Source organism: Anguilla anguilla, chromosome 1 (assembly GCF_013347855.1).
Source record: "Anguilla anguilla isolate fAngAng1 chromosome 1, fAngAng1.pri, whole genome shotgun sequence".
Lineage (NCBI taxonomy): Eukaryota > Metazoa > Chordata > Actinopteri > Anguilliformes > Anguillidae > Anguilla > Anguilla anguilla.
The window spans coordinates 73,759,556-73,881,451 of record NC_049201.1 but is presented as its reverse complement, the minus strand read 5'-3'; the positions used below and the strand labels follow the sequence as shown (position 1 = coordinate 73,881,451).

At 43.6% G+C, this 121,896-nt stretch overlaps 8 protein-coding genes, 1 long non-coding RNA gene and 1 pseudogene across 12 annotated transcripts in view; 5 read left to right on the top strand and 5 right to left on the bottom strand.

The window, feature by feature from the left end:
* Nucleotides 1–7,320: 7,320 nt before the first annotated feature.
* On the top strand, nt 7,321–24,625 carry LOC118230814 (annotated as a pseudogene).
* A 1-nt stretch (nt 24,626) lies between these two features.
* LOC118230178 lies at nt 24,627–27,148 on the top strand. The gene is made up of 3 exons (XR_004765806.1): nt 24,627–24,744; nt 25,770–25,805; nt 26,290–27,148. It is a non-coding gene; the product is annotated as an uncharacterized LOC118230178 (long non-coding RNA).
* Nucleotides 27,149–27,248: 100 nt separating this feature from the next.
* Nucleotides 27,249–35,548, bottom strand: tomm40 (translocase of outer mitochondrial membrane 40 homolog (yeast)). The gene is made up of 10 exons (XM_035422581.1): nt 35,336–35,548; nt 33,864–34,084; nt 33,396–33,463; nt 32,970–33,062; nt 32,155–32,256; nt 31,815–31,920; nt 31,372–31,494; nt 30,943–31,019; nt 29,915–30,017; nt 27,249–29,510 (listed from the first exon to the last, which is right to left on the bottom strand). Exons 2-10 carry the CDS (start codon nt 34,081–34,083, stop codon nt 29,371–29,373), a joined length of 1,032 nt encoding a protein of 343 aa, XP_035278472.1. The 5' UTR covers nt 34,084; nt 35,336–35,548; the 3' UTR covers nt 27,249–29,370.
* A 3,316-nt stretch (nt 35,549–38,864) lies between these two features.
* Nucleotides 38,865–54,941, bottom strand: ddx61 (DEAD (Asp-Glu-Ala-Asp) box helicase 61). Of its 2 annotated transcripts, none has more exons than XM_035422387.1 (14): nt 54,762–54,941; nt 51,856–52,932; nt 51,681–51,744; nt 51,071–51,175; nt 50,028–50,157; nt 48,363–48,509; nt 47,282–47,376; nt 45,513–45,635; nt 44,730–44,858; nt 43,779–43,895; nt 43,457–43,520; nt 42,208–42,309; nt 41,790–42,016; nt 38,865–41,188 (listed from the first exon to the last, which is right to left on the bottom strand). In XM_035422387.1, the coding sequence occupies exons 2-13, from the start codon at nt 52,044–52,046 to the stop codon at nt 41,793–41,795; spliced, it is 1,491 nt and encodes a 496-aa protein (XP_035278278.1). In that variant the 5' UTR covers nt 52,047–52,932; nt 54,762–54,941; the 3' UTR covers nt 38,865–41,188; nt 41,790–41,792. The 2 variants fall into 2 exon arrangements, with proteins under 2 accessions (XP_035278278.1, XP_035278286.1); XM_035422395.1 differs by having other exon boundaries at nt 54,778–54,924.
* Nucleotides 54,942–55,709: 768 nt separating this feature from the next.
* On the bottom strand, nt 55,710–76,855 carry bcl3 (BCL3 transcription coactivator). 2 transcript variants are annotated; one of them, XM_035422324.1, is made up of 10 exons: nt 76,759–76,826; nt 75,590–76,315; nt 73,635–73,782; nt 66,301–66,409; nt 60,398–60,599; nt 59,259–59,347; nt 58,824–58,901; nt 57,984–58,151; nt 57,257–57,377; nt 55,710–57,025 (listed from the first exon to the last, which is right to left on the bottom strand). In XM_035422324.1, exons 1-10 carry the CDS (start codon nt 76,808–76,810, stop codon nt 56,547–56,549), a joined length of 2,172 nt encoding a protein of 723 aa, XP_035278215.1. In that variant the 5' UTR covers nt 76,811–76,826; the 3' UTR covers nt 55,710–56,546. The 2 variants fall into 2 exon arrangements, with proteins under 2 accessions (XP_035278215.1, XP_035278223.1); XM_035422332.1 differs by having other exon boundaries at nt 75,590–76,855.
* Nucleotides 76,856–86,675: 9,820 nt separating this feature from the next.
* Nucleotides 86,676–104,751, top strand: cblc (Cbl proto-oncogene C, E3 ubiquitin protein ligase). Of its 2 annotated transcripts, XM_035422345.1 has the most exons (12): nt 86,679–88,188; nt 94,139–94,285; nt 95,739–95,895; nt 96,129–96,250; nt 96,601–96,738; nt 97,089–97,176; nt 97,942–98,073; nt 100,743–100,934; nt 101,244–101,396; nt 101,933–101,997; nt 102,699–102,754; nt 103,066–104,751. In XM_035422345.1, exons 1-12 carry the CDS (start codon nt 87,755–87,757, stop codon nt 103,182–103,184), a joined length of 1,803 nt encoding a protein of 600 aa, XP_035278236.1. In that variant the 5' UTR covers nt 86,679–87,754; the 3' UTR covers nt 103,185–104,751. The 2 variants fall into 2 exon arrangements, 1 of the variants encoding a protein (XP_035278236.1); XR_004765762.1 differs by lacking the exon at nt 101,933–101,997 and having other exon boundaries at nt 86,676–88,188; nt 103,066–103,098.
* Nucleotides 104,752–105,185: 434 nt separating this feature from the next.
* On the bottom strand, nt 105,186–108,953 carry LOC118230101 (trypsin-like). Its single transcript, XM_035422858.1, has 6 exons — nt 108,869–108,953; nt 108,141–108,297; nt 107,528–107,626; nt 107,075–107,235; nt 105,959–106,095; nt 105,186–105,454 (listed from the first exon to the last, which is right to left on the bottom strand). Exons 1-6 carry the CDS (start codon nt 108,906–108,908, stop codon nt 105,305–105,307), a joined length of 744 nt encoding a protein of 247 aa, XP_035278749.1. The 5' UTR covers nt 108,909–108,953; the 3' UTR covers nt 105,186–105,304.
* Nucleotides 108,954–110,940: 1,987 nt separating this feature from the next.
* On the top strand, nt 110,941–113,701 carry LOC118230103 (anionic trypsin-1-like). Its single transcript, XM_035422873.1, has 5 exons — nt 110,941–111,035; nt 111,620–111,773; nt 111,897–112,156; nt 112,453–112,589; nt 113,433–113,701. Exons 1-5 carry the CDS (start codon nt 110,996–110,998, stop codon nt 113,580–113,582), a joined length of 741 nt encoding a protein of 246 aa, XP_035278764.1. The 5' UTR covers nt 110,941–110,995; the 3' UTR covers nt 113,583–113,701.
* A 2,754-nt stretch (nt 113,702–116,455) lies between these two features.
* LOC118230107 (trypsin-1-like) lies at nt 116,456–118,633 on the bottom strand. Its single transcript, XM_035422887.1, has 6 exons — nt 118,569–118,633; nt 118,218–118,368; nt 117,683–117,939; nt 117,207–117,343; nt 116,884–116,985; nt 116,456–116,628 (listed from the first exon to the last, which is right to left on the bottom strand). The coding sequence occupies exons 1-6, from the start codon at nt 118,606–118,608 to the stop codon at nt 116,581–116,583; spliced, it is 735 nt and encodes a 244-aa protein (XP_035278778.1). The 5' UTR covers nt 118,609–118,633; the 3' UTR covers nt 116,456–116,580.
* A 2,591-nt stretch (nt 118,634–121,224) lies between these two features.
* The window catches only part of LOC118230037 (trypsin-2-like), a 2,362-nt gene continuing 1,690 nt past the window's right edge, over nt 121,225–121,896 (top strand). The window contains exons 1-2 of the mRNA XM_035422739.1: nt 121,225–121,335; nt 121,507–121,657. Of these exons, the coding sequence (XP_035278630.1) occupies nt 121,248–121,335; nt 121,507–121,657 (239 nt within the window). The 5' untranslated portion in view covers nt 121,225–121,247. The remainder of the gene's footprint in view (nt 121,336–121,506; nt 121,658–121,896) is intronic.

The window sequence follows — 121,896 nt, the reverse complement described above, 5'->3', positions numbered from 1 at the left end:
ATCCAGTAGCCAACATGGACCTCTGCCTGTTTATCCAACTTGCAGTAAGTCATCTAAGATAGGAGTCTGCCAGACAAGACAACTGATTGAGAAATGATAACTTTTCAAAGCAGCCAGTCACGTCTGCCACTGTAACGTGTCGAATCAGAGAGTGACAGACTGGCAGACTCCACTCAAACCCACTGGGATCTCACACAACAATACAAAGCCATTATGGAACAGCTATCAGATTAAGCACCCTGCAGTATAACCTGTGGATGGGAGGGTGATTAATGGTAAATGGACTGCATTTATATAGCGCCTTTATCCAAAGCGCTTTACAATTGATGCCTCTCATTCACCCATACAATCTCACACACAAGCGGTGAAAGGCTGCCTATGCAAGGCACCAATCAGCTCGTTGGGAGCAATTAGGGGTTAGGTGTCTTGCTCAGGGACACTTCGACACGCCCAGGGTGGGGGATCGAACCAGCAACCCTCCGACTGCCAGACAAACGCTCTTACCTTCCGAGCTACATTGCCCCATTAAGCATTCTAATCTGCAGTGGCGGACCGTCAGTGAGGAATGCGTAGGTGGGACTGAGCGAGCACTCCTGGATTTTGAAGACAAGAGGTTTGCTTTCAACAAGATCACACTTGTAGTCACCCCAAGGCCCACATTGTTTTTACGCAGATAAAATGCCCAGCGAAAGGGTGGCCTTTGTCACTTTGCACATCTGATTTTGCTGAGGAGTGGGGTAGATTTCTGAGCTGCCCAGGCAGAGACAGACGGATAATGAACAGGCACCACGATCTGTTTGTTTTGCAAATAAACCTGTGGCATTCATCCCAGAATCCCTTGGGGCACTGTGTGCTCTTCGAATTGAAGTGTCTTTCAAGGAATTCGACAGGCTTGTGATTGGGAGACTGAGATTTTATCAGGAGGGTCAGAATTTCTTCCTTTGGGACATTTAGTTCCTTCTTTGTTTGATCGAAGTTCACACACAGCGTGTTGCCTCTTCGTCTTCTTCACCAGAATTTGTAAAATTGTCTTCATCCAAGCTTTGTGCTATTAAATGTTATACATATTTTAAATCAAAGGAGAGAGAGAGAGAGAGAGAGAGAGAGAGGAGAGAGATCTTTACACATACTTGAAATCAGCATTTCCCAACCTTTGTCCTTCCGCGGCACACTTTCCAAATTTACAGAATTGCATGGCTCACCACTCTCAAAAGCATAAAAAATAAACACCCTGAAAAAAACAGCGGATGGCGTACTGACGTTGATGTGAACAGTAGGCCTAAATGTTCTTTTGGGGTTTTAATTGAGCGATATGCATTTTAATGACATCTATTTTGGCTTTTGTGAATGGGATTTGTTAATTAAAGTTTTTTTTTTATTCATTTGAACATTAACATTTTTTTAAAGGATTTTTTACATGGCACACCTGACTTTGCCTGACGGCACACCAGAGTGCCGCGGCACACCGGTCGGGAAACGTTGCTCTAAATGGCGAGATGATGTGTGCATGGAGACATGGACAATTATGACCCAGATTACAGCATGATTATCACCTCTGAGTTATCTCAAGATGAGAACACTAATGATGACAATATCAATATCTTAATATATCTGATATATACCCAAGCTTTTCCAGAAATGCAGGACGAGTATATGCACTCAACGGCCACTTTATTAGGTACACCAGTCTAGTTCTGGTTATGACCCCCTTTTTTTCTCCAGCCAGCAGTGTTGACAAAAGGCAGGTCGCCCCCCACTTCAAGGCTCGACGTGTTTTGCATTCAGAGATGCCCTTCTGCCCCATGTTCTAAATAAGCAGTTATTTGTGCATTTGTGGCCTTCCTGTTAGCCTGAACAAGCCTGCCCAGTCTCCTCTGATCTCTTTCATTATCAAAGGTTTTTCTGGCACAGAACTTCCGCTCATTGGCTTTTTATTTTATTTTATCATGCCATTTTTTGTTAACTCTAGAGACATTCTGTGTGTGTATGTGTATACATATGTAAGTACATAAAATTGTGTGATCTGGACCGCCATTTATTTTCAGTCTCCTCACAAGAGTGTCTGAAAATGACCATGAAGGCTTTTCTGCCCCCTAGTGGACACTTGCTACTGCATGTGTTGACTGATGATCTTTCAGTGAACACCTGTACAAAAAATCTAGCTTAGGTATGTATAGCTGCTCTGTTAGATGGATTTCTGTCTACTTATTTCTTTTTACAGATCATGAAAAGTGGAAGAATTCTGCAGGAACAGGAGACTATTTTATGTATAAATCAGCTTTTCAATTTCAAACATGCAAAAAATCTGAAAATTTGACTGTATAAAATGTATTTATTTTTTACATTTATTTATGAACACACACTTACCAATACTGGTTTTAATGTCAAACTAATCATCAACTTGCTTGAACTGTGATGCATCATTTTGCAAACGCTTGGCTTTGGTTTTGTATTAAATGGCATTTGGCCAGGACACTGGGAGAGTGTGATGTTTATGATTAAGCCAGCAAGCGGATTGCTCTCTAATGCTTCTATTCTTTGCATTCGTAAATACGACTTTTTGTAAAAACATTTCAGATTTTTTTATTATATGAGAGCGTAATCATTCAATACTCGCTGTATGCTTGGCACTGAGAATTGTTAGAGAAAGAGGGAGTGAGAGATAGAGACAGACAGACAGACAGAGAGCTTAGCACATACTCTACACTGCAAGATAATGTGTGGATTTAGAAGTGGAAAACTATGACCCAGATCACATCATAACTCTCACCTTTGAGTTATCTTAAGATAACAACTGTGATGATGGCCATCACAGCCAAAACTAAAAAGGACATAGAGACATGTCTTAATCTTATCTTATACATACCCAAGCTGTTTCACCTTTCCATAAATGAAGTCTTGTAATAAAAACACAATCGTTTTTATTGTTGGTTGTTTATGTTAGGATGGCAACATATTGGATTTAAAAAAAGAGGTGAGGGGTGGTCGGGGATTATGGACATAATGCCAGTCTATCTGTTTATGTACAGTCTGTGAAATGAGCAAAACATAACCGGATAATTTAGGAATTTTGGAATCCTGCCCAGACACAGATTTTCAGTCCCAAAATTGTGAAATATCTGTGAAAAAGAGGATGTGTGGTCAGCCTGTCTGTGCTTCATTGTTAGGTACAATATCCGAGCAATGGGAGGATCATATTGTACTTTATGATCAATATATGTTTATGATGCCTTTTGTTAGCACTTTATCACTAATATGCTACAGGACATTCAGTGCCTAGGCCATGGTTCATGCAGCATAGTAACATACATACAGTAAAATGGGTCTTACCTCATTTTTTTCTCTGCACATGGAAATAAATAAGGGAATAAATATATGATATAAAGTAGATTTTATTCGGTTAGTTCGCCTTCGGTGATAGCATATCTGCAGGGTAAAAAGAACCCATAACCGGAACAATACTGCAGGGAAATATGCTTACACAACATTTCTGAATCATGAATGCCACGAATTATAACAAACAATTTCCCATGACATCTGCACTTCCCGCTCCACGAATTATAACAAACAATTTCCCATGACATCTATTGCAAACTATGGCAATGCCAAACATACAACATCCTGTTTCACAGTATGAAACAGAAGTTTAAAAAGAATGAGGGAAGATGTTATTATTTGATTAATCAGAGTAGTGCACACCTTACCACATAGCACCTCAACCACCCGAGCCAGGTGGCAGTGTTTGACCCGGAAGTAGAATCACTGTTATGACCCCTTCAACGAAATTGTGTTTAAGGGTAAGTTGGATTTGGAAGGTGTCTTCTTCACCGGGTACGTCCTCGGCCCCCGGCAGGCAGTGTGCCCTGGGACAGGCTCCCCCATCCTCCTCACTCCAACCCCAGATTTTATTTTTCAGGGCCTTTACCTCTGGAAATCAACACATAAATAAGTAATTTCAAAAGCAAACATAAACACTGTAAAGACTGAATGAATAATTGGCAAAATAAATGATTAATATAAAATGTAGAGAGTGTTGCAATGAAACAGAAATAGCTTCATTCTTACATTTAAATCCACATGTATTAATTTTGGCAGGTTTTGGCTTCTTAGTTTTGTATCATGGTGTTGGTGTATTTTGATTTGGGCTTGTCTTCAATAACATGTTAACAAACCTGCATGCAGTAAAAGCAAGCTGTATTTAGTCTTGGGGTGACCTCTACTGGCTGTCTGGCGACATATCCAAAAATGACAGAGTGACTAAATCTGTTTAGCCTTCGGGACTGTGTCAGCGATTTGACTGCCACATACCGTCATGCGTTCTTGGTCGTTCAAGCATTGGAATAAAATCCAGATAGTGAAAATGTGTATAACTGATCAGATGAATCAGACAATTTGAAATTATGGTATGCAGACATCAATTCTGAGGAAGCTGATCTCATTGCTGATCTCATTGGTATAGCTTCACTGCAAGCATGACCTTTTAGTCAAAGACCTTTTTTCATCAATTCAGAAGCTGGCTACCTTTCCGACCTCCCCTTTCTATGCAATATAAGATGAAAAATAGCTAATTATAGGACCATGTATTGCTTAATACTTGATGTAGCTCCAGTATGTACAGTACAGGCCAAAAGTATTTGGCACCTGTGTTAAAAAGAACTCCTTAGGTGTAGAAGAAGTCAGTTTATAAATGTGCATATAATGAATTACAGACTAAACTACAAACATTTTTTTCAATTTCGACCTCCAAAACATTAAAAAAAATAGTTTTCCATACCCTTTTACCCTGCATATTCCAGTTGCCGTTTCATTGTAGTCAGGGGAATTGGTTTCAGCCTAGTTGTTTCCTGTAGGTGCAGTTTCTCTTGCTCAACAAGATATTTGCCTTCCTATGTAATTGTAGTTAAAGCCAAAGAAGGCTATTTTGAGGAAAGTCATGTCTAAGGTTACTTTTAGGTACTCATCTTAGTGTTATTGTAGGTAATAATTAAAAAAATCGTTGTACTTTGGTTAGTTATTCAATGAATGTGCATATATTAACAGAATTCTTCTCTACCTTAATTCTTTTTGTTTTTTTAAACTACAGGCGGACTAATACTTTTGGCCTGTACTGTAGCCGATTGCCAGCCTAGCTATGTAGTTATAATAGTAACAGAATAAGGCAAAAAGGCACAATTTTTGTTGTATTGTTGTTTTGGCTCTGTACTCCAGCACATTTGATTGAAATAAATCAAATGACACACTTTTTCATAACTTTCTTGCACACAAACTATGCAAAGACATACAGCTGGCCAAGAAGCAGCTGAGACATTCCCAATCCTTTCCATCATTCAGTCTATGGTCTGCCATCTTCAATTCATGGCAGAAGATTTTATCATCATTATTTAAAAATAAATTTGGCGGCCAACGTGGGGTTGATTTTGAATTTCGAATCACCTGCAACTGACCGCCGTGTACATGCGCAAAACCCCACCGCCGATTCGGGAGAGAACAGATATGTGGCGTCTCCAGTTGCTGAAAACTCACTGCACACTACAGCTAATCTTGCTAATCAGAGTGGAGTCAGAGGAAGACCTTTCACATGCAACATGCAGCCCACGGGCACCCGATCAACCAGCAGGGGCCGCTAGAGAGCGATGATCGTAGACCCCTATCCAAATGAACCCTCCCATACCCTCTGTGGAGCCACCGGCCACACTTGGCATTGGCGTTCCATCCCAGGCCTCGAGGCTGTACCGAATGAGCCCTCCAGTTATACCCCACCCTTCCATCGGTTCAAGTCTTCACACTGAGATGGCCATTGCAAAACAATTATTTTGGTGTGCTTCAGATTGTCGCCTTGCTGCAAAGATCTATTTGCAGGATCTCTGAGGAGAAACATTAGTATTAAAGAAGTAAAATCTGCTAGTGTTGTTAACTGTCAGGCTTCAGCGAGATTTCTCAGAGGACTGACATACAGTGACAAAAAAGGCACAAATGTTGTAAAATTGAGAAGTTATAGATTCATTCAGATTAGACTTACAGACAACATTTCAAAATAGGCTTTATTTCAGTACTGCTGTCATTTAATTGATTTAGTTGAGGGTGAACAACAACAACAACAACAACAACAACAACAACAACAAAATATTCTTGGAAAATTGCAGAAGAGTTATGGGCGAAGTCACACAATGTAATTAAATGGATGTTTCTGAAACGCTTACAGGCAATCACTTCTACTGGGAGGTTAAGGAAGTGGCGTGACTTGTCAGGTTGGCGGATTGTTTATTGAGCGGAACAATCAACTCTACTGGGAAGTTAAGGACTGGCAGGACTTGAAGGATTTTCCAAACCATGCCCCTGAGCTGAAATGATTTTATCAATTTTGGCCTGTGCACAAATGCTAACAACAACAAAAAATACTGCTAAAACTTACACCACAATTCTACTCTAAGCAGGTGCTATACAAGCAATACAGTATACGCCTATTGGAAGAGAACTCAGAAAATATACATGATATAGCTTAGGAAACGCCGGCACAGTGGGGAACGTGGGCCCAATTTCGACTTCACACTGCGAACCCTGTTCACTTTGTTCCCTAAGCAGGCCCGGGATCACACCTGACATTAAGTGCATCACTAAGAGAAGAACCAAGGCTTTAGCCTCACATGCTGCCCAACAGACAAATTAATGATTGATTCCATAGTTTACAACACCTGCGTACTCATTTTAAGAGTGACAGTAGGACAGATTAGTAAAATAATTTATCGGTAACAGCATGATGGTATGAGTAAGAAAAATGAACAGAGGGCAGAGGGAGAACATTCAAATGCATTTGTTTTCATTTGAAGGACGGTAACTTTCAACAGCCCTTTATAAAAGCTATATGACTTCTTCATAAGCAGTACATACCTTCGTATGGACCACATTATCATTTCCAAATTCTTATATTTCAAAAACCGCAAATAGCCATATGGTGTTATGACATCACTGACGAGACGTTACCATGACAAACCAAGTGGAACACATCATGTGCCTATTTCTGGTTATTCATGAAAGCATTTAGGAATGTCTGCATAGGGCTTATGGAGGTGTTATGTACAAGGTTATATTGAACTATCATTACATTTATTATAAGGAGCCATTACCTTAAGAACTTTATGGATTGTGATTGATATACTGTGATATACTGTGCTGAGTCAGGACCTGTGTTTACCACCATCTACCCTCCTCTGAACTCCTGTATCCGGACATCTTTGTAAATGTTTTGCGTACCTGGTCTTGTTTATTACGATACACTGTTAAATGTTTTACTAAGCTGGGCAGTTGTTTGAGGGACCTAATGGAGCATCACACGTCCACAGTAACAAAATCTGGAACCTTAAATCGGGGTCGTAACCCATGTGAAGAAGCCAGAGAGGACAGCCCTGTCAGAAGAATGAGGTAAGGTAAATGTAGGTGCGTAACCTGCGTATAATGGTTACTGTGTTAATTTGGCTGAGATTTTGGCATCCAAAGATTTTGTTTGCCTACTACATGTTCTTGTTCAGAAGCCATTACATATCATAAGTGCAAACAGTTTTATGACATCCCTGATGTAGCAAATTACCACAAAATGCCGAGTGGCACATATCATGTGTTTATTTGTGATTGTTCACCGAAGCATTTAGGAACGTCTGCATTGTGGTTATGAACATGTTAGCCAATGGCTCTATGGGTAAATCTGATGTGTGGAGCTGTGCAACAGGTTTTTTTTTTTTGCCCGGAAACTATTCTCTTATGCAAATAACACTTTTCTGACCACTAAATGCCCTGTTTTCCTTCTCACCCTGTTCCTTTGAATTCCCTGTGTTTCATGTCTGGTGTCTGTTGATCATTTGTCATTGTTGGATAATCGACTTGATTATCTTGACATTCCGCACATACAGTCTTTTCTGTGATTGTCTGCATGTGTCTCACTGTGCATGTTAGTTCCTGGTTTTCTTTTCTTTTGTTTAGGGCTTGGTCTTTGTGATCTCTTGCATGGTTGGCTCAGCTGAAGGTCCCCCTGTTTTACTGATATTCTACCTCCTGTTGCCTTTTTTTGTTTATTTGTTTTTACTGAGTAAAGACTTATGTTACTCTCCGGATTCTCTTAGTCCTCTCTGTGCCTGGGTCTTAATCCTTTTTGTGAGCCCTGACAAATACCTACAACAGCTTCAGTCCTTTTTTTTTTTGTGAATAGAAAAGTCCACTGTTGCGTTTGGATTCATAGCATTTTGAACCAACTGAAGATAGGCCATATTGTACCTGAGATGTACAATTGCATTTACGTTTATGGATTTAGTAGATGCTCTCATCCAGGTTGCTTCCTCAATGTTATAAAATCTTTTTACAGGCAATCAATTTTTATAGCGCTGTCACATGGTAAGCGAGGGCATGGATAAGTTTAGGCTTTGGGGTGAAGCCGCACATTCTCCGTCAAAAAGGGAATTTGTAATCGCCTCCATTCATTTCAATGGGACCTGAGTTTTTGCATCTATAAGGCATGCTGGGATAGCTGGTGGTGCAAGGCAAGTGGGCGGAGCTACCCAAAAGACGGGGAATGTGGTGCGATAATCAGATAAAAGATCTGACATGGAAACTGTCTTCGATTTCAACTTTCAGTTCCCCATTCCATATAGTTCTGTTAGGATGACTCATTAATTATAGCTTTGTTGGGTTTTTTTTTTCCAAAGTATCGATATACCGTACATGTCACGAACACTGTTTTAAAAACACACTCACAAGCAACTGACGGTGGAAGAGGAGAGCGATGCCAGGCAAACTCATTGGAGGATGCGTGGCTTTACCCTGGAAGACAATTAACATTGATTTTTCCATCCAAATGTAAACTTTTAACTATAATTGGTGAATGTATCCACTGGTGTAGCAGACATCCCCGCAGCCCCTGCCGGTGTATGTGTGTATGTGTGTGTGTGTATTTGACTGAACAAGCAGGATTCTGCTGGAGTCTTGATAGGGGGCCACTATTGGCTACAGTGTGAATAGATGCCCCTGAGTAGCCAATGGCCTGCATCATTCTGGGGCCCTCTGCCCGTCTCTCACGGCTCCATCGAATCACGCCTGGTCTAACCCAAGTAGAACCCGCCCCTCTGGGGCTGACCAGACTGAATGGGTAGCTATCACATTCAAAACATACATGCAACATGTTGCCCGGTTTTGCTAACTAGCTAGGCCTACTTCCAAAATATTAAGAAAGTATTTGAGCGGTGCACAAAAAAGAGAGCTAAAACAAAAAATATGTAGCTGGTTACTGCTAAATCAGGTTGGAATAGTGAATAGGCCGAAGTGGTTTGTTTCTCAAGGTGACGAGTATAAGGACTCTCAGTGGTGCCCCAAAACCACCACAGGCAATAAAAAATAAAAATAAAAAATTGAACAAGCTGAAGCAAAAATTCAAATATAATGTCATTATTCTGACCAGTAAGAGGCAGCATGTCTTTCACATCTGCTGATGAAATGCAAGGTACCTGTACCTCTGCTGCAGCTGTTTGCAGCCCCCCAATGGAGTCACACTGTTTCTCTCTGTTACACATTGAGGAAATTAAGCAGAATACATAAATAAATAAATATCTTGCTGAACTATTGTCTTCAAATAACCACTCCCTTCTGCTCAATTTCTTGATGTTGCCACAGTGATTATGTAATTAAGTTTTTCTTAAATTGCAACCTTGTAATAGGTCTATGTAGGCTACACTGCGTGAATGAATGAGGCTGATGTGATTGAATTTATTTACCTTGATTGTGTTACTTTGCAGGCTAATTGTGTGGGCTAATAGCCAGACAACACACTGTTTTTTACAATAAAGAACAAGAGCGACTGAAATTATCCTATTGCTGGCTGCTTTTCATGTGGTGGTGGTGGTGGGGTTAACCTTTCTTTGGGTTTGGGGATTTAGGGACAGAGAAACTGAGGTATGCCAGTTAATGTAACCCTGCAATGGTATTTTAAGAATGATAACTTTTACACTGTGAATACAGACATACAGACTTTTTCAGTGCCAGATTTCATTTTATCAGTCATCCGATTACGGCGTTCCAACTGTCAAGTAAAGCAAAATAAGTTTTTTTCTGTGTTTGTTACCCAAAATTTAGCCTAAATAGGACGTTTGCCAAGATTTTGTCTAAATATGAGTCTTTTTTCTTGGATTTAAATGTCATGATAAATAAACCTAGGCTAAGTATGTCCTAAATATATAGCTTAAATGTTAAATATGAAAAATTATAAATTTGATAAGTTTAAAATAATAAATAAAAATAAATAAATAAAATATTTACCCTGGATCGTATATCTATTGCTTCAGAAACAAATATTTAATAAATAATAAATATTTAATTTAAATCTTAAATATTTATTGCACAAATAAATATTTAGTGAAAAATATTTGTATTAAAACCAATATTTAACAGTGGACTTCATATTTAATTAATCACAAAAATAATTTTTAAATGTCAAATATTTCGCCAAAAATAAATTTTCATTTATATCTTAAACATAACATCCTAATTGACCGTCTTGCAAACTGGGTTGGTCTCTCTGAAAATGCTCTAAACTGGTTTCGAACCTAAATAACTGGTAGAACATTTTTTGTTAGCCTGGGCGACTACATATCTATAAAACATGAGTTACCCTTTGGCGTAGCTCAGGGAACTTGTCTTGGTCCCCTGCTATTCTCATTGTATATGCTTCCATTAGGTCACATCATCAACCAGTACAATGTAAACTTTCATAGTTATGACGATGGCACCCAACTATACATCTCTGTTGAACCAATGGAGCCCGACCCAGATGGCCTATGCTCGCTAACTGCCTGTTTGGCGGCTTTAAACAAATGGATGGTTTACAACTTCCTAAAACTAAATGAGGATAAAACAGAGATACTGTTGCTGGGACCAAAATCTAAGAGAGAACCCCTTTTTAGTAAGCTCGGGGACCTCACTCCCTAAACCAAACCAGAAATTAAAAGCCTAGGTGTCATCTTAGATTCCGACTTAAATTTTAAAGCCCATATTAGCAAGGTGACAAAAAAGGATGCAGAGAAATTAGTTCACGCTTTTATTACTAGCAGACTAAACTATTGCAATGCCCTCTTCACCGGACTGCCCAAAAAATCAATAGAGAAACTTCAGCTCATTCAGAATTTGGCTGCCAGACTTCTAACAAAGACCAAAAAGAGTGAGCATATCACTCCTGTCCTAGCCACCTTGCACTGGCTCCCAGTTTCACTTAGAATTGACTTCAAGGTACTTTTACTCACCATCAAAGCTCTAAATGTCACAGCACCCACATACATCTCTGACTTTCTAACTTCGTATCAGCCAACAAGAGCCCTCCGGTCCTCAGGTGCTGATCTTTTAACCATTCCCAAAGTGCTACACAAAACGAGTGGGGAAGCCGCTTTTAGCTGTCACTCCCCAAAACTGTGGAACACCCTACCCAGACACATCAGAGATGCAAGCTCTGTGAACATTTTTAAAAAACTGCTCAAAAACTGACCTGTTCGAGCAGGCTTTTAATGAAATATTTGTTCCACGGTTTTCTGGGCCATCTCTGCCTTTGCTCTTAATTATTGAACTTTTATTACTTTTTAATGTGTTCTATGTATTTTCTTTCCATGTACCTTAAAGGCATTTATTTATGCACTTTTTAAAAATTGTATTTATTTATTCTTTATCTATGCACTTTTACCATCTTAATTGATCATTTATTTCAAATCTTTTATGTATTCTCTTTTCATGAACCTTAAATGCCTCTATCTATGCCTTTATTACTATCTTAATTTATCTGTGTTTTTAATTTCGATCTGCTACAATGTGAAACACTTTGGGCTGTATTTCATGTATGAAAAGTGCTATACAAATAAAGTTTATTATTATTATTATTATTATTATTATTATGAGTTTGAAAATGTGATGATACTGTAGGGGAATCAGGATGTTACCAAAAACAGGCAAAATGACCGTTAGCCCAGGAAGAAGCAGATCAAAAGTTTGTAGTAAAAACAGGAAGATTTATTACGCAGCCGGCTACGGGAACAACTCAGCAAGGAAGTTCAAAATAGTATTGGTGGGTGATCAGATTTATACAGTTTCCAGTAGACTGGTATTTGCATATTGTGGAATTATATTGTTGAAAGGGAGCACTGCCTCTGATTGGTGATAGAGGCTGTGCTTCCTTCCGATTGGACCATTCAAATTCAAATCCATCCTACCTATTCAAACAGGTACCATTCACATTGAAATTGAATGCAACAGGGGGGCTCACCCCCTTCCCCCCTGGGGCCCAGCGGAAACTTCCCAAACGCAGAATACACAAAACTGTCTGTTTCCCAACAGTACACAAATACTTTTTTGAGTGATGAATTACATAAATCAGAGAAAGAAACACAGAAAAATGCATTGTGTTTCTCTTAACATTTGGCACCCCATGTTTGATATCCCTATGTCTTTCTTTTTTGAAAGAACTTTCCACTGTAATTTGATACCATTGTTGGTTATCAAATAGTTTGCGGTATTTCTTGCTTAAAGGTGTATATAAGGAAATAATTTTCTTGCTCATGGATGTGTTGCGTCAAGTATCAAACTTGCTGTTCTGCTTTTAGCTGAGATAGATGAGTTCCTGTAAAAACACAGCTATCAGTAAATATGATCACATACAATTATTGATGCAACTCACAGGCTCATATTTCAGTGATTGGTCGGCAGGCTAATACCAGGAAAAATTTGCACTTGAAAATGAGGTTGAACAACATATTTCTTGAGAAAGTACAAGACAGGAAAAACTAGGACCAGCTTATCTTCCAGGTGTTTTGGCACCTCTTGCACATAGAGCAAGCCAAGAACTGTTCCATAACTATTTCATGTTTTCAACTATTATATTATATTAAACTATTATATGTTTTCACAATTCGTTTAACATACACTTACTGTGTGAACTGGACTTAAGGTGTTAATGGCTATGAATAACTGTTACATAATGAGTGTTGTACATTGGCAGACCTGTGTTTCGTAACTGTTCCAACGACCTTTGGTATGCACATATTTATATCGCTGTGGATAAAAGCGTATGCCAAATAAATAAAAATGTGACGTAAAATGATTTTACAAACTTCTGTTAGACTAAACACCATCAACTAGTCCTAGTAACATTAAATATACTGACGGGTGAAAAACTTGAATAAATGAGTGGAGAAACATAACAAATGCAGATGATTCCATACAGGTGTACTACATGATACAATTAAGCAATTAACATCCTAATATACAATTCTGAGCAGGCCCACTTGACCTTGATTTTGGATCAAGATGGCAAGCGGAAAAGATCCAAGTGACTTTGAAAGAGGGTTCATTATTGGTGCATAGATGGAAGGAGCTTTAGTCACAAAGACTGCTCAACAGGCTAGGGTTTCAATAGGAACAGTGACTAAAGTGACATCTGTATTTAGATACATGGGAGAGACATCAGTAAATAGGGTCAGAAATTGTGGTCAAAAACACAATATAAATTAGTGCAATATGTAAGGAAAAACAGAAAAGAAACTCTGGTGACTGAGAATGTCGATACAGGACGTACTCAGACTGCATCAGCAGGTACAGTCTGTCGACAACTACATAGAAAGGAATATTATACTAGGGTTGCAGTGCATAAACCCCTCATTATAAAGACAAATGCACATTTGAGAGTCCAGTGGTGAAAAAACCATAGGCACTGGTCTACAGAGAAAAAAGTCTAAAAAATGGTCTGATGAGTCGTCCTTCCCCATGTTCTTGACAAGTGGGCAAATTATTTTACAAACGTCTTTTAGACTAAATACCATCAACAGGTCCAAGTAACATTAAATAGGCATTATGCATACTATTGTAAGGTACATGCTCTCTCAAATCTGACACAAACCATTGACTACAATAGAGGAAAAACATTGGACACAAGTAAATATATACTTTTGATCGTTGCCTTGAAAAATACATGTCAGGTTGATTAAGATACTGAATATGAGTACAGAATGTTGAATATATGAACTTATAACCGCATTACTGAAATCTGAAAGATAATTTATATCTGTGAATTTATTAGCATCCCGAAAATAATAATGGAGGCTGAAAACCTTTTTCTGGAATTGTATTTTTTCGTTAATAAACGTTCTTTGGGTTTTGAAATGGGAATATTATTTTGAAATTATTTTTAGGGTGCATGCGAGCGGAAGTGCATAATCGTACTTGGTGAACAACATTCCCAGACCAGCCAGGAAATACACAACACTAATCAGAAATGCATATTACTATTTTGAATCAGTTCCAAAAAAACGAAAACCTGAACACATACAGATTACATCCATAACAAGCTGTTAGATTTTTAAAAAACGTAAAACATGTTGCCATTTACCATCCTGTTGCCAAAATTTTACCATAAAGGGTAATAACTGCAACCTTGTAATAGGTGTATGTGCATAAATGAATGAGAATTTAAGCACCTAGACACAAATGGCTATATTGGTGTTGGCCTCCTCGCATCTGCATTGTACATACTGCTCTGTGCTTTATGGCAGTCTAACCACATCTGTTATTGCTTTAAATTAACTTAAAAAAAACTTAAAACTTGTATCCAAAGCAACTATCACTCATACAGTACATGTGGTGAATAAACTTACATTATGTAAGTAATAGTGCCAGACCTGGCGTACAACACCCCCAGATTTGTGAGTATATGTAATACCACTAAAGCAGAACTAAAGCAAATGAACCATGACAAGTCCTCCAAAAATGATTAGGTCCAGCTAGTGCTAGGAACTTCGATCACGCACCTCAGCTGGATGGCGCACAGTAAGGCGTTGATGTTACAATGATGTTAGCTTCCATCAGTTAACCATGGAACAAAATGAAAATAACATTTCAAGGATGCTCAATTCATTATTGCAGTGAAACAGTATAATTAGCATAGCAGTGTTCAGTATATTCCACCAGTGCTGGAATAGCCAACCATTTTTTATTTTATTTATTAATTTTTTTGTTGAAGACCTTTTAATTGTGAGTTTCAAATACCTCCTAACAGCTGTTACATACCTCAGGAAACTGGTTTTACAGGGCAGGATTAACAAAGTGTGAAGGAGCCTGAGGAAGGAATGCGCAGTTTAGCTCACAAGCGTTTCATACAATTTGTTTTACCGTGACTATTTATAACATATCAAGTTTCTCAGATCACCCTTCTACACGTATGTACTGACATAGACTTGGGATGTGAATTAACATCACTAATAAATTAATAAAACGGTAATGACAATGATGAAGTCCGTAGAACACCAACATCCTAGTATAAAAGTAACAGGGATGGTGTTACACTTAATTGACATCTTCTTGCCTCTTTGGCTATGTGAAAGCATACCTGTCCAATTTGTGACTGCACTATCGGGTTTCAGCAATCAAAGGTTTTTGTTTATTTGGTTTCATAAGATCCCTCCCCTTTCTCTATTGTTCTCACAAGGATGTAAAATCTGTTATATATACTCTTTCACTTCCTTCTGCTTGTGAACAGATGTGGTCAGTCGAAGAGCGACCAGCACTAGTCTGAAGTTTACCTCCCCACAACGAGGGAACATTCCAACCAGCATACAGGTGCAGTATCTTTTGTGACACTGAGCTTAATAGTTTGGAATTGTTTTAATATTTCAGCAGCTGTGGGACATGGGCAGTTTAGTTCTGGCTCAATATCCACATATTAGTTTTTGGGTAAATGTTTTAATTTTGGCACTCAGATATCAGAAAGCTGCCACTGGGTTCTTGTCTATACTTTCTGATGATGAACATTTAATCATGAAATAATCCTATACTATAATTATAACATAACAAAAGTATCAGAGAAATGTCTAGAATTTCCTAGACTCCTAGAAAGACAGATGTCTAGAGAGTCAGGCTTTCACCACAAATTCATTTTAGCTTAATAATGTGTTAGAGCAAATTAGGTACAATGTCAACATGTTGACATGGTCAACAAATTGTATTTATTCATTTGTTTATTTCTTTGTTAAAAGCTGCACTACATCAAGGAGCACTACACAAAAAGAAGAATGCATTTCTTTATTTTTCTCTTCGTGGGCTTGATAGTGAAACAATCCCAGTCCAGGGTAGGTATAAGTGCACTGAAATATGCTCTCATTAGGCAAATATTTTTCTCTCAAGTAAAAGCATAAAACTCATGTGAGCTTTATCATTTACCTAATTCACACGACTTTTTGCAAGCTAAGGAGTCTCACAGTTGCCATAAGAATTTGTATTATTGCATTGTAACAAAAAAAAAAAAAACTAAAACATTTTGGTTGGAAATGATCCCAGCCCTAAATGTATTGTATAGAAACACACACAAATAGCAATTCTATTGTAATTTTAACTATATTTGTATTGCTTTTCTTATCTTTCTGTTTGTGTTCCCAGCCCGGACCAAACCTTACAGGTGAGCACTACTGCTTATTGGTAAATAGCTGTTCAGTGCAAGAGATGAAAGATTTTTTTTTTTGTTCATCACTTTAGGATTGTTACACACTTACTGTTATTAACTATATCTGAAATATATTCACGTCAACAGCTTTTTTTCCAATTCAGTTTTCTTTTTTTTTTTTTGCTTTTTGATCGATTTTTGGAAGGAAGGCCCTGTGTGAATAAAATCTTCTTCATTGCTGTATTAATAGCAAATGATTGGTGTGCTGCCGTTCTTCTCTTTTCAACAGACACTGTAGAAGTTAAGGATAAAGACGTCCATCAGATAAACCAAGGTACAGTCAAGCCAATGATTTGTTAAATTAATGGAACTGAACTGGCATTACATATTAATATTGCCTGTACTGTAAATGAAAATTACTGGATTACATTTTCATCCTGAATAACAAAGGGTAGCGAACAAAAAAAAAGTAGCATGAATGTAAAGTAACCTAACAGGTTCGGCCACCACGTGTGTGTACAGTAAATGCTTTATGTGCTGTCTACTGTAAGTACTATGGAGTTTTGGAGAGAGAACAGGTGGAATAGCTTTATACATGACTTTCAATGGTTTCTCAAGGGCATACAGAGCACACATGCACTACACAATGAGCATTAGTATGAATAGGCTCAGTATGAAAATTGAAGTGAACTGAATTAGCCTATTGCAAGCTATATGTCTCAAAATTACTTTTTGCATTCTTACCTTGTAAATTGAGAGACAACACCGGGAGTTTTGTTTCAGCTAACATTACAAAATCTTAAGATAAAAAACAGTAAGCCAAGCAAACATTCTGCAGGAAATATGTCAAATTTAAATTGTGTGAACATTTCTATTTTTCAGGACAAGGCCTGAACCTTTTTGAGGGTGACATATTGCGGGTATGTTTTCACATTTTTCCAGTGGAGATTTTTCTAATAGATGACCTGACACATACATTATCACCAAAGTACATCATGCTAATTACACTGTATTTTTCTCCCTGAAGCACAACCCATAAAAATATAGATTCAACAGCCTACCTGTTATATCTACAGAAAGACGTTTGCTGTACTCATTATCATAATCATAATTATAATCATAGAATGCATCGATTATGGGTAATTTTTCAAACACGGCTATCCATTTCATGTGGTTCTTCCTACATTAACATGCAGATACAGTTTCTCATATGTGAGATCAATATCACATTTTATCATGAGGCACATACGCACATGCACTGTCCTGTGATGGGGTGACAATCTGTGGCAAAAAAATAGGAGTTTCACAGAAAAGTCTTCAGACAAAGGCACTTTTATTATGCAACGGGTACATGGTCACCTGAACACACGCGCACACACACACACAGAAACAGGTTCTTTGAGCTTACCTGAGCTTTATGGTCCCCTATCTAGAAAATCAGATAGAGGTTTTTTCCAAAACCATTGACAAGGCAAAACAAAGATTGGTCAGAAAAAGTTCATACAAAGAATCGCTTCCTCAACCAAAACATAATTATTCACAGGCAGTTTTTTCGTTATTTTGACATGCAGACTGATTTTAATAAAGCACCACAGTTCCCAAATTAAGTTCGGGGCTGAAGTAGCTGTTGTCTGATTTCAGAGTAGTGCAAGGAGCGCAATTTCAGACAATCAGTACCGATGGAAGACTCCAGTGCCCTACACCCTTGATGCTGGCCTTGGTGAGTGAACTGATAAAAAAAATGCATTCACAGAGTCTCCATAAAAAGCCTCAGAGAACTACCATCTAGTGACTATAGTGCGAAATCTCCGCTTTCAATAAAGAACTTTTGGGCAAAACATATGAAAAGATGAAGTAGCAGAAAAAACTGTTAGAACTAAACCGGCTGCAATGTCAGGAGCCCAATATGGATGGATTTACAACACCAGAAATACCCCAAGGGTGGCAGAGTTTTTGTTTTTTGCTGTGTTGGAAAATATGTCCATTATAATTATATTACCCAGAATCCAACAGTACACATACCTCAGTAACATTCTTCCTGCACATGCTATCTAAGATCAATTCCAGTTCTACTGTTTTAATTTCTGTCTCATTTTGCACTGCAGATATAAATGCTAAAGGGGTAATCCTGAGGGCATTTGACCAGTTTGCTCTGAAGTCATGCATCGATTTCAAGCTACAGGACACAGAGAAAAACTACATATCGTTCCAAAAAGATGCAGGGTAACATTTATTATCGTTATATTTTGAAAGAGTAGGTTTAAAAAAAATGTTTTTTCAACATTCTAAGTCAGTGTCCTAAAACTCTACTGTTTAGTGATTGTTACATAAGCATGAGAATGTTCAGTTAAGAACATTCTAATCACATATTTATTATCTTTTGCCTTATATGGTTAAAATGGGTTTTGATGTAAACAAGTACCTGTTTTTCATTCAGATTCTCTTGCGTCTTCCTTTCAGGTGCTTTTCTTATGTTGGGAATACTCCTGGCAGAACAGGACAGATTCTTTCAATTGGAGAATACTGCGATCACATTGCTATTGTTGAGCATGAACTGCTACATGCTCTAGGCTTCTGGCATGAGCAATCTAGATACGACAGAGATGACCATGTCACAGTTGTGTGGGAAAACATCATGAAAGGTTCGTGTCTCTCGGGGTTATTTGGAGTGTTCTATGCTTTCAAATTTTAGTTAGACCAGCTTGCTTACATACTTGCCGTAAATTACCCCATGAGGATAAATAGCAGCCATGCACAGCTCAAATGTTTCCACAAACTAATATTTTCGGCCAACTTAGACCTTTCAATACCGTCATTGCCTCGATTAGCCCGTGAGTGTGCAATGTAGGAGAAATGCATTGTTCCTAGCAAACAAATTATGCATGAGACTAGAAGCTATACCATCTTCCTGATTGATTGTTCTGTCCATGATCACATTCATATGCGTATGTGACCATATTTATGCTCCTTATTTAAGCCCTTAATGAGTCTTAATTAGGCCCTTTGAAGCCTGATAAGCAGAGCAGAGAAACCGGATCATTTTTTTGAAAAAAGTGCATGAAAATATTGATGTCATGTAAAATCAAATTCAGCGCGCATTCCTGAACCTGGATTAGTTCACAGCACAAATACATTTTACGTCTTTAAAGCACTTAATTGCATATTAGCAATAGGCGAGGTTGTTAGCATTTTCCAAGGCGCAGTCTGACCAACCAGAGGCAGCAGCTATACTGTAAAGCAGCTTTTCATGGAATCACTGAGAGGGTAAGTTAAAGAAGCCAGTTACGGAATAATGAAGGACAGAGTCAGTATGACTGAAGAATTAATTTCATTTTTTGATACTGTCACAATGGAAACTATAGGGTATGGACCAAAGTGCAGAAAGAAACTTAGAAGCCAGGGAGAAAAATCCAAATCTTTACTTGCATATTCAAGTCAAAATACACAATAAATTGGAATCACAAAGGGCTTGTACCGAACTAGACAAGTTCATTCAAAGACTCAGCGGAGACACTAGGGAAACAGGGAACATATACACAGGGCCACACCTGCAGACAATAACCTACACAAACCGACAAGTGAAAAATAAACGAGATCCAATAATGTAATAATCACAAACAATTAACTCAAATGAGAGACAGAATGCAAGGAAAAGGGAAACAGGTGGCCTCTGGTGGTTATCTGCGAGAACTCATGACAGAAAGATATGTTCTGTTCCTTTTATTTCAGCTAGAGACTTTTTTGTTTGGTCACTGCAGTTTAATGAGCAATTGGATAGTTTTGTTTTTGCTTTTATAACTCAGTTTAATGATCAAGAGGGTCGTTAACAACCTTGCTCTTCGTCCACTTGCCTCTTTTCCCCCGGAATTATTGTACCTTAGTCTCAGATCTTGTGTTGTGTTGTAAATGGTTGTGGATAAGCGTGTCTGGTAAATGTCAGCAATGTAATATATTGTAATGTCATGTAAGTTACCATTCTCTATCAATTATTTATTTGTCACACAGGATCAAGGCTTGTGTGACACATCCATGATATGAATAATAGTTATAGAAGCAGCAAGAAAAAAAACAACGTGAACAAAATGTGGCCAGAATGATTGTAAGAAGGCATCAAGAAAATTACAGTAAAACCATAACAACTAGCAGTAGCATATATGCTAACATAACATTAGCATATATATGAACTCAAATAGCTATAGCTCAAACACAGCCCCTGCCCATCAAGTGCCCTCTCACTTCTGTGCATTTAAATCAAAACAAAAGTCAAAACATTAAATTGTTGCATTAACCTAAAATCTAATTTAACGCGAACACCACATGCATCTTATATCCTCTTGCTGCATTGCGTTTGTGTTCTGCAGGTAATGAGCACAACTTCGAAAAGGAGTTTCAAAATGAGACCACCACACAAGGTACTCCGTACGACTACGACTCCGTAATGCACTACGGACACTACGGCTTTTAGCAACGGAAACGGATCAACCATCATCACAAAGCTGCCTCAGTTTCAGAATAGGATTGGACAGAGGTTGGACATGAGTCACTATGATATGGTGGAGCTCAACGGACTCTACAACTGCAGTAAGTGAGAAGACCGGAAAGGGGGCTAATTGTGTTGTACTAGTGACTTATTGACCGAAGATAGTGGATATCTACATGAAAATACTGGTGTATCTTTGTATTTGGTAAATGGACTGCATTTATATAGCGCTTTTATCCAAAGCGCTTTTACAATTGATGCTTCGAATTCACCAGAGCAATTAGGGGTTAGGTGTCTTGCTCAAGGACACTTTGACATGCCCCGGGCGGGGGATCGAACTGGCAACCCTCCGACTGCCAGACAAAGCGCTCTTACCTCCTGAGCTATGTCGCCCCATTTTAGGCTAGTTTTAAAATGTAATAATAAAATGTTCACGTTTCCATGATTTTGAATGAGTTACACATATTACTACACTTTCCAAGATACTTACATTTTAACACAGTCTATACTGAATGTGTCTATGACAGTCAGAGCCAGTTCTAGCCTCGGTCTGCAGGGGGCGCCCAGTGGTTCAGAACCGTCCCTGGTCTCAATCACCATGGAAAATGTCATTCTTGCCATAGCCTCATGCAGTTCTTTTTTTTTTTTGAGAGCTTTTTACACCCCAGTAAAATGTATGATCCCAAACTGCACTCTGTGTGCAAACACGCATTCCAGACAGTGACAGACCAGGTATTGGTACCACACAGCTAGCGAGAGGCATAGATTCACAGATTGAACTGACCCAATGTAAAATGGTGTGAACCTAGTCATGTGCGTCGACACGTCGCTGACCTTTTGTGTCCCTGCAAACGATACTTCCAGCGTCCTCCGTGGCACTTTTGGAACGGTGCAGCTTTGAGAACGGCACGTGTGAGATGAGCCGGTGCTCCAGGAGCAACCTGACCTGGAGCAGCGAGACGTTCACCTCCGCTGGCCCCCACTCCGGTCACACCAGTCTGGGGGTTTCTGCAGGTACAAAAGGACTTCTACACCCTAGAGACCCTTCCTTACTATAGCCTACCACTTTTTTTTTATTGCTACCGTTCATCTAAACTTGCAATTATTTACTGTATTTTTTTATTCATTTAAATATGGCGACTGCATTTTGTTCAGCTGTACGGGTATTACATTATTTATTTCTTGTCAGGGCCGTCAGCTGCTCCCTCCAATGAAACTAGCACTCCAGCTCCCAGTAGAGGCAGAACAACCTTTCCATTAATCACTTATCCAGCATTAAGTTTGATTGTCTGTTATAAAACAAAATGGCCTTCACAGAATCCAGTGAATCCCTCACCGACAGACCACATCACCTTAATGCACTTTATATTTGCTTACGTATTGTCCTTAGGAGAAAAGGGCTGTAAATATTATCTCTTATTACCTTTTATTTTACATATTCTTTTTTTTCCTGCCAGGACCAACAAGCACTACCTCCAATGAATTCAGCACCTCAGCTCCAGATAATAGCACAGGTATGAGCACATATATACAGGTATACAAAAGAGATGAAAACAAAATGGCCTTCGTAGAATCTAGCAAATCACACACTGGCAGAACACATCACCTTTCACCACAGCACTTTACCACTTTTACAGTCTAGGGTGCCGTCTCGATTATCAACCTTTAGGTGGTTATCATTACACTACATTTATTTATCCCTGAAAATAGCGATGATTTGAATATGCTTATATATAGTCCTTAAGGGAACAGAGCTACTATTTATAATTTTATTTTATTACCTTTTATTTTACAAATTCCTTTTTTTCCTGGCAGGACCAACAAGTTCTCCCTCCAATGAAACCAGTACCTCAGCTCCAAATAATAGCACAGGTATGTAACATTTACATTAATCAACTGGAATTGACCACTTAAGTGACAAATTAGATGGTGCAGGATCATGTCTGAGTGTCAGGTTTTCATAAATATGTTCAACACTGATTACCCAGCATTGTTACCCCCTTCAGACATCTTCATGCACTTCAGCACAGCCAATGGTGTGGAAGGAGACAGAGCCAAAATGGAGACCAGGAAGTTGACTCTCAGGAGAAATTGCACTGTACAGTGCCTGCAGTTTTACTACTACCACAGTGGAAATGAGTCTGATCAACTCAACATCTGGATAAGAGAATTTGACAATGAGTTTGACACAGGAAATCTGAGACTTATGTGGCAGATCACAGGTAATTGTTGTGTTTTAGATTACATGGTAAAGATTGCCTTATTGGTTTTGGTTTAGGTTAATTTTCTCCGTAGGCTGACAGGGTAGTTCATGAACCACCTCAGTGACAATCAAACCAAATCTTCTAAAGAAATTTCCCCATTGTTTACATTTTTCTTTATTTTTTAAGTTTAAGCATTTAAGCATAATGGCCAATAAGATTGTCTGTTGTTCCCCCGTAGTGTTACTATGTGCCTGAAAATAGGATTCCTGGTCCATACCTAATCAAAATTAATTTAATGCGAGAATAGTTTATTGTACAATCAAAAACCTGGACGTTCTAGCAATGCTACAGATGAAATTATCATTATAAATATGCAAAAACCGATTTTCTTTTGTCTCTTATCAGGCCCACCAGCTGAGTACTGGCAGCTCCAGCACGTGCCTCTGAACGCCAGAAAGACGTTTCTGGTGGAATTTGAGGGGCGAAAAGGAGAAGGAAGTTCCATTGGCGGCTTCTCCATTGATGACATCAACTTGTCCGAGACGGAGTGTCCCCATCAGACTTGGCAGATAAGGAACGTGGAGCAGCTCAGTGCTGCCAACACATTCCTCCACAGCCCAAGATATTTTTCCACGGATGGCTACGGGTATCAGATTGTGGCCTATCTGAGACCAGACTCCACCGGGGTTTTTGTTCGCTTGGTGTCAGGGGAAAATGATGATCGACTGCAGTGGCCATGTTCCTGGCGCCAGATCACAATTCTAATGCTGGACCAGAACCCTGACATCCAGCAGCGCATGTCCAGGCAAATGAGTTTCACTACTGATCCCACATCACCATACAGTGAGTCATTGAACATCTTCAGCTATCCAGCAAAACAAAATCTCCTGCATACCAATACCATTTAATCAATGAAAATATTTCGGACTGTTTTCTGTCATGTAAGTAACATAGAAAAATATTTATTTCCTTGAATGCCTGGCATTTCAGCTGCAAGACACTTGAAGGTCCAAAGTAATAATCTTGAAAAAACGATCAGCTCAGAATACTATCTGCAATCTTTGTCATCACTAGGTTACCTATGGGATGACCCTCGGAACGGTGGAACCTTATTCAATGACTCGTATGGTGAGTCATATTATGTGAATTATGGCTTTGGCAACGGAAACTTCAGGACCGTGGAAGAAATGAGGGACGGAGGCTTCATCAAAGGAGGGGACATCTTCATCCTTGTAAGCATGCAAGGTAAGGGTCACCCGAGCAGTAATGGCCAAACTCAGGAGTCTTCATTTTCAAATGCAGGGGGGCGGGGGGGGGGGGGGGGGGGGGGGGAAGAGAATGGAAACATAAACAATAACATTTTCCACAGATATTTCAGAACTACGCTTTAACAATTCCCTTGCGTGCGACACCATGCTACCGCCACGGAACTTCTCGAGCGACCGTGTCGGGGGGGGGGGGGGGGGGGGGGGGGGGAAGAGAATGGAAACATAAACAATAACATTTTCCACAGATATTTCAGAACTACGCTTTAACAATTCCCTTGCGTGCGACACCATGCTACCGCCACGGAACTTCTCGAGCGACCGTGTGGACGACGGCCCCTGTGTGGCGTAAGCATCCTTTTCGATAACTTTTGCTGGAATTTCTTTTAAAGTGGGCGAGGAAACGGATGTTGAGTTTATTTGGAAATAGAACCAGTATGGACCTGTTTTAATGTTGGAGAGGAAATGGATTTTGAGTTTATTTGGAAATAGAACCAGAATGGACCTGTTTTAATGTTGGAGAGGAAATGGATTTTGAGTTTATTTGGAAATATGGAACTGTTTTAATGTTGTGAGAAAATGGATTTTGAGTTTATTTGGAAATAGAACTAGTATGGACTTGTTTTAATGTTGGAGAGGAAATGGATTTTGAGTTTATTTGGAAATAGAACCAGTATGGACCTGTTTTAATGTTGGAGAGGAAATGGATTTTGAGTTTATTTGGAAATATGGACCTGTTTTAATGTTGGAGAGGAAATGGATTTTGAGTTTATTTGGAAATAGAACCAGTATGGACCTGTTTTAATGTTGGAGAGGAAATGGATTTTGAGTTTATTTGGAAATAGAACCAGTATGGACCTGTTTTAATGTTGGAGAGGAAATGGATTTTGAGATTATTTGGAAATATGGAACTGTTTTAATGTTGTGAGAAAATGGATTTTGAGTTTATTTGGAAATAGAACTAGTATGGAACTGTTTTATTGTCGGAGGGGAAATGGATTTTGAGTTTATTCAGAAATATGGAACCAGTATGGAACTGTCTTATTAATTGAATGTGTTGCTAGGGTGCGCATACGTATTGCTTTGCATCCTCATGATTCCTACACTGGTGACAAGACTTCTTGATTGCGGCACTCACTGAACATCAGTCTTCCGTTTTTACCAGGGGCAATTCTAAATGGAATGGCTTTTCCCATTCAGACTGAGGGTGTGAGCTAGGGATGGAGCAAAGCTCATTTGTTAGATGAAATTCCTGTTCACATTGAACACCGTTTTCACATCAAATAATTTTTCCGTCCTGCATTTTCATGTGTGAAATGCCGTATATAAGTTCAGCTTCAAAAATGAAAAAATGTCTCCTTTTGCTTCTGCAGGCCCCCCACACAAGCCCCCACACAAGCCCCAACAAGGTGAGTAGCCGACTCCCCAGCTATTGTATCTCAGTACTACTGGGCACAAATAGTTTCCCACTGTCGCAATTCTGCGTCAGTGTTCGATTGCACCTGTTACTGTGCACCAATGGCCACTGCTTTTGTCAAACATTAAGACTGTATGAGGTACAGGACCAGCCTATTGAATAATCAATAGGCTTGTGCCAGAATCAGTTCCGCCAACTTGTCCAGGTACAGGTAAAGGTGCGGTAGACAGTACAAGAACACGCATTGCATGCTCCCTCCAGCTAACACAAAATCTTCTCACAATGTTTCTGGGATGTTCTGTCAATGTTATAACATTGCCACTGTACATTGCAGCAACGTCGTGAAAACGTTTTTTTTTTTTTTGTGTGTTAGCTGGTTAGGTGCTGGGTTCAGTTCATGGGGTTTAGAAGACATTCTCAGAAGGTGATGGTAACACCAAAAATGAATTTTCTCCCCTTGTCCTCTCCCTCCTCAGCTCCTCCATGAAGGTGTCCTCTTCTGTGATGGTCATCCTCATGGGCTGGGCATTGCTGTGGAGTCATTGAAAACGTGCCTCCTGATCGTTGTCCTTCCAGAACAGCACGGCCTCAACCCTGGTCTCCAGGAACCCCAGGGTGTACTGCTTTCGATTCCAACCTTAACTGCCGTTCCTGAAATAAAGAACTTAGCATTGTTTATAGACATTTTAAGGTCTCACGATCACTGACACATTATGTCAGAGACAGACATTCATGTTACAAAAAAAATTCCATATTACAGTTTTACAGTTCGTAAAAATGATGATTTGTTATATTTTCTCCAATCACTGTATTGTAGCAAATGTCTCCTTTTGGAAAGAGGCTGTTTTGGACTGATTCACTGATGGTCTTTCAGCAAAAAAAAAAAAAAAAATGAATTCAAAAATGCTTAACTGCTGGTCACTGAAGCCAAACCATTTCTGGAAAACGAAGAGTTCAGAGACCTAGCAAATGGTAACTAGGGTAGATAATCCGTTATGGAGGCATAGATGTGTTTCACTTAGTTAATCCTTTTAGTCTGTGTGGAACTTTGGGGTGTTACTGATTAATGACGGCATGAAGTTGGACTTGGTCACCTTTGAACCAGTTTGTTCAGCAGTTGTCCACGACCATGAAATGCACTTTTTTGTACGTCGCTTTGGATAAAAGCGTCTGCCAAATGAATGTAATGTTTGTCCAATGTTTCTGCATTCCCATTATTTACATTATGCAATCATCTCAAAGATTTAGAATTTATATGACAGGTCTTTTCCTTGCTATAAACGTGTTTTATTAGAAATCGTATGGTCTATTAAAGGGGGTTATTCAAAAATAAAAGACATGTCCCTTTTACTTTTGTTGTGTTTGATCAACTGTAAACCTGTCAAAAGCACTGCAATGTTCAAATTTGTAAACCATCATGTACAGATTTTGTGGAATTTGGGCCTGTATTGATTACATGATCATGATTTGCAATCTGTACATTTTTATAACATCCTATACATTTTAATACATTTAATTAAAACAAGTAACCTTTCTCTGTAAGCCACAACTCTCCATGACAAAGTATTTCAGTTTTTGAACAGGAAACAAATCCATACCATGGAGTGGATAAAAGTAGTAAACTACTTAAAACTAGTAAAACAAAAGAATCTTCACAACCTTGTTTTGATTTTCATTTTCTTTTAGGGGTCTAAAATCTCTAAGGTGAGGGTTGAGCAGACCAGTTATAAATATCGTTTTTAAAAACAAAATGTTAAAAACAACAAAACAAGTCTACACAGGATGAAACGTTCCTCACTGCTACTCCCATGATTCACATGAATCCTCAACTGTCATGCAGGCCAGGGGTATTCAAATCTGGCCCTCGAGGCCAGCAGTACTCCTGGTCTTCATTCGGCCCATTGAACCAGGACTGATTAAACCTGGGACGCCAGATGAGTGAAATCTCTGGCCAATCAGGAGCCGCAATCGATCAATTATCTATCATGCAGAAATTAAAACCAGCAGTACTGCGGGCCTGGTGGGACAGATTTGCATATGCCTGGTGTAGGCCCCCCAAGAGAGAACGCAGGCTTCAGTGGCACGGTTCCAGTCATTTGGGTAAAACAGCAGTAATGGGGAAAAAAAAAAAAAAACTGAAATGGTTTGCACTCAAAAATAAATTTAAATTTTAAATTTTAAACTGTATATAACAGTTAAAAAAACAAAAAAAAAATACATGGAGAACAGACATCTTACACAGACTTTTGGCTATGCCTTATTCACTGTGCTCAAGCTTGTGTAAGATCGTCTGTTCTGCATTTGTAAACAATAAAAAAATGTATAAAATATGCAGTTCAGAATTATCATGGAAAATTCATTTTTGAGTGCATACCATATCAATTTTGTTTGACCACTGAAGTTGTTTCACTGGTTTATATGCACCAAACGAAGCACGCGAGAGTGCGGTGATTACTGATACAAGGCACAACAGCAGTGACTGAAGGACTGTAATTCTAATATTGGAGATTCTACAAATGTGCATGTTAAATAAATCCTTACGATTCGACACAACACAAAGGCATGTGGGCACTTTCATTTCACGCCAATGAGGATTGTGTGACCGTCTAATGGTGAAGCAACTACATCTGGGAAAAGATAATTGCACTGTGTTGTCAGTGACATCAGAAATAAACATTTGTAATGCTGATTTTTTCTGCCAGGAACACAGAGTCCTTGGCTCTGGCAGTCAAATTCAAAAATGAAAATGCTAAACTAATGGGTCACATAATGGTTAAAAGGTCTAAATATATTAACTTTTGTATACAGTCTGTGTTTTTTGGATATGCCTAAAACATATGAACACATATTTGGTGCAACAACCTTGCTTGCAAAACCAAAAATTGTTTTTGTGGGTGATCCCTTTAACACCCACAGAACAGTTTTCATTTGATAAGTTTTACTGAGACAAAACAGCCCAAAATAAAGTACTGCGACTACAGCTATTTATGAAAGAATTCACTTGTACAATTAATCGTTCAATTTTTCTAACTGGGCAATTTACCACATATATATTGTATCTCTCTCTCTCAGAAATGCATACAGCCTCATATAAGAAAGCAATCTGGACACTAAAAAGATTATTCCACCATTTCATGCATACGCTGGTCTACTGTTTCCAACCGTAATATCAAAGACCTCACCATCTGACCAGGAAAAGCCTCTGTGCACCCCACACACTGAGATGGAAACAGAACAAACAGGCAGGAATAAGACCAACAGCCATCGTTTTACAGTCTATTGGCTCCGTCCGTGTTTTTCACCCGGCCCGCGAGGGCCTTTATTTTTTTCTCTGTGAAGTTGGGTCTGTGAAACCGTCGTTGAGGAGTCCTTCGGTGCGGTGCGGTGCGGTGCGGTCCTCCTCTTCCTCTGCGACCTCCGTGCGTCTGCGGGTCAGGAACCCTGGCAGGGTCTGTCTCAGGGTCCGGCCACCGCCCCCTCGCCCCTCCCGGTCCGAGTCTTTGGTGTCCCGCTTTCTCTCAGTGCAGACGTGCGGGTACGGTGGGCCCGCGAGGCCTCTACCCGATGGTGACGCCGAAGCCGCACTGGAACTTGTTCTTGCGGTGGTTGAGGAAGGCACCCAGGGTCAGGGACAGGGGAAGAGGGATCAGCTTCTTCTCCAGAGTCGCTCCCACCACCCAGTTGCTGTCTAACGAACCTTTCAGGGGAAGGAAATAGGGGGGGTGGGGGGCCAATGAACAAAGCACAGTATCACCGCCCCATGATGGCACATTATCAGTGCATCAGGGCTAGGGTCACATCCAGGAACAGTGTTATTACACGTCTATACACACTCCACACTACAGACAGTTGCATGGGCTGAATGGTGTTTCCCTTACTTTCTTATGTTCCTAAATAATTATGGTGTCCCGAAGGCGTTACGCTGCAGTTGTGGACAGGTTGTAGGGTGTTGAGGGTGTTACACTGTAGCTGCGGACAGGCTGTAGGGTGTTGAGGGTGTTACACTGTAGCTGCGGACAGGCTGTAGGGTGTTGAGGGTGTTACACTGTAGCTGTGGACAGGTTGTTGTGTGTAACGGAGTGCTTCTGCAGCTGGGTGTACCTTTGAAGAGCAGGTTGGCTTTGGGCAGGTCCAGCTGGTAGCCAAAGGACACACTGGTGTCCTGCATCCGGGTACTGGCCTCAAACTCCACCCCCACCTGCAGCTGTGAGGACGCGTGGGAGACAGTCTGCCAATGTCACTTCAGTTCATTCAGGAAACGACTTTCAATTCAATTCCTTCATTGAACAAACCTCATAGATATCCTCGGATATTTCTCAGTACACAAGGAATTTCAAATAGTTTTCTGAATTTACTGAACTGACATGGAGGTGACCAAACCAGGCATCAGAAAGGACACATATAGGGGAAGAGGACACACACACACAGAAAGACATGCACGCACGCACTCACACACTCACGCACACACACAGCTATATCGTGAGGGTGCAGAAAAAAACAGTCATGGTGATTGTACTCCATAGTCACTGAACTGAAATGAAGTGGGTTGAAGGTCATAAACAGACAAAATAATGCAGAAACCTGTACCCAGAGGACACAGGTGTAGGTGTAGGTGTAGTTTCAACCCCAACTCTACAATGTCTGGAAAGGGAAGTGTGTGAGATTGGTATCCTGAAATCACCATTGGTCCTAGTGAGCTTTAGTCAGTGTTACATGATTGGTCAATGGTTGAGTTGGCTTGAATCACCACCTCCAACTGGAGCCCCACTCACACAAGATTGTGATTCATCAGAAGTAGCTGGCCATTGGTTCATAAACAAAACAATATCTCAGAACATACGCAGGCTTATTTCCCTAGAGTGTCATCTTTGTCAGGCACATATCATGCTACGGTAATAAGTGCGACAACGAGGCTAGGGAAGGTGCAGAGCAAGGCTGTCCAGCTGTGTTCCTGGAGATCTACTGTCCCGCAGGCTTTCATTTCAACCCTAATTGGGCACACCTAATTCCAATAACTAGCACCTCAATGAGATCTCCAGCTGATGAGGTGTGGTTAGGGTTGGAGTGAAAACCTACAGGACGGTAGGTTTTCCAGGAACAGGGTTGGGCAGCCCTGGGGCAGAACATACCTGATCATTGGCTTTGTGGTAGTAGGAGGCATGAGCACCGGCGCCACCCACAGTCAATGTGGCAACGTAATTAATGCCTGAGGGGAAAAAAGAGATAATTACTCCAGCTTAATTACTGTTTCACATAGCTTAGCAGGGCTGCTACAAAAGAGAATCTCAATGGGAGTGAACTGGGAAGGTGAAGGACAAATTTAAAACAATGACAACAATGAATGTGACAAAATTAGCAGCAAGTACTGCCTCTACCTACCTTCTTAGCATTGTATTATCATTACTACATTAAATCTGCCCTTTTGCTATACTGGTACGGGTTGTACAAATACAAATCACAAGGATTAATAACAACTAAATGAAGCAGAAGCACTTTTGGCTCTGATGGACAGGCGTCAGCGGTTAGCGGGTTAAATTAAAGTTTGCGTTTGGTCTCACCCGTGTACCTGCCCACCAGGGACATGACCGTGCCCTCCTCGCCAGGCCTGCGGTGATAGACCAGCTCCCCTCCGAGGGCCAGCGACGGGGTGATGGACTGGAGGTAGTGCGCCACAACGATGCCTGAGGGACACAGGGGCGGGAGCGTGAACACTGCAGACCCAGGCCAGGGTCCCTCCAGACACTTCTTAACAGTAGAGTTAAATTAATAAGAGACGAAGAACTATGTTGAACTATGCGGTTGTTCCCTGCACTTGGACCGGTACTTCTCTCTAGGGGTTTCGTCATACTTGTTCCTGGTTATGGTTATACACTTTGTTGTACGTCGCTCTGGATAAGAGCGTCTGCCAAATGCCTGTAATGTAATGTAATGTAATGTAACGAAGAGCCGCTTGAGAGCCCTGATGGGTGGATGCGGTCGACGTGAAATTTAAACTTCGTACCAGAGCCAACGAGGATGTCTGGGTTGCCGAGGGTGACGGTAGCTGTGCAGTCGTCTCCCCGGAACTCCGCGTCACACTGCCAGTTCACAAACTTCTGCTGCTGCGTCTGACAGAACAAGGCGCCTGGTTAACGCTAGCCCGACTAAAAAGAGCTGCTGCTGCTGCTCCAATGGCTCAAGATAATTTGTTTAATGAATGAAAATGCTTAAATATCAAGAACAATCCATTGAAATGCTGAAAATGCAACCTTTCTTTGTAATCCTGCATTCATTATTGCCAACTCTAAGGTGGCATTAACATATTACGTATGTGCACATATAACCATCGATCACATATCTACCTGTAAAACCAGTTTGGAGCGGATTTTGCTGGTGAGCTGATGGATGATCTGGGCGTTGAGGCTGCCACTGTTGTCCATGTCTCCGACCAAGATGGGGAAGGACTGATGATCAACACAAACACAGTATCATATTACGTATGTGTATACACACACACACACACACAGTTAGGACCCAGGCCAAAAACACCATCCCCAACTCTAGCTTTTGAGGGCAGAGGTGAGCGTTACCTAATCCTAATATACCAGGGTGCTTGGGAGCAAATGACAAAAAAAACCACTGGCTCCTGCGGTGGGGCAGAGCCAAACCCAAAACATGAGGGTTAGGCGACCCTCCTAATGTAACGTGCTCTGCCACAGGCCCTCTGTCACAGCAGGCCTGGTCTTCAGGTCCCACAGCCAGCTCACTTCTTTGCTTTTTTTTTTCTTCTTGTTTTAGAAGATTGGTTAAGGTGCACCAAAACCGGTGCGTGATCAGCGCAAATCCAAAATGTACAACATATTTGCAAAAGGTGATGGGGCCTCCACTATATTCTGACAGATCTGCACCCACCACGTCAATAAGGTTAATCAAATATTGCCACTAAATATCTGTCCAGGGATTTAAATGTCAGGTGCTCTAGACATAAACCGAAACATCTCATTGAAAAAACACTGACAAACCTGACGCACCCCAATATTCATGCAGACAGAATAGCGATTTTGCCCAAAAAGAAGCATCACAGCTCAGACGACAGTCACAGCATCAGCAGTGAAACGCTGGGAAACGAGCCGGAGCGGAGAGAGACGCGTGGTACAGCGCTTGGCCTGAGGCCTACCTCTGCAGGTCCCATCTGCTTGGATCCCACGTAGGTGGCGCCAAAGCGATAGCTGGAATCCCCCGCGGTGCTGAGGGCAACGGTGTGACTGATCTGCCGGGGCAGGAGAGAGGAGGTGAGCTGGTTTGCTGGCGGACGTTGAGATCAGAGGCATCGTGAGGCCTTACGAGAGAGCGGTCATCCACAGCCGTGGAGCTCTGCAAACCAGCTGCTTCAGATAGGGTAAGTCAAACTCCAAACTCCAAAGACCACTGCACTGCACCGCATGCCCCCCAAGCGTTAGGCTTTTCAGGAGGGCCGCAGTGGTTAAAGAGTGCAAACTGTACTGAACCATTTGAACATATACCATTTGAATAACACAGTCCACTCATAAGCATTTGAAAATATGACAAAACTGTTAAAGGTAACCATGCCGACTTAACTGACCTGGAAATGGTTGCTCAGGCCCTTGTTGACCACCAGCTTCACTCCTTCCATTTGCAGGGGAAAGACCTCTGCAATAGAGGCAGGCGTGAGAGAGGTACGCTGTTGCGCCACCACATTTCACCTTGCCGATTACATTACATTCAGGCATTGAGCAGATCCTCATATCCAGAGAATACATTCTTTACGTACGATCCATTTACATAGCTGGACATTTACTGAAGAAATTGAGGTTAAGTAGCTTGCTCAAGGATACAACGACAGTGCCCCACCTGAGAATCAAACCTACAACCCACGTCTTCAAAATACAACAACACAATACAGAATGGACTCTGAATGTATATTTACAATTTCATCGCTGCTGTACAATGGCTGGCTCAAGCTAGGCCACAAACAACACATGCATGTGCGCGCACACACACATGCACACAGTCACACTCACACCCACACACACACTTTCTGTGTGTCTACCTTTGCATTTGCGGTGGCATTCTTCAAAGCTGCCAGGGTTGGGGAGGGGACTTTCTGCATCGCCGGTGGCGCTAGCTCCAGTGGTCGAAGAGGGTGAGAGGGGGGACATTGGGGGCATGGTGAACCCCGGGGGCACCGACACCAATCCAGGCCCCCCTGGACCACTACCCCCCGCAGATGGGGGAGGATTTGGGGTAGTGGCAGCCAACACACTGCCCATACTGACATAAAGAGAGAGAATGGTAAATTGTAGTATGTTGTCATGGAGCTTACTACCACTGGTGTGCAGGGGGACGATGGTTGAAGGAAAAACCAAACCAAAAAGAAAATGGTATCCAAGTGGAACCAAAGTTTTGGGGGTGCAATTTTTTGTTTTGTATTGATAATGGTTACAGTGAATACAAAGCAAATAAGTGAATAGTCTGGATTAATGGGTACATAATTTTTCAACGATGAATTTGCACTAATGCTAATCAAAAACATGGGACTAGCTCCAGGGAAGTGACGGCTTCGGCAATGATGCGAGGTGTGACGTTTCATGAAAATGATGACTATTTGGAGTTTCATGAAGCCTCATTACTACCACCACTGTTTTTCGGGCAGATTAACCGTCATTTTGAACACAGCATACACAAGACTGTATTAGTGTATTAGTAGCTAGCCAGCAACTATCGGACGCTCTTACGCAGCGCAATTTGTAATCTTTATGCATACAACGACCTATTTTTCAGAGCAGTGCAGGTCAAGCTGCTAGCCACCTTGTACAAGGTTACTAATGTAGCCTGGCACCGTTGGTGTTGCAGTGCCTGCCCACAACTCTAACCTGCAACATGTGGTTATAAACGGTAGGTCTTCAGCTACTAACCATGACGTTATACAACCTACCCACTACCACACAACAATCGTTACGGCTAGCCAACTCGTGATACGTTAATCATACAAGAGCTCAACTGAGAACGAGCAGCCGTATAACTTATCTCGCAAACAATTCGTTTCTACTATACTGCTATTAATCAGCAGCACGATCCGCAATACAACGGGTTTGCTATATGAGCGAAATGGACGCAACCATGCAGTTGCCAGACACAGAGCCAAGTTACTTAACGAACTTAACATTAGATAGCAGCGGCTAGTATTACCGAATCAAGGTCGCGAGTAGACTACAGCCTATTTACAAGCAAGCAGATAGAACGTATGGGCATTAAAACATAAAACAAGCGTCCAGTAAATATCAATGTCCCTAGTTGTCAAAATTAGCTACAACTATAGCTAGCCAAGTAAGTTAGCTAACACTAGCTAACTAGCCGTTTACTGAATATGAATGAACTGGCGTCTCATGTGTAACCTTATTTAAACTGGCAAGCTAATTGTGGAGAGGGTGTTTACCAAAACATATAGAAACACACGATTCTACAGTCCACTTTTACTTTACAACAGGTTATATATTCTTTAACACCACATGCAATACTCACGCTGTGACTTCCACACTGGACGGATATGCAAAACCGGTAGGTAGCACAAACTAGGAAAATATGTCGGGGGATACACTGACTCTGAGTCAGTAGTTACCTTTTAAAATAAATATTTGGCTAAACGTTTTGACTGAAGCTGATCCTAGATCTGTAATGCAGAATGCCCCGCGAGTCAAAAAGGACAACCAACCATGTCTACTGTTTTCGCTTGCTCACGTGTTCCAGGTTGCAGCCGGGTATTTTTGGGTAGTGTATTTTTAATGCGGGATTTGTAGTGCACAAAGCTAACGGTGTTTGACCCAAGTTCAGTGGTTTGACCTCTGCTCTAGTTTTATCCACCCAAGCAAAATAGTCCTCTGCGAAGACTTAAGACACTCGATACTACCAAACTATAACACGCTTTCATTATGAAAATTTTATCATAACATAATTAGTGTGTAAGTAAAATTTAATATAATCCGAAGTGCGCTTATTATAAGGCTATTCAGTCATTTGGCAGAAACAGCCAAAGCGACTTACAAAATGCACATATTTGCTATTCATGTTCAAATCAAATCAAATTTTATTTGTATAGCGTATTTTACAACAGTTGTCACAATACGCTTTACAGACAACCCTAGCCTAAACCCCCACAGGAGCAAGCCTAAGGCAACAGTGGCAAGGAAAAACTCCCTGTGGCAGATGGGGAGAAACCTTGGAAGGAACCAGGCTCAAGGGGGAAACCCATCCTCCTCTGGTCGGCTCAGGGTGCCGACTGGTGACCAGCACGTCAGCCAGTTTATGCACAAGATATGATATGTGATGTGGCTCAGATGATGGGTGGGGCCGGGTGGCGGTGATGGGGAACAGCAGGTGGCAGCAGATGTGGGCAGGGTGGAGGCAATGACAAAGGAGGGGCTGGACCGCAGAGGTGGGGGAGACCAGACGACTCTCGAAGCACTCTCGAGGGTTGGGGCAAGAGTGGGGAAGAGGGTGGAAACGGCAATTAGGGAATTTGCAATATAGCAGACAGTGAGTAAAGTGGCAGTGGTATGTATTGGGGGGACCCCGCCAGGAGTAGAATATGGCTGCATATCTACTAGGACAGGGATGGAGAGCCCATGCAGTCATGAGGGGTAGACAATCATACCCGCCTATCAAGAGCCAGCCCATGTAAAGTCGGGTCACAGTTGATTGACAGGTGACAGTAAGGAAAGGATTGCCACCTACAAAGCTCTATGACTACAGGCTTCTCGCACCCTGTCTCCAGACTACAACTGATCGTAAGCCTGAGCATAGAGGTGCGTTTTTAATCTAGATTTAAATATTGAGACTGTGTCTGGCTCCTTTATAAATTTTGGAAGCAAATTCATTTTCATTTTCAATATGAAAATGCAAGAAATGGTGATTATATCGAGCCTATTTAGGCCAGTGGAATCCTTATTTTAGGCGTGCTGAGCCAGCACACAGGACTTCATTTGTGCATCAGTTTGCCGAAGCTGGAAGTAAACAGGAGAAGTGAACACAGGTAGGCATACTGGAGTATAGAGTGTGCCGTCATCACATAGCCTACACATAATGTCCAACAAACAGTGTAACACGCATTTTCAAACCACTGCTACAGATAACACGATATATTAATATCAAATTACTAGTAGGCCTACATTTAATTACATAACTGAGCCGTACAGAAAAACAACAATTAATGTGTTTTAATGACTGAAAATATCTGGACACTTCTTGGTTTGAGGCAGTCCCCTTAGTTCCAGTAAAGGCAAATCTTCCTGTTTCAGAATAACAATGCCCCTGGACACACAGCGAGGTCCATGGAAATGGTTTTGTCACAAACAGTGTGGAAGAACTTGACTGGCCTGCACAGATCCCTGACCTCAACCGCAACAAACACCTTTGGGATCAGTTGGAAAGCCAACTGCAAGCCAGGCCTAATCGCCCAATCAGTGTCCAACCTCAGTAATGGTCTTCTAGCTGAATGTAAGCAAATCCCTGCAGCAATGGTCCAACAGTAGAGTTTGTTATAGCAGCGAAGGGAGGGCCAACTCCATATTAATGCCCATAGTTTTGGATAAGATGTTTGCTTTCAGGCGTCCACATGCTTTTGGCCATGTAGTGTACCTCTGGGCTCTTGCTGACAGTTCTGCCTCTGACTATGTCCACCCTGTCTGACAGACCAATTTTCACTCATCCATTTTCCCTCAGAGCTGTGAATTGTAATGCCACAATTAGCCACTAGAGGTAGGCCTAAGACTTTTTTCCCCTCACATGCTGCGCTTCACATACAGCACGAGGATGGAAGTTTCAGCAGTAGCCACTGAGCTGTTCAGTGGCATTCGCCCTTTCGCACTGCAATTTGAACGTGGGACCAACATCACATTGAGCAAATGTTGGCGAAATTGTTCAGGAACTGTAGTAGTTCCAGACCATTCTGAGATTAGTTCTGATTAGGGACTCAAGGACAGAATAGTATAGTTAATGGTACCAAGGCATCTGCCAGATTCTTTAGTAAAACAAGGTTACAGTTATTTAACCAGGAAAACTCCCACAGCAGAACACTGTTGCAAGAACACAAAACCATTCAACATGGGGCATTCACCCAAAGGAAAATTCATGACTTCTCCACAGTACAAAGACAGGCATATTTTGTTCTCCAATTCATCAAGAGGAATAGTCTTACTCTTTTGTTTTGTTTCTGCAGTTTGGGGTTCTGAAGAGAAGAATACAATGAGAGAGGTAGAGATGTACGAGCAGTGGAGCCTGTGTGGAGACAGGAGCTAACATAAATTCATAAACTCATAAGCAGTATTACTGCAGTGTTCAGCAGAGTTTTTCAGCCCGCATCTTTACAACATTTCTGTTCTTTCCAAGCTGAATGTGTGGGATGGGTTACCCCCAGTGTAGAAAACTGGAAACATCCATGGCGATATATACACAGGAAAAAATGTACTCACCAGCCACTTTATTTGGTACATCTGTAAACAGCTGTTACATGAGCATTTCTGGCCTTTCTGTCAGCTTGAACAAGTCCACACATTTAAGGTGTTTTTGGCCACAGAACTGCCATTCAATGGATGCGTTTTATCTTACCATTCTCTGTAAACTCCAGAGACTACAGTGCGTGAAAATCCCAGGAGGGCAGCCGTTTCTGAGATTATGGAACCGTCAAGTTTGGCACCAACAAGCATACCACAAAATCGGTTAGGTTATGCATCTCGCCCGTTCTAATGTTCAGCTGAACAAAATTAAGCCTCTTCATGTCTGCATGGTTTATAGAGTTGCAGCCACATGATTCACTGTTTGGAGGAGCAGGCCACTTGTGCTAACGAGCAAGTATATCTAATACAGTGGCGCGTGTGTGTGTAGACAAGGCTGTCAAAAAGGAGTCATTTGGTGGTGGTGGTGGTGGTGGTGAGGGTGATGAACTTTGTAAATGTGTGAAAATGATTTGGGTTTTTGTTTTTTGTATTTTACTAAATTTACAGAAACAAACATTGAACATTAAAGGGGTAAGACAATTAAGAAAAGAAGCACCAGGTTTGGAGAATGAGCTGGACTTTTTATTTTCTCTGGTAACGGAGGCACTGGCTCAGACACTTGGAGGAAAAAAAAAGCTGTTGCCATTCACCCGTTAAACTCCCCAGGTGAACAAGCAGCATCTACTTGCACAAGGAAAAAAAAAAAAAAGGTGGGAGGAACTAAAAGGAACAAGGAAATGAGTCTTCAGTCCAACTCTGCTCCTACATTGAGCTTGTGGCAGGAAAAGGGTTAAAAATAATCAACCTACGTTACTGGTCCAAAATGAGAAACTGCCATTGTGGTGACACCAAACCCCAGTTTCAATCAGAAATTTCACATTATAACAGCCGTCCAAAGTTTTCATTGACTACACAGCTGGTGCGCGCCATCTCCGTGAATGCATATTACTCTTACTTGTGGTACTGTACAGAGAGTGTGTGTTCGGGTGTTGCCATTAGAAATGTAACCTTTTCCTATGTTTCACAGTGTTTATTGAGCAGGTATCCCCTTTCTATGCCCAGTCAGCCTGGCTTCAGTATCCATTTAATTGGCAGCGTAAAGCTTCAGTTATTCCAGCAGAGGGCACTCAGGGAAGCGTGTTTACCCAACATCATTTATCACTGTCAATCGCATCCTATTAATATAAATCACAGCGTCTGTACCATATCGAGGCGTCTCGTGGATGAGTAAGCCCGCTTCCCTGAATATGATCCAGTGTAATTAAGCCCTGTCAACCAAAGATAATTAAGTATAGCTGCTCTCACTTCAGTCTAAGATACATCAAGTCTCAAGCTTCCTCATCTCAAAACTGAACATGGCCTTGGCCTGCAGGGGGCACAACCTCATATTGAACAGTAAAAGCCATGTTGTCCAGTTTTCCTCCAGGTCTGGGAATGTACACTGAATATCAAATGGGTTTTATGCAGCCTGACAGCTCCAAGACAAACTGGCTGAGCTCAGTGCTCACAGTCAACAACAGCGAACCAGCACTGCCCTTATACCAATGGCATGCACAGGCAAAACCCGGATCTTGTGCCCTTTTTATTATCTTTCTTTAACCCATGTCTTAATTCAGGGGTCCCTTACCCAATAAGGGTTGTTTATGGTCCATTCATTTGTACTGACCCCGTGCTAAAGCACCCGACTGGACTAACCACGGTCCTCAATCAAGACCTCCACGATGAGTTTATAAAAGCTGGGCAGGAACACGAGCCTGCACCCCAAACCGGCCCCTCTCGGGTAAAGACTGGTGACCCCGAATTACAATCACTGACTGGCGAGAACTTAAAAGTGCCCACTGCACCCAGGTGTGACAGAGCCAGCTGACCGGGAGCGAGCTGTGCGAAGCCTCAGGGCGCAGAGTGACGGTGCTGGCTGCAGGAGACCGGGCCCCTCCTGCCGTGGGAGTGTGCTGCGGGATTAAGGCACTTGAGTGTGGTCGTGTGCGCGCGTGGCGAGTTGTAGCACTGGCGAGCGGCGGGAAGCGGAGCGGCTGGTCTGACTAGCTGCCGGGCGGGGTTTGGGTATCAGCCTGCGGGACATTCCCACGGCGGCTTACCCCTGTGTGCGTGCGCTCTTTCTTTAAACGGTTTTCTTTCTTTTTTTTTTAATAAACTGAGTGCAATCAATTTAAAATGAAACCCTGAAACTGTAGCTTTTCAGCAAGAGCGCAGACTGTTCAGCAAGTATAAACAGCAATGCAGTTCATAACAGATATTCTGCATTTCTTTCCCTTAACACACACGGCCTCTGGTCCAGTCACCTGCATTACCATTACAACCAAGTGACCCCTTGTCTAATTTCGTTTTTTTTTTTTTTTTACTTCACGCACATTTATTTTTCTCTGTTTCACTTCAGATACAGAACGACTGGGTCACCACTACTTTCTGCAGAGACTCAATACAGAACACAGAGGGCCGTATGCCAAACACACTGTTGGGAATGCACTGCAATAATCAGCCAGCTCTAACCCTGACCCACTGACACGCAAACAGGAAGTACCAGCCAAGAAGAATTGATGCGTTTCCGCTTTTTGTCCCCCCTCCCCCCCTCTCCCTTTCACAGATGGACTGACCTCAACGTGTTTTATGCTCATTGTTTGGGGGTTTGAGTAGCCCCTGAATGGAGATTCATTCACTGGGGGTTGGCAGTAAAACAGCTGGGCTGGTCTCATGCACCGAAAGTCTTCTGGCAGCTTTACCCGACTAAAGAGAGAGTGACCAGCGGCAGACTGGACGGGGAAGTAGCTTGAGTGGGACTGAAGTATGAAAAAGAAAACCAAAAAGGAGGGATGATGTCTGTGCCGAAGCAGATGTGTGTGCAAGTGCCAGGTGTCCTCGTCTCCTGGAAGAGAGACAAGATGGCTGCCGTTAGAAACCGTAATTACAGTGATACAGCCCCACTACAGCAGATGGTCAACGCACTCCATTGGTGTCATGATTCTCTGAACAGATGTGCTGAAACCTTGCTCTTTCCTCAGCTAGTCAAAGCCTGTCGGTGCACATCCTCCCTTTGGCAGGCTTTCAGCTAAATACACCCTAAACTGACCAGAGCACCATTACAATGCCTGAACATAATAGACTCAACTCCACTTCACCATCTGTCTAGACTTAGTTGTCGCAATGCATACAAGCTGAGCATTTCTCCGTTTGGACGCACCTGAATTACAGGCATCCAATCAGATTACAGAGCACCAAACTGAGAAAAAGCATATTTTGTTCCATGGACAGAGAGCTAGAGAGGCTCAAGTCTGAGATCAGTCCACCCATAATGTTAATGACTCCAGTCAGATTCCACATCCCCTTCTTCATCCACAGGCCTATCCTGTGTGTGTGTGAGTGTGTGTACGAGAGAGTGTGTGTGTCAGTCAAGTCAGTCTGCGCCTCAGTCAGCACCGGACCCAAGTCATGGTGCCCATCGCTGAGAGCCAACGTGCGAGTCTCACCGCTCAGGCTTGGTGCAGCTCCCCCAGGGGGTGGGTGGTCTCCCGGTCGCCCTCCTGCCCCTCACACTCGGGGCTGCCGGAGTGGAACTCGGCCACGTACAGGCTCTTGTCGATGCTGCCCGGGATGGGCTTGATGTCCGTCACCAGCTGGTCCTCGATGGCCTTCAGGTTGAAGCGGTCCTCCGACGTGATCAGGTTGATGGCCAGACCCAGGTGGCCGAATCTCCCTGAGCAACAGAGCGAAGGGAATCAACAACTCGCACTGCAGTAAACTCAGCTTTCACGCAGCTGTATGAACGACCCGTGCGCAACATAAGGATGTAATCAGTCCGTGTCTGGATAAGCGTTCGCTAAATGAAATGTAAAACACAGCGGTCCCGCGGCAGAGCCGGGGCGGGGTCACCGGCTGGCCCCTCACCTGACCTCCCGATGCGGTGGAGGTACGTCTCTGCGTTTTTGGGGAAGTCGAAGTTGATGACGACATTCACAGCCTGGATGTCAATTCCTCTGGTGAAAAGATCTGCAAAGGGAGACAAACAGACGAAAAAAAAAGAAAAGAAACTAAATACACAAAGCTTCCGACACACAAAATGTACATCTATCAGGCAGCAGGTGCCACAAGTACCAAAGGTAATGTTTGCTGGAGAATCCAATTTCGGCCCTTATCTGTGAGAACAATCAAGTGTGCATTGTGTGTGTAACTCCAGACACCTTACAGTACGGCAGTAAATATCTGAGCCCTTTATGGCGAAGTACACGGTGTTCCTGTGCTCAGTTCCGCTCATCTTTCAGACAGCAGTGTGGCACGGGGGTTAGCAAACGCGCCAGCCTTCTAACCACAAGCCAGCCGGCTTTATCCAACAGGTGGGCTGCTCCACTTTTCAGCAAGGCACTAACGCAGAAGTTCTTCAGTACAGCGTTACAACAGCTGTGCAATGTATAAAATGGAAAGACCTCAGGTCCTGCCGAGCGAACGGACCAGGGTAAGCAGCGCGGCTGCAGTGCCAGGTACAGCGTTTACCGGAGCTCTCGCGAACGCCGAACGTCTAGCGTTGACTTTGCGGCGCTGCCGGGACGCGGCAGAAAGGTTTGCAAACGAACGCCGCCGCCGCCGCAGATTAGGGCTGGGTTAACGGAGCGGTGCTGCATCACAGCGCAAGTGACTCAGGGTGAAGCCATCGGCCAAACACACAGCAGCACCGGCTCCGCTCAGCCCTCCCCTCGGGCCGCCGCTGCGATTATTACAAATATCACCTTCGGCCAATCGCAGTCCTCGCTGAACTACTCTTCAGTGCCACTACTGCTCAGGTACATGGCCAAAATACACACAGTCACAATTATCACAAAGATTTACTCCTTTTCCAGAGTTATCGTGGATTACCATTAGCCAGCTATGGTGACTCATATTTATCCACGTCAAACTTTCAAAGTAGGGACACAACTCTGAGTTTACTTCGTAAGTATATTGGGGGGGAAAAAATGTGACCATGGTACAGGTAAAAATCTGTTAGGACATCTGCAAAGCAAAACTGTACTACAGGCAGTACTGCATGAAATCATCTCTGATTTGATGGGCGATCTTATCTCTGATTTCCATTCTTCTTGAGGCTGGCTACCAGCGAAACGTGTGCAGGAGCGATGGACACTGTGAAAGACGGGAGGCCCACCTGTGCAGACCAGGTTCCTGCACAGTCCGTTTCTGAAGTCGTGGAAAACACGGTTCCTGTACTCCTGCAAAATACAGAAACAAACTGGGTTTAAGACCAGGTAAGCAGGTAAGACTGCCGCAATCAAACTAAGACTAGAGCCAGTTAGACATAGTCCTCCTCCTTAATGTGCTCAATATTTCCCAGACTTCCCTCACCAAGCCACCCTCTACCCAGCCCCGACTCCCTGACACCCATAGGCTGGTGTTGAGGCGAAGGTGGACGGCTCAACCCCACCCCCCGACAACAAAACCCTGGTGTTGAGGCGAGGGTGGAAGCTCACCTGCATCATTTTGGCATGGATGTAAAAGCAGGAGTAGCCCAGCTGTGTGATTTTCTTGGCCAGGAGCTCCACTCTTTGAGTGGAGTTACAGAAGATGATGGACTGGTTTATTTGCAACTGAAAAATGAGGAAAGATGAGTAGACGAGGGTTAGATGTGCGTTCGTATGCCCACAAAGGCTCTTGAACAAAGTAACAAGAAATGTCTTCTACTCAACAATCTGCACTAATCCAACAACTAACTGCTCCTTGGTTCAACCACCCAACTCTTTCATCCCTGGGTTGAAAAGTCCCTGCTTTTAGCGCTGAATTTAATACCGTAATCTCAATTCTACTTACTAGTTTCAGCACTATATCCTTAGCCTCTCCCATGCACCTGCTATGCCCCTTTACGTTATGTTGGAGGTTTGTGTACCGACATCCTGTCTCACACTGAAATCCAGGCGTAAGCTCTGATCTGTGGCTAACCGCTGTGTGTACAATTGTTAATCGCTTTGGATAAGTGTGTGCATACTGCCTGAATGTAAATATAATCCACAGAGCGCTGTGGAAAGCAGTGTGAAGACAGAGGGCCTCAGAGAGAAACGTGCTGGTGAGGAAATGCAGGTTCTGTCCCGTTTGCCAGGAGCACACAGGCTTCGGGCTTTGGGTCGGCGTGTCGCTGCATGCCAGAGTGGTGTAGGGAGTGCGTGCGTCTGTACGTTGGTGTGTTCGCGCCTTTTCATTAGCGTGCTCGTTTTCGTGTGTTTGTGCGTGCGCATCTGTGTGCGTGTGTGTCAGCATGTGTGTGTGTGTGTGTGTGAGCGTGTGTGCGTATGTGTGTGTCTGTGCGTAGGCGTATGTGTGTTTGCATATGTGTGTGTCTTACTGTGTGTGTGCGTATGTGTACGTGAGCGAGTGTGTGCGCGTATGTGAGTGTGTGTGTGTAACCTAAAGCCGGCGAGCATGCTCACCCTGGAGAAAAGCGTGTTGAGGCAGTGCACTTTCTGTCTCTCAGTGACGTAGGCGTAGTACTGGGTGATGCCCTTCAGCGTGAGCTCATCCATCAGGTTAATCTCATAGGGCTTCTGAAGGTGCTTGGCCTGGGGCGAGCAGGGAGAGAGAGAGAACACAGGTGGGCCAACGGAAAACACACACACACAGACACAGACATGCATAGTCAGATCAGATAAAGAGCACGGCTGTCACAGGTTTCCTGTGAGTAGCACACAGAGTAGATACACACACGTCAGAAACAGAGGGAAGACGGTCAGAGAACAGCACAGAGAGCAGATACACACACATCATTTCTGAAACACAGAGGGAAGAGAGCCAGGGAATAACTCAGTAGCAGGACATGGGCGGTTCATTCCAATCTGCTAAATGCTCCTTGGAGGAGCTAAGAGGCTCCCAGAGGATGCTTCAGCGAGGGTACACGAGTGCATCCTTCGCAAAAGCCTATTAGGGAACACGCAATGCGTATGAATGATCCGCCTGTGGATCCACTCCTCTACATCTGCCATGTCTTTAACTGACGCGGCTTCAAACTGACGCTCGCCTGAGCAAGGATGTTCCATTTGCCTGATGCACTCTGCCTCGGTTCCTCTGTCCTCGTATCTCGACCTCGCTCCTCTGCCTCGCATCCTACGTTGGGCGGAGCTAAGGAGCGATGAGGAAAGGACGCGAGGAAGAGACGCGAGGAGCGGAACCAAGCGACTGGACTGTGCGCAGGGGCAGCCCGTCCTGAGCGCGCTCACCATGAACTTCTGCACGCTGATGGGGAAGGTGGCCGAGTACAGCAGGATCTGCCGGTTCTTGGGCAGGAAGCTGATGATGTCCTCGATCAGGACCACAAAGTCCTGGGACAGGAGCTTGTCCGCCTGCGGGAGAGGGGAGGGGGAGGGGGAGGGAGAGGAGGCAAATGAACTGCTGAGCGTGCGTTACGGCTGCATCATACATCAAACCATAGCATTTTATTTATTTTAAGTTAGTTAGCAAAATAACTTGCCTTGGGGCACGTAGGCAATCTTTTGTCTAGCCTTACACACGGCCTCTGACGTTTGGTTGTTACTACAGTATCAGGTAAAATCAAAGTAAAAAAAAAAAAATAGATGAAAGATGGTCTAAAGCCCCATGGAGGCGTTATTCTTATTACACCTCAGATTACCGGCGTGTGCGTCCCTGTGAAGGGTCTGAAAGGCCAGCACGCTCGGCATGGCCTGGGACAGTGTGCATGTAAACAGGCCTGCCGCAGTCACCTTCATCACACAGTCAGCCTCAGCCTTTCTGCTAGCGCACACTGTGCATGTAAACAGGCCTGCCGCAGCCACCTTCATCACAGTCAGCCTCAGCCTTTCTGCTAGCGCACACTGCGCATGTAAACAGCCCTGCCGCAGTCACCTTCATCACACAGTCAGCCTCAGCCTTTCTGCTAGTGCACACTGTGCATGTAAACAGCCCTGCCGCAGCCACCTTCATCACAGTCAGCCTCAGCCTTTCTGCTAGCGCACACTGTGCATGTAAACAGGCCTGCCGCAGCCACCTTCATCACAGTCAGCCTCAGCCTTTCTGCTAGCGCACACTGTGCATGTAAACAGGCCTTCCGCAGTCACCTTTATCACAGTCAGCCTCAGCCTTTCTGCTAGCGCACACTGTGCATGTAAACAGCCCTGCCGCAGTCACCTTCATCACACAGTCAGCCTCAGCCTTTCTGCTAGCGCACACTGTGCATGTAAACAGGCCTGCCGCAGCCACCTTCATCACAGTCAGCCTCAGCCTTTCTGCTAGCGCACACTGTGCATGTAAACAGGCCTGCCGCAGTCACCTTCATCACAGTCAGCCTCAGCCTTTCTGCTAGCGCACACTGTGCATGTAAACAGGCCTGCCGCAGTCACCTTCATCACAGTCAGCCTCAGCCTTTCTGCTAGTGCACACTGTGCATGTAAACAGCCCTGCCGCAGTCACCTTCATCACACAGTCAGCCTCAGCCTTTCTGCTAGCGCACACTGTGCATGTAAACAGCCCTGCCGCAGTCACCTTCATCACAGTCAGCCTCAGCCTTTCTGCTAGCGCACACTGTGCATGTAAACAGGCCTGCCGCAGTCACCTTCATCACACAGTCAGCTTCAGCCTTTCTGCTAGCGCACACTGTTCATGAACACAAGCCTGCTCCAGTCACCTTCATCACACAGTCAGCCTCAGCATTTCTGCTAGCGCACACTGTTCATGAACACAAGCCTGCAGTGCTGCAGTCACCTTCATCACAGTCAGCCTCAGTCCGTGCATTTCTGCTAGCGCACACTGTTCATGAAAACAAGCCTGCTGCACAGCGGAAGCGCTTCCTGTGACACTGCCACACTCGCTCTTTTTTTGCACCTTTGTCTTGTGTACACGTTTTGTATACGTGTTTACACAAACTGCCTGCAATACGTGTAATTTTTCTTCACTGGCATTTTCACTATAGGGCGCGCGCCCACACACTCTCACACACAGAAATAAACACACACACAGACACACCCCACCTCACCTCATCCATCACCATCATCTGCAGCCGGTCCACTTTGGCCACGCCCTTCTTGATTAGGTCCAGGATCCTGCCTGGCGTGGCGATCACCACATGCACTGTAAATGAGGAAAGGGGGAGGGGGGGGGGGGGCAGTCAGGACCGGATACCACACACAGCACTGCATAACCCACCGGCTCATCCAGTCCAACAGAGCGCTGCGCTGCGATGCACCAGCCTAAGCTCACTACTGCCAAACAGCATCCTCCTCCACAAACACCTGCACGTGTTCTACGTCAGGCAACTGATGCAGCTCAATTTCTGTTGATTCTACCGCTTCTGCTCCAGCCTTCAACAGCCTTCGGCTAAATCTGGCGTACGCCAATCCGCTCAAGCAAATACGTTCAAGACAACACACGTCACCAGACAGCCACCGTTGCTAAGGTGCACTCATCTTCTACCTTCCCGGTACTGACAGCCCACTTCGGCGATTCGTCATTGTGTAATTGAAGTCTAATTGAATTGCACGGCTGGCGAAGACACGAACGCATCACCCGGCAAACATGAGAGGCGGCAGCCGACCCGGCGCGCGACACGGATAACCTGCGCACGTTAGCACCGTCCCGCGCAGAACACCACAGCAAACCAGCGTGCGAGAGGCGAGGGAGCGCACCCCGCTGCGGTGGGACAGGCCCTGGGATAACAGCCTGCGCACTAACCAACACAGAAGCCTGTGCATCTGCCCCATAGCAGGAAAACGCACCTAATTAACGTCTCTGCTCAACAATAACTCCTCAACAGCAGCTCGTTTCTGCAACTTACACAAGACGAGCCAAAGCTGCAGCAAATGCCGTTCTTTATCAAGTATATATATAGAGGTACCTGACATCGTGGTGACTGTTTCATTTAGACTTTGTATTACAGCTGTGTCAGCGTGGTTACCACACGCTCCCTGTATGATGGAATAAAGGGTGTAAATCCAGGGGTGAGTCCGCAGACGTAAAAGCGGCGTTAGACGGACTGCGAGCTCTGACCCGGCCGCGCAGCGCGCGCGGACGCAGCGAGGACGAGGACGAGGACGCGCCGACGACGCGCCGCAGCTCACCCGTTTCGTCCAGCCTCATGATGTCGTCCCTCAGGTTGGTGCCCCCCGTGGTCGCCATGACTTTAACCCCGCCCAGGTGCTTGGCCACCTGGATACTGATCTGGCTGACCTGCAGGGCCAGCTCTCGGGTGGGGACCATCACCATGGCTACAGAGGGGGGGAGGGAGGAGAGCAAAGGGGGGGGGGGGGGGGGGGATACAGGTAGAGAGGGAGAGAAAGAGGGAGGAAGAGAGAAAGGATGGGGGTAAAAGAGAGAAAGGGAGGGGGAGAGAGAGAGAGGGGGAGGAAGAGGGGGGGCAGATTAGTCACCTTCGTGTGAAAGAATAAAGTGAACCAATCAGGGAGTCCGTGCTCTTCTCTCGGTGGAGCCAGTCCATTTCCGTGGTGGAAGGGACGTGGGTGAAGGCGCTTCTGCCTGTGGATCTGACCATATGCGCGTGTCTCTGCCTCAGTGTGTGCTCAAGCCTGCCTGGAGCTGCCTCCTGTTCAGCAGATAAACATGTGCAGCGCGTGCACTGGAGCGTAGAGAGAAACGTGGCTTTGCCTGCGTGTGGCCATTACCAGAGTCTCTGCCACTCCGCAGGACCACACAGCCACGGAGCAGGACTGCAGGTCCACAGTGACTGCCTGCATCCCAATATAATCTGTACAGTGCCTGAGTGTAGAGCCCATAGGTCTGCATAACCAGAGACAGTGTGGCTGTACAGGGATGTAGCAGATTCACACAGTGACTATAGGTTTAGCAGGGTACAGTCAGTCATTTTTAAGGTCCATACCGTGACTCTGTGGTTCTGCCTGTCCAGACTGATTACAGGCTACAGTGTCAGCAGGGCAGAGTCTGTGGTTCTGCCTGTCCACAGTGACTATAGGCTACAGGGTTAGCAGGGTAGACTCAGTGGTTTTGCAGGTCCAAACAGTGACTATAGGCTATAGGTTTAGCAGGCTAGAGTCTGGTGCTGCAGGTCCTCACAGTGACTAAAGGCTATAGGGTTAGCAGGCTAGAGTCTGGTGCTGCAGGTCCTCACAGTGACTAAAGGCTATAGGGTTAGCAGGCTAGAGTCTGGTGCTGCAGGTCCACACAGTGACTATAGGCTAAGCAGGCTAGAGTCTGGTGCTGCAGGTCCTCACAGTGACTATAGGCTATAGGTTTAGCAGGCTAGAGTCTGGTGCTGCAGGTCCACACAGTGACTATAGGCTATAGGTTTAGCAGGCTAGAGTCTGGTGCTGCAGGTCCACACAGTGACTACAGGCTATAGGTTTAGCAGGCTAGAGTCTGGTGCTGCAGGTCCACACAGTGACTATAGGCTATAGGTTTAGCAGGCTAGAGTCTGGTGCTGCAGGTCCACACAGTGACTATAGGCTATAGGTTTAGCAGGCTAGAGTCTGGTGCTGCAGGTCCACACAGTGACTACAGGCTATAGGTTTAGCAGGCTAGAGTCTGGTGCTGCAGGTCCTCACAGTGACTATAGGCTATAGGTTTAGCAGGCTAGAGTCTGGTGCTGCAGGTCCACACAGTGACTATAGGCTATAGGTTTAGCAGGCTAGAGTCTGGTGCTGCAGGTCCACACAGTGACTACAGGCTATAGGTTTAGCAGGCTAGAGTCTGGTGCTGCAGGTCCACACAGTGACTGGGTTCAGCAGGATGGAGGCTGCTCATGCACTCACCCTGTATAAAGTCCTTCTTCAGATCTATCCGCTCCAGCAGGGGGATGAGGTAGGCGCCACTCTTGCCCGTGCCGTTCTTGGCACGGGCTAAAATGTCCCTGCCGGACAGAGCGATGGGAATGCTCTCCTCCTGTGAGCAAAGAGGAGCGAGGTTAACGAGCGCACGCACGCACACACACACACACACACGTACTCTCACACACACACACACACACGCACACACACACACACACACACGCGCACACACACACTCTACACTGTGAGGCAGACGCATGTTATTTAGGCACTGCAATCAGAGGAATCTACTCTCAGCACCGCAGCTCACACACAGTAACTCAGCGAGCCCACCGTGCTCTCAGATACGAGCCATTCCATTATTATCCTGGGGGCAAATTCAGACGTGTTCAAATCTGCAAATGGAGCACACACATCCACCCGACACCTTCCTGCAGACGCGTTTACACATCCTGTGTCAAAGCCGACAGGTTCCTCCACCCACCAATGTTTATATATGTCCCTGTAAAATCACAACAAATAACTCAAATGAAGACTGGCCCATTGTATAAATGTGAAGTTTGTGAGCCAGCTGCAGCCAATACCGCAAAACCTGCCTTCCTTGGTAACACTGAATCACACCGAAGGGAATCCCATTTTAGGAGCCCTTGCTCCTGAAACCTAATGTGTGACCAACTGGAAAAATTATTTTGGGGCACATCTTCTAACTGGGATGCATTAGCGTGCTTCTCAATCTTTCACCTTAGGAGCGCATGCACCCATGGAGCCCTGAATGGTACGAGGGGTGCACACTGGGAGGGGCCAGCTGTCCTGCTCACCGGACAACGAGCAGCAGGCAGAGGGCGCGACGCAGACAACAAGGGGCTAAGACAGGACGGGGGGGGAGGCCGAGTTGCAGTACCTGAATGGGGGAGGGTTAGGGTAGGGTAGGGGGGGGGGGGGGGGGGGGTGGGGTGGGTGGTGGGCAAGCCGCAGTACCTGAATGGGGGAGGGTTAGGGTAAGGGAGGGGGGGGGCAAGCCGCAGTACCTGAATGGGGGAGGGCTTCTCCCAGCCCATCTCAAAGATGCCCATCAGCAGCTCCCTCTTCAGGCAGTAGTCCTCAAACTCGTTGCCCTTGGTCGCCGTCACGTCCTGAGAGGCAGAGGGAAAAGGAGTGTTCTCAAAGTCACCACAAATCATCGTGTTTCCACAGGGCAGGGGCGTGTGTGTTCGTGCAGTTAGGGGCCTTTTTCAGCCCGGGTGCACTACAGGTGTAAATATATGTCCCATGCATGAGGGTAATCACGCGACACCTAAGGTCTACCTGATGAGCCTGGCCAGTTTTGATACCATACTTTGGATTAATATACTTGATGCCAACAGTCATTTCCAAGATTTCATTTTTAAAAACTGACATAGCAGATTGACGCCATATTAATCTGCATTTTGTAAAGTGAAAAGGGTGTAAATGTTCACAGATCTCTTGACTTAATTACAAAAAAGCAGTAACTGCTTGCAGTGTTTTGCATATGCGCTCCGGCTAGCTGTTAGAGGAGTTTGAGATCTGAGGAAAACGAGATTCACATGCACTCTATTGTAAGATGGCGTTGCATTGACCTGGACGGCGTGCATCAGAATTTCAGCTCTCCCAACTTACTGAGGTTCTGACTCGCGTGTCTTTGGGTGGGAGCTGCAGGCACTTCTTCCAGTCATCACCAAACCTGCAAGCAAAGAGCCGTGTGAGGGACTCAAACACGCTGGGAATCAGAGGGAGTGAGCGAGACTGGAGAGCGCTCCCACAGGACGCGCAGGGAGAGACGCCTGGGTCGTACCTGATGCCACCGCTGTTCTGGAGGGCGCTGCCTCCTTTCTGGGGGGTGCTGGGGGCCTTTCCTGCCTGAGAGCCCAGGGCGGTGGGTCCTGATGGAAGAGATGTTGGCTTCGGCTGTCCTCTGAGCTGCCCGTTCGGCTTGCTCATTCCCATGACCATGGAGGCAGGGTTCTCCGTTCTTGCTGTGGCCATTGCTATCTAAAGATTTCTCTGGACCCTCTGAGTTGGTGACAGTTTGAAGCTTAACTTTGACTTTACCCCCTCCAAATACTTTTGTCGCAGGTTTCTTTAATCTTAATGCCCCCAGGTGTAAACAGTTCCCAAAAGCAGAAAAAAAAAAAAAAAAAAAGCTGGGAACTAAAATTGTCCTTTTGTTTGGAGATTTAATTTTTTTAATTTTTTTTTTTTTTAATAGCTTTTATATACACACAAGTGTACGTACAGTGCGGACCTCAAAATAAAAGAGCGCCTGACGCGTGAAACGGGTTTATGTACACAAAAACTCTTCCATACGAAGAGAAATTAGCATTTCTATGAATAAATAGAAGATATGCACGTACACAGTATAGAAAATTATACGTGAACGTGTATAGTGGGAAAAGAATCCTGTTTCGGAACTGCAAAGGCAATCTGAACTGAAAAACGTCACTGCAAATGTTTTTATTTTCCGTTTGTTTTTTAAATCTTGAGTTCAGCTTAAATGCATCCTTCGCGCTTTTGTTCAAAAATGCAGTGTTCTTCGCCGTTTGTAAATCACTGCAATTACTTCTCTATTTTTTGTTTTTATATACACTCTGTTCTTAACTGTCGGTAAATTAATTACTTTAATCCTCGAGTTTCCAGTTTATTTAATCTTGGCAAGTCACTTGCTTCACAAAAAAGTTCCCTCTGCAAAAATGCAAACAGCACAAATTCAGAGGAATTTTAAATCCAAAAGTAGAATGGTTTGGAGGGGTTGAGTCAGGTATTCTTCCAGTTCCTGCACCCTTAAGGTTATCGCTCTGTCCTGTGTATGATGGATGAAGTCGCACCTTACCGACTCCTCAATGAAATAAGCCAGCAACTTCAGATCTATCACCTGCCAGGACAGAGAACAATATAAATGAAACACAGGTACGCTGCGGGGGAAAAAATCAATGACTAAGCCCCAAATATCACTGCTTAAGTTCACACAGGACGCCGCAAGACCTCGACCACTACATGAACGGCTGGTGCAGACAATAGATTTTAAAGAAAAAAGAACGGCTCCTGGCAGCATTCGATTACATATTTGGCGCAGTATCGATATTCATTTGAAAAAGCGTCACGTTAAACGTCACACTACGCAAAGAGTACAGCTGATTGACTGTCGGCAGCTAGCTAACACTGCTGCTTTAGCTCCTCTGTGGCTCTTCAGAAGACCTCGTGTTGTGCGCTCCCACAGGATTCCCTTTCAACAGACGTTCGCGAGAAAAGCCTCCGTAAATAAAACGCCAAAGTGTTAACTCTAAGCTTAAGGCGACAGCTAACATTAGTTTACAGTCCGTAACTTCCAATGCCAACGTTATTCAATGTTATCTGCCCGACGTGTCTGACAATAGCAGTCTCCCCAACTAATGTTAGCAACTTAGCTTGGCTGAAAAACTGAGGCAACTTAACGTTAGTTATGCTGATTACAACAAGCCAACTTTCACCACTAGACTAGTAACATTTCATTAGCTAATAGCTTTCTTGCTAATTGACGGCTATGTTTAACAACGTTCGATTACAAAGGTAACTTGACCGGAGATTTTGAAACTTCTGAGTTAGTTAACGTTAGTCGATAGCTATCTCGCTTACTTCTGAAATGAACAGCTGCTAACGCTAGCCAAGACCCAGCTGCAAACTAACAACGCTGTTAGGTGTTAGCACTAACTGCCAAGAGACGGTTAGGTAACAAGAGCAACGTAGACAACTTCATTACTACAAGTTGCTACTTGGTAAAATAAAACATTGTGAAAACATCCTTCTGAAAGCTGAAGCTAAACTTAACCGTGGCTTTTCGTCATAGCCTTCTACAGTCTATGGTAGAGAAGATGAAACCGCTCGATTTGAACTTTGGTTCAAATGGGTCAATTTAACTGACGTTAGCTTAAATCATTCACATCGGTTAAAGGTAGTCAAACTAACGTTATTAGACTATCTAGCTATACCCAATAAAATAAACGCATACACTGTTTAGTTAACTAGCCAATTCTAAGAGGCAGACAGCTAAAGTTAACCATTAATTATATTTAGACTATACAGCAAAATTAACACGATCTATCAAATTAAATCAAGGGCATTCTGGACAGCATGCTAGCTAGTTATTTATGAACGTCAACTATGACGAGCGCTAAGCCGTTCAGCCAAGTGAGGAAACTTTTCAAGGGCTAGCAAGATTCAAACCCACGCGCTAGCTAACTGATAGGGCGAGTTACCTCGCTACTTATCCGCAACAAAGCGGCAAATCTGCTTACAACCTAGCCTAGCGACCAATTTCACTCGACGCTATGTGCGTTACCAACTGGTACTAGCCAGTAAACGGCTAGCTAACCAAGTTAACGTTAGCTTCAATACACGGTGGCTGTTGAGCCACGGTGGCTGATAAGATACAGCAACGTTAGACTAACAGCGTTGTTTGATATCTAGCCATCCACGGCTAACTTCGATACACCAGAAAGTAAAATGTTAGAATACCTGCTTCGTCCATACGTTAATTAGCTACCTAGCAAATTACGAAATTTAAATGTTCTCTGTCGTTACAAGAAGAAAGCTTTTCGCCGTGTGTAAGCTTGGCAATATGCTTAGCAAACGTATTTGGTTAGCCAGCTAGCTCGGACTCTAACTGTTAGACTAGTCTAAGTTTGTTCCCTTTCTTTCGATTAAGTTAGAAATAGATATAGCTACCCGTGTCTGTCCTTACGAGGGCTTTTTTTTCTTCAATTGTACAGTTGAAATTAATCTTAAATTCTTCCTTTCTTATGCGTTTCGTTTTTCAAGATATCCACTTCGCTCAACTCGGTACTCTATTGTCTCTTCTCTGTAGAAATTGGCAATTCAATATGGCTGCTCTCTCCCCCATTCGTTGTAGTTTCGCACATAGTGACGTATGATAAGCGCCTTTGGTGCCTGATGGGTGTTGTATTTCCTTGTCAATGCCGATGGAGGGCAGTGTATTTTCACCACAGAACAGTTCTGTGATATTGACGTTGATAATGAAATGTATTCTGGTAAAGGCAAAAGCGATGAAGACCGTTAGGCGAAATTGTAACATTAACACTTTTCATGCAAATTATTTTTTTTCACGGACTAAGGACATTTATATTATGAACCACTTTGCGAACTGTCAAAAGAGCCAGCTCAGGGTTTTGATGTCTGGTTATTTTTTACCATTGTCTCTAAGGGCCTAGAACTTCAGTTGTCCCTGAATTCTTTTCAAATATCGCCCAGGTGTCACACAGCACACACACAACCCACTCGCGCCCCATCACATTTAATTCTGTAGATCTCACTTGCACATTGCATTTTCTGAAACTTGAAATGTATGTATTACTCAGGACTAGAACAGAAAAATGCTGATGTACAATGATTAAATGTACATTGAAGTGTAATTTGAGAAATAAATAGCTGAAGTTAGGATGCTTATTTTTTTAGATAACTTGGTGATTCTTATTCCAAAAACTCCTTAGTGCATACTTTTGATGGCACAAATGAGCCACCTGCACAAACACTACTATTGCATTTAAAATATGAGAAATGGAAATGCATTATTTAGAAGAAAATATGTTAACAGTGAAAAATGTGATGACCACAGTGGGGGACACATAATGAAATCCCAGTCAGCAGAGCAAATCCTTTTTATGTAATAAAAAATATTTATTCTCAAGTCATTTCAAATATATGCATATTCACACACAGTAATAAAATTAGCTACAACCTTTACACAATTTGTATAAAGAATACAAATGTATGGAATGTAATTTAAAAAATTGTAATAATTTTGGAATTTGGTATACAAATAAATAAGAGATCCCTTGGTCTGACCAATACATTTTAATGGATAATTTTAAGGCTTTAATGAAGGCAAGTTTCAACTCATTTATCATATGCGTGACAAATATTGTTCAGTCTCAATGCAGTGCACCTCTTTATATCATGTGGGCTGTAAAAATCATGTTTAAAAAAAAAAAAAAAAAAACCAAGGTTACATATTAAACACAAAATATCAACATGTGAGGTTCTAGAAATAAATACAGGGAGCATGTGAAAATGTTCTTCTGAATTCTGTGCATACACTGGACATACAGCAGGTTTACATGTAGCCTAAATCACATGATGTAACTGCTGCCAATGCAGACAAGCTCCATTTAGGCTACATTAACCTTCTTCAGTGGTACGTCCTTCAAGTCTGATACTATCCGACCAAATTCTGTCTGGCGTTCAGTCATGACATCAGAGTCATTTTCTGAACGCATTTGCTTTTTGATCAAATCCTTCCTGACTCAGTCCCTAAGTAGCTAAACAAAACAAAACAAAACAAAACAAAACAAAACAAAACAAAACAGAAAACATCCCTGTGCATGGAATGTAGCATTCTAAGAACACGTGTTCACAGTGCCGCATTACAAATTCTGTAAACTGAGGTAAGTGAATGGATTCAAAGCTCCTGTCAACTGTTACTCTTAGCCAAGGTCAACTTTCACCTTTCCCGTCACTGCTAATGCTCATGGTAGATGCATCTGATTGGTCACTGCAGTGGCTGGAGGGACGGGATTGGCCATGGTTAAATCGTGAGGCATGATGAGTGACTAGGTAGGGGAGGTTGTCTGGGCCATAACAGGTTCTCACGGAAACTGTTGTCATTTGGTCATGTAAATTATACCTGTAACTGGGAATAATTGCACTCATGTGACAATCTGATATGGAAGATGGGTAGGGGTTGCACACTGGTGGAACAGGCATACTTTGGAAGAGCAGCCTCTGACTGTGGTCTCCTGTCATGCTGGGGTGCACAACCACAGACTGCAGTTGTTGTTCTTTTTCTCCAGGCTGGCTCTCAGTTGATTGTGTGAAAGGAGGAGCACTTGGAGAGTGGGAGGCACTGTGGGAGGCACTGTGGGTGGCTAATGGGGAGCGATGGTGGGTGTGGCTCGGAGATGGAACTGGAGTTCCTGAGAGCAAAAATAAAGAAGAAGAGTGAGAGCTTTCTCAAAACCTACCGTTCCACAGAATACAAGACATTTTAGGAAGGTGAAACTGCACCTCTCAGTATTGGTGATACCATTAGAGGACAATCAGTTTATGAAGTCACAGGTCATTGGAGAAGACACCTAGTTCTGGCGCATATCTGCTTTTGTTATGAACTTGGGGTGATTAGATGAGTATAAGAATGCTATACTCACCATTAGCACTATGTTGTTGAGAAAGTGGTGTGCATCTGTGTGGGGAGGGGGGCTCAGAAGAACCCTCCAGCGGTTTCGGGTTCTGGCTACGGGACCCTTTCCCACGCAGCACATCTGTCACCTGATGAGAAAAAGAAGGATTCTGATGTTGTCCAATTGGCTGAATTGTCTTATGGTAATGCAAGGGCAAAATTGTATTAAAGAATGACTGAATGAATGAATGAATGAATGAATTAATTGATTAATATATAACTGACAGAAAATGTTGCGTGTTTCAACCACTAGAGGGAAGTGCTTACAAAAGAAAGAAACAATCATGGAAAGACTGCCTGCCGCTACAGAAATAATGTCAGGGACAAAATCAGAGCAAGTCTATTTTTTTTTAATACATTCACTTTTCCTCCTAGCATAGTAAATGACCATAATGAACTTAATGAACAACCCCTTTCCCCCAGTTCATCAGCTTGTGTCTCCACCAGGGTTGGTGTCACTTCTGTTTCAACTCGTCAATTCAGGAAATTAACTGAAAATCAATTCATTTAAGAAGATTTTCAATTCTTCAACTGAATTCCGTTTTTTTTTTTTTTTTTCTGGTAATTGACCGAAATGGAAACGCAATCAAACCCAACCCTGCAGTCCAGCAGCAGTCTGTCCGGATTACGAGTCTCACCCTGCTCCCAAAAACCAACCCTTCTCGTCCCAGATGATCCTTCCACCCTCGGCTCACCTTCTTGTTCTTGGCCACCATGAGGGCGGTGTCGTTGTGGTAGTTCTTCAGGCTGCTATCGGCCCCGTTCCTGAGGAGGAGCCGGACCACCTCCACCTGGCCCCGCCCACAGGCGCTGTGCAGGGCCGTGTTCCCGCTGTAGGACTGCGCATTCACGTTGCAGCCGTTCTGAGGGAACCGTGACAGAGGGACAGCGTTTTTAACAGCCTGCGCACACCTCGCCGCGTGCTTCACGCAGATGCACGTGACAATTATGCCGTTAAAGACCAGAAAAGACAAGTACGCTGTGGTACTGCTGGGAACTGTGGTCTAGTACAGATGTGTGTGTGCGTGTGTGCGTGTGTGCGTGTGTGTGTGTGAATTTTGGATATACATACACATAGGCATGTGCGTACATAAAAGCAAGATGTCATACGTACTGCCATCATAAGACAGCACTATTATGCTTACTGTTACTACATTATATCTAAATATTAATACAAATGGAAGCATGTATAACTCAGTTCAGGCACTCTGAGATGACATATTACACACTGAATCAATGGGATTGGGTACTAGGCCAGAGCAGAGAGAGAGAGAGGAAGGGGCAGGTGTTGACCAGCAGTGGAGTGGTAGCACAGAGAGAACAGAACGTGGGGCTGGCTGGTTAAATATGGAGGTGTCGACTTGGCTCTTCGCCAGAGCTGGCGAGTTGCATGTCCAGACAGACACACGCATGTGCTGAGACATACACACGCATGCGCTGCGACATGCACGTGCATGCGCTGAGACATGCGTGTGCATGCACATACGCACACACGCACACACAGACAGTGCATATCTCTGCTAATGGGGCCTCACCTCGAGGAGGAAGATGACCATCTCTATGTTGTTGTTTTCCACTGCGTGGATGAGGGGGCTGCGACCACTCTTTATGTCCTGAGGAGGGAGGGGGAGCTTTGAGAGGCAGATTTAAACTCATCCGCAGGAACACATACTTTGCCTATGAGTAAAAGTTACGAAGGAAAGAGGAAGGTGGCAGGAAGAAATAGCATAACGTTAGTCAGCTGCTTCAGTCTTCATGCAGATATGGCATAAAGACTGAAGCAGCTAACTGTAGTGACTGAAGAAGCTAAAAAAAGAAACAAGCAACAGCAATTTAAGAAACAAGCAATTAATGAAAGTAATAAGACGGGAAAACCTTCCTGAAACAGGGAATGAAGAGCTTGTGAGTAGGAGTACTACAGCAGGGATGGAGGGAGGGAGAAAGGGAGGGAGGAGGAGGGGTAGACTGACCACAGCATCGATGTCAGCTCTGCTGTTAAGCAGCAGCTTGACCAGTTTCTTGTTCCCATTCTGAACAGCCAGGTGGAGAGGCGTCAGTCCTGCAGGGGGCGACAAACCCAACAAATGATTGACAGGAATCTACACAAGGCCATATTCACAGTGCTAGATTAAATCGTGATATTCTGACATGAAAACAAGGTCAGAGAGACAGGTGGGTCAGTCCTGGTACATATGGCTGCAGTTTTTAGAAACTAAAGGCTGAAAATAGAACAAACTGTAATGGCTCTAACAGGCACTGTATATTAAAAACAGTATTTACAAAATAAGCTTTACTGCAACACAATTGATATGGTAGCTTTATTCTTGAATCATATCACCACATACCCTGCTCCTGCTAAATGGCTGAAGCCAAGCAAGTGTGGGCTTAGCTAGTACTTGGATGGGAGTCCTCCTGGGAACATTATAGTTGGTGCTGGATGTGGTGTTGGTTGGGCAGTAGGGGTTTATCTACTATCTGGTCAAATAAAAAGCCCCAGTGCAGCGATGGGAACACTGTGCAGTAGGAAATGTTGTCCTTTAGATGAGCCATTAAACCAAGGTCCTGACTCACTGTGGTTATTCATGATCCCATGACACTTACCGCAAAGAGCAGGGGGGTTCCCTGGTGTCCCGGCAAAATTCCTGACTTGTCTGTCTCAACCCAACTTTACTGGCAAAAAAATTGTTCTCTGCCCCTCCACCTCAGCTAACGTGTGGTTTCATACACGTGCATGATGTGATTATTGAGCAATAGGACAGGGATAAACTGCTGACTGAAATCCTACTTCCACAATAGATGTTCTAGCCAATTTTAAGCTGTGATTCTGAACATGATCCGGGGCCATGCTGCTCATGACCTGAAGCTCACTTCCAGCTAAAAATGCTTCTTCATGGCAGTTTCTCCCACCCAGCATAGCGTTTAGCCCCTCCCCCTGCGGGAGGCGGGCCCAGCCCTGTGTGACCTCATCGTGGCTCGTCCAGCGCGTCGTCACTGGGGGCGTGGGAAGGGAGGGCTGTAAAAAAGTGAAACTCCGCCCATTCTCTGACCGCGTCAGACCGGAGGGGGAGGGGGAGGGGGAGAGGGGCCCCGCCCGCGCTTGGAGACTCACCCTCGTAGTTGCGGGCTTCCAGGCAGAGGAGGGTGGAGGGATGGGTGAGCACCCGCTCCAGGCACCCGCGCAGGCCGTGCTCGCAGCACAGGTGGGCCGCCGTCTGTCCGTGCCGGTCCAGCGCCCCGGGGTCCGACCCCGCCCGCAACAGCACCTCCACCAGGCCCGCCTGGTTGGTGATCACAGCCAAGTGCAGCGGCGTCTGTGTGTGTGTGTGAGAGAGAGAGAAAGAGAGATCTTGTAATCGATCTGCGCATATTTTCATATTTATCCATGTGCTTGTGTTCTTCTACAACTGGCAAAGGGGAGGGATATTCCAGTATGGTTCAATGACACAGCTATACTTGCTTCTAGAACATGCTCTTGCTATTTTGTAATTTAAATTCTTGCGCAATAGAACTACATTGCTGTGCCAATAAACCAACCAGGCTCATTTCAATTAGTCTGAATTGAGAGAGTGACATTGTGGGCGGGGGGGGGGGGGGTGGATTCCAATATATGAGCTTCCGGTAAGTGATACGCTTTGGAAATTCCTTCTAAAAAGCATAGATAAAGAATATGAAATTTGAACTCTGAATCTGAAAGAGAGGAAAAGGTGACCTGTAGAAGAGGGAGTAACCAAGTGTCTTAAGGTGAACACTGGAAACACACTAAAACCAAGAATACTGTACACTCACGCTACTGAAGCACTAAATCACTGTAAAATGACACAGCTGAAAACATAAATTACTGTACATTAACACTGAACTGAGAGCATGGAGACGCCATATGTAACCCTGACACTCTGACTTCCTGGTCTCAGATAGAATGACACTTTTTCCGAGTAGTGAAAGGCAGTCATGTGAATACTATAACATGAGTGACGTAGTACATGTGTATGTGAGCAGGGAACAAGAAAGCATACGCATGCACACATGCAAACACACACACACACACATACACACACGTGCGTTCATGAACACTCACACACATACATGCACACACACATACACTTTTGCACACCCACATTCACACCAACACACGTGCACCTATGACCAATCACACATACACACACTCAGATGGGCACTTGTAATGAAACTCATATCCCTTCTATTTATTGTCAGCTTCCTAGTATCCCTTTCTTTTTTTTTTTATTATGAAGTAAGAAGTATTTCATATTTAGGATGGCCAACCCAATTCAAGCCTATATACATTACACAACATTAACACAATAATTGTCTTTTTTTTCAATTTAATATTACCAGATGTAAATGCACTAACCCGTTGAGCCTTTAAGTTCAAATCACATCTAATCACAAATGGTCTTTATTTTTCCAAAAACTGTTTTACCTGGAACCCATTCAGCAGTTAAAGGCCAGAACCACAATGATAAAGTAACAAAGACACAATTGAACCAAAGATCTACTGTACAACAACCAAAAGAAATCATCTCACTTTGGCCTGTGGAGGTGCTAGTATTATCTACCACCTTTATCACTCACAATCTAGTTGCGATGGCGCAGCCCAGCTCAACAAAACACAGCTTACAGTGCAGAATTGACGCTGGGATTCCCCAAGACATTTGCCACATTTTTCAAAAACTTGATTTGGCATGTAATGATTAGGGTGTTTTCAGGCGTTATTAATCGTATGAGCAGTAACCCGTGGAAGACGGTTGTGCTAAAATGAGTTTTTAAAAATAATAACAATAATAAAAAAATAATCTTCAATAATCTTGAAAGGCCTCATGTTCATCAGCGCCACTTCCATCTAATTGCAATGATTGTTCAGATACTACGCTACTTCGGGGAGAAAGTATTAAAAACCCCCCCAAAAAAAGTGTATCTCTGTAAGGATGTTTTGGTTCTCCTTCCTGGTCATGTGAATAAAAAGCACAGGTGCAGTTAAAGCTGATATGGCTTCAGGTGATGCCGTGGGGGAGGAGGGCTCTTCCTGTAAAGCCCAGCTATTAAACGGTTCGAAAGAGAAAGAAAATGTTTCTGAAATTCCTCTGGTGTCACAACGCCAGTGGCCCTCCCTTCCTGCGAAAATAACACTCCTATTTCCCTGAATCCCTTCTGACTCACCCCTACTTTCACATGTTTCATGGTCACACACACACACACACACGCACACACACACGCACGCGCGCACACACACATCACAGACACTGACATAAACACATGCATGCAGCCTATATGTGTAAGCACCCACACATGCGCACACACACACACACGTACACACACATGCACACGCACACACACAGACACACAGACACACACACACACTAATGTATAGTGGTAGACTAGTGATAGACCAAAAGAAAAACAAGTAAATAAGGGGATTTTTGCATGGAGAACACACTGGAATACTACCAGCCTGTGCCATAGTATCACATTAAACCTTCCGCACACCACACTACAATATGAAAGACCAGTATATACGATAGTAATATTCTCTAACACACTACTTTTAAAAAACAAAGTTTACAGTGCCTTGCTGACGTAATTTAATGCCATGTTAGTAGAAACTAAGAAAACTAAACTAGTACTGGTTTCCTGTAAATCATTCCAGAATGACTAAACCAAGGAAATGCTGACCGGTAAACTAAATAGATAAGAAGGGGAGGGCCGTGAATGGTGTAGGATTGGAGGGGGGGGGGGGGGGGCAAGGGAGAGGAAGGGCTGGGAATGATAAAGAGAGAAAGAGAGGGAGGTGGAGAGGGAGAACCGGATTACATAGGGAAAATCCCTTCCCTTTCCCCTGCACTGTGACCTAAGTTTTACATTCCAATGAAATGTGAGATTAAATCAAGGGGGAAACAAAGCTAGATGAGAGGACAGGCAAGTGGAGAGAAGATTCATCCTTCATTTAAAATTCTTTCCGATTTTTAAACATTTTTTACCAGCCCCAACACTTGCACCCTGACAACACATGCCCACTGCATGGGCTCACTGACTGGATAATTTGAAATCTTTACAGACAACGCATTTAATGTACACAACCCTGTACCAATACAACTGTATATGAAATTAGATTAGCACTGGGAGGGCGCTAAAGTGGCAGGAAGACAAATGATATGAGAGAGAGAGAGAGAGAGAGAGAGAGAGAGAGAGAGAGAGAGAGAGAGAGAGAGAGAGGGGCGGGGAGAGAGAGAGAAAGAGGGAAAGTCCCTGATTCTACCCTCTGAACCTCTGCAGCAATGCTTTTTTTAGAGGGGGGGTGGGGTGGGGGGGGGGGGGGGGGCTGTCATGTGACTTCTCGGAATGAGGATCCTGAAGCGCACACACTGTAAGCGTTATCACATCGAACACGGTGAGGACCGGCAAGCACAAGCGATTGGGCGATAACGGCGGCATTAAAATTCCCGATAAATCAAGTGGCCATGTTGAATTTCTGTGTGAGCTCAGCACGGCAGCGTTATGAGTAGGAGTTTCAACAGCGGGCATCAAAGGACTGTACGGGAGCAGTTGTAACAGTACAGCCAGCGGTAGCAATAGTAAAACTTTCCAAAACACTAGAATTAGAGGCAATGTAGGCTATTACACAGTCCTGTATTCATTTAAATGTGTCTTTAAACAGGCTCTTTATTATTTCTGTAAAGAAAGCTGCATTTCATGCTTTTTTTTACTGCATTATTGTGGGAATGATGCCATACAAAATAAGTTATTATTATTATTATTATTATTATTATTATTATTATTATTAATAATAATATTAATATCTCAGTTAAATGGAATTGAACAAATAGGTATGTAACTTCCCCAACACAGTTCACCAACATTAATTTTGAAAAGCTGTGTTTGCCAAGAAAAAGTGTAAGTTATACAATGACAAACGTTTTAAATCAAGCTGCATTTATGCTCCTCATTCGGTCTGTGTCGCCTTGTTGCTGGCAGTAAATATCTTTTTTTACCCTGAAGCTCTTGGCTGAGATTTTTTTTTTTGTACTGCCAGAGGATGTTCTTAGGAACTGAACAAGAAAGGTACACCAGCCAAAAACTACACCAGAGCACAGATGCACTTTTTTCATAAATCTCTCTATCTTTCTGCAAAAAAAAAGGTTCAAAAAATGAAGAAAAAAAACAAAAAAAAAACACCTTGGTGAAGACAGGATATCGCACAGGCCAAAAAAAAAAGAGAGAAAAAAAAGCAAAGCGAATCCAGACGTTAATTCTGGTAACTGCTTTGTCTCTTTGATAAAAACAGAAGAGCGGGGTAATTTTTTGGGGTGTGGTTAGGCGCGTGCGGTTCGGCGGTAAGCGGCTGCCGCTCGGGCTGCTGCCGCGGCCAGGAGGGGAAACAGAATCTGAAAGTCGGGGACGCGGGGTTCTCTCCGGGCGCCGCCGTCGCAGCGCGGCGAAGGAATGCAGCGTAACGGGAGGGCACCGAGGGAACCGGCACGGCCGGTTTTTACCGCGGCGCGCCGGCACGCACCCGCCCTCGGCGGCGGCGGCGGTGGCGGCTCCTTTTTTTCGCCGCGCGGCTGCAGCTGCGGCTGTCGCCGGCGTCACTGTCAGTCAGCAGGGCTCTTCCACTTCCTGTTCCCCCTCGACTCCTCTGAAACGGAGCGTGAGGAACGGGGAAGCGGGGAATGGCGCGGGATCTTTCCGCCGAATCACACGGTCTGGGCATGGCCTTCGGGTGGCGAGCTCATGCGCCCGTGCCGCTCAGCCCTCCCAGCGCCGGCCTGGGTCCCATGGGACATTGTCCTTAACTCTGACACTGTTAAATGCAGTCATTAGACAGCTTGTGTCTCTTTTTCAGAGACAGGGTGGCTTGTTTGTTCTGGTGATTGCTGAACTCGCAAAAATGTGTTTCAGAAGCGGTAAAAACAGAGTTTTAACTGAGTCAAAGTTAAAGGAAAATGTTGACTGAATTCAAGCACCTGTGTCCTGATTCCTGACCTGTGTTAACCAGTGTTCCGCTCCTGTGTGTGTGTGTGTGTGTGTGTGTTTGTGGGCGTGTGCATGTATGTATGTGTGCATGTACGTGCGTGTGTGTGTGTGTACATGCAGTGTTGGGGAAGCTACTTTGAAAGCATAGCTTTGCAAGCTACCAATTACTTCACACTGGAAGAAGTTGAACTATAGCAAAGCTACCCTAGGGAGAAATCCAGTTTGGTTAACTAAAGCTACTTAGAAACAGTAGTTCAAACTACTTTGTAAAAAAATGATCAAATTGGCAATGTACATGTGATACAAAATTATAACAAAATATAATACAAAAAAGTCACATGCCAGCAAAAAATGCCACTCAATTGAGTTTATTGCAAAAAGTGCCCACTTGTTCACAGGTCATACATAAACCAAAAAAATAAAATACCCCACTATTCATGGGAAAGTGCAAGGAATGTCAGCTTTGGTTTTGTATACAATGTCCATCAGTCAGACACCTGCCTTCCAGAAACTAGAGTCCAGGTGGGGGTATTACACCAAGCAGGATTACTCAGTTAGCCGAGTAACTGGTCAAAGGGGGTTCAATTACAGTAGAGAAGCAATGGTAAAATAAAAATAAAAAATCATTCCTTTCCTTTTATGGCCCAAAAGTTTTTGTAGTTTCAGTAGTTAACTACACAAAAAATGGCAAAAAAAAAAAAAGTAATTTAACTACTTGAATCACTATGCAAATGTGAATGTAGCTGAACTACCAGCAAGCTACTGCAAAATGTAGTTAAACTACTAGTTTAATTACATGTAGTTCACTACTCCCATCAACATTGCGTACATGTTTGCATGCATGTGTATGTGCGTGCATGCATGTGTGTGTGTGCGTGTCTGCTTGCATGTGCACACTGGCATGTGTGTGCGTGCGTGTGTGCACGGGAGCCCGCTTGCATGTGTGTGCGTGCGTGTGTGCACGGGAGCTCGCTTGCATGTGTGTGCGTGTGTGTGTGTGCACGTATATTTGCATGAGGCTCTTACCTGTCTCAGGTTGTTGTATACGTCCAGATCTTTGTGAGCCTGGACCAGAGTGTAGATCAGTCTGTGAACTAGATCTTCCTGCTCCTGTACTACTGCAATGTGGAGAGCCCTGGAGCAGCAAAACACACACGCACACTTTTACACAAACTGGATGCACACAGTCATAACACACTTTAGTACAACAACAAAACATACATTCACAATGCACTTACAGAGAGTAACTAACAAGTACAAACTGGTCACCTATAACAACACTGAACTATAAAGCTTCAATACTTCAAACTGCAACAAGATGCACAAAAAATTATGGAAGTTGACGTCAACGAACCCCAAAATGCAATGGCACGCTGAAGACAACCACCAGAAAAGGAGAAAAGTAATCTTTGAGTCGATATTTGGATTAATTATTTGGTGGGGCGACATAGCTCAGGAGGTAAGACCGATTGTCTGGCAGTTGGAGGGTTGCCGGTTCAAACCCCGCCCTGGGCATGTCGAAGTGTCCTTGAGCAAGACACCTAACCGCTAACTGCTCTGGCGAATGAGAGGCATCAATTGTAAAGCGCTATATAAATGCAGTCCATTTACCATTAATTTTTAAATGGAAAACTAGTCGCTCGCTCAGCAGATCAGCACTGATCCAGAAACGCTTGTGTTGTGTTTTCGTGAACAAACAGAACGACCCCTCGGCAAAGGCTGTGGAACAAAGTGACTGGGCTTCACTTTAACAGCTTTATCAAGCACACGATAAGTGCACAGAGGCCACACACACACACACACACAATATGGCCAAACACAAGCTTACATTCACTTACACAAGAACACAACACCTCCATGTCTGACCCAAGTCTCAGTGCACACTGTGTATGGGTGTGTGTTTGAAGCTGGAACATTCTTGAGTTTATAAAGCTTTTTCAGTTTTGAATAGTCCAAATTTTTATGTTAACATCTGACATGACAGACCGCATCTGTTACTTTCCTAACATAAGAGTGTCCTTATTTCACAGGATTTCACTCCATCCAGCTCCCACTGCTTAACTTTAGCAAACAACAAATTATGCTATTGCACCAACGTACGTTTCCCAAAATACACTGTACTTAATGTAGTACATTGTATTACAGCCTGATCTTATTTAGGCCTATTACTGTATAAATGAGCTGCAAATATAAAGTAACATGTTCTTTCTCACCTTAAACTTCACACTTTATTGGTCCTGTGGCAAACTAAGAAGCCACAGCAATCGATCACACAATTAAAAAAAAATTGGAACAGACAACTCTGATATGGTTCTTCTTGAATTATTGGTGCCCAGCACAGAAGTACACCAGGTATGACTTTCACACTGCAAGTTAAAGAGGTAATTTAGCAAGCAGAGACGATTGAGGAAGCATGCAAAGGTATGTACCTGTATGTGAATCTCATTCTGGAATTAATAAATAACTATTTCCACAGAATAGGAAACACAGCTAAAATCTTCCAATATTCTGTTAATGTGCTGACACACTAATACAGACAGACAGAGTGCCTTCCTGATCCACTGACTCACTGACCAGCAGGCCGACAGACCGACAGACCGTCTGACCTACGCACCAGTTCTGCAGTCTGAGTGACATGAGTGACAGTTTGACCTGTATGACTCAGCACTAGTCTCCATCAAGGGCTGCAACCGTTGCATCAAAGCGGAGGAAAATTCACCTTAACCTCAACCGGGGACGCTTTTTTTCTTATCTCATTGTATCTCGCGTTCTCGTGCTGAAGTGAAAAAGAGGTAAAAGTTGGAACACAGGAGAAAAAGGGAGATTCTTATGAAAATTTTGCAAGCTTTTTTTTTTTTTTTTTTTTTTTTTTTCTAAGGCAGCTTCCAGTAACAGCCAGCCTGGTTTGATGTCATTTCCGGTATTGAGGTACAACAGTGTGGTTCTTTCTGTTTTGAATAATAATCATTATTATTACGGCTTCTTCCGCAGGGGCTTTCTGTGTGTTCTCTGTTTCTCTCGTTCGCTTTGCTCTTCTAATGAAAAGCCCATTCTGAAAAAGGAAGGAAGCAAGCCAGAAATTGTTGAAACAACTGAACACGAGGGCTCTCAGAGGTGTTCAGCGGGTTCATACAGCATTGCATGTGCACATTTTAGTACTTTCTGTCCCCACGTCTGAACCTTTTCTGTTGACAGTGTTTTGGAAATTGTTCCTTGATATCAATCTGCCTGATAAATGTACACACGTGCTGTGGGATGGATCACATAAATGACCTTGCATTGCTTTCGATGGTCTCAGTTATCCTGTTCATTAAACCTCACACCAGCTACAAAATACAATGAAGGGGCCTGCATCCCAGGGAGGTTTTCAGGTGTTAGACAGAGGAAAGAGAGAGAGAGAGAGAGAGAGAGAGAGAGAGAAACCATGGACAACCAATGTATTGCAACCAATCAGAGCATCAGCAATGCCTAAACATACACTTCAAATCTAAATAAGAACAAAAGAAATAAGATAAAAACCTCATGCATTTTAAAGCAGACACATGTACTCCCCATCACTAACACAGATTGCATCCCCAACACACAAGTCTCGAACCATCTCTGCATATGCATATTCTACTCACAAGCAAATTAAAACATGCGAGAGAGATAGAGAGAGAGAGTGAGTGGGAGAGAGAGAGAGTGAGAGAGTGAGAGAGAGAGACAGAGAGCACCAGCAGCTGCTCAGAGAAAGAAGCGCTAACATTCTCACTGAAAGCACCCATGCAACCCCACACCCCCACACCCCCCACACAGTGAACCTGAGCAGAGTAAACAAACCCACCACAGAACATACACACACACACACACACACACACACACACACAAATGAAACAGAGCAGGTAAGACACAGGCGGCGAGACACTAAAGTGATTAGCCAGTGAACCTCTGGAAGGCTATTGACGGAAGTGCAGGTCCCCTGGAGAAGCTGCGGACGGCCAAAGGTAGACGTCACAGAGGAACCAGAACAGAGACCAGAAGGGGAAAACCCTACGGCTCCATGTGAAGCTGAGATACTGTAGCATGAAAATGTGTTGATCCCTTGACCTTCAAGCAAACGAAACACCACCACGCCACCAATCCCCCTGAGGGCTGAAGGAGACCAAAACCGAGAACTGGTATTCATCAATATTTGTAAGCTTCTTTAAGTTGTTTTTTTTTTCTGGTGTTTTTTTTTTGTTTTTTTTTTTACCTTTCGTGACATTGCCATAGTTTGAACACATATTACAGTAATGAGAACAGGCTTCCCATAAGAAAAATAATTTTCACGGAAAAACCACAGTCACGCCTTGACATTTTTAGTAACAGCGTAAATCCACGGTTTACTAAGAGGTGATATTGAAGCTTTCTCCTTGCCTCAGTGTCTCTATATTTTTAGAAATCAGTTGATGGCCTCAGCAGCTGTATGGTGTCAATGCGTCATCTACAAAAGCTTCCATACATACCACTGATATTGCCACAGAAAAGGCCTTCCCAGGGAGCTCATTAACACAGTCAGTGGAAATCCCTTATTGTGGTTATGTCAGTTAAGTTGCACCATTACTAATTATAAGTCAACACGTATGTCCCTAGTGGCAGTTCTGCTTATTGTGGTATTGCTATGAACAGGAATGCGGCCTTACCCGTGGGGCAGATTACATCCAACTACACTGTATTTTAGCCTTAACACTGAGCAGAGTGTTTAAGCAAATGTTACTTTTTGCTCATTTTCAATACATTTAAGAAACCACCAAAGCTATACTCACACTACTGCGTAAGTGATGGGAAAAAAGGAACAACTGTGTGTTTCTCATGTAATGGAAAGAACACGTTGTGGTTAGGCTGACCGCGGCCTGTGAATGACTGGCAAGCTGCCACAATAAAGATCAAGTGAACAATTAAATGATAACGTTTGGTTGCGTGTTGGGTGGCACGTCCTGCTGAAGCAGCCATTCCTACTTTAATGTTGCATCTGGTGTTGAGAGTCTGGGAGGCACCCCTGTTCACTGTGCCTGACATGCGGGGGGTGGGGGGGGGGATATAGTATTGAAGCTGCGACAGAGATTCTAACCCCCCAGCCTCCCCCCCCCCCTTTGGTTGAGCAGACACCTGTAATTTGCCTGCCAACTAAAGCAAGAGAAGTAACTCTAAAGCAGCTTGCAACAGAGCCATGCTGCTATCAGAGGCACAGGGAGCTTGCTAAAAAAAAAAGACGTAAAAAAACAGTGAAAGCATGAATTCACATTCAGGAGTTCTTCCGCAAGGACTCAAGTTTTGACTGCTGTTTCACAGGGACGTGTGAGAGCCGGCCAGCTATCAGTATGCCTCAGCAGCTATAGTACAGCTGAACACGTGCTTCCTTTCTTGCAAGTCACTCGTGGACAAGAAACTGAGAAAAGTTTTTTTTTTTTTTTTTATAAATGGAAAGGGCAACACAGTAAAAGTGCCCGCCTACTGTACCAGATGTACATTTGGTCATCAACACTAAATAACAAGAATAAACAAAGGCTTCAATTCAGAACTGAAATACTGTAAGAGAGAAAAGGAATACTTCCTGAAAGTAATGATGAGCTTGGGGTTTGACTGTCAAAAGCCTCAAAACTAGAACATAGACACCTAGCTTATGGCTTCAAGGTGCCAGTTATTAGTTATTGCTATTAGAACAGGAGTGGAAGCTGCAGTGATGTATGCTGTATGATGGCTCTGTGTTGAATTGAGTGCTATAACTGTGACACAAAGTCTCAGCATCTTTCCCATGGGGTCGGTCCTAGCACCTCATCTCTGAGTAACGTCAGACTGCACACTCTCTCTCCCTCTCTCTCTCTCCCTCTCTCTCTCCCTCTCTCTCTTTCCCTCTCTCTCTCTCTCTCTCTCTCTCTGGCATTTGTCTGCCCTCTCTCAGTCTCAGCCTTTATCTCCGTTTCTCTCTCTCTCTCTCTCTCTCTCTCTCTCTCTCTCTCTGTCTCTCTCAACACGAAACTCTCGCTGCTCTCCTGTTCCTGGAAGCGGTGTCGACCGCAGCACCAGATAACCCCAGCTGGCTGACGCAGGAGCCCCGGGGTGGGAGAGAGGGCTCTGTGGCAATGGCGTACGCGCGGCTTCCTGTTTCAGGCTGGGGGGGCTGGGGAGGTGGGGGGGGAGGGGCTGCTGGTGCAGGAGGCCGCGCATCCCATGCGGTCGGCGGCCTCGAGCCGAGGGAGGGTGAGGTTAAGCGCACTCAGGGGGCCTGGCAGGCAGCATGGCACAGCTTACCAGAAATCTGGCCCCAGTGCGTGCCAGGGCTTGGGAGTGGCACAGCCCCCTTTCAGCTCCAGTCAGTTTCACGCATCGCCTCTCGCCAGCAACGCCGTGAGAAAGAGAGAGAGAGAGAGAGAGAGAGGAAGCCCGGTGCCGGCTCCCCCCTGCTCCTAATCGTTCACTCGCTACGTCTGAAATGCTAACGCTGCCCCCCCGTTTATCTTTGTAGTCAGAGCCTGGGAATTCCAGCATGCCCTGGTGTTCCAGTGACACGGATTGTTGCGCTCACAGCACACTGGGCACGCTCACTGGCCGATGTGCCTGGCCGTATCCTGCCATCGTGACTGGCTGTGTGCAATGATGTTCCCATGACATTCAGTTTACAAACAATCTTACTGTCTGAGCCCATTCCAGCACACAGAAGGGCTGGAAACCCGACCAGGGACCTCACCGTGAAGCGTATTCCAACACGCATGCATCCACAGACAAATGGCAGGTGCACGCATGTTTGACCTACTCACTCACTGTATGCACAACAGTAAAAAAGGCCAGACAAATGCCAGAGAGTAAGAGAGAGATATAGAGAGAGGGGAGAGAGAGAGAGAGAGAGAGAGAGAGAGAGCGAGCGGCTGGGGACAGGCGATAGAGAGAAAGCGGTAAGGGAGGAAATGAAGAGCGGATGTTTGGGTTTTCAGCTCATTCATTTAAACAACAACCGAACAGAAGAAAGAGAGAGAGAGAGAGAGAGAGACACCTGAGAATAACCACAGTCACACATCCGATTGCGCTCTCACAGGTCTTCCCGAAACTCAGGGGCTGAGAGACGGTGAGAACCGGACAGAGTGAAAGCAGCGAGCGACACCCTTATGACGCAAGAGCAAAAACACACGTCTGGTCGGGGGGGGGGGGGCTATGAGGAGGGGGGGTACTGTAGTCTGTAATACTGGAATTTCTTTTTTTGCTGAAGTTTCATTCCGCAGACAGCATGCCAGGCAGCGGGAGGCCGGTATTTGTCAACTATTGTTTGTGTTCTTCTGGCTCATGAAAATTGCAGCGCACTGCACAAGCCGCACATGCTAACCCGCTTATGTTTTTTACATTGCCCTTTTAAAAAAAAATCTTTTTATCAATGCCCCGCAGAAGGGTTGTGATGTTTTTCTGCACCAACACAAATCACAAATATTTGCAATCAAAGAAAAACACTGCGTAACAACCGGAGCACATACGGTGTTCCAGTTGTCACAAAGGTCCAGTTGTTATAAGATCAAAATTTTTTCTTTCATGGTTGAATGGTTTATCTTACTGGTCCAAACATTTCCTTCCGGATGTGAAGAACAGAAAATTCTCCTTGTTTGTCATAATGAAAAAAAAAAAAACTGAAAACCAATGCAAAAAAACAAAACAACTATGTAACTATGAGTTTCACCTTCATGCCTGTACGTGTGTGCTGATGTAGGTGTGTGGGCACATGTGGTTTACATACATCTCTGGCTCTGCCCCCCTCCCCCACATCCCCATCTCCCCTCAGACACCCAAACTGAATACAGTGAACTCACACTTTCTGTAGTTTATTTTCTTGCTTTACAACCACGAAACCCCCGAGCTTCCCCACGTAGCAGGTGGGTCGTTAGAAACGTTCGCAAGAATCTAAAATAGTTCTCATTGCACATAACAGGGCCAATCTAGTCCAATCAAGACCACGTAAGCAAGTAAAAGTCCTGCCATGTGTTTCTTCCACCCATTAACTCAATCAGCTGATTTCAGTTATTGGTTCTACCTACTGGTTGAAGAATTGTGCAAATTAGCAAATCCAGGTGACTGGAACAAAATACCGGGGAGGACTATTAGTTTCGGAACCTGGATTTTCCACCTCTGTGAGAATCACACACCCTGATAGGCCACTGGCAGGCTTTGCAAATAAACCCACAGATCGCTAGAACATAAACCTTCTGAAAGATAAACCACATCAGTAATTGATTCATCTAACCAAAACAACTTCCAGGAGATAGACTGTAATCAATCTGCATTTTTTGTGCATTTCTTTAGTTTACTTTGTCCTTTCGTGGTTTTAATCACTTTGGGGAGCAGAAAAGGCAAAAACTCACGTATCACCATCCTCGTCCTGCCATGTCACCACATCTATGGACAGGTGGTCCAGCTCTGTCGGCGGGGGGACGGGGAACGGTAGGGGGGTGACGGGCATATTGATGAACAGGCCGGGGGCGGGGAAGACTGTGTAACCGTGGTAAGGCACTGGTGAGAAATTGCACAAGCACGTGCTGTTAGGCAAGTTCATTCCCAAACACAGGCACACGACAAGAAGTACAGATGTGAGTTTGCTGGTATAATCAACATCTCAGACAAAAACCTATATTAGATTTATGAGATTTCACACAGTTAATCCAGTTTTTTAATCGCAATTACATGATATTTATTTGATGGACATCCATAAAATGAAAAACCAGCTGCAATCAGATGTTTTGCCCGTTGCAAATGTATGAAACAAATGGCACTTTTGTTTTTGTTTTTACACATGATCCATTTTTAGAGAGGAAATGGGTTATGTAATATCAATACAGTGAGCCTGTTGCTGCAGTAGTCAGTTAAGAAATATGTTCAACATTTAATTTGACTGTCAAATTTATCATCACAGTACAACGCAAAGCTTGTATACTGTGCAGTCACCGCAGGGTTGTAGATCGTTTAACATTAAACAAGTTTGTTACACTGGACTCACCAGAGACAAACACTGATCAATCAGCTGCGGAGACACCTATCTTGGGGTCTTGTCTCACTGTCATAAATTTCATCCTGAGAATTTGTGGCGCTCGACCCACAAAAACAAGCCGTGCGTACCGCGCTCAGCAGTTCGCGACAATGTTGAAAAGACATTGGCCCGAATGTTTCACACCAGCTGAAAACGGTCTCGCTATGGGGCGACATAGCTCAGGAGGTAAGACCGATTGTCTGGCAGTCGGAGGGTTGCCGGTTCAAACCCTGCCCTGGGCGTGTCGAAGTGTCCTTGAGCAAGACACCTAACCCCTAACTGCTCTGGCGAATGAGAGGCATCAATTGTAAAGCGCTTTGGATAAAAGCGTTATATAAATGCAGTCCATTTACCCTTTTCCTTCCACTAGGTGCTGTCTATAAATACTTGTTTTTTTTTTACAACTTTTGTGGGTCTCTAAAGCCTTGTGCAAATCAGAATACCATCACAGTGTTTTTATCCTCAGAAACACCATGAAGGTATTTGGTTGACCAAACAACTTCCTACTTGGCCCTTTGCTGAAACACCAAGCCAAAATGATCGGTGCTGCTTGCCTCACTTCTGAAATGTGTGACTGCATGGTCATGTTCGCAGTCTAACAGAGCTATGAAAAAAGAAATACTTGAAAAGAGAAACAGTGATTTTTAGCTATCAGCCTCGAAACAAAAAAAAGGGCTCGGCAAAGAGCAAATGCCCAGTTAGGTCTGGTCCGTGTTGTGCAACAACGCAGCATCCACAAGCCAAGGACGCGCACCAACAGTCGTGAGCCAGCAGCATGACGAATAACCTTTGGACGCTGTGATATTTGGCGAATCGAAAACAACGTTTCGTGTCGCAACATTAGGTAAATCAGTGAACTCGGATGTCATTCCCGAGTTACTACAGAATGATGCAGACGTTTCACAACAACTGCACTGATACAATGAGTTGGGACTGCCCCGATTGCGCAGTCTTTGGTACACCGCTGTCCCTCTCAACTGGTTCTAACAACATTTATTAGTGGAAATTTTATATTTCCACTGACAATAAAAACAAAAAAAGTCAATAATAATAATAATAATAATAATAATAATAATAATAATAATAAAAACATTATTATTACTATTATTATTATTATTATTATTTCCATTCATGATACAAATTATAAGGTGTAGGTTTCAGCCAGTATTTTTCAGAATTTTCCTCGTAACCAATAATTGAGCTTTCTGAAATTGACTAATGGAAGCCATTTGCTATGAAACATGCACAGAAAAGTTTCAACAGGACATTCACCACCTCTTTTTGTTGACTTACAATATGATGCGATTGTCGGTATATGGCGATACGGGTCCATAGGCAGCGCTCCATTCACAGGGACAGGCTGCGGCTGCGCCTGAGGCCGGGTGCCCAAGGACTCGGGCGCGCTTCGTCTCGATTGTTTCGCCGGACAGCGGCTCGCACCTTCGTCACTCCCGGGGGGCCGGCGGAGTTCACTCCCGGGGGGCGTCCTCGATGGACCGTTCGTTTCTTGTCCAGCAGGAAACGGGCGCTTTCTGAAAGGAAGCTTCGAGACGGATTGGTCCATTGTCCTTGACTCACAGTTTGCTGCAGTGCTGCCGTCAGTTTCACATTTTAAGGACGAAGTTCCAGAGAGCGATGCAGACCTAGGATCAAGCGTCATAGGACAGTCATTATTTCCCAGACTCGGGTCTGTTTTCAATGCCCTCTCATTGACACTTGGCACTGCCGTTGACCTAGAAGGATGCTGAGGCTCGATGGCTGCTTCTCTTGTACCATTGCTGTTGCCAGAGCCCCCTTGCGAATGAACAAACATTTCTTCAACCTTCACCTTGGCATTGTCCATGGAGTTACCATTGCGACTCTGGGCCTTCTCAGACTCAGAATGATTCACTCCATCCTCCTCGCTGACTTTTCCATGTCGACGTTTAGTCCTCAGGTCTAGAGGCCCTGGCGTTGCAGTAGTTTGCTGACCGCTCGTGGTCATGTTCTCCAGTCCAACTAGATTTGAAGGAGCAATACCTGCAAAGTCGTAATTCGACTTTGTTTAAAAAATTTTTTTTAAAGTTGTCTGATATTTTAGGGCATCAGCTTAGGTATTTTACTGTGGGAATACCTCCCAAAGTGATCAGTAGACCAAAAATCCATTTCCATAAACCATACAATAGCCAACTTGAAAGAGTGGGTTAAATTAATAATTTGAAATAGGATTCACACTCTTATTCCAGCATTCATGGAGTTCTTCCAATTCAATTCAGCTGCATTCACTTAGCAAGTTGAGTTCAAACAATCCAATGCTGAGAGAACTGGAATAGCCCTAACTCACTGAACATTCAGTAGCAGTTTCATAATAGGAAAAAAGTCCCTAAAGTAAATACGAGAAAGCAGTACAACCCAGTAAAAGAATATCATCAAGGAAAATTTGATTATCGCCACTGTACAATATAATCAAAATCTCGTTTGACCTGTGTAGGCTTCGCTCCAGCGTATTCCAGTTGAAAGCAATGCACAGCACATACAGACACCAGTCCGTTCGGTACGTGCAAGAGGAATGAGCAGTTGCGTGTGCGTCCTTTACTCTAATCTATCTCTCTCTCTCTCTCGCTCACTCGCTCGCTCTCTCTTGCTCTCTCTCTCTCGCTCTCTCTCTCTCTGTCACTGAAGCAGCGAAGAGGTTTTCCCTGGCATACACTACAAAAGTGACGAGAAAAACTCTAGATAAATATTATACAATTAATTATGTAGCCTACATTTTTAAAGACCGGATATATTTTTTTATTTTTTACAAAACGGTAACAATTCGGGAACACGAGTCTATATGTGTCGGCATGTTTGCACTGTAGAGTTTGTCGCGGGGTGTAAACTTTTATTTTAAGGATATAAGTGGCATATGTTTACGTGATTAAGACAACTAACCGGATTGTTTTGATCGACCGAAGACCCGGAAACGCCACAGCGAGTGTTCATTTTCAAGTCTCTGACACATCTGCATTGCTGTCAGTAATGAGACGCCGTATTGTCAGGACTTATCTGTGTTGTATGTTCACAGAGAATAACTATTTGTGTGTTTGTATTTTGCATTCTACCTCGTCTTGCCTGCTGACTATAGCGGGAAGACAGAACAGGTATTTTTTCGGTGGACTTTTGGCTTACTATTAGCATACTATTATGTTTTGTTTCTTTTGAATGTTTTCTAAAGTAGGAAGTGTGTTGAAAGACGGGGATCGCCCCTTGAGCTATTATCTGGAAGTCAGACGTGTCACGCTCGTTGGCATGGCATGAATTTACTGGATTCAGGCTACGGGGTGTTGGAGAATGGTACACGTCAAATATTGTCTGAGGCACACACCGGTGACCTGCTGACCAACTTACTCTTTGAAACACTAAGCAATTGTTTCAAACTGATACATAAAAAAACAAGCACCCGAAAAAACTTCAAGCTGTCTGAACTAATATACACCTTTTATTCTGGACAAAGCTGGCGCGCTCGTTTTTGCAGTTTAATTTTAAATTTTTATTTAAATCCGCTGGGTTTAATTTCATGTGCTTGCCTTCCTCTAACGTCGCTCTTTTTCTTTTTTCCCTTGTGTTTTTAAAGCTCAGCATCTAGTGGTCGGAACCCATAACTACAAATGTTACCCAGCCTGATGCATTTTTGAAACCCCACGCCGAGCGCCGATGATCACATATAGGCAGGGATGCAGAACATTAATTAAATTTTGTGCATGTGATAGTTTAGCTCGCAGCGCAGGCTCGCTCGTCTGTTGGGTGTGTTGTGTCCCAGTGCTTTTCGCGTGGGCGGGTATATGGTATTTTCATAAGGTACTGAAGTGTGACGAGCTCAACTGGATATCCTCCCCCTCTGTTTACGCTTGTTATTCTACTGAGCAATATTGAAAAGTCCATTTGCCCTCTTCATCCGTTCACTTTTGTTGTATTTTCCCGTTCTGTCTTCTCTCCATCATTATTTACCCTTTGAAGAGTAGGTTTTTTTGGAATTTTTTTTCAACCAGTAGTGGCTGTTTCACCAGCATCAGAATCACATATCACACATTTTTGGTGTTTCGCCTTAAAATGTTGAATCAATCTTAATTACGTGAAGTCAGTTGGATTTCTATGCAGTACGTATACCCCAGTTTTTACTCTTTTATTTGAGTTTTAGAACTCATTCTTTGGCCCTGTATATAATTGCTTTATCAATCAACCTTCATTTAATTATCAGAAGACACATTGAGGGCAGGAGCCCTCATTCACAACAGTGCCGAGATAACAAATCACAATTACAACAATAATAATAAAAATAAAATAAAGATTTAGAAAGAATAATAAAATACAGTAAAAATGAATGCATATAAAATAAATACTATAAATAATAAAAGTTCAGAAAGACAATTATCAAAAACAAAAGTCTATATACAGTTGTATTCCATTGTAACTACGGTTCAGAGACTTAAAATTACCAAGAGTTAAAACAGTATTAAGTTTCAGTTCCTTATGTGATATATTCAAGGTTTGAGGGGCATACAATTTAAAAGCACTTTTACCCAGGTTTGAACAAATTTGAGGAATTTAAAAAAACTAGACAATCTTGGGAATGTGTATTATAAGGCACATTTTTCATTACTAAAAGTGTAGAGAGGTAAAAGGGTCATTTGTGAAGGATGGTTTTATTGACAAAGAGATACAAATTGTTATCTCTTCATTAATTGCACACTCTACCATCTAAAAGTGTGTATGATCCTAAGTATTAAGAAATGTTTCCCTGTGCGAATAATTTATTCTTTTGTATTAGTACTAGCAGCCACCACTTCAGTATAATGTAATATTGATATGCCCAACTGGCCATCCAATCACTTTACATGTCACCCCCTCCCCCCGTTTCCTCTCTCTACCCCCCCTCCCCCCTTGTCTGCCCCCAACCAACTGGCACTCTAAGCCCCCCACCCACCCACCCACCCACCCAAAACACTCACACACACACACCCCGATATCACATATCAGGCATTTAATTACCTTGGGTGAATTTGGGACTTTCCACAGAGGTATTGAAGGACAGAACGACAAATGGAAAATAAGACTTTGCGTTAAAGTCCCTAAAACACCAAAGAACGCAATATGAAAATGTGTGCAGCTGGTCTTGCCATGGGCAGGTCTGGTCTGGTTCTCTGGGTGCAGCGGGTAGGTCTTGGGCTTAGCTGCAAAATCTGCTGGTTGATAGTAACTGCCATACGCTCATCTTTTGAGGTTTGTGTAAATTTTTTTGGGCAGGACAGCGTTCCTATTCGTAGTTGAATGGCGTTCTTGTAAATGCAGTTTTTAAAGCAGTGTCTGCAGACCCAGTAGAGTACTATGGTAGTGGCATTAACTCTTGCTTTGAAAAGCACACATTGCGTTAATTCTCGTGCTTACTTCTGTGTTTCTATGGCGAATTCAAGTGAAAATACGCTACATTTCCTAAATGTGGACACCCTTTCTAATTAGTGGTCTTGGCTATTTCAGCTAACGGGCACATAAAATCAAGCATACAGCCATGCAATCTCCATTGAGCAACATTGACACTAGAATGGGTCGCAATGAAGAGCTCAGTGACTTTCAAAGTGGCACTGTCATATAATGCCACCTTTCCAACAAGTCAGTTCGTCAAATTTTTGCCCTGTGATGAGTCATGCTTTGCTGTCTGGCCATCTGTCAGACAAATTTAGGTTTGGCAAATTGCATAGCGCCAACTGTATAGGCCTGAATTGTGCCAACTGTAAAGACTAGTGGAGGAGGAATAATGTTTTGAGGCTGTTTTTCATTGTTTGGGCTAGGCCCCTTAGTTCCAGTGAAGAGAAATCTTACAACTAACACTACAGCATTCTACAGAATTGTGTAATTCAAACTTTGTGGCAACAGTTTGCAGAAGGGTCTTTCCTGTTTCAGCATGACTATACCTCCATGCACAACGCAAGGTTCATAAAGAAATGGTTTGCTGAGTTTGGTGGGGAAAAACTTGACTGGCTTGCACAGAGCCCTGACCTCTACCTCATCAAACACCTTTGGGATGAATTGGAATGCTGACTGTGAGCCAGGTCTTACGCCCAACATCTGTGCCCAACCTCACTAATGCTCTTGTGGCTGAATGGAAGCAAATCCCCACATCTCTGTTCCAGAATCTACTTGAACTAATGCACTTGTTGTACGTCGCTCTGGATAAGAGCGTCTGCTAAATGCCTGTAATGTAATGTAATGTAATGTAATACTGGACAGCCTTCCCAGGAAGATTGGAGGCTGTTACAGCAGCAAAGGGGAGTCCAACTCCATGTTAATGACCATGGTTTTGGAATGAGATGTCCAACAAGCACATATGGGTGTGATGTTCACATATTTTTGGAAATGTAGTGTAGATTTTGTGTATTATGAATAGGGTGTGAGTAATCATAATCTATATCGAGGACTCTTCATTCCAGAGACAGCTCCTTTATTTAATTGTACATGTTTATTTGTGTGGTAACAAATAAAAATGCATGAAGTGATTTTTTTATTCATGAAATTTACCTCTCAGTCTGGGCACCTGCCCGGAGCTCTAGCCCAAGTTTGCTGAGCACCCCCCCCGGCCCAGAGCTCCAGCCCTAGACCAGCTAGACCAGCTGGGCACCCCCGCCTCCTGCCACTATTGACTTTCCATAACAAACCGGTGCCTGCCCGCGGCAGATGGGTTCCCCCTCTGAGTCCGGTTCTGCTCAAGGTTTCTTCCTGCTATCAGTCAGGGAGTTTTTCCTTGCCACTGTTGCCCTAGGCTTACTCTTTGGGGACCGGTTCTCTGTAAAGCTGCTTTGTGACAAAGCTCCTTTGTTAAAATTGCTATACAAATAAAAATTGATTGATTGATTGAGCTTGAAATACCCCATTGTATTCAACAGCTGAGCTTATTTTTGCACTTATCTTTGCTATCATTCATGAGATTGCAGACAAACACATCAAGCCGCGGCTTATTTTAACGCCGCAGTTCACAAGTTGAGCCGGCACAGATGTGTCAGAGGTACGGTACATGCAGCTCTCACGCAGTGGGCACTCCACTGATTCGATTGGGAGCAATAAGGCATGGTGACTGAATCCCTTCCTCCCTGGGCGATGATGCAGGGCTGAAACCTGGAATGTTCTTGGCTGGCCTAGTCCATCACCTGACTTGAATGCAATTGAACATGTGTTTGACTTGCTGAAGGCAAGACTGAAGGCAAAACACCCCAGAAACAAACAGGAACCGAAGATGGCTGCAGTACAGTCCTGGCAGAGCATCACCAGGGAACATGCCCAGTGTCTTGTGGTGTCTATGGATTGCAGACTTCAGGCAGTCAGCAAATGTGAAATATTTGTAACTAAGTACTAAATATGATGACTTTATTTCATATTATGTACATTTGATTCATTTCACCAAATATGAATGTAAATATCCTCAAATCAAAGACCCTTCATTGTTTAATTTAATTGTTTAAAGTAATAATCTCGAAGATTTTCATTAAAATAAATGTCTGTTAAGTCACTATCTATCGCTGAATTAGGTAACACAATGGTGATTGAGCCTATTATTATATTAAGTTTTATTATTATTATTATTATTATTATTATTATTATTATTATTATTATTTATGATTAAAGAACTGGGTGTCTGTGGCGACATTCCCGGGAAAAAATCACAAGCGGCGCATAGATAGTGACGCGTTTTCCATCACCCATCAGTAGTTGTACGCCAGAGAGGGTAGGCGGAGCTAACGCAACAGGCTTGCTCTTCAACTCACTTGTGTGTGAGCGGCTTACTGTTTTTTCCGGTGTCTGCTAGCGTTAAAGGTGGGGGGGTTATGGAACCCTAATAAGTTTTTGTGTAACATGAGAGGTCATATTATTTGTTGATGCAGATTTTGTATTACATTTGATGACAATGTAACGTTACAAAATTACATAGCTATTTGCACAGCTAACGCTAGCTACCGGACCATGTCAATAAAGGCAACATTAGTTTAGACAACGTTGCGCACAGTATCCATCTCTCATATCAGGTAACGTTGCGTTAGCTAGCTAGCTAATGTAATTAACACAATCTAATGTCAGCTAACAATTAGAAAAAACGCTCGCTAACGCTACCGACCGGTACCGACCTCGCAAACCATCTCTCGAATGCAGTGCTACCTTGTTGCAGCATTGCAATGTAGCGAACTAAAGGCCAGTTCAGATCAGAGACTGTAAAAAAGGTTCAGATCAATGATTCGCAACGAGACTGGATGCAACATGCAAAATTCCAAGACGTCTGATTGTAAACGTTCTAAAACTGCACTTGGCGATTTGACAAGGTGGGTCTTTTGAGACCCTAGGCAACGGCTTCAGAGACTCTGCAACTAACCAGTTCACACCGCTGCAATTTTCTCTGCAACATTCTAATACCGTTTGGTCTCGTTGCGAATCATTGACCTTAACTGGCCTTAACGTTACCGTTATCTACATTGCCATCAAGTTCATCAATATATAAGCCGGGGTATAGGTGGAGCAGAGCTGGGTCTGATTTCTGTGTAAAGATGTCAAGCCGGAGAAAACTGAATAAAAGAATACGGCAGTATGGATTAGCGTTGTTATTATTTGATTACGCTTCCTTCAGCCTTGATGCCGTTTTTTGATGAAATCTCCTTTGTTTTTGTTTTATTCTTCTTATTCTTATTGCTAATTTAACACCCAGCTCAGCTTTATTCTCGAACATTTTAGCTAGCAAAACCAGAAACAAGGCAGTTGTTTCAAAAATATCACACAACAATCATTCACGATGATGATGCACGAGATACATAATTGCACGAGCCACAGCGAATCCCGCGAATTCTTCTCTGCAGTGTAAATTAATGTTCATACCGAGCAAAAGGTGGATAAAGAACGCTTGTGGAAATTGACCATCACTAATTCTACCCCAGGTCTGCTACAGCATTTTAACCTGGCTCAGCAGTGTAAATACAGCTTAAGTTAGCCTAATGTTTAGTTGTGGTGGAAATGACATTTGTTCATTACGGGTCAGAAAAAATGTCAAAAATGACCAAATTATCTTGTGATGGCAGCGCGTCCTCTCTTGGACCTTAAAACTAGACAAATTAGGTAAACTTATGAGACTGTGGTAAGTGTGATTCGAACAAGTTTTTTTTTTATAAGTTCACAAGGACAAAAGTGCTCCTAGTTGAAGAAACCCCCATGTACATAACGTTACTTGTATAACAACCATTTTTTATTCAGTAAATAATAAGTGTAATAGTTGGCGTGGCCCAGGCGCCAACTGACTGACGTCACACAGGCGACACTGGTTGGATCCGGTTGGATCTATGGGAAGTGAGGTCCAAAAACACACCTGCAATTACCGCTTCTCGCCATTGGTACCGCCAAAGAACGAACGAAACTGAAATCTTCGAGGTTGTAACTTTAATGCTTCATTGTACTTTCTGTTTCGGTCATCACAGACTAGGGTTGTAAAAGTATTGCCAAGCTGTCAAATTCTGCCATCTTGTGGTTCAATGTGCACTAAAGATGTTTACTTTGTCAAACTTCCACAGTATGTCTTGATCTGTTGCGGGTTTTACGTAGTTACTGTGGTTTTCATAGTGTCAACCCACACACTATCGTTGATGCAGCCTGTGAGTTTCCCCCTCCCTCCTTTTTGTTTGGCCTAACCCCCCTCCATACAGATACTGCCCTATGCGACTGCCCTTCTACTGATGCCTATAGAACTGGCTTTGTTTTCTAAAAATCTTTTTTCACATTTATCATTTAGTACACAATTTATTGCTGAAAGATGCCGTATCTTCTGTATATTGATATCCAACAGAAATAAACATTCATCACATCAACATACAACACTTTCAACAGAACATTTACACAATCTTAGATTCGTTTGACGTACACCAACTTAATAATTTTTTTGTAAACAATTGATTCAACTGAAGGCCAGTTTCTTAAAATCTTGCTCAATTGTCTGCTAAATATTTATTAATTTATTTCCCTTTAATTTCTTTTGCTTTTACATCATGACATCTCTGTACAAATTTAGCTTCAGGTTTTGTAATGCACAGTTTCAGGTTTTCATTGAGGGTGTTTTATAAAAAAATAAAAAAAGACAGTTCAAACTTTTTTCTTGTGTACACAAAAAAAAATGTGCTTCCACAGCCTTGAAGCTGACTTTGCAACAGTCATGAACCACACCTATAAAATGGAGCCCAATCAGCTGCTGTGTGTGGCCTGGGAAAAGGAAACATTATTGAAAACTATATAGCAGGGGTGGGTCCTAAAAATGTAGGGTCGCCTGATTTGAGGATGGGGTCACCTAAAAATTTTGGGGGAAAAATTCTTATTTTTTTGTCTCTTTAAAATATGTGAACGTAGGCTACTACATGCTACTACATGTCAAACATCACAAGGCGTGAATGTGAGTGGTGTGTTGGGGCTGCGTAAATTTGTGAACATTCAACTGTGGTCACATCAGAAAAAAACTTTGGGAACTCCTGCCATAAAGGGTAGTTACTTAGTTACTGAGGAGTTGTATTGAACTTGTTGTAATACTATGATGAGTGAGTGGAAATGGATCAAAACCTTGGAAGTGATGGTATGCCTTCAGGTAATTAGGTCCATGTAAAGTGCCATTCTACCTGGGTGAAACATGTTATTTTTTTGTGTTTTAGGTCAGGGCCCAAGTTTGGTAGTGCCCCTTTCATTAAATCTTTTTGTCTTCCTATATTCCTGTGGTATTTTAGTGTTCATTTGGACTTAGCACGTGGATACTGAGGTTAATGTGAAACTAATTGGAAGCATTAGCTTGCTGGCTGTCTCCCAAAGAGGCGGATTTGCAAAGGATTTCTTTTGCAAATGTATTTGAGGCGAGGAACAGACCGCTGCACCTACGGTGATTTCCTCCCTTAATTTCCCTAGAACAGATTTGCTACTGTTGCTTTTTGCTTTTTGCTTTTGGCTAAGGTGAATGTTCAGAATTATGCACACAGAATTATTAGCATTTTCATGTTGGCAAAACAAGGCCCGTCAGTTCTGCTTTGACGGCTCCCGTGTCAGGGCGTTAGCTGAAGTTCCGATGACCCCTGTGTCAGGACATTATGGCGACATGGGCCTGTTTTGACGAAAAAGCTGGTAGTATACTAAACTGGCGATCTCAGACAGGACGGTCGCTTTCACCTGACAGAAATTTGCTGCATTTTTTATCTAGTTATCTCACGCGAATCGCTGTTCATCATTGTGGCGTCACAGCACTGAGGGGTCAAACCCACAATGATTTCATCAAAACCATTCTGTAAACCTTGAAGAAACCACCGTTTACAAGGGTTGGCTGCTTTGAGTCGTATGCTAATTGAGCTGAGGTTTCCCACTGGGGAGGCACACTGGGATATTCCGGTTTGAACTGGTTCACGACGCTGCAGTGTCAGCAGGTTATCGCTTAACTTCCTTGAGTCCTCATTCTTTGGCATTCAATTTTCAAACAGGTTTTTTTTTTTTTTTTCTGAACACATTTGCTATAATGTTGTATGTGTTATCTTCAATAGTTGGTCAGGGAATGTGCAATTTTTCTCCAGCCCTGTTTAAAAAGTTTAGTATAGTTATCATTGCTTATTAGTCTTTTATGTGAGCTTTGGCTGTTACCCTGGCTGCATGTCTTTGTTGATTCCTGTCTACTCATGAATATTTTAAGGGATATCCAATATGTGAAAATGAACTCATATACAAAGATTATTTAAAACTAAATGGTTATTTGAATCATTTTAATCATTGGTTTTATGGAGAGCATATCACTCTTGTTTTGTGATTGTTTATTGAGTAAAGGGATTGTATCTTTAAACCTTTTGAAAATATTCAGGGCAAACTGACATCTTTGTTGTGGTCATGTGGACAGAGTAATTGGATGTGGTTCATGCCTGTTGAAAAATCAGCTTTAAATCAATCAATCAATTAATCAATCAAAATTTATTTGTATAGCAAATTTCATACAGTAAGAGCAACTCAATGTGCTTCACAGAAAATAATTGCAAAGAATAATTAAAATAATTAAAAATAATTATTTTAATTATAATTAAATTATAATTATAATAGCTTTTAAGCTGTGGAAGCACTGCATTCAGTTTTTAGTCCACAAAAGAAAAAAGTCTGAACCGTCTTTTTTTATAAAACACCCTCAATAAAACTTTTAAACTGCTAATTATGAATAATTTACCTGAAGTTAAATTTTTCCAGAGATGTCATGATAGCTGTGAAAAAAACACATTTAAAAAAAATGCAGTTTAGAAAAAAAAAAAAAAAAACTTTTATCTTTCTGTGCTCTTTGGTGCCCCCTCCGTCTTTTGTCTTTCCTAGCACTTCAGACTCCTTACCTTTACCTAACACTCACTGGCTTCTAAACACAAAGAAAACAAACCTGTCGGTCTGCCTGCAACCCGGAAACCCTTCAGCGGAGAAATACCCGAGTGGAGACAGAGAAGCGCAGAGGGAGTCATGCGCTCTCCGCGCTGCCCAGACGACGCACAGATCGCCGGTGTGAACTCCTCTGCTCCCGCGGCACAGGTCTGCTTCACAGCCCGTGCGAATGCGAAGAGACGCTATCGCTAATAACGCCGCGTGCGTTCAGACCACGGAAAAAAGAGAGAGCGAGCCAGCGTGAGTAGCAGGGGAGCAGGGGAGGAGGGGAGGAGGGAGGGAGGGTTGTGCGTGCTGAAGAGTGGGTAGTGGTTATCTGCCCTTGCCCCCCCCCCTACACCCCTCTTCTTTCTTGAATTTACTTATTGAAATGGAAGGCAGCAGAATGCTTTGACTGAAAAACACCATTGAAGTTCTTTTGGAGAACTGACTCAAGGGAAGGACAGACTCCTCTTTTGGTTTGATCTTATCGTTCGTTTGCGGTACGAGAAAGAACTTTGTAAGCTTATCTTGTTATCTTCGTAACTTATTGATCACTTGAGTTTTAAAGATGTGATTGGGCTTTGCTATTTCCTATTCTTATCCTCTTTCCGGCGTTCAACCCCTTTCATTTGTACTTTCAGACGTTAGATTTTTGTTAACTTTCTCATCTGTCTTTCTGCGGCGACTCTCCCTCCTTCTGCCTCCTTCTGTCGCTTTCATTTTTTTCTTCTACTCTTTCACACCGTCACCACGCGCTTCTGAGTGGACTGAGAGAAAAAACCACTCTTCTGACTTCTGGACGCGGACAGACTTCTGAATAGCGCTTGCGAGGGGGGGAGTCTGCCCGTTGCCCGAAGTCGCCGGGACCCGTGCCGGCTAGTGGTCGCGGCCGCGCGGCTGAGGGAAGGCGCGCTCGAGGACATGCTGGCGCCCTGACTGGAGCCGCCGAAGCTCTCAGTCGCTCTAGCGCCCTCTCAGTCACAGGCGGCCGAACGCAGGCCCCCAGCAGACGCCAGTCTGACCCCCCGGGACGGAGGCGCTCGCCGGGCAACCCAGAGAGCGATGGCGGCGGCGGCGGCGGGGAGCGAGGGAGGGGCGGGCCGGAGCCCGAGGCTCGGGTTCAAGTTCGGCGTGTCGGCGGACTCGCAGGCCCCGAGCGGCGCGGACCGGCGGCTCCTGGAGAAGACCCTGAAGAGGCTGGACAAGCTGCACAAGCTGGGCACCCACCCGCGGCTGGCCCTCAAGAACAGCCCCCCCTACCTGCCCGACCTGGTGGCGGAGACCTCCGCGCTGCTGGCCGACATGTGGGAGCCCTACAAGGGGGGGGCGGCGGCGGCGGCGGCGGCAGCCGGCGGGGCGGGGGTCCGCGTCCCGAAAGGCGACGAGGGGGTTTACCTCAAGGTCCACATCAGGCACCTGCTGGACAAGACGGAGCGGGCCGTGCTGCTCTTCAAGGAGGGCCGAGACAGGATGTTCGAGGAGGCCTCCAGCTTCAGGTGAGCCCCGCGCTAAAACCCCACGTCCCCATGTTCACGTGAGTGCACCTCTTTAACAGGCCGACCTGACTATCAAACTAAATGAATTACACGTCTGTTGATTTGCGGTGCAGTGAAATAATAGTTTTCAAAAAGGAAGAATGCTCGCGATATGCGGTAAAGAACTTTAAGAACCATACCTTTTAGTGCTGGACAGATACATGTACTACTACGGTTCATTGGGAGAAAAACACTCACAGTGAGTTTAGTCTCTCAACCGACAAACTGCACAATAACTTACTGTTTGTGAACATTAATGAGGGGTATAATAATGTTGTTTTTTCAACAAAGAAAACAAACAATGTTTATAAAGAAAAAAATAATGAGGTTTTCTTTTTCATGTTCTCATCACAACTGTCTTTGACAACTTCTAAATGTTAATGGTTTAATGGAATGGGTTTTAAAGAACCTCACGCTTGATTCTAGACCTGTTTTAAAGCACACTTTCTTTCAGTATGTGGAATTGTAGGTTGCAAATCACATGGAAGACATTTATTGGTCAGTGCAGAATTATTATTTTTTTATTGAAAGACGTAAATCCTCAAAATAGGCTGTCACATAGTCCAACCATTCAATTACAATGGAGTATCCACATTTGTGCTGTTGTTAGGGAGAAAATAAAGGTTTGGTTGCTCATATGGGAAAAACATAATTCTTGTGTGTGTGTGGGGGGGGGGGGGGGGGGGAGGGTATTGAAAACAAAGGCTGCCACAGATTAAAGTAGCTCAGATGACCCAATGTCATGCAGTCTGCCCCCGGGCTTATTTGGGCGTGGCCGCTCGGGACGGCTGTCGATGAACGATGTCGCGGACACCGCTTTCCCGCAGAACCGGTTCCCCGGGTGAGCTCGGGGAACCGGGCCTGCTCTCGGCTCTGGCTGTGCATGTCGCAAGCCTGGGTCAGTCAGACGAGCGGCACTGGCCTCATGTGACAGACTCCGCTGCAGTGAAGGCTAACCTGACATCCATGGGGTTTCGTGTTAAAGCGGGGACATTTCTTGAAATGAAGCACATTCGGTTGGCGGGCGGAGTTCAGTAACATTTGGCCGTCCTGTATCAAATATCTGCTTAAATCACATTATTATGGTTGCTCATTCCCGCCTGAGATAAGCGATATCAATCAGTTCACAGGAGAAATAGCCCCTCTGAAAGCATCAAAAAAAAAAAAAGACACTCATTTGTTTTTAGATTGATACAAATGGCCGTCCATTGATCAGTTTCTTCTTTCGTAAAATAAAATGAAAGTGAAATCATGGTATGTCTCCATCTCAGATTAAGGCTGAAGGATTTAGAACAAGAATCTTCCAAAAGTCAGCATATATCAGCAGGATTTAGGAAAAATCATTCCAGTAATCTGTAACCCAGCGGTAAATAAAAGCGCAAGCACAGGGCCAGGTTTCTTATTGCATGCATCATGCGCTTCAAAATCAAATCAAAATTTGTTTTAAGGAAATCTGATAAAACCTAAACTTTACATTAAAAAAAGAATGCATTTTAAATCAAATAATTGAAGCTTATGCATATCCTGTGACTGCCCTTTGGATTTCAAATGGCAATTTTGAGTCTAGTTGATTAAGACTCCTAATATTCAGTATCAAAGATAATAATAATAAAGAATACAGAAAGGCTAAACAAGGTTATACAAAAAGGCTTTCAGAATTAAATTTGTGAAAAATTATGTTTCAAATTTTTATTTGTGTGTTTTGTATGTGTCAAAGGCATGTGTGCTGCCTAATTTGACCTTTTGATTTCACCAACATATCGGACGTTTTGTTGCACTAATTTACGTGTACCATTTCCGAGCCCTCGATGGCAAATTGTGTTCAGGCTTTGGTATAAATGGTAAAAATGGCATGAGAACTACTGTCCATAAACCATTACTACAATTGAATGGTAATTTTGATTATAAGTAAGCCCAGATAAGCATTAATTTCTGATAACTAATCTTCAGATGAACTAATATAAATATTGGTGCCAGTGAGGTGAAGGAATGTGGGTTTATAGAAATGTTGTACAGCAAGATACGCAAGTCAAAAAAATCTTTCCTCCTTTAATCCCTGCTCACTGTTTAGCTGGAGGCCTCTGTACGTACTTACAAACTTGCGGCAATGTGAAAAAAACATCTAGTACGCATTGTATTAATAAGGTTTCTTTTTCTTAATCCACACATGCTCATTCATGCAAGTGCACAAAGGCACGTACACTCCTTCACATAAAAAAATACACACGCATACACACTGTAGATGAACTTTAAATGGAAGTTGTCGTCTTCAATTGCAGATAAGTGTACAGAGATCTTAGCTCTTCTTCACATGTGACAGAAGTGCAAGTGTAGAAGTTTCCACTCACAATCTTAGAGAGCTTTTTCCTTCCTTCACTATACAAAATTTGTACAGATGCCCTTATGCTATTTACATCTAGAATGTCTATGATGTTTAGACACCATAATGAAGACACAGATTATTAAGATTAGTCCGTATCGGGTGTCTTTGTGCCTAGTCCACTGACCGAGCATTACTCTTTCTGAGCTGTTTCAGTCATAGATACCGTTTCTGATGATCTCGACAATAGAACAAAAGATGGTGACGGTTGCTGTTGAGCTTACTAATGGAAACTTGACCTTCAGACAGAGAATACCTGTCAACCCATAAGATATGCCCGCATAAAAAAAATATTATGAGCAAAAATATTTGGTATATTGGAGAAATACAGGCCGTCTAGCTTGACATGACTATCAAGCAAAAAATGTTATCTTTATTTTTTTTAAAACTTTTTTTATTTGCAACAACAAAGACACAGGAATGACAGACAGATAGGAAGGTAAGGGTGGATACAGGTTAACAACATGAAGAATATAGAAATAGAGATATGTACTGTACATATGCATGGAGAAGATGTGCGGTGAATGATTGTTGTAGGGAAGCAGCTGTGTGGAGTGAGTTTGGGCATAGAAGTATTTGAATCATTGATGATATTTGTGGCAGCAGTTATAGTAGAAAAAAACAAAATGGTGGTCGTAGACAGGGCCGGCCCTAGGATTTTGGTGGCCCTAAACAATTCTGTGTTTGAGCGGGGGCCTGCGTTTGAGTGGTGGGGGGGGTTGGGGCGTGGGTGGTGTTGATTCTGTTGAGCGGGGAGGTGGGGGAGGGGTATTCAGTCAAGGCGGGAGGGTGCTGTTGGATTCTGTCAAGCTGGGGTGAAATGAAATGTTGCCATTCCATTTTAAATTTATGTTGCGAGTTCCGCGGTAAGGGCTAAATAACGTAATTACGAAAATAACATTGTTTACCTTAGATAAACATTCGATCATGTGGCCCCCCTCATGGCCGTGTGCCCCCCCCCCCCCCCCCCCGCGGTTGTGGCCCTAAACAACCGCATAGAGCGTTTATGCCACGGGCCGGCCCTGTCGGTACAAAAAAAAGAAAAAAAAGAGTGGATAAATGATTAAATAAATAAATAAATAGAAGCAGAATTTCAATGTTGTGTGTTTGTGTTAGTGTGAGTGTGTTTCCACTTGTATGTCTGCCTCTAAAGAGTGTATATCTGTTTGCAAGTGTGTGGGTATATGATCCTTTTTGTGTTTGTGTATGTATGAGAATGTACACAAATGTTATTTGTGTTTGTTGTGGCACTAGCTCACTGGCAGCTTAAGAGATTTAAGAAGTTTTGAATACTTTTCATTGAATTGTTCAGATAGTTTTTTTTGTAGGGCTGAGTTTTGTTCCGGTGTTACCTGTTCTGTTAAAAGATTTAACCACTGTGAGATGGTGAGTTGTTTTCTGTTTTTCCAATTTAGTGAAATAGTATTCATAGCGTTAGTTAGGGCTACCAGTAGAGGTGTTGTGATTTGTTTTTGTGATGTGTCAAGTATACCCAAGTCTCCTAGTATGCACAGTGATGGGGATAGGGGGATGTTGCACCCATAGAACAGTGATAGTTTAGTAGTTATTTCTTTCCAGAATTGTTGTACTGGTGGGCAGACCCAGAGTGCATGGAAGTAGTGGTCAGTCGTGTTAAAGGTACAGTGAGTGCATGTGTTTGATCCGGTAAGTCCCATTATGTGCGTCTTGTGTTGTGTAATATGTATTCTGTGAGTGACTTTGTATTGAATTAGTTTGTTAGTGTTCATGGACATGTTGATGGTATTTTTGCATATTATTCAGATGGTTTATTTCACATTATAAAGAGTCTCCAGCTCTGGCATTGGCCTAGCTTAGTTCTATTAAAAGTGGGCCATCTTGTCTACACTGTGGAAAGGAAATCTGCTGTGTTTTCAATATCCACAAGGTTCATGATGAATTGCTAAGAGTTCTGTTGTAAGACACCTCTTTAAGAGGGTTATGGGACAGTTATGGGCCAAGAGCATCTCAGCTGACATCAAAGGAGACAAAAGCAATGGAAAGAAAACCAAGGTTCTCGGTGCCCTAGATTGGCACTGGCCTGGCGCGGACTGACTCAGGCTGCATCTCGATGTCGTACCGGCTGATGGAAAATTACCTGGTCTTGCAGAAGAGGGACCAGAGAGGCAGGGCCTGTCGTGGTGGGCAAAAGAGGGGGAAATCATTTACTCCTTTTTTTTTTTTAAACAGCCATTTCTTGAAGTGAAAACGTGCCTCAGTTACTGTCATGGTCAATTTTTTGCCAACAGAGTGGAGAATGGGGGCTTAAAAGTAACAAAGTCAACAGTATGGAGGTTTGATTTTTTTTTTGTTGTTTTTTTTTTTTTTTTTAAAGAAACAGATGGGTACAGAGGGGAAGAATTTGAATAATGTATATATTATTAGTAATAATAAGTAGTGGGAGATAGTAACCCTAAAAAATTATCATAAAATCATCATATTACAGAAGTCAGTTATGTCTTTCTGAGGAAGTCACCATTTTAAAGTAAGAAAGGTTTTTAAAATTTTTAGTGGCAATTTGACCACTATTGAGTTAACACTTGGTAATACTCGTGTTTTTTTGAATTAGATGGTTCCAGTAATGCAACAGACTTTCACGTGATGGAATCTATTCAGAATAACCTACATTATACAGTAACCAACAAACTTGAAGAAAAAAATTTCCGTTAAAAGCCATAATGCGTAGTACCGAAGATGATGAATCACAGTATATGTTACCCAAACAACCCATCAGCCAGAAACTGTAATGTAACAACATTGTTATGGATATTCCTTTCTAGTCCTGAGATTTTCCAGCTTCCACCACGCCACAAAAACTATAAGTTCATATGCTCACAATCGAGGCTCTGCCGTGTCTGAAAAGTTGCGACTTCATTGGTGGGCATTAGCCTGTTCAGTTTGTCCATTATAATTCTGCGGTTTAAACTAATGTGTATCTGAGACATGTGTAGTAATTACAAGAGTGCTGTTTGCTGTGTGTAGATCTGTATTTGAATAAAAGCCTGCAGTAGGCATGCAAAATTGTTAAAAACAGTACAATGGAATTTGACAGGTATTCTATTCTGTTTGAAGTGATGGCATTGCTATGGTGACAGTTGAGGGGGGGCTAAGTGGTCAGTGACCAATGGAAAATTCTTTCTAGCGCTCAGAGTCAGGACAGGAAATAGAGACAGTGATTTCCTGTTTATAGCAGGCAGAGAGCAAGAGTGCATAGTGAGACACAGAGCACAAATTTGCTCGTACCAGCGCTCACCTCTGTACACATTAAAATGTCCAGTGTTAATTCAACTTTAGCAGAGTACATATGAGTCTAATAGGGACCATATGTACTCTGCAAGAGTTGATTTAACACTGAATGCTTTACTGTGTGTCTCTAAGAAATGTATAAGTATGCTTACACTCATCAAAATGCATTTTTACATGTGCCAATAATTGTGTTCCATATATTTCTGCTGTTCAGAAATGAATTTCAAGCAATCGCTGATTTTATTCTCTGCTATTGTTCATCTTCAGGAAGAACCTGACCAAACTGACCCTGCTATTCAGCCACATGCTTTGTGAGCTGAAGATTTTGTTTCCGGGGGGCCAGTTTCAAGGTGACACCTACAGGTTCTGTAAACCAGAGGCTGGGGAGTTCTGGAAGAAAGCTTTTGGAGACAGGTGAGTGAGAGGGTGAGGTATGGAAAGGTAAAAACTTCAGGGAAGGGGTACATGACAGGCAACAAAAAACAGACTCATTCCCACCTACCATTCTACTGATGGGGAATTCCATTATAATGTGATTACTCATCTTAAGCACAATTAGCATTGTCTCACCCATGTGACAAGTGAAGTGGTTTAGGCCAGAATTAAGGAATGGCATTTAAGCTGCCTGCCTTGTGCAGTGACATTCCCCCTCTGCCTCATTTGAGAGCCGAATGGAGATTTTGAGATTTTGATAAACTTGATAGGGGGTTGGGTCCAATAGAATTCAGAGGGTCTCTGGTAACCTGGCGACCTACATGTTATCATTAAAGTGCCATTTTGTAGAGGTACTACAGGCAGGCGCTTAAATGCTGCAAGTATCGACAAGTCAAAATACAACTGAAACAAGGCCAGGAAGCTGCCAATCCTCATGCTCTGTGTAGAAACAACATTTTCTCTCAACATAAAAAAAAAAACTTTTTAAGCACCCCCGCCCTCCTGCCTTCCTTCCTCAGTTCGGTCTGCCCGCTCATGTACGCAGGCCCAAATCCTTGCTGCGACATCGCCTATCAATTCAGGAGAGCGCAGGCTAGCCTACGCCTCCTCCAGAATGCCATTAGCCGGCCACCACTTCTTCTCACAGTGCAGCTCCGTGGCTGAGCTACGCAGCCATTACCCCACGTATCTGTTAGCAGACAGCAGCGGTCTCATCAGCCGGAGGAGCACGTCTTGAAGGAGGCGGTGGGGAATACCCTGCCGCTCGATCCCTCCACCCCTGGATAAGACTCAGGCCAGCTTTACACCACCCTGCCTGGCTGCTGACTGGGTGTGACAGCCTAGGATTGTGGGCTGCGTCGCCTGTGCAAAGGGCTGGTGCTGTTGTAGTTTTGAGTTCACTTCCTGACAGCCCCTAAGACGATCTGTTTTTCCACAAAGTTCAACACGTAACACCTGGCTCGTGGCCGTTTGGAGAATATCTCAGTCACAAAAATTGTGAAAACATGTCAATTGTGAAACTGATTGTTATGAACTCATTCTCACAAAAGAAAGCTTTTTAAAGAAAGTTTGCAGAAGACATGATGTGCATGTGCCTTGTAAGGTGTACCAAATGACTTGAGAGTAAATACAGAATGTGGCACAGCAACTGGAAAATGGGAGTGACCTCATGGAGGGAGGTGAAATTTGACAGTAGACACCTGAGACTCTGCCTGGGGGGGTGGGTGTGTGGGGCGGAGGGGGGGGGGGGATACTGCTCAGGTAAGAATACCAGTCTCTCCTTTTCTGGGGTACATTCTGCTGTATAAAGTAGCAGATAATTACAGTGGAATAGTATTAAGAAAATATGCATTATTTCATTCTCTCTATCTCTCTCTCTCCCTCTCTCTCTCCCCGCCCCCCACCACTCTCTCTCTTTCTCTCTCTCTCTCAGGTGCATCGTGCCCTGGAGCTCTTTTAAGCAGCAGCTGAAAAGGGTGCACAGCTTTGAGGAAGGCATGGAGGCCATGGCCCTGAAGTCCACGGTGGACCTCACCTGCAACGACCACGTCTCCGTCTTCGAGTTCGACGTCTTCACCAGGCTCTTCCAGGTACCGCCGCACGCCCCTCCAGCACGCCTCGCACAGAGCCGCGCGGGCTGCGTTTCGCCCCGAATCTCATACGACACACACACACACACACACACACACACACACACACACACACACACACACACACACACACACACACACACGCACACACACACACTGCGCGATCCTGTTCAAAGAGTAACAGGAACCCCCCCCCCCCCCCCCCATAACTCCTTCTCTCCGGTTCTGCTCAGCCTTGGACGACGCTGCTGCGGAACTGGAATCAGCTGGCCGTGACGCACCCCGGCTACATGGCCTTCCTCACGTATGACCAGGTCACGGCTCGCCTGGGAAACTACACACACCGGCCTGGGAGGTAGGGAGAGGGGGGGGGGGAGAGGGGGGGGATGAGAGATGAGTACAGTGAAACCAAAATAGGGAGTAGTATATTTATTTGTACGTATTTTAGCCATTTTACCGTTTTTTTTTCTTTTTTTTTAATATAAAAGTGCATCTCATGGAGTCCAACAATGTATGAAAACAGACACTGTAACATAGAGCTGTATATAGATACAACATAGAGCTGTATATAGATACAACATAGAGCTGTATATAGATACAACATAGAGCTGTATATAGATACAACATAGAGCTGTATATAGAATAACAGGGCTTCACAGTAGAAAGCCATGCTGCGTCAGAGGTAACGTGTGTCTCCCCCGTCAGCTACATCTTTCGTCTGAGCTGTACGCGCATGGGCCAGTGGGCCATCGGCCACGTGGCAGGAAATGGCGTCATTGTGCAGACCATCCCCCAGAATGCACCTCTGTGCCAAGCGCTCCTCAAGGGCTTCAGAGACGGCTGGTGGGTATTACTAGCAGGCTCACAAACAAGCCCAAATACACATTAACACATGTGTATACCCATAAACATACACACACACATACACACACACACACACATATACCCATAAACACATGCACGCACACACACACACACACACCCACACACCCACATACCCACAGACACACGCACACACACACGCGCGCTGCATACGGCATGCTCACAAGTGTTGCTTTATAAAGCTGACGGTGAAGGCGCTGTAACATTTTGTCCTTGTGGGGCTAATTCGGAAACACGCAAACAGTAACAGTGGCCCTCTGGTTTTTCACTTGCGCATTCGTGTGTCCTGAATGTGGTGTGTGTGGCCGTAGCTACCTGTACCCGGACGGCCGTGACGTCAACCCCGACTTGACCAGCCTGTGCGGCCCTGCGCAAAAGGGCAAGATCAAAGTGACTGAGGTAACCACACCCCTCCTGCATAATAGCCATTGTGCCTCAGCTGAGATCCCTGAGTGTCCCCGCCCGGTGCCTTGTGAAAGAGCTGTCTCTGCCTGTGGCTCTGTGATCTCACCGTTTCCTGCCCTGTCCTGCCTTTCGGCTTTCGCGAGCTCTCTGCGCTGCAGCAACATCCTGTCAGTCATTTCCCCTCCCCTCCTGTTTGACTTCTTTGATGTGGCATCCCGTCGCCGGAGTGATTGCGTCCCCTCTTTCCATGCGCTGACGATGCCTGGCAGTGTCTGTCAGCGTGTGACCTTGTCTCTTGCGTTCTCGCAGTGTCCGGGAAAGCCTCTGTCAGTCAGCCGGTCTGTGCGAGTGTGTTTGTGTTTGTGTTTGTGTGCAGGGCCGGCCTGACCCAATAAACAAAGTAAACATTTGTTTAGGGCCCCTCAATTGGTTCGGGGTTATATATATATATTTTTAATAAATAATTGTGTTCCCTAAGACAATGGCTTTTTCATTGATCTAAATATATTTCTATTGGTGCCAAATCTTGCTGAGGGCCCCCAAAAACCTTGGGCCGGCCTGTGTGTGTGTGTGTGTGTGTGTGGGTGTGTGTGTGTGTGTGTATGTGAGTGCGTTGTGTGTGTGTGTGTGCAAGTGTGTTTGTGGCTCTGTCTATATGCTTGTCAGTTGATGTGTCCCACAGTCTCCATGTGCTATAATGTCCCTCTGGTTAGCGTAGCTGACCCCGGGTGCGTTCGTGTGTCTGTTCTCTCTCCTCAGGAGCAGTATGAGCTTTACTGTGAGATGGGCAGCACCTTCCAGCTGTGTAAGATCTGCACAGAGCGGGACAAGGACACCAGGATACAGCCCTGCGGACACCTGCTCTGCCGCCCCTGCCTCTCCAGCTGGCTGGTGAGCTGGCCCGCTGTGCCTGAGACACACACATACACGCACGCACACACACACACACACACACACACACATACATGCACATACACACACACACTCATGCTCACACACGTACACACACAGAAACACACATACTCACAGACACACTCATACTCACGCACGTACACACACACACACACACACATATACACACACACAAACACACAGACACACAGACACACAAACACACGCACATACACACACACACTCATGCTCACACACGTACACACACAGAAACACACATACTCACAGACACACTCATACTCACGCACGTACACACACACAAGCACACGTACTCACATACATACACACACACACACACACAACACACACACACGTGTGTGCACACATACATGCACATACACGTGTGCGCACATACACACACACAGCATGCATGCACGCATGCACACTCGCACACACAAAGACACTCCCACATGCATGCACACACACACGTATGCATGTGCAGTCACGCACACTCGCACACATGCAAACCCACTCACACATGCACGAGTGTACACACACAGGCTTGCACACATGCACATGCACACAGACACATGCACGCATGTATGCACGTGCACTCATGCACACTCGCACACAAACAAGCCCACTCGCACGCGCTCACATGTACACACAAACACACACAAACACACACGCATGCATGTGCACTCACACACACACATACACACACGTAGGGTTTAAGGGCACCCACAGCTGATCCCAGTGCAGTGATCAGCAGTTTACCTCAGAATTTACCATCTCATTTATCATGCATGCCTAATTAGAGCTGGTTGGTGCTTATTTGAAAACAAATCAACGGTAATGTGTCCAGCTGGATGTTTAAAATGCACACTCCCAAGCAACTGGGAATATTCATTAATCTTCTGTATGTCCACTCGAGTCCTTGCCCTGTGCTTTAAAAGCTGGTGCTGGTTTAACGGTTTTTCCAAAGGTGTATGTTCTTTATTAGCTAATTACAACTGCCAGTTCTGACAGGGGTGACTTAGCATCAGCTTGGTTCATTGCCTAAACCTTTAAGTTGCCCTGTATACGCTTTTAAATTTGAATGCTTCAGGGTATACAAGGATTTTCTACCTTGAAAATAATGTAAAATAACCATGCTAAGGCATATCTATGACGCACTGGTAAACTCTGGCACCTGTGTTACCTGTATTTGTTATTCTAATGTTTATTTAAAGTTCCAGCATTAAGTCTGCTGTTACGTTGAACATAATGGAATTAATTAGGCTATAATTTAATCTGCCTGCTAAGTGTCGCTCACATTCGCTCATTACATGGTATTGACATTACTTCTAACTATCCAGTTAGCTACGTTGGTTGTGTGAATTTACTCAGCGTGAGTGGGTGGGGTTGAAGACAGAGTAGGAGACTTCTTTGATTGTAAACACAGGCTAAGAAATCCTGCACTGTATGCCTTTACATTTAAATTTAGATGTAGTGTGAATGTTGTTCACTTCTACAAGAGTGAATCAGGCAGTTTGGTGCTCAAACCACTGTTAATGTGAAGGGAAGTCTACACCCACCTACGTATCATATTGGTTTTCCTTTGAGTCAAGTTTGACACCTCTACTGTTGAGCCATAAGAGCACATTAGCCTGCAGTTGGTCCTCAACGATAAAATTCTGACCTACATTTATTCTACAGCGCCAATTAAACAGAAAAATTGGAAAAAGAAAAAATGAATGAGACAAGAAAAGTTATAAGCATATATGATATGTATACATATATACATTCTTCTATTTGAGAGCTTCTGGTGATTGGCTGTTCATAAATCAACAACAGTAAGCGTAATGGAAAAAATGGCATCTTGTTCCTTGTTCCTAAATTAAAAACAATTTGTCTTGGTTTTCTCAATGGACAAACCTAGAAAAACACACTTTTCTACCTTGCTATTGACATGTTTTTTGGTAGTTCAGTGAGATGCACTACAGTCAAAATCACCCTCAACGCCGCTCACTTGTGCATCTGTTAGCAGTCTCATAGCACCTAGGTGCTAATTGGCTTCAATGTCCATTTCAGCTGCTAGCAGTACAGTTTAAAGCTCTGCGGGGGGAAAACACGTCCAAACAAGTGGACCACAGTTTCCTGTTCGTTAGCGTACGCTTCTACTTATATGTTGCGTAGACACTTCTCAGAAAGACAAGGTCTTAGCTGCCACAATAACCACCGGTTTTCTGTTTCTAATTATGGCCGTAGGTGCTGTCTGAAGCATACGTGTGTACTGTTTCTATCAGAGTGACGCTGCTAGCCTGACTCTCCCTCTGTGCCTCAGGTGGTGCAGTGGGGAGTGGTAAATGGTAAATGGGCTGCATTTATATAGCGCTTTTATCCAAAGCGCTTTACAATTGATGCCTCTCATTCACCCGTTCACACACACACACACACACACACTCACACACTAACGGTGAAAGGCTGCCATGCAAGGTACCAATCAGCTCATTGGGAGCAATTAGGGGTTAGGTGTCTTGCTCAGGGACACTTCGGCACGCCCAGGGCGGGGGATCGAACCGGCAACCCTCCGACTGCCAGACAACCGCTCTTACCTCCCGAGCGATGTCGCCCCCGCGGTGTCCGCTCGGTTAACGTGTCCCCGTCGTTTGCCGCGTCTCTTCCAGAAATCGGACGGACACACATGCCCGTACTGTCGCTGTGACATCAGGGGCACAGAGTCCATAGTCATCGAGCCCTTCATGTCGAACTGGGGGAGGAAGACTGAGGTGCAGGACGAGGACGTGGACCTCGAGGAAGACGAAGACAACGACTTGGAAGACGTGGAACTAATGATGAAAGAACTGGCCTCCATTAGGGTAGGGAAGGGAACTGTGGAGTATTGGGGCATCCAGCTCATTGATGATGTATAATGCCTCTTTAGGATTACGACTAGAGTATTACAGTCCTGTATGTGCAGGTCTGAGCGCCACACTGTGAGAAATATATAACCCACAGTTGGCACTGTATGATGCTGTAGTTGCCTATTTAGTGTCAAATGGGAAATGGCAACGTCATCATGTACCATGCTGTCTGTGGTGTTGTGCCTCCTTCTCCAAGTACAACCAAGAGTCTCTCTCTTTCTCTCTCTCTCTCTCTCTCTCTCTCTCTCTCTGTCACACGTGCAGCTGTTGGAAGCAGGGAATCAGAGCCCCCCTTCCAGCCTTGCCCCTCCACGCCCACCCCCAAGGCACAGCACCTCCTCCCCCTGCAGCTCCCCTCGGCCCCCCCTTCGGCCCTCCGTCTCCGAGATCCTGGACAAGTACTCTCACTCCCGGCCCGTGAGTGTTGTAGCCTCTCTCTGAGTGTGTGCGGAGCGTGCAGCTTTGTCTAGGCCAAGGCTCCAACTAAATGCAGCATACGCCAGGGCTAGTGTTTCTTCAAATGTCGTTAAGTTACCACTACACGGTACAGGGAGAGACAGGATTTAAGCCTACCTTCCTCCAGCAAGTTTCTCTTTTCACGTCAACCTCAATCGTATCCACACTCAAATTTCTATTGTTTTTGCCCACTTAACTATACCGAGCATTCATCCCAGGTGGTGACTGACAATAGTTTGCCAAGTGGCTCTGAGTGTGTCGTAATTTAGCATGTTAGCATGTCCACAAGAGGCTCACAACATGTTAAAAGTCGACTATTGAAATGTGAGCCACTTGGCCAACCATGATTCGGCGTGGAAGGTTGAGGAATTTGCTAGGTCTAGGGCCCGCCCATCCCAGTTGGCGAGAGTCAACCAATCACATGAGGGCAGCGGTGAGGTCATTAATTAGCATTTAGGAGGTCTCTTCATACTCTCTCTCTATATATATATTTGCAGGCCCATGGCAGCTCCCATGGAAAGACAGACAGACAGCTCCACAGACAGTCTGCTACTGGCAGCAGGTGACTTCCCAGACTGAAATCAGCCTCCCTTCATAGAATTAGCACACATGATACCAATGAGTGACAGTTATCTTGATCTATGTTGAGTGAGGGTGGTGTTTGTTGGTTGGTATTTATGAAAATTAAAGGGAACTGATGTGCAACAAGTTGCCTGTTTTCCCAACAAACCTGCTGGAGAAAGGTGGGGGTGGATCTCTCAGTCATGGATGTCATGGGAACTGGACCTAAGGATTCTCTCCCATTGTACCACGGTCCTGATGCATGCAGGAACAGTCATCCAACAATGAGCAGAGGTGGGGAGTCCAGGGGTCAGAAAGTAAAAGTTCTGCTGTGTGGTTCTACCACCCATGAACTCAGACAGCTGATTTCACTAATTAGTTCAACTTCCTGGCTGAAGAATTGTGCTAATTAGGATAATTCAGGTGATTGGAACAAAATACTGGGGTGATCGTTGACTTTTTGAACGTGTATGTTTTACCTCTGCGAATGAGGAGGCCATTTCTGGGAATCCTAGGGGGCTGCAACCTCAGGTTGGCAAAGTCTCTTTCCAACAGGTGTGCAAAATCGCCCTATCTGTGCTTCCTAAAAACCACATTAAGGAGCAGCCGCATCTGCATTCTCAGATGCCAGCCTGTGAGCAGTAGGTTGGGCTTGTGAGGTGGCTGATGGGATAGCTGTGGTAATCTCCTCTCTCTGTGCAGTGAAGTAGCAGAAGCTGATTACAGCAGGCCTTCATCCTCACGGGCGACCCAAGACAGTGAGTATCAGAGAGATGCAGCGAGTGTGTGCGTGTGTGTGTGTGCATGTGTGTGCCTCTGCGTGTGTGTGTGTGTGCATGTGGAAATAAGTGTTCTGTCCTGTTCTGAGATATGTTGAGACAAACAGACACAGAAACACAGACAGAAACAGAGTAGACAAGACTGTTGGCCACAAAGACAATCAACATTCTTTGACTGTGTGACTCTTCCCCTGCACTCCCCTTGTCCTTTATCCCTCTCTCCTGCTCTCCGTCCCTCTCTTCTGCTCTCTGACTCTCTCCTGCTCTCCGTCCCTCTCTCACACGCACAGGTGGAGTGCTGTGGGGCATGCCGTCAGTCCCGGGAAGACATGGACAGATGGAGGCAGCGGGGAGTTCGCAGAAAGACAGGCACAGTTGGAGAGAGATGGAAAGATCCATGTCCTCATGACATCATCCTGACACCCCCCCCACCCCCAACCCCCAAACTAGCACAGTTCCTGACATCACACCTAGAGCAAGACTCCAATAAACGCAGGAGCTGAAGAGAACTGAACTGAACTGAACTTTACGCTTCCCACTCGGACATAAACAGCACAGCCATATCAGGACAGAAAAACATGTGTATGTAATGATGTATTTAAAAAAAAAGACTTCATTGTGATACAGATGTGCTGACTATGGGCCAATTCATTTAGAATGGATCAGTTAGGTGTAGGGACAGTTTTATTTTAATATGTACTTCTGGTGGGGTTTTAATAGCTTAAAATAGTCACAAACAGTTTTGCATATTGGTTTTTATATTGTGTCTGTACTTCCCTTCATATAAAAGAAAAAAATATGATCAGACTATTCTGTTAATTAATTTGAGGGGGGAGAGAGAGAGAACGAGAGAGAGTGTGTTTGGGAGATGTATAGAAAGATGGATATTGAAAGAGAGAAAAGCAAGGAGGCGGTATGTGGGGTAAATTAAGAAGGTGTGAATTCAGTGAAAGGATAAACTCGATGACACTGGCAATAGAGAGGAGATTCGCTGAAAATAAATCCCACACCAAGATAAAGAGGCTTTCAGTGACCATAATGGGTTTGGGGGAGTATGGATTTTTATATTTTTAAACTGAAAGAGCTCTATGTGAGTGGAACTTTAATGGGATGATAACTAGGAGCGATATTTGATGGACATGGCGTCGAGGTGATTGGAAATTGAGAGGCAAAAGGCAGACGAGTTCTAGACTGGACTGAACAAAACACTTATCGGCTCCGTTTTTGATATTTGCAGCTATAATTGATGTGTCGGTAAAAGAGCCTATTTAACAGGTGACTATTTAACATTTACCTGTCCTGTGTAAAAGACTGTAATGCATGCGTGACAGTTTGAGGGTTTTAGACTAAGCTATTTATTTTTCAAAATGTTGGTAAAAAGTATCTCTTTATTTTTTTTAGCTCACTAGAGCATTGATTTTAATCTCCTTTATATCTGTGTTAGTCAGCCCTGTGTTTGTACAATTTCAGGATTTACAGTTATTAAGAAATGCAATTTATTTTTCAACAGCATTTCCTATCCTTCAGTTTTATTTTGTATCTTCAATGCTCAGTTGTATTTGTGTATCTGTCTCATCTCCGAAACATCTTCAGTCAATTCGAAGGGGGCATGGGCTAGCAGCCAGCCATGCAAAAAGCGAGATGCATGCGGTATGACAGAGTGGGAATGCTGCTATGTTATACCCAGTACCCCAGTTTATATTCCAGATTTGTGGAGCTGCTGATGGACTTTTCACCAAAATACTGCTGTGCTGGTACAGCTCAGGGAGTGGTTGTGTCACAAGGGGTTTGGGGGACAGCTGACAGGGGTCAGTAGGCACTGAATTTGGTAGAAGGCCTGGTTAAAATGATATGCTAGTCTGAGAGTAGGGAAATCAAAAATGTGACATGTATGTGTTGAAAAACCCTGACACAGCAGACTCGCAGTAAAATCAAAGCAATCAAAACAATAAATAGCCAATGCACAAAAACATCCAGCAAAGTTCAGCAGTTTGAATGTATTTCCATTCTTTTCATTAGCCTACCCCTACTACATAACATATAATTATGTTTTTTTTGTGTGTAGATGATGTAACCGCAACTCTTAAGTGTATAGGCTACTTTCCGCAGATAAAAAATATAAATAGCACAACGCTCTATAAATATGCCACTTCCGCATACCCGTGGCTCTCGCAACCGCACTGAATGCTGCCTGTGACAGTGTGGTGACGTTGCCACCAGTCATCACTGAGTGGTAATTGACTGGCCAACATGGGTGACTGGGGAGGTGCAATGTGATAATAAATCTCACTCGTGTTGAAGCTGCTGACCACATGCTGAAAAATGACCGAAATTCAGGTCACCTGCTTTGTAAAAAAAAAGGTGACCCTACTTAAAATATTCTTTAAACAGGAAGACACAGCTGACCAGCCAATGTACGACAGAGCTTTAATTCGTCTTTTACACAGCCACTGTCTGAAAGAGGTTGACTTAAGGAGAGGAAGAGGAGAGAGAGGTTGTGAGGAGGGAGGAAGGCGGGAGACTGATCCGTTAGTTGGCCGCGATGGTCTCCCTGATCCAGTTATGGAAGGCGCACACCTTTGTGTAGACACCAGGGTAATTGGGCTCAGCACACCCCTGTCCCCACGATACCAGCCCATGCAGCTCCCCACGGCACACCAGAGGACTGCCAGAATCACCCTGAGAGAGATAGAGAGAAAGAGAGAGAGAGAGAGAGAGAGAGAGAGACCAGTAAAACAGGGATGGGCGAACATGCACAGGACAGAGAACCAGAGGCAGTGACGGAACTTATGAGGACCAGAGGCAGTGAGGGTACTTATGAGGACCAGAGGCAGTGAGGGTACTTATGAGGACCAGAGGCAGTGAGGGTACTTATGAGGACCAGAGGCAGTGAGGGTACTTATGAGGACCAGAGGCAGTGAGGGTACTTATGAGGACCAGAGGCAGTGAGGGTACTTATGAGGACCAGAGGCAGTGAGGGTACTTATGAGGACCAGAGACAGTGAGGGTACTTATGAGGACCAGAGGCAGTGAGGGTACTTATGAGGACCGGCAGTAGTGAGGGTACTTATGAGGACCAGAGGCAGTGAGGGTACTTATGAGGACCAGAGGCAGTGAGGGTACTTATGAGGACCAGCAGTGGTGAGGGTACTTACAAGGTCCAGAGCTAGAGAGGGTACTTACGTTGCAGACACCACTGCCCCCATCCATGTATCCAGCACACACCATGTTTGAGGTGATCATCCCAGGGTACGAGTTCTCACATTTTGCGGCATCCACAATGGGGACATCCAGACACTGCAGGCGCAGGGGCAAGTTCACTGTGACACATAAGACACAGTGAGACGCAGTGAGACACAGGTGCAGTGCAGTCCAGTGTCCAACATCACACTCTGTCCCGTTTCCTGTTTTCATCTCTCATAGAAGATTGGCAGAAAGAGTGAGTGATGGCTCTAATTGTCCAATGAGGGACCTAGCGCCTGAAACAAGTTTTCTGGCTCAAAACACAGTCAAAACCAAGTAAGTTGTGGTCCAAAATCGGACTTTGCGTGTATGGATAGCAAGACAGCTAGTTAACGAACTGGTGATTGGTAGCTCCGGTTAGTCACATTATTCAGCTGGCTATATTACCATTGTGCTGTACCACATGTTTTCAAACTTTCAAGAATTTTAGCATACAAACTGTTGATAAATTACTTACATTTGTAGAAGGCCTCAGGAGGAACAACCTCACGTCCGTCATCCGCCATTGTCGTTGTTCTTCTAACAGTTTTTCTCTAAATGAATTATGGGATTTTTCCCAGTCGGAGCATGCACGGATGCACACTTCAAATTTTGATCAAACGGAGTGCGTATCCGGGTACTTTATCCGTGCTCCGCACTACCGAACTTCGGTTTTGACTCGCACTCCAAGATGGAGGCATGCTCGCTATGCGCACTCAGAGCATGGAAGTATGCGGTTTGGGACACAGCCATTGTTTAAAGTACTGCAGATGTTGCTATTTATCCGTTAACCCTTAGAAGAGTGGAATGTTCAAGTCAAAATCAAGTCAGTGTTCTAGAACGCCATTGCTTTCAGTTACCAGTAGTGACTGTGACATCAGCATTAGAATGAAATGCATCTTTCACAGGAGCCCTGACTAAGAGAGAACTGAAGCAGCTGAGGTAGCGGTGATGATATGTGCAGCAGGCTTTAACACAAGTACTGGGAGGGAAAGTGACATCACAGTGCACTGAGAGGGGAAGAGAGGAACACACTGGCACACCACTGACAGACAGGGAAGATATGGCCTCACTCACTAGGGTAAACCGATGTGGTGCCCCAGCCGGCTACGGTGCAGGGCATCCCACCGGTGGGGCAGCCGGACGGCAGGGAAACTGGCCGCACAGCGTTGGTGATGGTCACCGGGTGGAACAGCTTGATCAGCATGATGTCGTGGTCCAGAGTCTGGTAGTCATAGCTGAAATGAGGACGCGCGAAAGGGCGGAGTCATTGTCTGGTAGTCATAGCAACCGTGATGATGCACACAGGGGGACGTGGCCGCAGCCTGAAATTTACAGCCATGGCGATGGTATCCAAAGGGGACAAAATCGACATCTGATTGTCATAGAGACAGTGATAATTATTGAAGGGGGTGGGCACTGTCTGGTAATGTGCGTAGGAGGCAGATAAACAGGCCCTTTCATTATTTTCTTTAAAATAGTCCAAAGTTCAACAGTATGTTATAGGGAGGATAGAAAAGAGAGGCTCACCTGGGATGCCAGATGATGTTGTCAGTCTTCATGAGCTGCTCAGTGCCCTCAAACACCCTCAGGTCATGCTCCCCAAGCATGATCTGCATGGCATAGGGGCTGGGGAGAGGACGAACAAGGAGGAGGGGAGCAAGGAAGAAAGATTGCTTGTTTTATCAGTGAGAGAGAGGGGCAGTTCAGAGGCTGGTGCATACATATTGACCCTGTATTTATTGGTTTTCTGATCTGAATTATTTAAGAGCCCCAGTTTAATTAAATAATCAATGGGGTGATCACAGCTGATGACTGTGGAAGCTGGCCAACCTAAGTTAAAAACCACCAAAATAAGCTATAAGCCATCGAACACACCACCCCTTCGCTGTTCTACATACTGTTCACCAGCTGGCACATGAAAGGTAGATAATGAAATACTTTTCATTCTCACTGGACTCACTGGAGAAAGTAGCATGGGTTTGCTCTGGCCTACTCTTCACAAATCTCATCCAGTTTCAGGCACCACATGAATTGTCATCACAAATGGTCAGCCATTGTTCTAATGACAACATAAACCATTGGGAATGGGGACCATTGGCCTACTGCTGGCCTCACTTTTTAAACTCTGTGCAATACTTACTTGTACCAACAGTGGGCGACAGAGAGCACCCACTGTTCATTGATGAGCACTGCCCCGCAGAAGTGGTAGCCGTAGTTGAGGGAGGCGACCCAGGGCTGAGAATTGGGCTGGCAGTCTGTTCCCCCAATGATCCGGCCTTCCTCTCTGGGCACCGCCACTAAGAGGGACCCGCAAATACCATCATCATCATGTTATTGGGGAATACAGGGACTTACAACCCCAAATGCAAATACATGAGATACACAGCTTTTTAATATTTTGTAGAAAATATCAGATCACTTGCTTGTAATTTACAATTTTCCTCAGTACGGTAGGTTCTTTTTTGTTATTTGTGTATATTATAAAACACTAACATCCCCTTTATTATTGTAAATTGCAGTACCCTTAAAATCAGATTTCTTTTGAATAACTGCACAGCCTCATGAAGACAAGGTGACATGAAGACATTCAGCATGATTAACAAATGCAAACATTCAGTGTGATTTCCATTGCAGTTTCACTGGCTGTAACTACAATAAGGACTGAAGCATTTTTAAAGACGGTTTTATGCTAGAATCGTAAAATTGTATCATCTCAGTATTATAGCTGACCTGTGTCATAACAGCAAAACAATGTGAATGCTTCAGTTATTTTATGTTGTCATTTTACAGCAGGCTCATCATCACAACTACTGATTATGAATATCTTTATATTAATTATTTATATCATATTTATATGGTCTTTTTTACCCGCAGCTCCCACCAACACTAGCAGTACGAGAAGCCTCATGGTGTCCAGTCAATGCAGACAGTCTCAGCTGAAGACAGGAGGCCACACACTGGCCTTTTTATACCCTGACCATTAAACACCCCCCCCACCCCACCCCACTCCCACCACCCAACACACACACACACACCTGCAGGTAATCTGCAGGTAATCTGCAGGTAATGGTTAACCTCTGCTTGGCAGGACATTTATGCCTGGCAAGGAAATATTGGAAATTATGGGGGAAACATGGTGCACAAGGCCATATACAGTTGGACATCCAACTAACACGCACACACACGCACACGCATGCACACACGCACACACACGCACACACACACACACGCACACACAATACTAAATAATGCTGTCCATTTAAAAGATGACTACCATGGTGTTTTGCTATTGTTCATACTCCTACTTTTTTTTTTACTATATGAGCTACATGAAAACGTTAGCATGGATGCATTGACAGTTCGTGCTTACAGCGATGACTCCCAGTCAGAGATTCTGTATCGTTTCATCTATCCATTTATCACCACCGTTTTGTTCTTTTTTTATTTTTTATTTTTGTTCACAACTGTATCGCATACATGCTTCAGTGAATAAGCACCTCAAAAAAGCCAACCTGCTGCTGTCAGCAGAGCTGCAGTGGAACACAGAACTGTATATAGAAAAGATATTTATATTTAAGCAGGGGAACTCTGGGTGACCACTTTCCAGATATATCTAGCACTAATGCACAATGCATGTTGTAAATGATTCCAGTGAATTAATTATTTAATGCTCTCTAGAGTCCTCTCTGAGCACCTCCCATTAAACAATGCTTCATAGTCCTGACCTCGTTCAAACAGGCTTCTTTTCGTAGATATTTTGAAATCTTCAATCCCATGGTACTCTATTTTCGATTGCTGAGAAATTTACTCAGAAATGATGTTAAAATCATTTCTGAAATGCTCCTATATTAGTACCATATAATACATATATGTTCTTTGAATTAGAAAAAAAAATTGTTACATTTATGAAATCAGTGAGTAAAATAACTTAAGGGGATAGAATCTCCTGATTACTTGCTATGACGCACTCTATAAAAGCACACAAGCATCTACACATGCTGTCTGACCTTGAATTAAATCCAAAAGTTGCGTGGACCAAAAACAGAATGTGGAAAATGACCATCTGTTAAGTTCATAGGGTTTAAAAAACAAAAAAAAACCTGAAAAAATATATTAATTCTTGAATGTCAAAACATGATTCACTTGCCATGTATTATCACTGCACCGTATGCTATAATTTATTTTACATCATTGTTTTACATTGCAAGTACATTCGTGAAGACTAGCATAAACTTTACAAGTTCATTTTGGTGATGGCTGAGATCGCTGATCTGTGTTCATAAAGAAAAGTAATAACACTTGTATTTAATTACTGCTGAAATTTTATGATAAATACATATTGAAAACAGGCCAAAAACAGTAATGCCTTAAAAACAAAAACCATAATTTAAAAAATGATACAGAGAACTAAGAAAGGGTGTTCTGTCTAACTCCTAACTGTTTAAGATGCCACAGTATCAAGAGTTCAGAGAACACTGTGAAAATTTTTTATATAAAGGGAACAGATCAGTAATTTCAAAACACATAATTCAGCATAAAGTGCCTAACTGACTAAATGCCCCCAGAAATCAACAGAAAGCACAGCTAAACATTTTTTCAGGATCCTCAGTTGCCCCCACAGAGATGAAATGACAATTTCATTTTGTGAGTTCTGAGATTCCTACAGCTGTTAAACAGCTGATACTTTCCATAATTTTGTTTTGTATGAAGTATGTCACAATGTTAAGCGTGAGATATTAGCACATGAAAAAAAAAGCAACTTATTAACTTGGGGGCGACTTGCATCATGGCTGGCCAACGAGGTGTGTGTGTGTGTGTGTGAGAGAGAGAGAGAGAGAGAGAGAGAGACAGTGTGAATGTGTGTGTGTGTGTGTGTGTGAGAGAGAGCGTGTGGGGTGGGGGGGGGGGGCATTGCGCTCAGATAAAGGTCCTACTATAAATACTTGGTAGCAGAGCACCAAGCTTTCAGTCAGGGTGAAGATTAGTGTTGGCAACATGATTGGCTTGATTGTACTAGCGCTCCTGGGCTCAGCAGGTAGTATACAGATTGACAGGCCTGGCATATTCTCATACATACACATAGGCAGACATGCAGTACATTCACATGCACAACCTGAACAGACAAACAAAATCACTGCTGGCAACAACACTGTAGTGGGTATGGCATGGTCAACACAGGAACCAAAACTCTCACACTCTTAAATGGGGACAACGAATATTCAGTGATACATAATTGGACTGATGGAAAGGCTCCATGAAATCACATAGATATGATCACAAACTGACTGGCAATCAATTTACCATCATACAAATTTAATAAATTATTGATCTAGTCATTTAATGAGGAACTATGATCAGCTGGTGCAGTGCTGAAAACAGTCTGCCTGCAGATTGACTGGAATCGTGAATAGTAAAAAATGGCTGCTGTTGGTTTTAAGGAATAAGGAGAGTATATAAATTTTGTTTGTATGCTGCAGCTTTGAAAGTAGTACAAAATAACATACTGAGTGGCAGTCATAGCAAGAACGCTAACGCATGTTCAGTATTGGGTCCAATGCAGCTTTTGTATTTATTCAAGTGTATTCATGCCCCTCCCTCCCTCCTGTCGGACACTGTCAGCCACAGCTCCTCTGGAAGACAAGATCGTCGGCGGTTATGAGTGTCCGCGCCATTCCCAGCCCTGGCAAGTCTCCCTCAACATCGGCTACCACTTCTGCGGCGGCTCCCTCATAAACGACCAGTGGGTCATCTCCGCTGCCCACTGCTGGATGAAGTGAGTACTGCAACAAAACAAACAAACAAAAAAAAAAAAAACGATATATATATATATATATATATATATTTTTTTTTTTTTTTTTTTTCTCATATTCCTCTCCTCTCTCTTCTCCTCCTTGAGCCCGTACGAACAGATGGCCATCCTGGGCGACCACCACATCTGGCAGTACGAGGGCACGGAGCAGTACATGTCCGTCAACGCCATCTACTGGCACCAGAGCTACGACTACCAGACTCTGGACAATGACATCATGCTTCTGAAGCTGGCCCACCCGGTCACCGTCAACGAGTTCGTCCGGCCCATCGCTCTGCCCACGGCCTGTCCCGTCGCCGGGGACAGGTGCGTGGTGTCCGGCTGGGGCAACATTTACACCGATCAGGGTGAGAGCGCCGTCCCGAAAACAGAGATACAATGCACCGTAAAGACAAATCGTTAGAGGTATTCATATGCATGGAGGAAATCTAAGTTGGGATGCTTTTGTTAAAATGACAATTCAAGTTGGTCATATTTCTTACAATATTTCTTGGGGAAAGAAAGAACAGAGAGAGCGTGTACTCGTGCTACTTCTTTAGGTCGAAGTGAAAGGTTTGCAGGTTTCTTACTGCCTGGTTCCCTACTGTTTAATTATTTGCACTCATCCTCCTCTCATCCCTCGCTCTCCCCACCTTTCCTGCAGTGTTTAACCCCTTCAACCTGCAGTGCGTGGACGTACCGATCCTGTCCCAGCAGGACTGTGAGGGCTCCTACCCCGGCCAGATCACCAAAAACATGGTGTGCGCCGGCTATCTGGAGGGGGGAAAGGACGCCTGTCAGGTACAGAGGATGGTCACGCCGTCTTACACCAACTGAAACGCTTACAATCCTTAAACCCAATGTATTCATTCACATCGAGAGTGTGGAGCAAAATACCATCAGTAGAACACAACACGGTTTCGGCGCATATGATAAGGAAGCACAAGGTATCAGCACAATGCGTTCTCACTGCTAATACCGTAATACTGCAGTCTGTCCTTTTTACTACCCACAATCCCACAAATAACATAAAGACAGATGCCCTGTGAATGGGAGTGGAGATTGTTTGTGCCAAATCATAAGTTCTAAACACTTGTTTAAACAATAACTATGTATCAAGTAGCATTGTGACTTTAAAATCAGTATTGTGCACATAAAACTTTAACTATGAAAACAGTGTTTTTCCTGAGCCAATATTTTCAGAAAAACAACTAAATTGGTCTAATTAACACAAATCAGACCATTGAAATTTGCACACAATTCACCTCACACCATGGCGACATACAATCCATCTTCTGCTCAAACACTCATTTAAATTTAATTAAGTTTGATAGTTCAAATGCTAGCGCTGATGCAGTCTGCGGAGAGCAATTGTATCATGTGATACACCTTGCCGGGCGATGGGCCATTTATGAACACACGACTGTTTGCGCACAAGCATTTGTAGTTCTCCAAATAAGATAAAATAGATTAGGTAGGATTGTTTCAACAATCAAATAGAAAAGTAACTATTGTTATTCAGCATTTGTCTGTGCTTTGTGTCTAACACACTGTCCTCCCCCTTTTTCTTTTTAACTTCTATCCAATCATCTGCACTGTCCTGCTCTCTTGACCCTATCCTGTGACCCCCCGCCCCAATCTCAGGGTGACTCAGGCGGCCCGCTGGCGTGTAACGGCGAGCTGCAGGGCATCGTATCCTGGGGTTACGGCTGCGCCCAGCCCAACTATCCCGGCGTTTACACCAAGGTCTGCGCCCTGCTGCCCTGGATCAAGGACATTCTCAACAGCTACTAGGCCTCAGACCACCGCCGCGGCCAAAGCCGCCCAGCCCTGGAGTCACTGAAGAAAGTCTTCAGTCTTCAGTAGACCTGCTTGTTGATAAAAATTAAGCCAATAAAACATTGTCTCCTAAATCTCTCCATTATTATTGCTGAAAACTCACTCCAGGCCAGTAGAAGTTTTTTTTTTTCAAAACTGAAGCAGGCGGACTATGTGTGTGTGGGGCCATGCCATGGTATAAGTCCCCCTGTGTACATATTCATGAATGGCTAAGAATGAAGAATGCGGGTGTCTGTGCTTGAATTTTCAAATTAGTATAGGAGCCAGAAGGAACAGGGATATGAAACAACTGGGAAAAAATGGAAAATGTAATTTTAGTTTTTAGCTATTTGTCGATTTGTTTCACAAAATTTTAGATTCAGTGTAACTTTGCAAATTCCAATTAATTTTCAGTTACAGTGCTAGTTTGCATTGAAAGCCAAAGCTTATGAACCACTATCAAACACAAATTGGGAGATTATTTATCAGCAAAGCTACATATTAAAAATGAAATACACATACAGTACAGTAGTTATTCATTCTTCGGTGGTAGTATGGGGTTACAGAAGAAATCATAGGACAGATGGACCGACGACAACGTCGCTTTTTCATACGTCAGTGGGCTAATTTGCCTAATCTTCGCGGGACTTTAGACCGCGGTGGAAACGCAGACAACCATGGGCTGAAGGAGCCTTTTAGTTCCTTGAAAAGTAGTTCCTGGGACTAAAAGTTCCGGGTACTTTTGGTGGAAACGTGGCTATAGATGGTTGATAAAGATAAAAATGTAAATAATCATAAAAAGGTTTAGTGGAAGGCCCACCCAAATCCCAGTATTTACCAGTCAATGATGAGTATCTATACACCGTGGCAATAAAGCAATTCACGCAGTACTGTTTTTGGGTGTCGAAGCATAGGGCAGTTTACAGAAGTGAACCCCTTATCAGACCCCCAAAGGAAAACAGGCTGTTTACGGTGCTGACAGGGAGTCAGCAAAGTTTGATAAAGAGGCAACTATGGCCCCAATACTGCACAGTTGCGAAACATTCTACTGGATCGGCATTATGTAAACCTTAGGATTTCCGTGTACAGTATAATCATATCTGGTGTTGTTGGAAAGCCGTCACGGGGAATACGTTCGTGCCATTGGTGGTGTGGCACAGTGGGCGATGAGTGAAGATCCTGGAACACCATTCCAAAGTGAACTGACTATACGCGTTCCTTCACTGCTCTGATACTTCTGCTGTTTATCTGAGGGGATGCTTACATCAGTTATACACACATGGGAATATCAAGTGCTCTCCGTGTATTTACAAAATGTCCGGAGTAATGTGAAACGCCTTAATATTCTTGGCATAATTCCACACAAATCTGAAAACAAAATGATATAGCACAAGCTCTGCGTTCCCTAACCTTGGCTGCGTGTTTGCCTCTCCCGATGAGAATGCCTCTGCATGCTAGTTCTACCCATGGTAGTCAGGACAGCAGAATCATTGGCTGTTTTACAACACAAACTGGAAAATTCAAATAGCATCTTGGTGTCATGTCCCTACTTGGGACACACAGGTTGGAAATAAAAGGAAGCACGGACTGACAAACAGCTCGAATGTGGAATTTTAAGAATGAACTCAGCGAGTCTGGATGGGTAAAGCAAAACCGCTCGGTGGGAGGATGTTTTATTTCAATAACAGCCAAACACACAAGCCGTGTCGCTCCCGCTACGCCACACTCTCTCCTAGAAACTGTATGTTCACTTATTTACATGCCAGCCTCTTTACCAATCACAATGTTGTGTTTACCAGTGCCTGTACGGTTTACCATTAATATGCCCAATCCTAACGTGGGGTTAGTTCACGTCACTTGGATCCCCTCCCATCACCATCCCCTTGCTCTCCTATACTTTAATACAAATGATATCTTCATGGCCTTATGTTTTTCTTTTTCCTTTTTAGGGTGCGTTATGGATGCAGTGAGTATTGTACTATGTGTATGTAGGATGTGCATTTTGGTTCTTGATTAGCATTGCTAAATTGGATCAGTGCTTTTCCTGGTGTTGCATATGCACTCGCTGGTCTGGGAATATTGTTTGCCAGGTCTGTTCTCTGACAGTGTAAGTCCCTCTGGATAAGTGCATCAGCTAAATGAACGTAATACAGTGCAATATAATGAAATCATCTGTAAAACATGAAGATCTTTTCTTTTTATTTCCCATCATTCAGTGTGAGAGTGATACTTAGTGTGCCTCTGTAGCTGTAAGAGAAGGAGGAACTCGTGCGAAATATGCAACAGTGTTGAGTCGTCCGTCCTCTTGTATAGAATGTGTGACATGACTGTCTTGAGGATGAAGAAATATTTTGTAATATTTAGAATGGCACAGATTAAATGACTGATAATTCCAATGATTTAATGCATAATGCTCAGATATACAATATAATTCCCATGATTTAATGCATGCTGCTGAGTAAAATATATTTTGGCAAATGCCCTGTTTATTGCACTGATACAATTAAAAGTGCTGATAAATAAATGATCTGAATAAATTTCCCAAGGCTAAAAATATTCTCTGCTTATAGAATACTATGTTAAAATAGATCAAACTATTAGATCAAGCTGGTTACCTTGAACAGGCTACTATGAGTAGTAGTATAATTTTATTGTAACGTCCACACTTGTAACACGGATCAATTGAACACCATGTAGTCTACTGTCCAGATACCATTGAGCATCTTATTAAAACCCATAAATAATGTATCACTGACTGCGAAAGTCAAATATACACCTTGTGCACTATAGGAAACCTCTGGGAATCTTCTGGAATTCCACTTGGTAGAAAATGAGGCAGCAGACTGGTATATTTTGTTGCAAATGCTTTATTTGTCACACTGTCCATAGATCTGTTGGAAGCGATTGTTGGTAGACTGCACCTAATGCTGTTGCGTTGTGTGACTGCAGTGGAGTCGCATAGCCGGGATCAAACTCAGTTGCTGGCCATGGTGGTGCGGAGCCAGTCACTGAACATGCACACCTGGAGACAAGGAAAGACACAAATGAATGGTAATACTTTGGTGAAAACTGTTCCATTTTGTTTATCTGGTCTGTCTAACCATAGACAGAGCTCAGTGGGGTAAAGCCTTGCTATATTAGCAGAAACAATAATACACGTCCAAGAACTACGTGCTCATGGTCTAATCAATGCACATTATGATCAAAACTTACTGTAAGGTCCTCTTGAGGAAATACAGATGAACACACAGACAAACAGAGACAGGCGCTGCTTTACCTTGGCGTAGACACCGGGGTGATCCTGCTCCGCACAGCCGTATCCCCAGGACACAACACCCTGCAGCTCACCGTTACACACCACAGGGCCACCAGAGTCACCCTGAGAGGGAGAGAGGGAGAGAGGGAGAGAGGGAGGGAGGGAGGGTGGGAGGAAGGTCAAGCTTAATGTGCTGCTACACGGTGCTGGCACAGAGAGGTCAGTGTGTGTATTAGTGCCCATGTTACAGCAGCAGTGTGAGAGTGACGCTTGTGTGTAGCCTCTGTAGCAGTGAGGGGAGGAGCAGCACACAGCCGTAAGGCCACAGTGACTTCAGTAGCTACCTGGCAGGAGTCCTTGCCTCCCTCCAGGTACCCAGCGCAGAACATGGTGGAGGTGATCATGCCAGGGTAGGAGTTTGAGCAGTCGTTGTCCGACAGGATGGGGATTTCCAGACACTGAAGCTTGTCTCCGCTAACGGCTATGGGGAAGGAGGGAGAGGGGGAAAGAGGGAGGTAAAGGACAGGAAGGGTAGATGTCATCACTCCTCCTGGTGGACTAAATATGACCTGGCAGGTGAGCCCATGTTAGGGTCTGGAAGCTACCCAGGATGGTCACTGGCTCATTTAACTGATTGAAGAGCAGATTTTTCAGAATGTATTTTCAACATTCTAAGTCTGTGTTCTAGAACTCCATTGTTTCAATTACCACAGTGATTGTTACATCAGTATTAGAATGTTCAGCTGAGAATTCATTCTAATCACATATTTGTGATCTCACACCTTTAAGTATTAACCTTTGACCCCACTGACTTACTCACCAGGGTTCATAGTGTTGCCCCAGCCAGTGACTCTGCACATGGTGCCAGCAGGGGCACACCTGGTGGGCAGGGCCACGGGCTGCACATTGCTGTTCAGGGTGGCAGGCCTGCTCAGCTTGATCAGCATGACGTCACTGTCCAGGTCCCAGGAGCTGTAGTTGGGGTTGCGGATGACGTTGGAAGCGCCGATGAACTGCTCGGTGCCCTCGTTCAGCCCGATGTGGTGCTCACCCAGGCGCACTTCCAAACGGCTCGGACTGACAGAAATGCAGAATCATGATTAAACGCCAATAAGATGACCAATAGATCAGTATGTCATCACATTTCGTTAAAACCCCCATATAAGAACCCCACACTCTTATTTGTTCTGCTACTGTAACTCTTTGAAGAAATGTAGTATTGTGAGAACTGTTAACATCCTATATCAAATTTTCCCCAAACTGTTGTGGTGTCTTTACAGCACGTATCTAAACTTATAGAGATTATGGTGCTGAAGCTGTGGACTGAAGAGCTTAAGGACGTCGATCTGACTCACGATTTGTAGCAGTGAGCGGCGGACACCACCCAGTTCTCGCTGACCAGGGAGCCACCGCAGAAGTGGTACCCAGTGTTCAGAGACGCCTGCCAGGGCTGGGAGTGGGGCTCACACTCGTACCCTCCAACAATCTTATCATCATCCAGAGCCACTGCAGTGGGCGGGGTTATTGACACACAGATAAGAGTCATGCGAACGTCACAAACAAGTATCCCAGAACACCTTGAATTAATATAATTAAATGGAAGAATCAACTGTTCCAGCTTGAAAGCTATTTCACTCTCATATTTTTTTGTACCTTGTTAATTGATTTTAAAAACTTTTTAATTTTTAAATATGTTGTTAGCTCACCAGCGACTCCCAGAAGCAGAATAAAAACCAGAGACCTCATGGTTGCTTTGTGATCCTGTCGAATGAACGGCTCTCAAGACCACCGCAGTTCTTATAGGAGTCCATTTGGTTCCGCCACGTCACTGCAGATCTCATTGGCTATGGAGGAACCAATCAAAAGTCCCAACCATTGCCACCACTGCTTGATGGTAGATTGTGGCAGGGGACGTTTGTTAATAAATAATTACCGTCGATTTACAGTACACAGTTTAAGTTACAAATGCAGCTTTTCCCCATGGTAAATATATTGGTTCATTTTATATGTCTATGATTTTTTTACTAAATTAAATAGAATGATAGACAGTCTAGCCATTTCATGAATAGACTAGCATCAAACAAACGAGTTGAAAAAATTCATCACCTCACTAAAGAGAGATTCGGTATAAACTATATTTTGTTCTTTATTTCATCTAATTACATTTTTTGGCTAAACATCCAAACAAGCCATTTTGTGATGAACTATTTGAAGTATATATATATATGGTCAAAGTCAAAGTCAATGCTTTACTTAATAATAGAATAACATTTTTATAACGATCTTAACAACAATATTATTTGTTACTGTTGTGTATATAGATGCACCATGTGCAAGACTTGTGAATCATACATATAATTAGCTCACATTTTCTGTAAACATGAGTTCAAAGTGAAATCATACTTTAATCAAGGGATCCTATACAGGATCCGATGCACAAGCTCAACGCTGAAAAAGCTTTTCACATTATGAACTGTCAAAAGGAGACATTTCATTTAAGGTTGAATAAGGTAATGCGTTTTGAAATGTATTCTGAGTTTTAAAAAAAAAAAAAGGGGGGGGGGGATTGGTTGAAAGCAGTACAGTATTCCAGTACAGGTTGGTTTTGTGCCTAATCTACAGCATACAGCATTCAGCCTTGAGGCATAATCTCTTGGCATCGCATTGATTTTAACAGCTGCAATCCCTCATGAAGCTTCCGTGTTTTTTCTCCCTTTAATTTTGTGACGATGTAGCCACAATATTACATTTTGGCTGTAGAGAACTGGAATATGAGGTTAACGTACATTAATTCATTATATATATTTTAATCCAGGTTTTCGGTAGAAGCTTTTAGCAAAAGAGACTTATAAAAGATGCATTTAACATGACAAAAGAACTATAGCTGGAGCTGTAAGCTTGTGCAGGCTGTTTCCTGAATAGGTGTGGTAAGGTATTCCAAAATATTCCTTTTATTCACGGTAAAATGTCCAGTATAAATTCAACACAAACAGTACATGTAAGTCCAAATGTGACCATTATGACTCTGTAAGGGTTCATTTAAGACTGAGCATTTTACATATCCTTTTTATAAAGAAATGTTTAGGACAACATACCTGTGTCATTTATTTGAAATGCCTTAAATCAGAAACATTTCTGCACTGTCACTGACAACAGCAACATGTATATATATACATATTGGCTAGCGACATATGTCGAAAATGATCAGGGGTGTTAAGTATTGACTGGCACCTTATGAGTTAAAATATTCCAAACATGAATTTGACCTCAGCTGTCCCCGCAGGACACTATTTTGAACTGCCCTGGACCGGCTCATGAATTTGTTTTTCCAAGCAAATGCCAAAAAAAAAAAAAAAAAAAGAAACGATGAGAAAACCCCAGCTGTCACCTCTTCTGGATGGAGCCCAAAAGTGTCGGTAAAAGTAGCTTGAGTACGGGGGACTCTGTTTTCCGTTTCATTGAGAAAGAAAGGGAGAAGGTACAGTAACAGGGAGAAACTGATGAAGAGAAGGCAGTTGAAGAAAGTCACTTCTCTCATGTTCTGTGTTGAGGTCAGGTACAGAACCTCTGTCACAATCCATCCACTGAGCTGTAAGATATATAAGACAAGGTCTTCCTGCAGATGTTATTACGTGGTGTCCATATTAGTCCAACAGTTCAGCAAACATTGTCACAACATTGGGTTTTTTGTGTGTGTGTATGAAAATACAGAGGAGGATGTCATGAAAAAAACCATGAAACCATAGCATTAGAAATGTGCATGATAGTCCAATCTGTGTTTGAATGTGTACTGTACTTGGAACAAGCTTAGTGTGTCAAGCCAACATATTCCTCAGCAACCTTTTTTGCTTATGGACATTTCAGTTGTTCCCAAAACCTTGCAGAGTTATGACATATAAAATAATAATTGTAGTGGCACTGGACTAGAAGAGTGGTTTTCTACTCTAGTTCTTGGAGAGCCACAGGGTGTGTTGTTACTCACTTAATAAAAGCAGTTTATTGCACATATACAGTAAATCACCACCTATTATTTATTGGGTCTGAAATTGTTTAAAGTGAAAACAAAAACCAGCAGAACTTGTGTCTCTCCAGGGCCTGCATTCAGAACCATAGGACTAGACTAACACTAACACCAGTTGAGCACACAGACATTGTAAAACAATTGTATTGTCATGTTGTGTGTTTTTTCTATTTTATTTTATTTTTCCCCCACTGTATGCATTTTGGGCTGCAAACCTACATGAAAAGTGTCATATAAGTAAAGTTTTTATTCATTATTACACAACTTCAAAGATAAGAGCCCAAATAATGAATCGGCTATTTATTGGTTGATTCCTGACCAATGAGGTATGAGGTATGCGATAAAGGTTGGCATATAAACGGCGATGCAAGACTCAATCCTCAGTCATCTGAATCGCAGTGAAAAAACAGTTATGAAGTCTCTCATCTTCGTTCTGGTGCTGGGCACTGCATGTGAGTTCACTTTTCTCTACCAGCTGTGCATTATATGAGATGCAGGCAGGCATTTAGTTACAAGACATTTCAGTTACAACATTAATGACATTAATGATTTCTCTCTCATTCATCGTATCTCTCTCTCTCTTGCTCTCTTTTTCTCTCTCTCTGTCATTTTTTTTTTTGCAGTGGCTCTGGATGATGACAAGATTGTTGGAGGGTACGAGTGTGAGCCCCACTCCCAGCCCTGGCAGGTGTCGCTGAACGCTGGGTACCACTTCTGCGGTGGCTCCCTGGTCAACGAGAACTGGGTGGTGTCCGCCGCTCACTGCTACCAACGGTGAGTCAGACTGACGTCCTTAAGCGCTTTAGCGGACTTCACCAGTGGACTTCAGCCCACAGCTTAAGCACCCTAGTCTTTCAGGCTGATGTTCTTAAGCACTTTAGCGTACTTGACCAGTGGACTTCAGTCCATAGCTTAAGCACTGTAATCTGTAAATTTGGTGAAGTGCTGTAGAAAGAGTCCATCTCCATGGGCTGGGGAAATATATAATATAGGATGCTAGCAGTACTCACTAT

Bases quoted from the DNA above. Each gene is read 5' to 3' on its own strand.
- tomm40 (XM_035422581.1), bottom strand. From the start codon at position 34,083: ATGGGCAGTGTGTTGGCTGCCACTACCCCAAATCCTCCCCCATCTGCG. The intron at 33,464-33,863 runs GTAGACACACAG...CCTCTATTGCAG, and splicing joins ATGCCACCGCAAATGCAAAG to AGGTCTTTCCCCTGCAAATG. The intron at 31,495-31,814 runs GTACGAAGTTTA...TGTGTCCCTCAG, and splicing joins AGACATCCTCGTTGGCTCTG to GCATCGTTGTGGCGCACTAC.
- ddx61 (XM_035422387.1), bottom strand. From the start codon at position 52,046: ATGGCCACAGCAAGAACGGAGAACCCTGCCTCCATGGTCATGGGAATG. The intron at 44,859-45,512 runs GTGAGCGCGCTC...TGCTCGCCCCAG, and splicing joins TCAGCGTGCAGAAGTTCATG to GCCAAGCACCTTCAGAAGCC. The intron at 42,310-43,456 runs GTGGGCCTCCCG...CTCCCTTTGCAG, and splicing joins CAGGAACCTGGTCTGCACAG to ATCTTTTCACCAGAGGAATT.
- bcl3 (XM_035422324.1), bottom strand. From the start codon at position 76,810: ATGTGCTGTGCATTGCTTTCAACTGGAATACGCTGGAGCGAAGCCTAC. The intron at 73,783-75,589 runs GTAAGTCAACAA...ATTTCTCACCAG, and splicing joins ACCGACAATCGCATCATATT to TGCCTTACCACGGTTACACA. The intron at 57,026-57,256 runs GTGAGTATAGCA...TTTTGCTCTCAG, and splicing joins TCAACAACATAGTGCTAATG to GAACTCCAGTTCCATCTCCG.
- cblc (XM_035422345.1), top strand. From the start codon at position 87,755: ATGGCGGCGGCGGCGGCGGGGAGCGAGGGAGGGGCGGGCCGGAGCCCG. The intron at 88,189-94,138 runs GTGAGCCCCGCG...GTTCATCTTCAG, and splicing joins GAGGAGGCCTCCAGCTTCAG to GAAGAACCTGACCAAACTGA. The intron at 94,286-95,738 runs GTGAGTGAGAGG...TCTCTCTCTCAG, and splicing joins AAGAAAGCTTTTGGAGACAG to GTGCATCGTGCCCTGGAGCT.
- LOC118230101 (XM_035422858.1), bottom strand. From the start codon at position 108,908: ATGAGGCTTCTCGTACTGCTAGTGTTGGTGGGAGCTGCGG. The intron at 106,096-107,074 runs GTGAGTGAGGCC...TATGTGTCACAG, and splicing joins CACCACATCGGTTTACCCTA to TGAACTTGCCCCTGCGCCTG. The intron at 105,455-105,958 runs GTAAGTACCCTC...TATCTCTCTCAG, and splicing joins GGGGCAGTGGTGTCTGCAAC to GGTGATTCTGGCAGTCCTCT.
- LOC118230103 (XM_035422873.1), top strand. From the start codon at position 110,996: ATGATTGGCTTGATTGTACTAGCGCTCCTGGGCTCAGCAG. The intron at 111,036-111,619 runs GTAGTATACAGA...GGACACTGTCAG, and splicing joins AGCGCTCCTGGGCTCAGCAG to CCACAGCTCCTCTGGAAGAC. The intron at 112,157-112,452 runs GTGAGAGCGCCG...CCTTTCCTGCAG, and splicing joins CAACATTTACACCGATCAGG to TGTTTAACCCCTTCAACCTG.
- LOC118230107 (XM_035422887.1), bottom strand. From the start codon at position 118,608: ATGAGGTCTCTGGTTTTTATTCTGCTTCTGGGAGTCGCTG. The intron at 117,344-117,682 runs GTGAGTAAGTCA...CCTTCCCCATAG, and splicing joins GGGCAACACTATGAACCCTG to CCGTTAGCGGAGACAAGCTT. The intron at 116,629-116,883 runs GTAAAGCAGCGC...CCTTGTCTCCAG, and splicing joins ACCCCGGTGTCTACGCCAAG to GTGTGCATGTTCAGTGACTG.